Source organism: Thamnophis sirtalis, unplaced genomic scaffold (genome assembly GCF_051295495.1).
Source record: "Thamnophis sirtalis isolate CommonGarterSnake01/CBP01778 unplaced genomic scaffold, rThaSir2_p1.2 scaffold_7, whole genome shotgun sequence".
Taxonomy (NCBI): domain Eukaryota; kingdom Metazoa; phylum Chordata; class Lepidosauria; order Squamata; family Natricidae; genus Thamnophis; species Thamnophis sirtalis.
The window spans coordinates 25,687,282-25,809,177 of NW_028261387.1; the positions used below are offsets into that span (position 1 = coordinate 25,687,282).

The 121,896-nt window shown below is 39.5% G+C and overlaps 2 protein-coding genes across 7 annotated transcripts; one reads left to right on the plus strand and one right to left on the minus strand.

The window, feature by feature from the left end:
* Nucleotides 1-7,849: 7,849 nt before the first annotated feature.
* Nucleotides 7,850-49,357, minus strand: PGM1 (phosphoglucomutase 1). 2 transcript variants are annotated; one of them, XM_014063242.2, is made up of 11 exons: nucleotides 49,043-49,357; nucleotides 27,107-27,269; nucleotides 19,176-19,322; nucleotides 18,891-19,016; nucleotides 17,664-17,854; nucleotides 15,768-15,922; nucleotides 14,431-14,546; nucleotides 13,136-13,271; nucleotides 10,651-10,834; nucleotides 9,238-9,372; nucleotides 7,850-8,505 (listed from the first exon to the last, which is right to left on the minus strand). In XM_014063242.2, exons 1-11 carry the CDS (start codon nucleotides 49,286-49,288, stop codon nucleotides 8,416-8,418), a joined length of 1,689 nt encoding a protein of 562 aa, XP_013918717.2. In that variant the 5' UTR covers nucleotides 49,289-49,357; the 3' UTR covers nucleotides 7,850-8,415. The 2 variants fall into 2 exon arrangements, with proteins under 2 accessions (XP_013918717.2, XP_087575676.1); XM_087719550.1 differs by lacking the exons at nucleotides 27,107-27,269; nucleotides 49,043-49,357 and adding an exon at nucleotides 25,424-25,494.
* Nucleotides 49,358-76,361: 27,004 nt separating this feature from the next.
* ITGB3BP (integrin subunit beta 3 binding protein) lies at nucleotides 76,362-121,688 on the plus strand. Of its 5 annotated transcripts, none has more exons than XM_087719553.1 (10): nucleotides 76,362-76,570; nucleotides 87,950-87,992; nucleotides 92,927-93,032; nucleotides 98,131-98,206; nucleotides 100,009-100,087; nucleotides 101,278-101,371; nucleotides 102,514-102,573; nucleotides 116,207-116,260; nucleotides 120,396-120,429; nucleotides 120,946-121,688. In XM_087719553.1, the coding sequence occupies exons 1-8, from the start codon at nucleotides 76,563-76,565 to the stop codon at nucleotides 116,257-116,259; spliced, it is 519 nt and encodes a 172-aa protein (XP_087575679.1). In that variant the 5' UTR covers nucleotides 76,362-76,562; the 3' UTR covers nucleotide 116,260; nucleotides 120,396-120,429; nucleotides 120,946-121,688. The 5 variants fall into 5 exon arrangements, 4 of the variants coding, with proteins under 4 accessions (XP_087575679.1, XP_087575677.1, XP_087575678.1 ...); XM_087719551.1 differs by lacking the exon at nucleotides 76,362-76,570 and adding an exon at nucleotides 82,034-82,234; XR_015697260.1 differs by lacking the exons at nucleotides 76,362-76,570; nucleotides 101,278-101,371 and adding an exon at nucleotides 82,034-82,234.
* The last annotated feature ends 208 nt before the right edge of the window (nucleotides 121,689-121,896 follow it).

Sequence of the window (121,896 nt, forward strand, 5' to 3'; positions counted from 1 at the left end):
TATTTTTAAGAAAGTATCTACAGTTTAACCTAAACCTAATTTTTAAAGCTTTTAAACTAAAAAAATAAATAATTTCTTTCATGGAATGAATTGCAATTTTTTTAAAGGTTTGGAATTACTACAGAATAACAGAATTGAATCCATGTCAATATGAGCTGTTTTAGTCTAGAGATGAACTCTTAAAGCAAAGCAACAATTTTAAGGTGAGTAGAATTGCAGTAATCTTCTGGTCTTCATCTACTTGGACCAGGGATGTCAAACTATGACATGTGTGTCAAAGGTGACATGCCACACTTTGGATGCCATGCCAGCTTTCACCAACACCTGACAACTATTTGTGAAACCACTCCCCATTTTTGTGCCATTTTCAGAGAATAGAATGTGCTGTCACGCAACTTCCAAAAATTGTGCAAGAACGGTATATACTTTCATGTGGTTTTCTGAGACTGCAGAGGCCACAGAACATTCTCTGAAGTCCCTTCAAGAGCGAAGAGCCTTGCACAAACCTTGAGCTACACCTTGGCTAGGCCACAGGGAACCAGAAAGAGGACACTGTCCAAAGACAGTGCATAGCAGATCCGGGGGGGGGGGGGGGATACATGATTGGACTTTTAAAAAATGAAAGAATTAATTCATTTTTGTTGGAAGGGCAACATGCAGTAGAGTCAAGTTAGGCAGTTTATGAATTTTTGACAAGCTGAGTCCAAATGGTTTGCCATCAATGCCTTAGACCAGTGCTGGTGAACTTTTTGGTTTGGTTCTGCAACCCAGCAAGACACACACAGACTTCAGAGGATAATCAGAACTGCAGAAAAAACAATTACTGCCAACCTGCCTCCCATTGAGGAACTGTACACTGCACGAGTCAAAAAGAGGGCTGTGAAAATATTCACAGACCCCTCTCATACTGGACATAAATTGTTTCAATTCCTACCCTCAAAATGATGCTATAGAGCACTGCACACCAAGTCAACTAGACACAAGAACAGTTTTTTCCCAACGCCATCACTCTGCTAAACACTAATTCCCTCACCACTGTCAAACCATTCACTAAGGCTGCATTACTATTAGTCCTCTCATCGTTCCTATCACCCATCTCTTCCCACTTATGATTGCAGAACTGTAACTTTGTTGCTTGTATCCTTACGATTTATATTGACATTGTTTCCTGATTGTTTATTTGTACCCTATGACTATCATTAAATGTTGTACCTTATGATTCTTGACGAATGTATCTTTTCATGTCTTTTTATATACACTGAGAGCATAGGCACCAAAGACAAATTCCTTGTGTGCCCAATCACACTTGGCCAATAAAGAATTCTTTCTTTCTTTCTTTCTTTCTTTCTTTCTTTCTTTCTTTCTTTCTTTCTTTCTTTCTTTCTTTCTATCTATCTATCTATCTATCTATCTCTATCTATATATCTATCTCTATCTATCCATCCATCCATCCATCCATCCATCCATCCATCCATCCATCCATCCATCCATCCATCCATCCATCCGGTCTGCTTCTGCTCAGTCATTGCTCACCTAAAAATTCTCTACTTTTTGGAAGGAGCAACACAGAAACAAAGTGATTTAAGATTATTGCCCTGCTCATCACCAAAACTAAATGCAGGATACTAAACACAGAAGTTCTACAGGGATCACAGTGGCCTCTGCAGGCTACATATGAATATGCAGGTTTTTCCTGGAAAAGACAACATGGAGGAGTCTAAACTATTAATCTTTTCCTAAAGGAGGATAGCGGAAGGGAGTGGTTCTTAAGCTGGAATCATGATGCTATATATCTTCTGCTTCCAATTTATTTCACTCAGATTTTAAGTGAATGAGTTTAAGTAATTCAGGGTACAAAAAAATAAGGATGAATACATCAGTATTAAGTAATGTGCTGGCCATCATCCGATCAGGAAATTATTTATAAAAGTAAAGGTCATCCAAATGTGTGTGTGTGTGTGTGTGTGTGTATGTGTATGTATATATGTATGTATGTATGTATGTATGTATGTATGTATGTATATCATTTTTACTAAACAAACAACACACACACACAAAATCATCTTATATTACATCTTGTAGAAAGTGTGTCAATTGGTTACAATTAGCTTTCGTGCATCTCTTCCAGAGTCATTACTTACCTTCATATCGAATATCAAAGTTCTTGATGAGTCTTACTTTCAATATATCATAGTTCTCATTTAACTGAAATTATTTTAATGTCCTTTTGCCTAGAATAATCCATAGTTAAAAAACACAACCACCTAATGGCATTTCAATAATTATTAGTCATCCAATAGCCTTAAACCTTTATAACATATTCTAAACAAAAATTAGTTGACAAAATATCTAAGCCCTTTTCTCCCCTCAAATCACTGTTTACAATTTGTGTCCATGTTCCTTTTATTATGGTGGTACATGTATGTATCATTAACTGTATCCCTTATCCTTATCATTCCATTGCTGGTTGTTATAATTAATATTGGTTAACAAAAAATCCTTTACTGTTATATCTATTTTCTTCTCATCAAACCAACATATATGTATACCTTATTGCCCTTATCTATTATTTTTTAACATAACCATCTATAAATTACTAATTTACTACTTACTAATTATAAAACCTAGTTAATTTTTTTGTTATCTACTTTCATATATCCAATAACATTATACCTTTATAACATATTCAAAGTAAGAATTAATTATTTAAATTTCTAAACTTTTTTCCCCAAATCATAGTTTGCAATTTCTATCCAATTTCCTTATATTAAGCCAGTACATATATATGTCATTAACTATAAGTCTCAACATTTAATCATTATTATTATTATCATTAATGTTTGTAATGAAATCATTTATTACTTATATCCAGCTTCCTCGCCTCCAGCCAACATAGAAATATATCTTGTTACCATTATCAACTATTTATTTAAACAAGCAATCTAAAGAGTTACTAAATTCCTAAATTACTAATCATAAAACTTAGCTATTATTATTATTTTTTATTATCGATTTTCATATATCAATAATAGCTGAGGTGGCGCAGTGGTTAAATGCAGCACTGCAGGCTACTTCAGCTGACTGCAGTTCTGCAGTTTGGCTGTTCAAATCTCACTGGCTCAGGGTTGACTCAGCCTTCCATCCTTCTGAGGTGGGTAAAATGAGGACCCGTATTGTTGTTGGGGGCAATATGCTGACTCTGTAAACCGCTTAGAGGGGGCTGAAAGCCCTATGAAGCAGTATATAAGTCTAACTGCTATTACTATATATCAACCTGTGTCCTTTCAAAAGGCATGTTGTTTATTTCTTTTGCCATTTGTGGAGTTAATTTTCTATTTATTTCCTCGGTAAAGTTTTTATGGACATCTCTCCGCACCTTATTGTCTATTGGATCTCTCAGGTAATCTTGGCGCCCTTTTGTTACTTTAATTGATTTATCTTTGGATGCCAATCCTGTTTCTGATAAGATTTTTTTCCTTTAAAACCATCATTTTTTCTCTTTTTTCTTCTTTTGTGCCTTGAAATTTGGGGTAAAGCTCCAAGCCATCGAATTCCCCCTTCCAAACTCCCATTTTTTCGCTTTCAACCACTTTCAGTTCAGAAATCAAATCATTAGTTTTCTTATCTTTGTGTTCCTTTTTCTCTTCAGTTTTTGGAACTCCACCTCCCTCATTTTTTTCTGGTATAAACTCTATGTTCTTGTCAATTCTCCAAGTTACCAATAACTCTTGAATTGCATCCCCAATCTTTTGCAAAGTTAAAGCTTCCTCTTCTGTAAATTGTTCCATGTTCCAAATTGTAAATTACTGCCACTGTAGTTTTAATCTTCACAAGAGAGAGGTTCCGTTTTTTTCCCCTTCTCCCAATATCGATAAGGCTCTCTAGAGACAGCTGTGGTAAACAATTTTAGCCTTGACTCTTATCACTTTTAGTTACAGAGCTTTGAAGCATGAAGACATTAAGCTTCTGAACAGCAAAATTAGTATTTTTTTCACTTTCTTGTGTTGACTCAGATTTAGGAGGGACAAAGTTCTTAAATGGAGTTTAATAGCAAATAGTAGGCAATTTTTGTTAAAGTAGAGAGGGAGATTTTAGTCCTTGAGTTGAAAAATAAGGCAGGAAGACGCCGAAGGAGAAAAACTGGTCCGTTCACTTTAAGCAGGGGGGGGGAGGGAGAAAAAGTTGCGAGAAGCATTTCAATAGTTACAAGAAGAAAAACATACTGACCAAAACAAAAAAATGAAGATCAATTTCGCCGTTAACTTCTTCTGGTTAAGGGTTTAGTTTAGCATAAAAAGGAGATTATTTGGGGCAGTTTTTTTTCCAAAACAGAAAGAATTTCCCCAGATGATCACACTTGATCTTTATGTTCTCTTCCGTTCCATAGCCATCCGTCCTCACTTCATCAGTGTAAGATGTCTTTTGTCACTAGCTTGGAGACTTTTTCTTGCTTTTTTCAGGGATTTTGCGATATCCCCAAAATCAGCAAGATGTATTCTTCCTGTTCACCGTCTCTTTGGGACAGTTTAGGTCTGATTAAACCCCCCAGTGGCAAAAGTACAGGCTGCAGTCTCAGAGCATCGAGACTGCACGTCCATACCGTGGGGACATTGGCTCCTCCCCCGTCATCCAAATATATTTAAGGATAAGTGAGTGTTGCAAAATTATCCCTGTCAATACTTGGAACATTATGAGAATTCCTTTCAAACATACATATAATCCTAAATTAAATTAGAATGATGTCACAGCATTAAGATGTTTAGAATTGGTCAATAGGTGACACACACAAATTTAATATTTTGATCATGTTTGAAATATCTTTTAAAAGAATATTCCTCAATTGCATCATATGATGCAACTACCTTTGCAAATGCCAGTTTGTTAAGGAATTGTAACTTGCATTATTAGTAGTCAGAATGAAGTGAGATATATATTACCATTTATTATTAGGTTTGAACATATCAGCAAATAAAAATGAAAGAAATGATTCTGCTCCTTTGCAGGACTTAGAAAGCATGAATAATTATTTTAGATTGCCTCATTGTGTACTTCATCTGGTTTATGTACGTTATTTCAATGAGTCACCAGTGGCTACAAGAAAGACAATTGCTCCAGTAGACTTAATGAACAGAAATAACTGCCAAACCACAGGAATAGTTAATATTAATAATGCTAAGAATGGTAGAATAGTGTTTATTAGACTCCTATCAATATTATCAAATAAACCAAGCTTTTATTATGGCCCTACACACCAACATAACCTGTTAATATTAAAGCACCCAAGGGACTTGATTGTATATCAATTCAAAACATCAAAATAGATTTTAGTACTTGGTTTGTACTTTGAACAAAATGTTGAGGTAGGAAGGGATGTGTCAAATGCATTGTACTGCATGGTCTACTGGTCCATACTGGTCTACGGCCATAATCAAGATATGATATGATTTCTATGTAGCTTAGAAAGAAGATAAAATACCAGAGACTCTCTAAAATATTATAATGAAATAATATTATTGTATGGCATCTATATGGTAGCCATATATTTCCATAGTTATGAATATAAACATAAGAAAAATTAAGAAGAAAAATGAAAACTTATAGAATTAAGTTGTCTCTATTTTAATGTGGGGATGAGAGGTCCTATAAACAAACACACACATACTCATACATACGCACGCACAAACCTTGCATAAAATAAATTTACTTATTTACGTAATCCCTCATGGCTAGTAAATGTAACATCTTTTGTCCAAACACCAACCGATATGAAAAAGGTAATTCTTTGCACATAAAAAATGACAGGTTGCATTGTAAAAATAGAAAACCTCTTCAGTATGTATATATCTATAACAAATCCTTTATAAAACAATTCCATAGCTTAGACATTAGATTCCAAAAGGCATGCCTTCATTTCTCGTATCAGATTCAAGGAAGAGATTTAACAAACAGCCATGAGCCTGTTGTTATATAATGTTACTACTATCACTATTATGATTTTGCATTCAGTAGCAACTGCTGTTTAAGAACAAAACCAAGCATTTGAGCATTATGAGAGTAGTGATTTCTGTGCAAACCTGATAAGTGTTTTCTCTCACATCATTTATATTTTATTATTATAATTTTATATTTGTTACATTTATATCTCACGCTTTCTCTACAAACTGGCATCTACAGTTACCATATTTTTTCGGAGTATAAGACACACCTTTTTCTCTCAGAAAAGAGGGTGAAAATATGGGTGCATCTTATATACAGAATACAGCATTTTTGGCCTCCCACAACCTCGCACCCTTTGCAAAAATGGTTGTGCATAGCCTTTAGAAGGCTTCCAGAGTGCTCTTGGGGGTTGGGGAGGGCAAAGATGAGTGAAAAATGGGTCATTTTTTTCTCATTTTTGCCCCCCCCCCCAGTTCTCAGGAGCACTCTACAAGCCTTCTAAAGACTCTACATGCCTTTTTTTTTTTTTTGACAAAAACAGGCCCATTTTCGCAAAAAACAGGCCGTTTTGGGGAGGTATGCAGAGTGCAAAAACTTTGTTTTTTAATTTGCCTCTTCAAAATCTTGGTGCGTCTTATACTCCAAAAAATATGGTAATTCTCGCTTAATGATTGCCTCATTTAGTGACAGTTCAAAGTCATGACAGTGCTGAAAAAGTAACTTTTGGACCAATCCTCTCATTTACGATCGTCACAGTATCCCTGCAGTCACATGATGGAGATTCAAGTGCTTCATAGCAGAGTGGCATTTACAATTGTCACAACATCCTTCGGTCACACAATCACCATTTGAATGATTCACAGTTGGCTTCCGACAAGTCAATGGAGAAGCTGACAGTAAAATCTCAAGTCACAATCATGTGACATCTCATTTATTAACGGTGGATGATTTGCATAACAATCATAGTGGAAGTGAGTTTGTAAGTCGTTGTCATGTGATGTCTGGCTTAATGACTGGGTCATTTAACAACAGAGTTGCCAGTCACAATTGCGATCATTACATGACGATTCTCTGTATGAGGAGCTCCATATATTTATCCTAGCACAACTGAATAAGGAAAGTTGGGTTGAGAGACAGTGACCGGCTAAAAGTTACTTGTGACCTTCTGCGACTGAGTATAACTAGATCCTGGGTTTTCTTAGTCGTAGTCCAACATCTTCACTACTCACCACATAAGCTTTTACTTAATTGTCTCATTTGGATGCTGAACAAGGTTCATCTATGACTGTACTGAAAGTTGCCTTTTGGAAAGTTGCCTTTGGGACAACCATGACCTGGGTGACTGGGAATTTCCCTAGACACAAGAGTGCCAGGTATCCCATAAAGTAATACAGCTCCATGTTTACCGATGCTTTCATTCTCTGCCTACTAGAGACAATTTCACGAAGGTTTCTTCTCCTTTGGGTAATTTATCTGCAGTTACCCTGCAAAATTCCCTCCTGAAAAGAAAAAGGATGGGAGGAGGAGCCAAAGCTAAACATTTGTAAGTGTGGAGGAAATGAAAAATTGCATCACTATCTGATGGGAACTATCTGAACAGTAAAAGGATAGGAGAAAATATAAAATAATGGGAGTTGAAGAATAACTATATCTCTATGTATAATCCCATCCAGTAAAGCAAAGACCAAGATTATGAGATTGCAGGCTGGGACTTGCATGTGAAGATACATGTGTGTGAAAGCCAAGCCCATCTTAGGTATGTTATAAATAATAATGTGACAAGCAACGGCAATGCATGAGATGAATATGCTCATACTCTACTGGCAGCCGGGGGTGTCATTTTTCACAGAGATCCTGGTTGATGCATCGTATGCGCGCAATCCCTAATTCCATTTTTGAAAATTGAACTCACTCAAGTTACACTGCTTTATTTCATTTAATATGATTAATTTTGTATATATTGATGATTAATTTTGTCCAGAAGATGCAATTGAATATTTGTACAGGAAATCATAGGTATTCATTTCAGGGGGACCAATTCACAGTGATTGCAATTTTAGAGGGACAAAACTTAAAAAGTCTGCATGTTGCCCACAAATATATGGATACGTACCCACATACATATACACACCCAAATTGTGTGCTGAAGCAGTTTGGATCACACCTGATAAAGTTATATTGTTATTTAATCCTGCTGTTTTTACACAGTAATCTTTTCCATAATTACTTCAAACAAAAGGCAACATAGACCGGTAATAGATAACACTAAAAAGACAATGTATATTAGCATACACTTAGTGTAAACTTGTAATATCATGTCTACCTCTTTAGCAGATTGTAATGATTTTGGATACAGTATTAAGGTGGGGAGAAGGAGAGAATGGAGATAATTGATCATTGGGAGTAAGATTAGCAAATTCCGATGGGGAGCAGCCAGCTACCCAAACTGTTTCTATTCAGATGGCTTCAAGTGTTACATTATGTAATGACGGTAGGTCCTGTGCGGCCAGTTCTCTCATGAAGCTGGGAAAGGCTCAGTGCAATAGAGATGAGAGGAGCCAACATGACCTACCAAAAAGAAAGAGAAAAAAAGAAAAATTAAGAGGAACATTGGTGAAGATTTTGGAAACCAATGTCAGGTTCAAGGAGTCAGGAGCCAGGGTGGAGTTCAAAACTACTACGAGTATATTTCATGCTACCTATATATAAGACTCAAACTAGGATTCTAGAAACCTGCATGGACACTGTCACACTAGGAGGTCTGCTGGGTGTGGTCAAAGATGGTAGCCATGACTGTAATCAACGCTTCCTTTTTTTAAAATGAGCATCAGGCAACATCATGGCTGTTACCTTGACATTTCTGACCAGATCCTGCAGACACCCTGCCAACAGTCCTGCATAGTTTTAATTCGGTAAACAAATTCTCACACTATGAAACAGGAATTCTGGAAGCATTCAGCATACAGTAATTCTTGCAAACAGAGATAGAAAAGAAGCCTTTAATATTTCCTATAGCTCACAAAGCAAAATAAGTCCTAATTGCTTTATTTTTCTTCCTGCTTCCCCATAAGTGCAGGGTCTGCTTTCTTTGCAGTATTGATCCATTGGTTGCAACAGGAATGTTTACAAATTAGAATTACAGCATCAGCACAACCAATAAATCTATGACCCAATAACATAAGTAACATAGATTCCTGACTCTGATACTAATAACATTTTCAGTGATTTTACATGCATGAAAAAGATTATCTAGGGAAAAAAAAAACTGAAAAGATGACAGAGCTTGGCAATTCAACCTACCTGTGGATCCTCATATATTTTTGGTGCGTCTTTTTCATAGCTGTCAATATACAGTCGCACAGTTGCTCCAGCACTTCCTGTGCCACTAAGTCTGAAAATGATGCGAGAGCCATCAGCAAAGATGAGCCTCAAACCCTGAATAGAAAGAAGGAAAGAAAAAGAATTTCAGGGAAATCTATTCTATAAAAAAAATTTCATTGACTTCTAGCTATTATATGGCAATCTTAATAATATGCCTGAAAAGAAAAGTTCTTAATTGTTATTTTGCTATGCAGAGCTGCACGGGCTTCAAAACATGTAGCAATTAAACATTAATTTATGTATTTTATATACCAGTGATGGCAAACCTTTTTGGCACCGAGCTGAGGAGAGGCCCAGGGGGCATGCACGTGTGGGAAATGAACTTCTGGTTTCCGGCACATTCATGCACACTAGCCAACTGGTCTTCCAGTTTCTGGTGCATATGCACAAACGATGATCATCTGGCTGGTGCGCATGTGCACAGGTAAGTTGATTGTTGCACGCGCATGTGCACCAGAAACCCAGAAGAGGAATGGCCGCCGCCACGTGTACCAGGCAACATGGCTCTGCATGCCACTTCGGGCAAGCATGCCATAGGTTCGCCATCATGGTTATATATCATTCTTTCCCAAATAAGTTACATTTCTTAAGTATCTTTACATGTTTTGATCAAACTAGTTCAGCAAACATAGGATTCTGGCAATGGTAGATGTAATTTATCTGGGCCATATCCCTTCAGAATAAGCCACCAAGGCTAACCAAGCTTTAATTAAAATAAGCAATAGAATCACAGCAAAGAAAATGTTCCTGTTATTGCTAGGATTTTGGTAACATCTCCCTTACACTGAGTTCAGCTCCTGCTATCAATATTAATGTGTTGATAGCAACAATACGGATCTGTCAGCATTTATTTTTGGTTTAACCCCCAGTCTAGCCTATATACTGGAATCTCCAGGTGAATTTCTGTTCTCATATTGATGGTCCAACTTTGTTCATTTTTTTCAATATCAGCCAAGGCCAAAGATGGTATGTTATGATTTGTTTTGCTAAATTACTGCTATCAATAGTGACATATATAGAAAGCTATTTATTAGTAAACTTTTATTAATTTCTAAATACCAAAAGGTAATTATCGGTCTTCTACTATGCTGTAAATAATCATCACTATCATCATAATCACCATCCATCTGAATTCTTTAAACATGTAAGAAATCCAGGTAAAAGTTCTTTTCACTTTTACACAGCAACTGCGAATAAAAATAACTTAATTTGAATTTTGTTTAATTTTTACTAAAGTATGCATAGGGCTAAAAATAACATTGTTAAATATATTGGTAAAAGGAGAATATTTTCCCCAGATATTAAAGCTTCCAGTTTAAACATTTTGCCAACCTGATTCCTTGAAATACTTCCATCTACAGGATCGCTGTATTCAAAATTATCAGCTTTTTCCACGATGAATGATTTGTCACCAGCTGACAACTTCTTGCCCACAAAGGACCGGTCAAAGAACAGAGTCTCTAGATCTTTCATCATCCGGTTAGCACCATCAGCATCCACCTCTTCATAATCATATCTAGGAATAGTCAGGAAAGTTTGATCATAAAAGACAGCAACCGGCCGTCCAATCCCCTGTTTTGTTTTAGAACTTTGTATGCAATCATTTATTCCTCTTTTCGGGCAGAAAATGGAAGAGCTCGGATGCTGCAGACCAAATCAAGCATTAATTAGCATTATTTAAAATAAATGATAGAATTGTATTTCTCACCCACCCCCCTGCACCCTGGCCTTATTTCTCTCTCAGCAAACTAGTGTTTAGCTGTTGTTGTGTTCTAAGTTTGAGTAAGATCATTTCATAGATATTTATTTATTACATATAGAATTACATGTGACTATTTTATGAAAAAAGATAGATGAAAATGTTTAACGTATATGTGTATCTGTATGTACTATAAGTGCATACATTTTAATTAATTAATTAATTAACTAATTAGTATAGCTTCCCACTCAGTGTAGTCACTCTGGGCAGTGAACAATTCTAAAACAATTAAAACAGTTTAAAGCAGTACAAAAATGAATATAAACAGCACCTGTTTATGAGTACAATTATTAGTACAACTAAGAAACAGTGTTCTTGACACATTCGGGACTCCAGGCCTGGGGTCTAGCCAAGCTTTTAAGGCCTTGCAAAAGGGCAATTGGGTCGGGGCCATATAGTCTCTGAAGGAAGGATGTTCCAAAGGGCAGGGGCTACAGCAGCAAAAGCACGTCTCCTGGTGCCTGCCAGCCGACATTCCTATTGAACTAAATTCCCTGACCATTCCTATACGTTTTATTTATAACTCTTACTTTCTGACTCAAAAGACACTCAATTTCTTCAAGCATACATGATGTGCAACAATTTGACTGACATGCTTACTTAAATTAATTCATAAATATTAGTTTTATGTTTACTATATGTTTTACATCCTAGAATAAAGACTGTAATAAAGGATCTCTATATATAATGGCAGCTTTTGGCATGTAATTGTTGGTAAAACCTTTTCCAAACTGAACTTAACTCCAAGTGAAACATATGGGTAGTTCTATGTAATTTTCAGTAAGAAGGAACAATAAGACCCGCTTTGCTGTTGCCTTCATCCAGGAGATTTCAGCTTCTCATTCTGGCCTCTAGCCCTGGGATTCCTTAGTGGTCTCTGCTTCATACACCATGCAAGACTATCCCCGTTTAGTTCCCTAGGTAAGATGAGATCAGCAAGGCACTGTAACCTGCTGAGATATGCACTATATTCATAGTCACAAATATAGTCATGGTATGACCAACATTAAGAAGCTAGGGAACTTCAAGAAAGTGAATCCATGGAGAGAGATAAAATCCACACTTAGAGACCTCTTTCCTTCCATTACTTTGAAGTAGTAGGGGCCCCTTGGACTCTATGGAAGTATTAGATATACTGTGTTTTTTAAAATATCTCACTCTGCAGACATGTCCCTGAAGTAGCCCAGAAAGTACAGCAGCACAACAGCAAAGGTGATATTTATGTGAAGGGGAAGCTGAGCACATAGGCGAAAAAGACACATCATGCTTCCTAAACTAGCTACACTGAACGAGCAGACAACATGGTAAATTCTCCCTTCCACAAACCATGTATCTTCAGAGTTACCTAAGACTGCCACCTTCTACAAAGACAGTGCATTATTTTGTAACATCACCACAGGGATGTAGTAGATGGAAATTAATGTAAAGCAGGGGTGGGCAACTATGGCCCCATTATGACCTGTGGACTTCAACTCCAGAATTCCTGAGCTATCCCAATAACAGGACAATTAAGAAAATTGTGTTGATATTACAAAATTTTGCAATGTGAAATTTTTGCAGGGTTTTTTTTTATTAATCCTCCAACAGTTCTAGATATAAATTAGAAATCGACAGCAGATAGAAGAAAAGCAAGTCCGATATACTGTGGGAACCTGAAACATTCACAAAGCTTCTATATCTCTAATTTGGAATTTTAAAAACAATTCTTGATTCCCAAGAATGTGTGTCCTTTAATTAGATTAGATGAGCCGAGGTGGCGCAGTGGTTAAATGCAGCACTGCAGGCTACTTCAGCTGACTGCAATTCTGCAGTTCGGCTGTTCAAATCTTACCGGCTCAGGGTTGACTCAGCCTTCCATCCTTCCGAGGTGGGTAAAATGAGGACCCGGATTGTTGGGGGCAATATGCTGACTCTGTAAACCGCTTAGAGAGGGCTGAAAGCCCTATGAAGCGGTATATAAGTCTAACTGCTATTGCTATTGCTATAGATTACTCCATGGAAGTTGAAGAGATTTTAGCCATTCTAATTAAACACATCTCAAATCTATGAAATTACTACCTTGTAAAGAAATTCCGCCCATATTGTTGCCAGTGATCTTTCAGGATTGATTCCACACTCTGTTTTCGGGTAGCTATAATCGACAACCATGCCAACACTGCCCAGAGGCCATCTTTTTCACGAATATGATCTGATCCTGCAACACAGATAAACAACATATAAATGGAAGCAATCCTTCATCTATGTGAAGAATGATGGAACAAAGCAGGATTGGATAACCTGTGGCCCACCAGGTAGATGGCCCACTAGGTATGGACCACCTTTAAAGTACTGAATGACACAGGGCCATGTGGACTTTTATGTTTTTATAGTGGTTTAGGAGCCATCCACAGTTATGTTGCATAAGATGGGTGGTAATATCTTATAAATAAACATGTTAGGCCTGTCTCTCTCCACTTTTGAAACAGAATGACACCCCCCCCCTACCTACCACCCAACATCCAGGCACATAAATAGAAGTAGTAGATGTTACTACAGAAAAAAATCAGACAAATAGAAACTCTAGCTATGTAATGTTTCACTAACAAATATCAGATGTATGATTACAATGTGGGAACTAATATTTTGCAGATTTCATACCTCATTTGCTATTACAAAGAATTCAGATTTCACGGGACACATTAGTTCACTTATAATTATTACTCTATAGAAACATCTTCAATCTAAATTCTGTTGATCGGATAAAACAGATTTTAATCCATTATTCTCAGCCCACCACTTTGTCTTATTTCAGAGATAAATTCATCTGTCATGCTAAGCTAAGGCTGAATAATTTATGTTGGCTTGAGGGCCACACCAGGCTTTGAGTGGCATGTCAAGGGCTACTCTCTCTAAAGCAGTAAGAGTAAGGGCCCTATTGGGAAGAGATAGAGGGACATCAAGCGTAAAAGCAGTGCTTGGCAGTACTTAGCACATTTATAATGTATTTTAACAATTTGGAGTCCACCAATCTAGGGATCACAAAAGGGAGTTGCATTTTGCCTCCAAGCCACGCTTTTCAAACTTTACAATAAAATCTGGCTTGCAGTAATAATAGTTTGTTGCACAAGTCAAGTCTAGTTTCAGATAGATTGCAGAAGCACATAATAGGCTTCATAAAAAGCACTAACTGGATTTACCTGTCACCTGGTTGATAAGCCAAAGGAACTAAAGTTGAACTTCTTGCAATGTGAAAACCTAGCCACTATTACATGAATGAGCTCTCTGTTGGTCTTAAAAGTCTAGAGGTCTTGTTTGGGAAGAAATATGAGGTACTAATGTAACAAAAATAATTAATAGTAGGAATGTTTACGTACCAGTACCAAAACTCTCCTCTCCACACAGAGAGAGTTTGTTTGCATCCATCAGATTTCCAAAGAACTTCCAACCTGTTGGAGTTTCGTATAAAGCAATCTTTGTAGCATTGGCCACCCTTCAAAAGACAGGAATAATACCCCTGTTATTGATGAATGACTTACTGTAGAAACACAGGAACTTCTGTTGGGCATCTTATTTAATAAACAAGATCACAAATACCATTTTAGAAGTTATCCCTTTCATATTTATTGTACTCCAGCATTAAGATGAGTATAATCCACATTTCAACTTTTAAAGCACACTGCTGAGGGAAACCACATTTTAAAGAATGCTAACCATTTGTCTACATTTCAGGAATAGAAGCTACATATGAAATTGGAGAAGAGTTTCAAAAGTAGTTTATTTGTCCAGTTCTGTCATTAAAAAGAAAAGAAAAAGGTCATAACTTCACTGGCTGCCCATCCAGGTTCTTGAAGCCAAGATCCGTTCCAATATATTTAGCAATAATATTATTATTCATTTTCTTCCAAATGCACCTAATTTTATTTCTAACATCTTTCCTTATTGGTGGACTTCTCTGCATAAAAAACTTAAATTAATAAATTTTTAATGAATTCGGTTCAGGTATGTTAAACTACACAATGGTTTAGTTAGTGGCACTATAATATTAAAAAAAACCTAATAGTCACAGCTAAGGAACCTCATTCTTAAGCTACCTTAACGAGAAAATTTCACCATCTTAAATCTGAGCATGGAATAAGCTTGATTTCTTCTGAATAGGTTGTAGCTCCCATTGCCCCAAAGAAGGACAATGGTTGGCCATTATTTAGAAATGGAAATTGTAATCCAACACATCTGAAATGGCACTGAGCTGGGGAAAGCTAATCTTGATGGTCTAGCTCTTAAATGAAAATTGCATTTATCTTCTGGTCAGGCACAAGGAACCTTCTGCGCACATTTGTGATTCTGATTCATTGTGGGTGCTCCCCTGCCTCAATTTTAATTTTCAAAGAATGCCTTTTTTAAAAAAAGAAGTAATTTTATTAAAGATACCTAATACTACTTCCTTCTATTTCCCCCACAACAACTCTGTGAGGTGGGTTAGGCTGAGACAGAGTGACTGGCAAAAAGCCATCCAGCTGGCATTCATGTCTAAATTGGGACTAGAACCTCTAGTCTTCTTTTTAGCCTGGTGCCTTAGATGCAAAACTAAACTGGCTAAAAGATACATGGGAAATGATGGGACCATCAAAGATACTGTTGCTCAGTCCCAGCTTGTAATGAAGCTCAGTAAGAAAGGCTATTCTACTTGTTTTTTGTTTTTTTTTTAAATTACCTGTCAATTGCTCCACTTGTAGGCATACTTCGGGCAAATCCTCGAACCCCTGTTTGTTGAAAATAAGGAATACTAAAAATATTTGCAGCGATAACAGCAACCGAGTCTGAAGGATTCACGAAGAACCCATGTTTTCCAAGTATCATGTTGCGATCCTAATGAAGGCATTAAGAAAAAATGGTGGCAGAAATTACCTTGTTGAAAGGTTTCATATTCTAACTGGTCTCCTATGTCTGCAATTTGAAAAGCACCCAAATTAAGTAATCAGAGGCTACAAAACTGAGATCAATTCCTTTCTATAAAAAAACCTCCAATCTACAGAACTGTTCTTTAGGCATTTTAAATCAATTTTTTTATAGTAGTTCCAGAAAGTAAGTAATTTTGAGTCCTTGATTCTCTCTGAGCTTGGTTCTTTCCTTACAGATGTTTCATCAGTGCTAGCTCTATCTAATAACATTACCATTTGGTAATGAAACATCTGCAAAAAAACTACCAAGTTCAGAGAGCAACAAATTCCCTGAGGTTAGCCCTGAGCTATAAATATTCCCTTCTACTGGTAAATAATTCTTCTGTTATTTTATACCTTAGTTTGTAATGTATTTTCATACTCACTGAACAAAAAATGATAACTGCCTTAAGTAAATACCTAAACAAAAAAGTGGGACTCCTCTATCTTTAACAATCATCTGTAAAGGAAAAATTTAGCAGATTTTGTTTGCAGTCTTTTAACTGTTATCCAATTATTAGAGAACAGAAGCCCTATCTTTAAATTGAAATGCATATATTTCAATGATTTATGAGCACTAAAACCTATAATTAAGGCAATGTTATGTCATTATTAATTTTACATACTGTATATTGCTGGAAGACCAAAGGGAAATAATGAATAGCAATTTTCCTGCAATGCTGAGAAATTTGCACCGCAGATTTTGGGTTTGAGATCAATTTTGCCACTGGTAACATGAGTAAACAAAAAAGAAAAAAGAAGCAGGGATTCACTTAATAGCATGTGTAACTGGAATGGCACTTTCTTTACCAAATGAAAAACATGGAAAATGGCACAAACTATCAGGATTGATTAATGCAGTGTTTATTCCTTAAGGAGTTGTGACAGCTCAGCATCACTCTTTGAAAAATGTTCTATTTAGACTTGGTTTTTAATATAATAGGAATTGGAATATCCCGATTCCAAACTTTTTAACTCCATGACTTTAACTCAGTGTTGTAGATGCTCAGTGTTATTGCAGAAAGATGGTAAGCCTTATAATTTGTTTGAAATGAATAATTTGTTTAAATAAACAATTGTGACAATGTGGTCTTCTAGTATCCCAAGATACTGAAATTCAGTATCAACGTAGTTGAATTTTGGGAGCAAGTTTTGGTTCAAGCTTAAATGATTTTTAAGGATGTTAATGGGAATTGTTCACCTCTGAAAGGTTCTTATTCTCATCCTACCCTTAAAACTCTCCAAAGAAGAACCAAATAATTTAGCCATGCTCCTCTGGGAAATCCAAAGAGTCATCATCCTGCATTCTGATACTCTTCAGAAACTTTAATTGTGACCTCCACTCCTTCAAGCAACACCAAACCCTGCCTCTCATGAATGGCAGCCTTAACTAATGCAGACAAACATAATATAATTTATAACTTGCTGATAATTATGATTTCTCTCATAGTTTGTCACCTGTTAATTTGAATACTTTTCTAACATTCAACACCAAACATGTTTCCCCAAACAACACTATGGTGTAAAGCTATCAACTAGAATTCAATTTATTCCTATCAAGGCAGTCCCACTACTTAGGCATGCATGAACTATATATCCAATTCTGCTTCCTGGCATGTTCCATGTTTGCAAAAGAGAAGAAAAAACAAATCCAAAAAGCACATACGTACCCCATCTCCATCAAAGGCCGCACCAAAATCATAGTCTCCTGTCTTCATGGTCTGCACCAGATCGGCAGCATAAGTTAAATTTGGATCAGGATGGTGGCCACCAAAGTCTTCAAGAGGTATACAATTCACAGCAGAATTAGCAGCTGCTCCAAGCTCTTCACAGATAATCTTTTTTACATATGGGCCAACAACTGGTTCAGCAAAGAATAAAAACACACATGTGATTATCATTTTTAAAGAAGTGACAAATTTTGGGGAATATGAATGATAACTTCTTTTCCCCATCTCCCACTCACATCTGAAGGCCTATAAGCATAAATCTAGTAGGTTGTAATGTTTCTTTCTCTAGAGCAGAGGTGTCCAACCTCGGCAACTTTAAGATTTATGGTCTTCAACTACTGAAATTACCCAGCCAGACATGTTGAAGCCTACATGTCAAAGCTGCCAAGGTTGGACATCCCTGCTTTAAGGCTTCAAAAGTTAATATCCATTAAGATTTTATCTCCAAGCTATTCAAATAGATTTCCCATATCAATAAAAAATATGAAAAAGTGAATGTTTATAAATATTCAATGGGTTATTGTTTACAGTAAAGACATAGTATAGCTCTGCTATTAATATAGATTCTATACTATAATTAAGATTTACAAAAACAAAATGACATGATAATCCTTATACATTAAGAAGAGGATGTGTGCTGCCACCAAAGAAATAGCAATACTATTAGCACTTAAAATTAGATATATTGCTTCACAGTGCTTTACAGCCCTCTCTAAGCAATTTACAGAATCAACCTATTGTTACCAACAATCTGGGTACTCATTTTACCCACCTCAGAAGGACGGAAGGCTGAGTCAACCTTGAGCCTCATGAGATTCGAACTGCTAAATTGCTGGCAGTCGGCAGTCAGCAGAAGTAGCCTGCAGTACTGCACTCTAACCACTGCGCACTGTGGCTATGAATGAACTAACTTTTCCTTGTCCTCGCTCTACCAGAAATAAACTTCTTCCATAATGGGGAAGTGGTGTGTGTGTGGTGTGTGTGTGTGTGTGCGTGTGTGTGTGTGTGTGTTTGTGTGATGTCCTTATGTAAGGTTGATTCCAATCTACAGGAGAATGTAGATTATTTTTTCCCAGGCATATGAAAAGGGAAGGAATTGCAAAATCATCTATGGGTTAGACTGGCAGTCAGTGCTTACAGTTACTGCACTTACATTATCTTACATACCTCCATGCATAGCATCTAGCCGAATCTTTAGATGGTTTGGACCTGACAATAGTTCTTTCAGTGCGCTAAAATCAAAAATATTCCTCAACATATTTGCATAAGCTTCTACAGAGTCCACAATTTCAACTGAAAAACAAAAGCAAAAAATTAAATTGAAGAAACTAATCAGATCAAAGCATCCACTGCTGTTGAACAAGCTGTTGATAAATATTATAAATATTATAAGATAAGCTACTGATGCAAGTGGGAACCCTTTTAATGAAAGAAGAAGCAGATTTTACTTGCCTGTAAATGGTTTAAACTTGTTTTCCAAGTCAAACTGCTGCTTTCCAATTGTACTGAGGTCGACATTTAGATCTGGGCATATAGCATACTCTTCAATAGTCTTGCTAATTTGGAAAATTTTATCAGTAATTCCTTCAGGAGCAGGACCTAATAAGAAATAGATTTTAAGAGACAAATAGACTTCTAGAAAAGCTGTTAAGTGGAGGACATTTTATCAGAGTTGTATGTAAACTTAACAGAGATAATATATCACATTCTAAAAACAAGTATAATAAAAAGGTTTAATATCATGATTCAAAGTAATAGGAGCAGTGATGCACCCACTCTTTAATTAGTGAGTACATTGATTAGTAACCATTTGCAAATATGACCTTAATAAATGGTAATAAAATCATTTTACAATCAATGCAGGCATTTATGACTAAATTGGCGTGCCTGACAACGATGCATGATAGTGTCAGAATAATACCGGCATAGCAGTACAAGAGACATTTATCTGAATGACTTACAATACAATACAATACAATAGCAGAGTTGGAAGGGACCTTGGAGATCTTCTAGTCCAAACCCCTGCCTAGGCAGGAAGCCCTATACCGTTTCAGACAAATGGCTATCCAACATCTTCTTAAAGACTTCCAGTGTTGGGGCATTCACAACTTCTGGAGGCAACCTGTTCCACTGATTAATTGTTCTAACTGTCAGGAAATTTCTCCTCAGTTCTAAGTTGCGTCTCTCCTTGATTAGTTTCCACCCATTGCTTCTTGTTCTACCCTCAGGTGCCTTGGAGAATAGTTTGACTCCCTCTTCTTTGTGGCAACCCCTGAGATATTGGAACACTGCTATCATGTCTCCCCTAGTCCTTCTTTTCATTAAACTAGACATACCCAGTTCTTGCAACCATTCTTCATATGTTTTAGCCTCCAGTCCCCTAATCATCTTTGTTGCTCTTCTCTGCACTCTAGCTCTAATGAACAGTAGCTCTCAAGTCTCAACAGTAATTGGCTCTGAATTTTCTGTTAAAAAGGGATTGGTTGTAAAGTATGATGCAACTAGTTGGCAAACTCAGAAATCCTCATTAATATGGTCATTAAATGACCATAAATCTTTAAGCAAAGACCCTATATGACCATAATTTGTAACTCCCAGCCAGTTTCCAACAAGCAAAGTAAATGTGGAAAGTGGTCAGGAGCCACAAGTTGGGGTCGCTACAAGATTTTCCTTTTTAGGCAGTTTGCAAGCAGGTTGGTAGCTAAGAAGTACAGGCAGGTGGGTGAGTGCTATGGAGTGTAGGCAAGTGTGTGGGTTAATGCTATGGGCAGGTGCGAGTGCAGATGCTATCACCAGGCAGGAGAGTGTACAGGCAGGTGCACAAGCAGGTGAGTTGGTACTACAGTAAGTGCAAGTGCAGGTAGGCTAGCAGGCATCCTGGAGTATAAAATTTCCCTGCCACCTGAGGGCTTCTCAGGAGAAAAAGTGACTGGACTAAGAGCAATTTACAGGAGCGACTTGTAACTGCCTGAAGGTGTCCCCAATGATTTTGCTTGATTGGAAGCTGGCAGACAAGGTTGCAAATGGTAATTATATGACTGCAGGATGAAACTGCAATCATTGTAAATGTGAGCTGCGTTTATCAAGTGCCCAGACTACAATCATGGCAGGGAAGCCACAACAGTCACAACTTTGAGGACCTGTCATAGGTTCCCCCTTGTTCAGGGCAATTGTAGCTTTGAATGGTCACTGAATGAGTGGCTGTAGCCCAAGGACTATATGTACGTGGCCTAACAGTTGTAAAGGGTCAGAAAAACTGAGTAGATATAGAGAGGGACCAAAAGGACCATTGACTTACCTGAAGGGTCATTTTCAGGGCGCTGCGAAGGAGAGTCCAAGCAAGGGTTAAATACAGCCAAACTGCCCAGAACTGAATTGAAACTTTAAGCCATGCCTCTGGTGCTGATTATCTTCAGATTTTTTTCAATGAAGACGTAGAACTGTTGCGCGCTGAGACGTCCAACAATGGATCCAATATACTCTCAATAATAAACAAGTCCAACTGGAACAGTTGGAAGGAAACGAAGAGTGATTCAGAGCAACGAAAGCTAGCAGTATGCTTGATGTACCTGCGGAGCATCCTGCGGACATCCAGCTTGTGCCAGCGTTTCTTTCTGGGATGTCTGGGATGTGGGCAGAAATCTGGGAGGATTACCTCCTGAGCCCGGTGGAACCAGGAGTTAATCTTAGGGATGAACGAAGGGTCCAGTCTGAGGACTACCCTGTCCTGTTGAATCAGGCACAAGTCCTCACAGACAGACAGGGCAGCCAGCTCAGAAATACACCTTGCAGAAGTGATGGCAATTAGAAAGGCGGTCTTAAATGTCAAATGCTTCATGCTGGCTGCCCGGAGAGGTTCAAATGGGGGCTCGATGAGAGCACGTAAGACTACGGTAAGGTCCCAAGTCGGATATCTGTGAACCGCTGGAGGGCTCAGGTTAGCAGCCCCCCTGAGAAAACTGTGGATGGTGGGATGACAACCGAGTGAAGACTGTCCGTCAGGAGTCAGGATGGTAGAAAGTGCTGCCACCTGACGGCGAAGAGTGTTAGGCGCCAGGCTCTTGTCAAGGCCGTCTTGTAGGAAGTCCAGGATGACAGGAACCGAAGCTGAGGAAGCCGAAACGCCGCGGGCAGAACACCAGCCGACGAAGGCCCTCCTGGTAGTGTGGTAGATCCATAGATGGAGAGGCGTCGTGATGCCTGGATGGTACAGATCACCTTGGTTGAAAGGCTGCCCCTGCTCAGGAGATCCCTCTCAAGTGCCAGATGGCTAGCTGTAGCCACTAGGGCTCTGCCAAGGGGGTTCAACGGAGAGGCTCTCCAGGTCTGCAAACCAGGTTCTCCTGGGCCAGAACGGTGCCACCAGCAGTACCTCTGCCGCCTCCGACAGGATCTTCCAGATGACTCTGGGAAGGAGTGGTAACAGCAGGAATGCGTAGAGCAATCCCCTCAGCCAAGGGGAGTGCAATACATTGACTCCCTCTGCACGCGGGTTGTGAAACCTTGTGAAAAACCTGGAAAGGTGTGAGTTGGCTGCGGTGGCGAACAGGTCTACCTGCGGACAACCGAACTTCTGGGACATGCGCTGGAACAGATGCAGATGCAGTCGCCACTCCGAGTGGTTGACCGTGGCCATGCTTAACCAGTCTGCCTGGGTGTTGGTTGTGCCAGAAATGTGCTCCGCCTTTACGGACAGGAGGTGCTTCTCCGCCCACTGACCTAGGATGTCGGTCTCCGACATCAGGGATCTGGAGCATGTGCCCTCCTGGCGGTTGATGTGCGCCTTCATCGCGATGTTGTCCATCAAGACCCTCACATGGATGCCGGTCTGGAATTGAAGAAGAGCTAGTCGGACTGCTCTCAGCTCCAGCCAATTGATGCTGTGAGCAGCCTCGGTTGGGACACCATCTGCCCTGAGCAAGTTAATTGTGGAAATGGGCCCCCCAACCAAACAGGCTTGTGTCCGTTGTGATGGTGAGACGTGTCTCACCATCTCCCTGAACAGGGAGCCCTTCGCCAGAGGGAGCCCTTCGCCAGAGGGAGCCCTTCGCCAGAGCCGGGGACATCCACCACCTGAGCGACCGACGTACCTTCATGGAGATCGGAATGAGTCTCGTCGAGCTGCTTTCGTTGGCCCTTTGATAAGGGAGCAGGAGCCACTGGAGGGGATGAGAATGGAGTCTTGCCCACGGAACTATGGACAGGCATGAGATCATCTTGCCTAGGAGCTGTGAAAGTTGAACAATCTTGGTCTGGGGAGACCGTTGCACCTGTGCGACTCTTTCCCTGAGGCTCGCTACTCGCTCCGGCAATAGGAAGAACTGGCAGGAGACGGTGTCGATGATGGCTCCTAGATGTTGTAGCTGGTCGTTGGTTGAAGATGATTCTTCTCCAAGTTTATGGAAAAGCCATGAACTCGAAGCACCTGCATGGTGTATTCCAGATCCCGGATCGCCTGCTGGAGTGATGATGACTGGATGAGGACATCGTCCAGGTAACAGTGTAACCTTACTGGATGGGATCTGAGGAAAGCTGCTAGAGCCGCAAGGATCTTTGTAAATGTTCTGGGGGCCGAGGACAGGCCAAACGGCAGGGCCCAATACTGGTAATGGCAGCTGGCATAAGCAAACCTGAGGTAACGATGGTGGGCTTTGTGAATAGGTACGTGGAGGTAGGCCTCTTTGAGATCTCTGGATGTCAAGATGTCTCCCGGCCTGATGCAGCCCAGGATAGACTGTAGGGACTGCATTTTGAATCTCCGGTAGGTTATGTGATAGTTTAACCTTTTTAGATCTAAGATCCCCCTCCACCCTCTGGAATTTTGGGGAACCAGGAACAGGATTGAGTAAAATCCTGTCCCCTCCTGGCCTGACGGAACTGGCTCTATGGTCCTGATATCCCTGAGATGCCTGATCTCCTGTTCCATAAGGGCCTTTTGACCAGGCACAATGGGACGGGACATCTGATGAAGTGGCAGGGGGGAAGGGAGAGGAATTCCAGGCTGAGATCCAGTCGGATTGTTTGTAGGACCCACTGGTCCGACATGGTCTGCTCCCACTGGGCAGGGTATAACTGAAGACGCCCTCCTATGGGAGCTGAACTCTGATAGTCATTTGTATCTCCTGAAGGGATGGGAGCCAGACCCTTCCCCAAAAGGGACGTGTGGAGTAGTGCTGCTGGCGACCTCTGTCGTGAAATGACTGACTGTCCTGGGACCGGTCAGCCTGCTGGAGTACGGCCGATGGGACTGAGCGGAACTAGAGGATGACTCTGCGTCCTGAAAAGGCTGCCTCCTGTAGGAGTAGGGGCCCTTCCGGTCAGACTTCTTAGTGACCAATGGCATCACTTTCTTTTTGTCCTTGTTTTCCACTAGGACCGGGTCCAGGACCTCCCCGAAAAGCTTGTCCCCCTTAAAGGGGGCCGAGACTAGTTTCCACTTGGAACGCATGTCCATGTTCCAGTGTCTGAGCCACAAGAGATGCCTGGTAGTGACATTGGACGCCAGGGCCCGAGAGACGAATTTGGCCGGGCTCAGGGTAGCATCAGCAGTATACTCCGTGGCTGCCATGATCTTATTGATATCCTGCCTTAATTTGGTATCCCTGGCCAGAATCTTAGTCAATAACTGTCTCAACCAGCGAAGGGCGGCCCTGGAAAGGAAAGAGGCCGATGCTGATGTTTTAATTGCCCAAGCGGCCGCCTGGTGTGTCTTATGACAGGCGGTCTCAGATTTCTTATCCTCTGCCTTTAGACTCTCCAACAAATCAGGTGGAAGTACAGAGGTAGAGGTAAGGGCCGCCATAGGAGGATCGATGGGTGGTAGCTTAAACAAGTCTTCCAGGCTGGCATCTACCGTGTACAATTTCTTATCATTGCTACTGGGAGTAGCCATGGTGGCAGGCTGAGCCCACTGCTTTTGAACCATATTGAGATAGAGTTTGGGAATTGGCACTATCTCCTGGGCCGACACTGGTTCCTCAAAGAGGTCCCCGGAGAGATCATTTGGGTCATTAACTGACTGAACTGGGGCATGGACCCCATGCGGGTCGTTATCTTAGCCTTATCCAAAATGGTTTTGAAGTTTGCGACCTTAAATAGACACAAAAAGGTAGGTTTTTCAGAGGTGCCACCCTCGTCCCCAGAGAATTCAGCTTCCTGCCTGAGTAGGAAATCCTCCTCCTCCCATTCCGAATCCTCAGAGAAGAATGGGGAGACTGAAGAGCTTGGGTGAAAGAAGCAGTTTCTGGGAGCTTCTGGGGGCTGCAGATGCTCGGTTTTGCGAGTGCGCTTGCCCTTCGCTGCATGCCTGCCTCAATGCCCTGGGAGATAGCTCTGTTAATGACCTTCTGCATTTCCGCTGAGAGATTGGGCCCCTGATTCTCAACAGGGCGAACCCTGGGGTCTGGTCTGGGGGGGTGGATGCTGCGGGGCGAAGGGCCCTACGACTGGCCCTTCCTCCAGATCCAAAGGACAGGTAAAAAGGTCAGCCTGGTCCGCCATAGAAACGCCTGGGGAGACTGCCATGGCCAGAGAGGCCGTGGGGGAGAACTCCTGGCCTTCCTCTTCACTGTTAGAAATAGGATGCGTTCAACTTAAGAGTAGGAGAGAAGTTAACTTGGGAAGAAGGGCGGCCTGTAAATGTTTAATAAAACTAAAAACTAAAAAAAAAGAATGGAGATGAGATGATTAGAATTACTTACCTCCATTTGAAGTATTGAATTTAATGCCAAAAATCTCCATTCGGTCCACCAGGGTTATGACTCTGAGCAGGAAGAACCTCCAAGGAGGGCTCCTCAGGAGTCACCAGTTGGGAGGCTTGGGTCTGCTGCTGGGCCTTGGAGAATTGTTTTTCAAGGGCCTTCTGGCAGCGTAAGGCATCTTTATCAGGCCCTGATCCCTGCTTAGGCCCGGGCCTGGAATAGGGCTTGTTACCCCTAATGGCCTCCCTGACAGCCATGCCGGCCTGCCTAGAAAAGACCCGAGAGGAGACCCCCAACTGTCCAGGATCCTCAGGGATCTGATCTGCCATGGCACAAAACTGGGCCTAACTGAAATAGTAGGGACCATCTCCACTCACCACCTCACAGCAGCCCACCACAGACCAAAGCGCTCACAGAAGAGACTCAGAAGGTCGCAGGATCAAATTCAATCAAACCGGGCTTGGCGCGAGCAATCACAACTTCCAGCACCTGCAGGAGTATTAGTTTTGCAACCCAGGAGGCCTCAAACCTTTGCTGCTGCGATTGGGAGGCTTCGGAGTCAGATTGCCGGCCAGGCCGGTCAATAATGTCTCCTCGCGGCTCCTGCAATGAGTCAGGCTTCAGGTAGCTGCGGCATGTGCTTAGAATTGAAAACGAAACCGGCAAAGGTCCAAAAATGGCAGGCAGAGCTCTCTCCCGCCTCGCCTGTAATTTAAATTAGCCGGCAGAACCGAGGAGAGCCCAGAGAAGCCACGCCGAACGCCGGCTCTTAAAAGCACAGAGGACGGCCAAACGAGCTCTCCAAGGGGGTTCCCACCACAGTGGGGGTGCTGCGGCGGCGCTGGCGGCGGCACTCCAACCCACGTGCCTCCCCAACAGCTGCCTGTATCCCCCTACAGCGCCTGAGGGATCCAGGACACCGGGAAGACCAAGAGGGGCGAGAGAACGGCCGAATTGAACAAGGGAAATTTTTCTCACCAAGCTTGCTCCAATTTTCCAATGCTATTTTCACATTTTAGAACAAAGAGAGTCCAAGCAAATATATCTAGAATTGAAGAGAAACTCTAAGCGCGTCCACTGGGCTAACTGAATTGAAAAAAACTGAAGATAATCAGCACCAGAGGTGTGGCTTAAAGTTTCAATTCAGTTCTGGGCAGTTTGGCTGTATTTAACCCTTGCTTGGACTCTCCTGAGCAGCGCCTTGGAAAAAAGTGGTAACGTTCATAAAAATTTAGAAAAATGAGAAATGCAACATTTTTCTCCTACAATTTTCTATTTTCCCCCAAGGACTTCCTATTGCTATGCAGGCCTTGACATGAGATCACTGGTTGTGGAAGAAAGAGCATAATTGTACATGCAAACACTGCTTCTAACACTTTTTATTAATATATGATATATAGTAAGAGTGATTAAATATAAATTCTAGCAGAAAGTGATATAAAGTATACATTTCAGAAAGAGTAGCCTAGGCACTTGTATCTATAGGTCTTTCCTTCCTTGTCTTTCCTTCAGTTAAATATTTTTCCTCTAGAAACCCAATTGGATTCCTTCAACAGATCCAAATCATAAACATACCATAGTCAGCAGTGCAACAATAGATGGGCAATGTCTACACATTCAACTTAAGAGTAGGAGAGAAGTTAACTTGGGAAGAATGGAGATGAGATGATTAGAATTACTTACCTCCATTTGAAGTATTGAATTTAATGCCAAAATCTCCATTCGGTCCACCAGGGTTATGACTTGCTGTCAAAATTATACCACCAATGGCTTTTATTTTCCTAATAATACAGGACACTGCAGGGGTAGAAAGAATTCCATTCTGTCCAATTACTAACCGGCCAATCTAAAACAAGAACAGAAGAAAAGCAAAACTCACAAAAGGTGTTAGAAGACACAAAAAGTTGCTTTTTTTTAGATTGCAATATTTACCAATGTTTTCTTCAGCTTTTACAATAGCCAGAGTTTCTTTCACATTTGACACCCTATTAAAAAAATTGGGCAGACAAAGGCATTTACATGTTTCTTTATTTTAAGTATTTGTTCCATTTACCAAATTAGGCACAACAAATTTGCTTCATTTCAAACAACTCTATTGGTTACTATAAAGGTAGTTCCCAGTTTAAGAACAAATTCTGTTCCCAAAATCTGTCCTTAAGTGGAACAGTATTGTTGTATAATATTGTAAACTTGGTATTGTATAATGAACTTGAACCATTGTGTATTTAACTCAAATTTTGTTACAATAGGCTCCATTCTTAACTATGGGTTGTCCTTAAAAGAAGGGCTTCTTAACCCAGGGACTCACACTACCAGCATAATCTCTCGTCAGTTACTAAATTTGTATGGTATTATTGTTTAGCTTATTTTTAAACCAATTTCTAAAACTATATGCTCAAAAAATCTCTGGATATTTAACAGCACCTTCATGTTCTAGTAAACTAATCTAAACCAATAAAATGTTATTCAAGTAAATTTTGATGATTAAAATATCCTCATAAAGTCAAGGTTTTCAATAAATGTTTCATTTATAAGTGCTTTAAGAAACCATATTTCTTTTTGTCTTTGCTGTAACTTCACACCAAATATGCATACTTCTAAGCTATACTGCATCTGATAAACAAGCTTAAAATATAGAATAGTAAACTGACTGAAATTATTGTCCAACCTCTTCCCCAAAGCTAAACATGTTACCCTCTACTTCTGTTATATAATGATACGTGAAAATGACCTTGAGGCAGTGGTGAAGTTCATTTTTTTTACTACCTGTTCTGTGGGCATGGCTTGGTGGGCATGCCAAGGGAAGGATACTGCAAAATCTCCATTCCCACCCCAGTCCAGGGGAAGGATACTGCAAAATCTCCATTCCCACTACACTCTGGGGCCAGCCAGAGGTGGTATTTGCCGGTTCTTTGAACTACTCAAAATTTCCGCTACCAGTTCTCCAGAACCCGTCAGAACCCGATGAATTTCACCCCTACCTTGAAGGATTGATAAGGCAAATAGTTGCTGCCTAGGGAATGATTAGTCGAAAGAAGTGGAAAGCCCCCCTTGCTTAATAGTCAGAAAAAGAAATTTAGGGAAGACTTGTCATAATAGATCAGTCTATTAAAACAGTCACTGGGAGATTTGTACTTTCAGACTTATAAGATTCCATTATTGTAGCTTTACAATAAAATAGAATTAGCTTATCTGATCAGGTTTCCTGTCTGGTTTATCTTTGAGAGCCTACAGTAAGCAGCAACATCTCATTTATAAAATAAACTAAGATGCTAATTTACTTTCATGTGTCTGTAAATACATGAATGTGGGTATGGGACCTCAAAATTATGGAAGCTATGCTTCAAGCTCAACCAGTAGGAACAGGCACTTGGGATGGGTCCCAATTTGGAGCATGTATGCTGCTGCTTTTAACCCCATTCTCAAATTCTATTCACTTGCTAAAGATGGCACATGAGTCTGAGACTCAATCTGCAACATTCCAAGTGATCAGAGATTCCTCCCAAATGGAATAGATACATTCTAATCACTGCAATGAAATTAATTAAAAAAAATTAACTCTTTGAAGCATTTTTTAAAAATTTCCGGGGAGATTTAACATTTAGATGTTTTTATATTTGCAGGTTTCTTCTTCCACCCACCTATGCATGCATGCACACAGTTATTTTGGTGTTTCTGGTGCTTTCCTATTAGAGTAAAAAGACCATCATGACTCTCTCCTGGCCCTGTGGAGTGTGAGGTATGTAAACTTCGACTCAACTAGCTGTATTCAGGAGGCTTCTGTAAGAGATAGGGTATACTGATAGCCTGCCCTGACTCTATATAAGTTATGACTTTCTCATTTAGGATCAAGTTGGATGAGAAGGTGGAAATTGGTGTCACTTACAATTTGCACTTCAGACATGCACATTTCAACCTTCATTTTCTCCAGCTATCCATTGAAGACATGCGTACGATTGTAAATGTATATTTACAATGCTCTGTGATCCTCATGGATTTTTTTTACTTGAATTGCAAATTTAAAAAATCCATCTGCCCAGGTGAAAGCATTCTATGGTCATCTGAGAAATTTACTGTAGGATAAGAAATAATGTTCAGTCAAAGCTGAAATTTTTATTTGCTAATTGTTTATAAATTTATTATTTATTTGTTATTATATGTTTAGATCTTCTATAAAGGCAAAGATAATTTGAGATTCAGTTCAAAATAGATCTACTGATTAAATGGGATGGATTTTTTCCCTATCTAGAATTATGTAGTACTGTCTGAATTTTTGGCAAATTACTTATCATAGTACATATCTCATTTTCCCTTTCAGCAAAAACACTGTTTATTGGAACCCTAAACAGTAGAGATCAGATTCCCAATTGAGTTAACTGCCTTGAAAGCTTTCTTCTTCAGAAGAAGATCTATTAGACAGGAAGGAACCAGAACTGTAGATCAACATTCTAAATATGGCTTCAGCAGCCCTGGACCTCACTATAATTGTAACTCTAATTATAGATTCCCCTGTGTAGGCATGCAAACTAAGGGAATTCTGTTACATTAAGTTTTATTTTAATTAAGTCAGAAATTAATAAAGGCATATAATTACTTAACTGATTATTACTTCTGGCAATATAAATCTATATATTCTAAGAACAACAACAAAGTTCAATATATAAATTAATGAAATCAACAGGAAAAAAACTAATATAAAGATAATATTATCTTATTTGGATAATACGACTCATCCTTCTTAAAATTACATATTCCATTTGCTGTGTCTCCCATATATTGATAACGCAGAACTGATGTTCAGGTAATATGTTTACCCAATTTAACTTGAAGAGATTTCCAACAAAAGATACATTTGGATATCAACCATCTTCCAAGAAGGGCACAATGTCAATAGATTTTAATTAAATCTAACAATGGATGACTAGTCCAGGTGCCAGTTGGGTTAAAAAAAAGCTTTAAACAAAGCTAGCTCAATTTTTGTAAAGCAAAAACTAAAAAACAAACAGAAATCCTTTGTAATGTCTGTATCAAATAGATTAAAAACGTATAATGTCTTGTACATTTTCAAAGGCCAAGATCTACTTCATCAGATTGATCAATGTTATCAATGTATGAAATATCTAAAGGGAAATTGCAATTTATTGGGTATGCAATAAATTAAAGCTTACAAAATAACAGCAGTGGCAGAAGAGTGAGTCACAATATTATCCAGATCAAAAATGAATATGGAATCCATTGAAATGGAAATCAACTACAGGTAGTCCATGACTTACGACTGCAACTGAACCCAAAATTTCTATTGCTAAGCGAGACATCTGTTAAGTGAGTTTTGCTCCATTTTATGACTTTTCCTGCCACAGTTATTAAGTGAATCACTGCAAGTGTTAAGTTAGTAACCCGGTTGTTAAATGAATCTAGCTTCCCAGTGGAGTTTGCTTGTCAGAAGGTCGCAAAAAAGATTACATGACCCCAGGACACTGCAACCATCATAAGTGTGAGTCAGTTGCCAAGCCTCTGAATTTTGATCACGTGACCATGGGGATACTGAAATGGTTGTAAGTGTGAAAAATGATCAAAAGTCACATAACTTTGAATGCTCACCAAATGAACTGTTGTAAGTCAAGGACTACCTATATATATAGGATGATTATGACTGAGCCCATCCACCACTTTTCCCAAGCACGATATAGTAATGTAAATATTTGAAACAGTGGAAAGGTCCTATAGGGGAAAGGTCCTGTAGTAATCTCAGCATGATCAGGATTTGCTGACACAAACCTGGGAATTGGTTTTATTCAGCGACTTCAGAGGAGGAGCACTTTGAAGCTGACTGCTTCTTCAATAAGAACCTAACAAGCTGGAGGAGGAGCCAACATTGTGATGATACATCGTGCGGACTCGACAGTCCGAGACACTTTTGCCCCTGGACAGTCCAGTAGGACCTAAACCGTCCCGAAGAGACAGTGACTAGGAAGACAAAACCTTGCTGGTCGCAGGGACACCGCAAAGTCCCTGATTGACCCAAGGGAGGTGCTTTCAACCGGAGGCAAACAGGCAGCCCCCAGGCTGACAAAGTCAGAGACGGCTCCGGAAGGAAAAGAAGAGGTGAAAGTGTTCCATTTGGTGAGGGTTTTTTTTTTACTTTCAGAAGATTGCCTTAAGAAACCTTTTTTTAAAAAAAAGATATTAGTCCTCTAAGTAAGAATAAAGCGGCGGATTTAATCCTTATTGGACTGCCTTAGAAAGTTCTTTGCTCTTGCTTGTAATGATGTTTAATGGATTGAAGTGATTGCAACGTTTCCTGTTTCTCTGCTTGAAGTGAATGGACTGATTTCCCCCCCCCCACTTTTTACTACCTTAATTGTTTTGGCTTAAACTAAAACTTTTTTTATTTTAACAAATTCCTCTTTCTACTTGTTGTAAAATCATATTAAAGATACTTAAAGAAAAAGTATTAAAAAAAAGTTGAATCTGCCAGTCAGAAGTTTTTTTTCCCTTGAAACAATGTATTCTTTGTTCATTCCTATTTGACTTCACTGACTATGCAAAGGACGGGTTTGGAACTTGTTTATAAAACCTGATAAAGACTCAAGGAAACGAACAGTGTTTTGCAGGTGCTCTTGGAAATATTTTGGCAAGAGAAGGAAAAGGAAAGAAAAAGGCAAGAACCCTTCTACTTTGAAAACCACAAAAGAACTTGTGCTTAAGATTTAAAATAAATATAGATATATTCTTCAAGAAATTTTTTTGACAGGCTAGAGTGGCAGTGATGATCAGATTCCTCTTTTTCTTTACATCTCTTTTCTTTTTGAAAAATGGATCAATATTCAGATGAGGAAAACTTAAAACTTCAAAACATCCTGGCTGGACTTCAAAATATTTTAGAAGGATCTGAGAGATTTGACAAGAAATTGGATAGACTATTGGGTATCACATCAAAAGATGATGGAGTTGGAGCCCCAAAAATTAAAGAAGAGAATGAAAATACAGAAAACAAAGACAAGATAATAGATGAACTCATTAGTGGAGTAAATGGGAGTGAAAGTGGAAAGAAGGGAAGCTGGAAAAGTGACTTTGACAATTTGGAGCTTTATCCCAAATCCCAAGATGTAGGAGGAAAAAAAAGAGCGAAAAGGATGGAGTTAAGAAGACAAACCTATCCAGAAATAAGTTTAATAACCAAAGTTAAGCTTATGTTAATAACAATTCTAGGGCAACAAAACTACATGAGAGATCTTCTAAGCTACAAAGTGCAGAGAGAAGTTCAAAACTCTGGAAAGGAGCTGAAAAGAGAATTGACACAACAGCTGGCGAGAGAGATAAGACCATTTTGCTACTGGAAAGATACTGGTTGATAATGCTAGTTGATGATAAAAAATTAGCCAATTTTTGATGATTAATAAGTAGGGATTTTATTATTTTGTAGACTGTTTTAGATTATCATTGAATGTTTATTCGTTAACATATAATTTACTATGATATTAATAATGAATTGATAACCTTAATTAAGATAAATAATCGGGTCATAAATTCTAAACTAGGATCTGGCAAAAAGACTTATAAATCTTATTAACAAACTTTTGTTTAGATCTTGTTATGAAGGTATAATTAATCTGGGTCAGAAGAGAGGAGACATGATACAAATAGCAAACAATTCATTTTTTTCCAACTATAATAATAATAAGGAAATGTTAATGGATATTTTTGGTGGTTATTAAGTAGAAATGTCAACATCTCTTAGAGTGTCTTAAATTTTAAATGTTTATTTTGTTAACACGTAATTAATCACGATAATAACAATGAAATGATAAACTTAATTAGTAAAATAAACTGGATATAAATTGTAATCTGGGACTTAGGGAAAAGACCTATAAATTTTATTAATATATTTCTGTTGAGAGCTGGTTATAAAGGTATAATCTCTTTTGGGCCTGAGCAGAGGAGAGGTGAGATAAATAGTAAATAATTTTTAGTTAACTACAATAATAATAAGGAAATGTTGATGGATAATATTTAATGATATATATAGGTGTGTTGTACTAGTAAAAGTAAATTGGACAGAAGCGTTAATTTGTGAGTTGGGGGGGAAAAGGGGACAGAATGTTAGATATCCTACTAATTGACTCTCTTTTAGAATATGTTATAAAGATGTAAAGTTATGGTAGACTCATTGAGATTGTGAAAGTATGCCAGTAGGTGGTTGTGTCTTCAAATATAAATGATTTTAGATAAAAACAAGTTTAAGTAACTGTAATCAAATGAAAATTGTGGTACAGTGATAGCAAAATACATAAATTCTAAAATGTACAACTTAATTTGAATGAAGTATATGCAATGATTGTGGAAGAAATGCACAAAATGTATTTGTAACCAATGGACACGCTTCTACAAGATGTAATGAAAGATTATTCTTTGTGTGTGTGTGTGTTTTTGTTTAATAAAAACAATATTTTTTTTTAAAAAAAGAACCTAACAAGCTGGCATACATTTCCCAGGTTGACACTTTAAAGCCATAATGTGGACCTTCCCTTAAGGTTTAGGAAATATGTAATACAGCCATTCTAGTTTATTACCTCTGGGAGGGGCTGCTGCATCAAACCAACTCAATAAATGATTGAGGTCATTATATAATAGTACAATATATAAATCCAGCCAGTGAGTCAGTCTATTGGTCAGAAAAGATACAAATTAACAGCAGGACTGAACCAAGCAACATCTGTATAAAGAGCATAGTTATTTTCAAGAAAAAGAACAGGGGATAAAATACAACCCAATGTAGAATTTGTTCCTAAGGCATGCAGGGAGCAAATGCAAGAACAGGGAGACACAATTTCTAGCCCACCCTCAACCATAGACGATCACTGAATCCCTTTGAGCCAATCATTCTCTCTCAGCCCATTCTAGACAGTGTAGAGAGTGATGGGGCTCCAGATACTGTATAAATAAGACCTTGAAGCTTCAACTCTCCATCTTCAAATATCATGCTAAACCATTTTATATTTATTTACAGTATTCCTATATTGCCAACTCCACATGAGATTTATGTAGTAGGAAGAATGAAATGATGCAGAGCAATTGGATGTATGCGGATCCTCCTAAAGCAGAGCTTCCACACCCAACTGATCATTTACTGAATAAGATGCAAGACTAAAAGTCTTCCCTGTTGAGAGCAGCTTTAGGCCGTCATTTTAAAACACTGAAATATAGGTGTGTCCATTCATTATTTAGCCTCACTGTTATTCTTTCCATGATTTTTGCAATGATGGCCATAGAAAGTTATAGAAATCCATCTCTTCCTTTGAATTAGCAGCCTTGTGATCAGACGAACCAATTATACCACCATTAGAAATCTGCTTCATTACTATGACAGTCATGTCTAACAGGAAGGGGGACATTCACAATCTGGGTTTCCATATTGTAAGGAGGCAAACACTCACTTATAAAGCACTGTCCTCTGCCCAAACTCACTCCAGCTGTTAACAAACACTCCTCTATAATGCAGAAAACTCAGACATGAAATATATTTTTTCTGCTATTTAATTGTTTTTGAATTTTTTAAATATGCAAACGTTGACTTGGAGGGCCATAATACCAGAAACTAGTTGAAAAATATTTACTTTTATTAGATTTATAGACAATATGACTATTGATGAATAATCATAATAATGGCTAGATAATCACTTACTGCAGCATAACAATGAATATCTGCTATCAAGAGCATCACCCCAAAATGGCTATTGTTTTCATATCCTAAATACTTTATGTGCTTCCTATAATTTCAATAAGCTACTTTAAAAAATGGGATGCTGAATTAGATAGACAATTTGTCTAATGAGACAGAGCTCTAATATTACTAAACTAATAATATACTTGGGATCCACATGTTTAAACTGGCTTAAAAGCTATCCAGTGGTTGCTGCTTTAATGTCTTTCATTACCAAATCCTTTTTCTTCTCTTTTCTGTGTTTTGGCAGAAAAAAGGAGGGCTCTATACCTTATGCTGAGTTTTTGAGGCACTCTAATTTAAAGTATTATAAAATATGAGACCCTCTTTCTGATTCAGGAAGGTAAGAAATGAGTTGACACAAAGTAAAAACCTTTCTCTGGAGTGTAGGAAGACCTCTGTGGAAATCTGTGACTGATATGGATGGACTTTGTTTTTGTTATCTCAAGCGTCACTTCATGCTGAAGACAATCCTAAAATCTTACACTAATCATACTATAGAATAAAAAAGTATCTGTATTAAAAAAAATATTACATAGGAAAAGCCAAGATAAAAGGATGCATTTTTTAAAAAAATGTCCAAAATATATCAGAATTAAGCTTTGGTGAAGCACAAAGAGGACACTATTCCACCTGATAGAGAGTATGACAATCTATATAAAGGGCAACAGATTATGAAGGATGGTGCAACCTTTGGATTTTTAAATTTTCCCACTTGAAAAAAACTTTTTAGATATAACATTACAGTAGTTATGCATGTTGAAAATGAATCACAGAAAACTTCTGGTTCAACTTGATACTGTAAGAACTTTAAAGGCTTTCAATGACTTAATTACAGTTAAATTGTTTTATATGTTTGGACTTGGCCATTGTCTTCTATGAACCATTCAAATGGGTTCCACCCAAATTTGCTGTTGAACTAATTTAAGCAGGCAAACCTTCACATAAAATAATTTCATTTCCAAAGTATGACTGATTTTCCTTCCAAATTAATAATATTCACTTGGCAGAAAATTGACATTCACGAGGCTCAAGCGCAATTTCTAACATTATTTTTAAAAACTTCTCAGGGACAGTAAAGATAAAAGTTCTTACATTACATTTAGGCAGAACTCTAATGGAATTTTGTCACACCTGAAGCTTACGGGATAATGTACTCAATATTATGGTTTTCAAGCACACTAATATTTTTCTGACAAAAGTATTTATGTACATTGAGAAACTTAACACATGCTTTGTCATGTCATCTGTACAGCTCTAATCCACAGTGAGAATTTCAGCTATTTTAACTATAGCAGGGAAAAATACACAGTCATATACTTCCTAATTTAAGCAAAAACACTGAACCTATAATTAAGTGCACTTAGTAATCAGTCATTTGCAGTAGATAACAAAGAAACAAATAACCAAAATATTTTTTATCTGCAATAATTTCTATCTAATTTTCAAAGCAAACCATGAAATAAGGGTCACTGTTTTCAGTACTAACTTAGGCATTTCTGCCTTTCAGCTCCTCATAATCATCCTAATAAAAATATTATTGGCACATTTATAAAAAATAAGAGACATGCCCCTAAATGAGCCAATCCTATATTAAGCATTAGTTATATAATATTTATGATATACCAACCCCGTTAGCAGCAGCCATCTGAGCTATCAGTTTAATTGCAATCTTATTAAAATATCTCCCATCTCCTCCAACCACCACGGTAGATCCTTGTCGATCTCTTAGGTCTATGGAAAAGAATATACTCTGAATAAAATTGTGCAGGTAGTTTAGCTTGGTCTGAAAAATGAATGTCTTCTTCCGTAAGCCACTAGTTCCTGGTTTCTGATCATTATAAGGTGCTGTTGGCAAAGTCAATATTGGTAGTGGGTTGTCTTCCATGATCCTTTTTGATATAAATGCATTAAAAATAAGGAATTATATTAGCAACGAAGATTTAAGATCAGCTTGGATACCAATATGAAATAGAGGTTCAGTGAAGTAGTTCTATATCCTAAAATAGCTCCTTGAACCTTCAGCCAAATGTGGTTTCTGTAACTGAAGAGCTTTCTTGCACTTGCTCTGAAAGATCACTGTCAGAGAAAATACATACAATTTCACCCAGAGATCCCTCAGGAAAACAGATATCTTGGATAATGTTGAAAGCCTTTTTGTTTGCTGTGGTGTCACAATTTTGGGTCTCCTACAGCATCACAAGCAGGATTTGACAGCTGTAAATTCTGCCTGGTATTCTTCTTTTGATCAGAGAAGAGTTTGCAAGAATCTTAGTGTTGCTCTTCAGTCAGAAGTAGTCTGATGAATTTTCTCCAACTGTGAGTCCAACTAAAGTAAAGCTAAGGTTTATAAATGACAGCCTGGTTTCAGTTGTGGCTCCAATTTTCATATAGTCTTCATCCAGACATGAATATCATAAAGGTAGGTCTAGAGTGGAGAGTGCAAGTCAAGTGCTAAAGTTATTTTGTGGAGACTTTAAAGGTCACTCTTAAAATGGAAGTCAGGACTTCTCAGTTACTTATAGTTTCTTTATCCACCTGTTATTCTAATAACCAGAGGGTTCTATAGGGCCAAAAGGATACATAATATCACCCTCCCCTGTAATATTAATAAGGCAATCAAAATAATTATCTAGCAACATCAACATTTTTTCTTAATTTCTTCCTTCTCACACATAAAGCACAACTTGATATTTAGATTTCAACCAGTTGGTTTTAAGTTCATGTTAAGTAAAAACACTTTTTATAAAATTTCTTAACGAGTGCACACATTTCTTTTATTCTTTGGAAATACTTGAAAATTATGTAAGCATTTTTCATGAGGAATTAAGATAAATCTAAGTTCTTGGTATTTACTTTCCTAGACAGCTTGTATCTCTCCAGAGATTCAAATTTGGCTCCCAAATGTGCTTTAAATAATGATGCTGTATTAATTTTAAATTTTAATACATTAATTTTAATGTAACAGAAGGGACAAATTATTAAATACATAGATTGTCCTCATAATAAAAAATGACATTTATTTTTAAATGATCTAAAAATTAAATTACTACCTTCTAGTTAGTTTTGGGGGGCGTGTTTTTTACTCTGCCCCATGTCTACTAAATGTTGACTGCTCCCCTCAGTTTGACAAACATTGGACACCCTAGTCTGTTGCAAATGTGATCATTTGCAAAACCTTCCATGAAGTTATTTCCTGCCATCATGGCTGTCCAAGCATGCAACTAGCATGTAACAGAGTGGATTATTTGATCCTTTGAAGAGAAAGAGAAAAAACATGTAAAAACTCCTAACTCAATATACCTGATAAATAGCCTTTATGTTGCAAATAAATCCTTATGTTGCAAAATAAAACCTAGCTCCTTTTTTGGGGGGTGGGGGGGTACTGGTACAGGTTTATACTTTTTATATGTGGATTATATCATCTTTTCTCTTCTTGATACATTTAATCTGATTACTAAGAGTACATTATTGAATATTATCACTTGGTTAACCTTTCTCTCAAAGCTGGTTGGTGTATACAGTATATAGCACGGAAAATAAATAATTGAGCACGCAAAAGAGAAACAATATTCTTTTTTTTAAATGTTATTGAAAATTTGAGAATACATGTAGACTAAATTCACAGGTAGAAGCTGCCCTCTTGTGGTATACACTGCAATCACAAAATTCAGAGAGTTTTAATCAATAAGGACTGTAAATTGGTGAATAATTTACAGCAACTTAATTACTGAAAGTTAACTAATATCCTGTAGTTCCAATCTGTAGTAACTATTAATTTATGTTACATTAGCCAGACAGCAGACTGCACTGCAGACATTTATACATTTAAGATAATTGAATGGGATTTAAACTCTATTTTTTCACTAGAATGATGATTTTTTTCAGTAACAATTTGAAGGCAATATGGGTCATTGGAGAATTTGCATTAATATTCTGTCCTGTTATTCACTGCATGACCTTGGGAAAGCATCTTGTTGTCCAATTTCACCACATTCTTGTTGAAATGAAGTTGAAATGAAAGAAATGCTAATCTGAGTTCCTTATAAGAACAGTCAGAAAGAAACTTTTATCTTTTATCTTATCTGACCTGCAATATGTGAGGTTGAGCGAGATAATAGAGAACAATAAAAAGAGAGAAGGTAAATCCATTAGCAGCTTCATCTTAAAAGGCAATAGGAGGAGGATGAAGTATTAAGTATATTTGCTACCTTAAGTTATGTATAAAAATAACAAAGGCAGGGTAAATAAAATAAATAAAATAAAGAGTCCAGTAACAAACATTTTTCTTATTCAGTTCATTGAGCCATGACCTTAAATAATTCATTGTTAATGAGAATTGGAAATTCTTATTATGGATTCATATACGTACTTCATATTTACCTTCAGTAAGATATCTTATATAAATCTGTAATTGGTATACTTCCTTCATGTTGTTCAACTAAATAAAGCTTGGCAGCTAAAAAAATGGTTTCCAAGGAACTCTAATATGTTTAAAATTCAGTACGAAAAAAATATCTGGAGCAGAAACCTCAGTTGTATCCTTGTTTGTCTTTACTATCTCATGAACCAGATTACAGAAATGAATGATGGATTTACAGAGTTATATAATATTTTCTTCAAATACTTACGTACAAAGCATTTAGCCCTCTCTAATCTACTGATCTGAGATACTGCCATAAATAACAAAGTTGGCTTAGCAATATATATATATATAACTCTGATCCGTAATATACATTTGTACCAGTGGTGGGTTGCACCACTGGAAGCAGCAGCCACCGTACTGGAATGGTGCTTTGGAGGGCCCGCCCACCCACTCTCCTTCCTTACCTGTATTTGAAGGAAACGGGCCATCTGTGCAAGCGTGTGCAACATACGGTGCCTGCGCAATGCTCCATCGAGCAGCTGGAGCGTCGCTGGTGGTAAGTGCGCATGGGTGCACAGTGCTCCCGTTGCAGCATACCGGTTGCAATGGGAACTGAAACCCACTACTGATTTATACTAGTCCCACCCTAAATAAAGAATATTCAAACTTGCATATTAAATTGCATGTGTCTAACAAGAGTTCATAGTACCTCATATAATAACCATCTATCTCTGATGGTAAGCCATTAGCTAGGTTCTCTGATCATGGTAGGATTTGTACTAATTCAGTTTAGTAAGTTATCTAGACATTGCACCTTGAAAACCATGGTTTATGCCTTAATATAAAGGTGAGCAACAAAGGGGACTAACTCCATAAAGTATGACTAAATAAACAAGACTTAGCAAAATGTGTAAAGTAATATGTTATCAGAATGATCAAAATAGAAGTAATTGTTACCATATTTTTCAGAGTATAAGAAGCACCTTTTTTCCTCAAAAAAGAGGCTGAAAATCTGGGTGTGTCTTATACACCAAATACAGCATTTTTTGCCTCCCGAAACCTTACCCCTTCACCAAAATGGCTGTGCATACCCTTATGAAGGCTTTCAGAGAGCTCCTGAGGGCTGGGAGGGCAGAGAGCAAAAAATAGGTCGTCCCCCCCCCCACCCCCAGCAGCACTCTGTAAACCTCCATAAGGCTATGCATGCAAATTTTTTGACAAAAAACGGGCCCGTCTTTGCAAAAAAAAGGGCCATTTTTTGCTAGTTTTTGCCCCCCCACGGCCCCAGGAGAACTCTGCAAGTCCCTCCCCAAGGCTATTCATGCCTTTAAAAAAAAAACCAGGCCCATTTTCATGAAAAACGGCCCATTTTGGGGAGGTTTGCAAAGTGCAAAAACTTTTTTTTCCTTTTGGAAAGCTCTTTAATTGATTGATGAGAATTACATTGATCAAATGCTGAGCTAGCAGAAACACCTACCTATTTACTGTATTTCTCTCTCTCTCTCTCTCTCTCTCTCTCTCTCTCTCTCCCCCTCTACCTACACACACTCTCTCTCTCCCTACCTACCTACTGTATTTCTCTCTCTCTCTTTCTCTCTCTATCCTTTATCTACCTACCTACCTACCTACTCTTTCATTCCCTACCTATTTCTCTCTCTCTCTCTCTCTCCCTCTACCTGCCTATCTACCTACACACATACTCTCTCTCCCTACCTACCTACTGTATTTCTCTATCTCTCTCTATTTCTCTCTCTATCCCTTTATCTACTACCTACCTACCTACCTACTCTTTCACTCCCTACCTATCTACTTTATTTCTCTCTCTCTCTCTTCCTCTACCTGCCTACCTACCTACACACATACTCTCTCTCCCTACCTACCTACTGTATTTCTATATCTCTCTCTATTTCTCTCTCTATCCCTTTATCTACCTACCTACCTACCGACTGACTCTCTCTCTCTCTCTCTCTCTCTCTCCTCTACCTGCCTACCTACCTACACACCAGTGGTGGGTTTCAATTTTTTTTAGAATCTGTAGGTGTGGTCTGCTTTGTGGGAGTGGCTTGCCAGCCATGTGACCAGGTGGGAGTGGCTTGCCAGCCATGTGACCAGGTAGAGTGGCTTGCCAGCCATGTGACTGGGTGAGCATGGCCAACTTGTAAAATGTGGTGAAACTCACTTAACAACACTGTTGCTTAGCAACCAAAATGTTGGCTCAGAAACTCTGGCATTTGAAGCACGCAAGTCTTAAAGCTGTCAAGTTACAAGACCCCTGCACCTCTAACCCTTTAGAAAAGAAACCCAGGGGTGTTCAAACTTGATAGCTTTAAGACTTGTGGACTTCAACTCCCAGAATTCCTCCTCTAATCATGTTGGCTCAGGAACTCTGGCATTGAAGTGTGCAAGTCTTAAAACTGTCAAGTTACAAAACCCTTGCATCCCTAACCCTTTAGGAAAAAAAAACCTTAGGAGTGTTCAAACTTGACAGCTTTAAGACTTGTGGACTTCAACTCCCAGAATTCCTCCTCTCATTCTTCATCTTTATGATGTGTGGATGGCGGGGGGAGGGAGCTGGAACCGGTTCTAAATGGCACTGTAGATTTGTGGAACCTCTTCTATAGAAGAGGTCAGGACTGGCAGGAACCCACCCCTGCTACACACATAGTCTCTCTCCCTACCACCTACTGTATGTCAGCCCTCGGGCTGCCATTCGGGGGGAGCCAGTCCATCGCCACACCCTCTCAGCCATGCTTACATGCCACCAACGCTGCCACATTGATGTTGACTCTCTGATGTTGGCGGAGCCTGTAGCTGCATGTGGCTCTGCAAGGCTTCCCTCACTATTCTGTTGGGTGCAACTGCCTCCTCAGAAGTAACTCTTCTACTTCAATGCAACTGCCTACTCTGCCGTAACTCTTTTGCTTGGATGCAGCTAACCACGAACGCTATGATGACACTGAGTGGGTGTGTGGCTGAGGGTATGGGTTATGGTGATTGGTGATGGTGGTTGGGTATCATCTGGGTGGAGTTGTGGATGGAGCTGGGTGGGGTAATGGTATATATATGAATGATGGTGTTAACTTGGTTAGAACTGACTTGGATTTGCTTACCTTTGTATCGTTGTCATTTAGTGCTGATTATCATGTAATATTAGATAGAGATAAAGTTTTTCACCAAACAGACTCTGTTTGTATTCAACGTGAACGCCGGAACTTCACTCTGTCTGTCTGTCTGTCTCTCTCTCCCTCCCTTTATCTACCTACCTAACTACTCTCTCTCTCCCTATCTACTATATTTCTCTCTCTATTTCTCTCTCTATCCCTCTACCTACCAACCTACCTACACTCTCTCTCCCTCCTACCTATCTATTGCATTTCTCTCTCTCTCTCTTTCTATTTCTCTCCATCCCTCTACCTACCTACCTACATACCTACCTACCTACCTACTCTCTCTGTATCTGTCTCTATTTCTCTCTCTCTCTATCCCTTTATCTATCTATCTACTTACCTACCTAACTACTCTCTCTCTCCCTACATACCTACTGTATTTCTCTCTCTTTCTCTCCCTGTCTATCCCTCTATCTACCTACCTACTTTTTTTTAAAAAAATTGCCCCTTCAAAACCTTGGTGAGTCTTATACTGAAAAATATGGTAATTAGTAATTATTTTTCAATTAGCTTGTGTTGCAGACAATATACCATAATAGTTCCTCCTATCAAATTGCAGAGCAACTCAATTTACAGGTTAAAACTACTATCTCCTCACAAATTATATGTTGTCACTAGCTTTAAACAGGCTGTATGTTCTCCTGGAGGTTATGTAATGATCTCTCTTACTATAGCTGGTTTTAACCTTTGTACTCCAGCAATGATATTATCAGTATTTAGAACATGAATTACAAGAACATCTCAAAGAAAGATACTAAGAAAATGCAAATAACATTCTTGATAGATTGTAAAGATCAAAGCAACTAATGATAGAAGAAAATGTTTCAGATGGTAGCCTCAATAGGTTAAAATCTACCCTAAGAGGTAGAAAGCTCTGAAGTGCTTACAAAAGAATCAGGGCATGTTATCTCAAAAACCCAGTTCCATCCTAGTATGTTAGGAGGTAGTTGACTGGATTTTACAGATTCTCACAGTTTAGAAATCCTGCTGATCTAGTTATTTAGCCTGTAATCTTTCTATCCCATCCAGCATTCCTTATGAAAAATTAGCTGCCTACTAGGACAGTGAAAACCATTATAAAGGAACAATTTATATAATGCATGCTGTGAGAAGAGGGAATGGACTTGAGGGACAAGAACCAGAGCTACTACTAAGACAAATAATCTGATAAAAGAAACCCGAGTCTGGGCAGAACTATGCTTAAGAAAATATCTTAGAGAAAATTCCGTTACTGCATTTTTACAATAAAAGTAATTTCCCAGTCTGATCTTCCTTGAAGAATTGGCATGAATTTTGCAAGTCTGAATGTGCTTTCCTTTTCTCTCTCTTTATCTCTGAACAAACAAGGAAGAGTCTTCCCTGAGAAGTTTCCTCAGGTTACACTTCCATCCCAGACCCAGAGTTGTTTTACAAGACTATTGTCTTGGTAGTGCCTTTTCTTGCTGTTCCTCAAGGCATTCCTTTTCCCATTACAATGCATCAACATAATTGAAGTACGGTATCCATCTTTTAAAAGCACTCACATTATCTTCCTCTGTCTATTTAGCTTTGCTGGCACTTTCAACAAAAGTAATGTATGTACTAAACTTGCTTGTGGAGACAGAGAAAGAAGGCACTAACTGAGCCTATTGCATCTCAAATTTCCCACTGATTTCCATAGAGTTTATTCCCAGACAGGGATGTGCAAATCAGAGTAAATCCAACCTACTTTATTACCGTATTTTTCAGAGTATAAAACACACCATTCCCTTCCCCCCCCAAAAAAGAGGGTGAAAATCTGGGTGCGTCTTATACACTGAATACAGCATTTTGGCCTACTGAAACCCCTCCCCCTTTGTAAAAATGGCCATGAAGAGGGTTTGGGAGGCTTGCAAAGTGCTCCTGGGGACTGGGGAGGGCAAAATGAACAAAAAAACAGGACGTTATTGCTCATTTTTGCCCGCCCCCTCTACAACCCTCCCAAAGCTCTGCATGCCCTTTTTTGGTTGCAAAAAATGAGGCATGCAGAGGATTTGGGAAGCATGCAGAGTGCATAAACTTTTTTTTTAAAAAAAATACCTCTTCAAAATCATGGTGCGTCTTATAGTCCGAAAAATATGGTACTTAGTTTTTCAAGATGGATTTTTGTTCCAGAAAATTTCTCTGAATCTGTTGCTTGTCGATTTAGGGGCTATTTGATACTATTTCTTTATACGAAGACATGATTGCTAAGATTCTTGGCCTTTTCTCTTTTTTTCATACCAAAAATGCCAGGCAGCCAGCAGGCAGCAGAAGTAGCCTGCAGTACTGCATTCTAACCACTGCACCACCATGGCTCTTATGATAGTTACAGAATCCCTATGGTCATGTGATCAAAACTTGAGCAACCGATATGTATTTACAATGGTTGCAGTATCCTGGAGTCAAGTGATCACCATTTGTGACCTCAACAGTCAGCTTTCAACAGTCAAATCTGAGGGACGCCAGATGTGTGAACGACCACCCAATTCACTTAACCACAATGATTTGCTTAATGACCATTGTAAAAACATTGTAAATCAGGTGCAACTTACTTATCAACTTCTTTGCTTGTTGACAGATATTCTGCTCACAATTGTGGCTGTAAGTTGAGAACTACTTGTATCCAGACTTTTTCCTGCAGAAACATACTATGTGCATCCACTAGGGATAAAAAAACTCAAAAGTAGTCTTTACAGAATCAAGGCATGCTGTGCCTCAATTCACTATTTTCAAAACTTAAATTAACAGTCAGATATGTTGGCTTTATCTAGAGATAAAGACTGACCTCCGATAAGAATTTGGTGAACCAACCTCAGACGAAATCATGAGCAAATAAATTTGCTATTTTAAATGTGAGAGAGAAATCTGATCTTAGCTTTCAACCATCATGGTATGTGAAGCAGATCTCTCTATCCCATAAAAAAGAAATTTGGAATATAGGAAAGAGGAAACTTTTTTTTACCATGACATTTTCAAAAAGTACAGAAAAGCCTAGCTATAGATACTGAGGAGTCAGTCCTTCTAGGTTCCTAGCCAATCCCCCCTCCCCCCCCCAAAAAGCTATAACAAAAGAAGCAGCTGGGGACTTGAACATGACCTAGATTTACATTCAGTAATTCCTTCTTGGCATGCAGAGTGACTGCTACTCTTGGACTGCTACTCACTCTGCTGGAAATGTCCATCTTTTATTACGATCCTCTGAGTATGTTTCCAGACTCAGGACAAACCAGCCTTTCTATTTAAAATAATTGCAAGGATGGCCCATGTGTATGCTCTCTGCAGGCAAGAAGTGTCTGTACTCTTAACTATCTTCTGAAAACTAAGATAATATTGTACTATTCATCTCTTAAAAAGAATCTCTCTTAACTTTCAGTGAAATAGTCTTATACAACAGGTCTTATTCCATAAGGTCTCTTTTGTAGGGGAAAATGCTTAGTTTATCTTAAAAGAAAGGGAACATTTTCTTCTGTAACCTTGAAGAGATGAATTATAAAACAGTAGAGATGTATTTCATTTTTATACTAGGTAAATTGTATTAGTTTAAAATGAACTTTCACTAGGCACCATGGGGATCTGCAACATCTTCTGATGCTTGTCCATTAAAGCACCATCACACTGTGCACCAGCAATATATGAACAAAAGGGGTACAGCTCATGCTAAGATGGGATCTTGCTTTCAACAGACTGACCTGCTGACAGACAGGCATAATTGGGGATTGGAGGCACTATTCGGCAGTTGCTTCCCTCCTTGTTGAGAAGGTGGTTCTGTTCTTTATCAATGAAAAAGAGAAGCTGAGACTGAGTCCTTGGGTCACTTAATGTGGAATGCCCAGACTTGGCCCACTCCTTCATATATCTAGTATCAATGGAGGAGTCATCCATTAGATAGGGATTAGACATCTTCAATATGCTGATGATATTTTATGATTGTAAGCCACACAGAATTACCTTGATATATGATGGGCAGGCTATAACTTTTATAAATCTGTCAATCAATCCAACTCAAGCCAATCAAACTTATCTCAAGCCAAACAGGAAATGATAGGGCCAGGTTATTTGAGATATTATCTTTTCCCAATTACTTCAGGTCTACCAGAAGAAGCATACTCCAGGTCCCATCTACTAAGGATCTATGTTTGATGAAACCCAAGATATGGGCCTTTTCTGCCATGGAGCCCAACCTGAGGAACATTAACCCCCCTTCTCCTCAATAAGGCTAGTTCTCTCTTTGATGTCACTCTGTAAGTCTGATGAACATGAGGATTTAATGAAGTGGCTACATTGTATGCAACATCTATGCTCTGCCTAATCTTGATTGATTGACCTCACCCCATAAGAGGCTGGGCAATTGGAACACAGAGAATGACATCCTTGTGGGCAGCAATCTCACTTGGGAATAATATGCTCCTTGAGGCATTCTGGAAACTAGTAAAATCAATCCTCTTCTCTAAAATATTTCACAGGAACATTTTAGCTAGGAAAGCAACTGATTTTCTTTTGATGTTTGCATTGTTTTGTGGATCATTTTATTCTATGCATCATAAGCAAATTCTGCTAATGAATAACACAGAATTAACTACTGCTAATATCAGACTGCTCAATGCTTTTTCCCCACTAAGTATGTTTCCAATACTAAAAAAGCACCTGTAAGATTCCAGTCAGTCTATCCATGCCTAGCCAGAGATAGTGTCTACACATTGTAGTTAAGGTATGAGCTGATTCCAAGTCTTGAGTGTTTTAGATGAATCCACCCACAAGTGTTTTTTTCAGGGCCGTTGCTTGAGAAACATGCATATGCAAAGTAACTTTCTCTCAGTTCAACTTACTTCATAATGTGGCTGTTGTTTTCAAGCTGGTACCTTTCACACATGTTGTAATTCACTATAATAACCCCCCACCCACCCACCAAATGTGTATTTCTAAGTGAGACAGGATTTGAAAACAAAGAGATCTGGTAAGAGACCAGATTGAATTTTTAAACATGTATGCTACCCAACTCACCAAGAGAGAACTCTAGACAGCTTACAACGAAGTTAAAACATAAAAAATAAACATAATATAGAAGTTGGGAAGAAAAAGTCTGTTCCATTTAAGGGAGTAGCAATGTTTTTGAATAGCCCATGTTTAAAAAATAATACCAATAAGAATAAGTTTTTTTTATTAATGCAGTTCCTGATTGGAAATAATTATTTATACAAATAATAAAGGCAGGTTATAAATGGATAAAATATTTTAAACTATATAGGCCAACTTTTCACACAAATGTTTATTCAGAGGAATTTAATCCACACTTGTTTAAAACATCAGATTTTCTCTTTTAACCCCCATAGACCAATCTAAAGGACAGGCTTTTGAACCTTCCAGTGCTTGCAAAACTATTACAATGAATTTTGCACCTGCATGCAAAGATACGAAGACCAAGCCTGTCCCAAACCGTTCCTGCAATCGGTTGAAGCCTATTTCCCCATGTTAGGAAAACCCTATTTATTTTAAAATAAGGGTAACCTTTGGACAGACCCTGCTAAAAGAATTGCTGGTATCTCAGGGCCGAAACCGTATCTGCAATGTCTGAAAGGTTAACTTAAATGTCAAAGATTGAGGAGCCTTTTACAGCTTAGCCAGCCCTGAGTGCCATCACTGTGCCCCCACACCCACCCTCAAAACCGGCAAGGAACCCGTGTGTGTAAAAATAATCTCGCCAGTGCCACAATCCCAAATCGCCCTGACGTTTTAACCTTGCCCCCATTCTCTGCTGGAGGACATTTCCCCTCACGAAGGGTTATTTGCAGCTCCGAACACACATTTGAGGGGACGGGAAAAACCCAGCACCAACTAGGAAGGCCCATTGCAAACTAAGCGCACTTCCCTCAACGTAAATCTTTATTCGCTGACGAACAGATAACAAAAAAACGGGACCGAGCGTCAGTGCGTGGTTTAAGGAGGCCTGAGGGGAGGGACCGAAGCAGGTTCTCGGCTGTAAAATTTATCCCTAAACGGGCGCACTTCTGCACTGCCATCCACCCCCCGTCAGTCTCAAAGCTCGCACACGCCATTCAAAGGCATGAGGTGGACTCCAAGCGGCGAAGGCCGACAGGCGGCCGCCAAAAAACGGGGCCTCCTTTAAGATCGCCTCAGGCGCCGCCGGCTACTTCTCCGGAAGGCATTTCCCTCCCAGTCCCGTACCAAGCAAGCTCACCGGTACGGAATTGGGCGGAGGTGGGGGAGGCAACCGGAAAGAGTCACATTCCCGTCGCCTGTCCGAAGGGGTGCAGACACGCAACGTTCCCACAACCGGCGGGCAAACTCGCGGGCACCCCGGCGAGGGAAGGCGACAGACAGACCGAGGCGGCTGCCCGACTTACCCCGTTGGCGGCGGCGATGCGGAGGATCAGCTGGATGGCCTCCTTCATGTAAAACCGCCCGTCGCCCCCCACCACCAGCGTTGCCGCCTGCCTCTCTGCCGGCTCGATGGTGGAGATAATGCTCTGGATGAAGTTCTCGGCGTAGTGGGCATTGCCTTGGAAAACCTTGACCCGCTTGCGGAGACCGCTGGTGCCCGGCTTCTGGTCGGGGTAGGCGGTGGTTTTGACGGTCACGATCTTCACCATGGTGGCCGGGGGTTGGCGGACGGTTTGGAGAGGAGCTGGCTTGGCTGCAAGGCTGACTCTACCTTTCGTAGCAGCCGCTGGGCTGGCTTTACCCCAAGCAGCCACATCTCCTCCCACTTAAATTTAAAGTCGCAGAGGATCCTTTCCCCACGACTGGGTTAAAACGGTCATCAAGCCCCAGTCTGCATTTGCAGAAAAATATCCAGGTGTCAGCCTGTCCAGTGATTGCTTTCCTTTAGCCCAATGGGCTGCAAATTTCTACACACCTTAAAGACTGCTGGATGGTGTAGACATAAGAGGGACAACTAAAGGAGTTCAGCTAAGGACAATTTAAGACTGACTTTTTGGGTTTTCTCCACTTGTGTACAGATGTGCCCTGGAAATCTTATAGTGTGGTCTCAGGATATGCCTTGGTTTCATTCTCAGTCCATGACTGAGATATACTGCACAGGTTAGTCTTCAACTTAATGACCACAATTGAGCCCAAATTTTATTAAGTGAGAAATTTGTTAAGTGAGTTTTGCTCCATTTTAGGGCTTTTCTTCAGTTTTCAGTTGCATTTGTAACTGAATCACTATAGGTGTTAAATTAGTTACACGCTTGTTAAGTGAATCTGGTTTCCCCATTGACTTTACTTGTTAGAAGATCGCAAAAAGTAATCACATGATCGTGGGACACTGCAACTGTCATAAATGTGAGTCAGTTGCCAAGCATCCAAATGTAAATCACATGACCATGGGTATGCTGGTCAAAAGTGTGAAAAATGGTGATAACTAAGTCACTTTTTTCAGTGCTGTTGTAACTTCGAACAGCCACTAAATGAACCATTATTAAGTCAAGGACTACCTGTAATTAGATGGCCCTTATCTGCACGGCCATTGGATTAGAATTTCATGCCTTATTCTGACATTGTCCAAGGATGCCAAGATATCCAAAGATAGCTATATCCCTAACCAAACCGCCCACCATATCCACAGGGAAGACCTCAAACTTTTGCTGGAAATTCCCAGGATCTATCATGCACCTGGTGCAGGGCGATCAAACAGGCCATGTCTTACTGCAGGGAAAGTGACACCACTGAGCCAAAAGTTAAACAATATTGATTTTTCCGCAGCAATGGATCAATGTTAATATCTTCCAGGATCAGATCACATCTCAACCACCCTGAGACAAAACCCAGATCTAACTTACAGCCTCTGATATGCGTCAGGCTTTTGATGGCTTGGGACAAGTCATGGAAGCCACCAACTCCTGAGCTGTCCCAGAATTTTTCCAGAATTCCTTAAGTTAATTAACCCAACCTCACTTAGTTTATAGACCTTGGTATTTCTTAGATATTTATCAAGTGTTATGTAACTGTTTATTTTTCCAGGATAAATCAAAATTCACTAACTGCTGTAACCATTATTTTTAGTTTAGCCTTGTTACTTCAAATCCTTTCAAATTCATCACCAAACAAAGAAACTGAGCAAGCTGTGATGCAAAGAATGAATAATCAGACACATGACAAGATTATGTTCATATCATACACTAATTTATTTTTCATTTGACCCATGGCTTATGGGATTTACCCAATTGGGTAGACGTGCACAACAAATAAACTAATCATTGAGGCTGAGATTATTTTTATTTTATTTCTATCCCACCTTTTTCATTGTTACAAAAACTCAAGTGATGAACATATCCAACATACCTTCCTCCTCCTATTTTCCCCACAACAACAATCTTGGGCTGACAGACAATGATTGGGCTGACAGTCATTGATTGGCCTAGGGTTGCCCAGCTGGTTTCTTTGAACCATAAACTAGTTATGGTAACTACATCTTACCCAGGAATATTGTGCAAAAATAAAATTTGTTGGATTGACAGTTAATCAATTACTGCTTCTATTCCACTATTGATATTTAACAAAGATGATACTTAAAAGATTTGGAGAACATGCATGAATGGAAAATGGCTCGGTGTAAACATCACACAAACAAGGTACCATATAAGACGCACCATGATTTTGAAGAGGTACATTTTTAAAAAACGTTTTTGCACTCTGCAAGCCTCCTAAACCCTCTGCACGCCTTGTTTTTTGCAACAACCAAAAAGGATATGCAGAGCTTTGGGAGGCTGGTAGAGTGCTCCTGGGGGCTGGGGAAACCCAAAAATGAGCAAAAAATGGCCCTTTTTTTTGTGTGCAAAAGTTAGCCATTTTTAAAAGGGGGGGCATGTGGAGCTTTGGGAGGCTGGTAGAGTGCTCCTGAGGGCTGGGAAACTCAAAATGAGTAAAAAATGGCCCACTTTTTTTGCAAAAATGAGACGTTTTTTGCAAAAAAGGGGGGGCATGCAGAAGTTTGGGAGGCTAGTAGAGTGCTCCTGGGGGCTAGGGGAGTTAAAAATGAGTAAAAAAAATGGCCCTTTTTTGCAAAAAAAAAAGAGGGGGCGCAGAGGCTTCGGGAGGCTTGTAGAGTGCTTTTTTGCTCGTTTATGCCCTCCCTAGCCCCCAGGAGCACTTTGCAAGCGTCCCAAATCCTCTGCATGTCCATTTTTGTGAAGGGGGAGGGGTTTCGGAAGGCCAAAAATGCTGTACTCAGTGTATAAGACGCACCCAGATTTTCACCCTCTTTTGGGGGGAAAAGGTGAATCTTATACTCTGAAAAATACAGTAGTTACTATATGAGTAGTATGTTCTAAAAGTATAAAAGCCAAAATGATGTTGTTGAGCCAATGTAGGTTAGGGTTATCATAAGATTAGGAGTCAGGCTTCTATTGATGGATATTTTGTCATGTACATTTTTTCTTTTTTTCTTTTCTATCTGCATACTACACCAAGAGTTGGCAATGCAACACTAGCAATAAACATTTTGATGGTTTATATTTTTGAAAATCTCAATACATTATAAAGTCATGATACTACACTCCAATGCACACAAAGTCTTCCAGATTTTATAGATGTGGTTGATTGATTTTTGGTAAATAGGAAGGTGAATCTTTAACTCTTAAGAGCAGATTTTTTGTCCCTTGAGTATGGCTTTACATAGATGAAAACTGGAAATAAGTTTCTTTTTTTCTCTGTAAGTTTATAGCTTACACATTTGCTCTTTTTTCACTGTCAGTCACAATCCAACTATCACCTTTGGTGAGGTTGCAACAGGGAACTCGTAACCAAGCTTTTTATTCCTGACCATATTGCACCCTGGTTATGGGTTGTTTAATGTAATAAAATGCTCCATGGGTTTTTTTTCCCCAGTGGGACATACCATAATGGGTGTATTCCAACAGTGGCTTCAGTCTAAAGCAGGCTTAGTTTTGTGCTCAACAATTGTTTTTTAATTATTTCATTTCTTCTATAAATTAAAATACAGCTACACCAAACATCAGTATGAATGCCTTCAACTTGACTTGAAGGACAGATTCTGAAATTACTAGCATGGTTTTAATTTCAGAACTGACATTTACCGTACTTGTCTAGTGTTCTGTTACCTCTGAAGTTAGTCTATGAGATGGGCTCTGAGATAAATATAGCATTTCAATACTTCTTGCTCTTGAAGGTTATATAAATCTGATATCCTACTGAAATTTTAAGCTTGTTTGTTGAAGGAAGTCAATAGATAAAGTTATCATCCTTCAGACTGAATAAACATGATAAATAAATGAAATAGCAATATTAATGTTAACAAACGTTGATTTTTTAAAAGATCTCCATTCACTGGACAGAACCACTATTTTCCAGTCTTTTTAATCTGGAACTAACCAACATGCTGCATATAATTTATATAAGCACTCTTTCTCAACATTTTTTATGCTCAAATTTGAAAATGTAATCATGGAAGTTATAAAAAATATATATTCAATGGTGATGCCAGGATTCTGGAGATTATTTTACAACATATTCATTTCAAACAATTCAAGGTAATGTTCTTTTTTTTTTCATAAACCTTATTTCATCACAAATTTACTCAAAGATGCAATTTATTCTGTGAGATTCTATTGCATTCAACTGGGCCTTTTCAAGTAATCACAAACATGGATAGAAGCAGAACATTGCAATATATTGGGATCAGTTGCGATGGTGGGTTCTGGATTCTGTTCCAATCAGTATGGTTGGAACGGCCCTGGTGTCACCCTCATGCACGTGTGCAGCACGTGCGCACACATGCGCAGTGCGCACATGCATTGTAGCTGGAAACGACACTTCTGCAAGCCTCTGCGATGCTCCAGGTGCTCAGTGGAGCATCGCACAGGCTCTGTACGCGCCATGCACGTGCATGGAAGTGCTGACAGCTTTAAAACATGGTAAGGAGCGCGGGCGGCCAGGTGGGCCCTCCGGAGCACCATACTGGAATGGTATCCGGTGCTCCGGGCTGGCTCTGGAATGCCCGTACCGGGGCATACTGCCTACAACCCACCACTGGATCAGTGGAAAGTGAGTGAAGAAAAATGGGGGGAAATCCACTAAAACCATCATAGTCATTACTTAACTTAAAATATAAAGAAGATAGTTACGAATGATCAAATAATAGTATTTACTGTGCATAATCCCTTCATTTCAGAAGATTTCCATTAATCATTACCCTGTTATTTAGGATTCTATTATTTTCCAAGGGCTTCCAAAAACCACTTAAGGGAAACTACATATCTGGTCTCCAGTAACAATACCATAAATTAGGGGTGTCAAACTGGTGGCCTACAGGCCGGATGCATCACGTGCAGGCCATGCCCACCCCAGCTCCATGAAGGAAAAAACCATGAAATGTCACGTGATGGCAATGTGATGCAATGAGTTTGACACCCATCCTGTAAATCAACACTTCAAAACCAATATAGTCTGCTAATTCGTTAAGTGCAGGTTATCGTACATCTTCTGCATGATCATTTTTCCTTTTTTTTTTTTTTAAAAGCCGCCTTTAGATTTTTAGTCAATGGAAGCCAAGATATAGCTAAGTAAAAGAGTACAGAATAGGTTAGAATAGTGTAACTAGAGTCTTCAATAGGGTGCAATAAAGGATGGGTTTATGATGCTCATAATGAAAATAGGGCTGTTACAATTATGTCCCCAATATTATCTGTGACATTTTGGAGAATATAATAATTCATTCTCAATGCTGAGAAAAGAATAATACAATAGCAGAGTTGGAAGGGACTTTGGAGGTCTTCTAGTCAAACCTCCAGCTTAGGCAGGAAACCCTAGACAGTTTCTGACAAATGGCTATCCAACATTTTCTTAAAGACTTCCAGTGTTGGGGCATTCACAACTTCTGGAGGCAAGCTGTTCCACTGATTAATTGTTCTAACTGTCAGGAAATTTCTCCTCAGTTCTAAGTTGCTTCTCTCCTTGATTAGTTTCCACCCATTGCTTCTTGTTCTATCCTCAGGTGCCTTGGAGAATAGTTTGACTCCCTCTTCTTTGTGGCAACCCCTGAGATATTGGAACATTGCTATCATGTCTCCCCTAGTCCTTCTTTTCATTAAACTAGACATACTCACTTCCTGCAACCATTCTTCATATGTTTTAGTCTCCAGTCCCCTAACCATCTTTGTTTCTCTTCTCTGCACTCTTTCTAGAGTCTCCACATCTTTTTTACATCGTGGCGACCAAAACTGAGTGCAGTATTCCAAGTATGGAATTATAAAGTGGTATTACCAAGGCATTATAAAGTGGTATTAACACTTCACATGATCTTGATTCTATCTCTCTGTTTATGTAGCCTAGAACTGTGTTGGCTTTTTTGGCAACTGCTGCACACTGCTGGCTCATATTTAAATGGTTGTCCACTAGGACTTCAAGATCCCTCTCACAGTTACTACTATTGAGCAAGGTACCCTGGCTATTTCGGACTAATTTTGAGCAAACTTTGCTCCTTTGCGCAGTTTTTTATAATTTTTAAATTGTATGGAGAGTGCTTGGCATGATTGTGGTTGATTGAATGTACCCACTTTTATTATGATATTGTTGTTCCCTTGTTTTTAACTTGTTCGTGGGGATTGACTGATTGTATGTGTGTGTATGTGTGTGTGGGCCGGGAGCATAGTTGGGTACCTCCTGCACTGAGTGCTTTGCAGAAGTGTCAGGGGGGCCCAGGCTCAATCCCGTCCTCAGATGTTTGTGTCGAAGGGCCTGCCGGTGAATCCGGTGGCCAGGGGGGAGGGACCATAGATGCGGGAGTGTGCCAGAACATTAGGGTCATAACGGGGAGGGGCAGATATGGCGGGAACTTTAGGGCAAGCCATTACCGGGGAAGGAGGGTTCCCTACGTCATAGGGATCCCTCCTTCCGGCCCTTTTAGTTCCACTCCAAGGCCAGATGGCGTGAGTAGTCAGGACCCTGGTCTCAGGTTGTTGTTACTAAATGCCAGGTCTGTGGTTCACAAGGCTCCCCTCGTCCAGGACCTAATTTTAGACGAGGGGGCAGACCTGACATGTATTACTGAAACCTGGCTGGGTCCAGAGGGAGGAGTCCTGCTCACTGAAATGTGCCCAGAGGGTTTTCAGGTGCTTCATCAACCACGACCCCAGAGAAGGGGTGGGGGAGTGGCCATTGTTATCCGGAAGTCCTTAGCTCCTCGTAGGATCCCTGCTCCGGAGCTTGTCGGGTGTGAGTCCTTGCTGGTGAAGTTGGACATCGCAGGTCAAGTGGGCTTGTTGTTAACGTACCTGCCTCCCAACAGTGTGACAACAGCCCTCCCCTCGCTTCTCGAGTCAGTAGCCGAGCTGGCAGTTGAGTTCCCCAGGCTTATAGTCCTGGGGGACTTCAATCTGCCTTCGCTCGGCGAGCACTCTGATGGAGTGCAGAAGTTCATGGCTTCCATGACAGCCATGGGCTTGACTCAAGTAATTCGGGGCCCGACTCACTCAGCGGGTCACATGCTCGACCTCGTATTTCTCTAGCAGCAGTGGAGTTGTGATCTTGGTTTGAGGGGTAGTGAGATCTTGCCCCTGTCATGGTCGGACCACTTCCTACTGAGGCTCGACTTTCGGAGGCCAATCCCCCACTGTAGGGAGGAGGAACCGATTAGATGGTTCCACCCCAGGCGCCTTATGGATCCTCAGGGTTTTCAGACGGCGCTTGGTGTTGTGCCTGATACTCTCGCCCACAGTCCGGCGGAGACCTTAGTTGCTGCTTGGAACTCAGCAGCGTCCGAGGCTCTCCACCGGATTGCGCCTTTACGGCCGATCCGAGGCAGTGGATCCATGAGGGCTCCTTGGTTCACCGAGGACCTCCGGGAGATGAAGCGCCAAAAGAGACGCCTAGAGCGCCGCTGGAGGTCCAGTAAATCCGAGTCAGACCAAGCACTATTAAAAGCCTGCATCGGAGCTTACCTTCTGGCAATTCGGACAGCTTAGAACACCTATATTGCCGCTCTGATTGCGTGCGCTGAGTCGCGCCCAGCCGCCTTGTTCAAGGTAACCCACTCCCTCCTGAATGGGAGGGATGCGGGCAATCCTTTACGAGGTAGAGCTGAGGAGTTTGTCCAATTCCTTGTGGACAAAGTTGCTCGGCTTTGGACAGACCTGGACTCCAATTGCGCAGAGCCAGTCGAGGTACCGGGGGAGGGTCTTGAGTGACATCTTTGGATTGATTTTCAACTTGTTACTCCTGAGGAAGTGGACAAGGCCATGGGAGCGGTGAGCGCCTCCACGTGTGCACTGGACCCGTGCCCCTCCTGGCTGGTCGCGAACAGCAAGGAGGTGGCACAGGGCTGGATCCAGGCAATAGTGCACGCCTCCCTTCGGGAGGGCTTCTTTCCCCCTCTATTAAAGACAGTGGTGGTGAGACCCTTCCTGAAGAAGCCATCTCTAGATCCAGCCATTTTAAATAACTATCGTCCAGTCTCCAACCTTCCCTTTGTTGGGAAGGTTGTTGAGAAAGTGGTGGCCTTTCAGCTCCGACGGTCCTTGGATGAAACCGATTATCTGGATCCCTTTCAGTCTGGATTCAGGCCTGGCTACAGCATGGAAACTGCTTTGGTCGCACTGACCGATGATCTCTGGAGAGCCAGGGACGGAGGTCATGCCTCCGTCCTAGTACTTCTTGACCTCTCAGCGGCCTTCAATACCATCGACCATGGTATCCTTCTGCGGCGGTTACGGGAGGTGGGGGTGGGAGGCACCGTTCTTCGGTGGTTCTCCTCCTACCTCTCGGACAGGTCGCAGTCGGTGTTGGTTGGGGGGCAAAGGTCGACCCCTAGGGCCCTGAAATACGGGGTGCTGCAGGGTTCGGTCCTGTCCCCCCTCCTGTTTAACATCTACATGAAGCTGTTGGGCGAGATCATTCGGCGGCACGGGATAAAATATCACCAGTATGTGGACGATACCCAGTTGTATTTGTCCGCCCCGTGCCAACTCAGTGAAGCGGTTGACGTGATGTGTCAGTGCCTGGAGGCTGTTAGGGTCTGGATGGGGGTAAACAAGCTTGCACTCAATCCTGACAAGACCAAGTGGCTTGTGTGTTTCCCTCCCAAAAATTGGCTAAGTATTCCATCGCTCAGGCTGGGGGGTGAAATTGTACGCCCCTCAGACAGGGTTCGCAATTTGGGAGTCCTCCTGGATCCACAGCTGACCTTAGAACATCATTTGTTGGCTGTGACCAGGAGGGCATTTGCCCCGGTTCGCCTGGTGCACCAATTGCTTCCCTACCTGAACCGGAAGGCACTCGCAACAGTCACTTGCAACAGTCCCTTGTGACCTCAAGACTGGACTACTGCAATGCACTCTACATGGGGCAGCCCTTGAAGAGCATTCGGAGACTTCAGCTCGTCCAGAATGCAGCCGCGCGAGCGATTGTGGGTGCACCTCGGTACACCCACGTTACACCTATCCTCCGTGAGCTGCATTGGCTACCTATTGGTCTCCAGATATGCTTCAAGGTGCTAGTCGTCACTTATAAAGCCCTTCATGGTATTGGACCTGGGTACTTGAGAGACCGCCTGCTGCCAATTACCTCCCAAAGGCCCATTAGATCCCACAGATTAGGCCTCCTCCAGATTCCATCTACTGGCCAATGTCACCTGGCTACTACCCGGAGGAGGGCCTTCTCTGTGGCTGCTCTGGCCCTTTGGAACGAACTCCCCGTGGAGATTCGGACCCTCACCTCCCTCTAGGCTTTCCGTAAAGCCGTTAAAACCAGGCTGTGCCGGCAGGCCTGGGGTTGACGAGTTCCCTTCCCCCCTCAAATTGTGCGACTGTTGATTGTCTTTTTAAATTCTCTTTGTATTTCGTTTGTTTTATTACCTTCTTGTTTTACCCCCCCCCCCCCGGGTTTGTTAGCCGCCCTGAGTCCCTCAGGGAATAGGGCGGCATATAAATGCAATAAACCTTCAAACCTTCAAACCTATCACCTATACTGTACCTGTGCATTTCATTCAGCAGGGTAGGGCTGAGGACTATGCTCAATTCTTGGCGTTTCATTCAGCAGGGTAGGGCTGAGGACTATGCTCAATTCTTGGCGGACAAAATAGCTCGGTTTCGGTCGGACTTGGACTCCACCGCAGTAGATCCAGCCGAGACACAGGAGGACCGCTTGGCAAATCATCTCTGGGTTGAGTTCCAGGATGTTGCCTCTGGGGATGTGGACAAGGCCATTCGAGCTGTAAGTGCCTCCACCTGTATTCTGGACCCGTGTCCCTCCTGGCTGGTTGCCAACAGCAGGGAGGTGACACATGGCTGGATCCAGGCGGTCGTGACCGCCTCCCTTCGGGAGGGGCACTTCCCCGCCGTACTTAAAATGGCGGTGGTGAGACCCCTCCTGAAGAAACCATCCTTGGATCCAGCCATTTTAAACAACTTTCGTCCTGTCTCCAACCTCCCCTTTATCGGGAAGGTTGTTGAGAAGGTGGTGGCCTTCCAGCTTCAACGGGCCTTGGAGGAAGCTAGTTATCTTGACCCCTTCCAGTCCGGCTTCAGACCTGGTTACAGCACAGAAACCGCTTTGGTCGCATTGACCGATGATCTCTGGAGGGCCAGAGATGGAGGCTATGCATCCATCCTGGTTCTCCTTGACCTCTCAGCGGCTTTCGATACCATCGACCATGGTATCCTTCTGCGACGACTGCGGGAGGTGGGAGTGGGAGGCACTGTTTTACAGTGGTTCTCCTCCTACCTCTCGGACAGGTCGCAGTCGGTGTTGGTCGGGGGGCAGAGATCGTCCCTGAGGCCCCTAACGTGGGGTGCCACAGGGTTCGGTCTTATCCCCCCTACTATTTAACATTTACATGAAACCGCTGGGCGAGATCATTCGGAGGCACGGGATAAAATACCACCAATATGCGGACGATACGCAACTGTATCTGTCCGCCCCGTGCCAACTCAATGAAGCGGTGGACGTGATGAACCAGGGTCTAGAGGCCGTTAGGAACTGGATGAGCGCTAACAAACTGGTACTCAACCCGGACAAGACCGAGTGGCTGTTGTGCTTCCCTCCCAATAATTTGGCTAATGTACCAACACTTAGGCTGGGGGGTCAAATTTTACACCCCTCAGATAGGGTCCGCAACTTAGGAGTCCTCCTGGACCCACAGCTGACTTTTGACCACCAGCTGTCAGCTGTGACCAGGGGGGCATTTGCCCAGGTTCGCCTGGTCCGCCAGTTGCGGCCCTACCTAGACCGGGAGGCTCTCACAACAGTCACTCGAGCCCTTGTGATCTCTAGGCTGGAATACTGCAATGGGCTCTACATGGGGTTGCCCTTGAAGTGCATCCGGCGACTACAGTTAGTCCAGAATGCAGCCGCGCGAGTGATAGTGGGCGCACCGCGGTTCGCCCACGTTACACCTGTCCTCCGCGAGCTGCACTGGCTACCTGTTGGTCTCCGGGTGCGCTTCAGGGTACTGATGACCACCTTTAAAGCACTCCATGGTAGTGGATCTGGGTACTTGAGAGACCGCCTCCTGCCGATTACCTCCCTTCGACCAATTCGATCGCACAGACTGGGCCTCCTCCGAATCCCATCTGCCAGTCAATGCCGACTGGCGACCACACGGAGGAGAGCCTTTTCTGTTGCAGCTCCGACCCTGTGGAACGATCTCCCCGCTGAGATCCGTACCCTCACCACCGTCCAGACCTTCCGCGCAGCCCTCAAGATCTGGCTCTCCCAGCAGGCCTGGGGATAGGTTCCTAATTCACCCGCCCGAGTGTTTGATTGTTGAACGAAAGTTGTGTTTTACTATTTTTTTCTTTGTTCACATTTTGTTTTGTTTTTGATGTTGCACTTCCCTCCCTTGTGATTGTAAGCCGCCCTGAGTCCCCTCAGGGAAAAGGGCGGCCTATAAATTTTAATAAATTCAAATTCAAAATTCAAATTGTCTTTTTAAATTCTCTTTGTATTTCGTTTGTTTTATTACCTTCTTGTTTTACCCCCCCCCCCCGGGTTTGTTAGCCGCCCTGAGTCCCTCAGGGAATAGGGCGGCATATAAATGCAATAAACCTTCAAACCTTCAAACCTATCACCTATACTGTACCTGTGCATTTCATTTTTCTTGCCTAAATGTAGAGCCTTACTCTTTTCACCATTGCATTGCATTTTATTAGATAGTGCCCAATGTTCAAGTTTATCAAGATCCTTCTGTATCTTAAGCCTTACTTCTGGAGTGTTGACTATTCCTGCCAACTTGGTGTCATCTGCAAATTTGATGAGTTCCCCATTTATTCTCTCATCCAAATCATTGATGAAGATGTTGGAGAGTACTGGGCCTAAAACAGAGCCTTAGGGTACTCCACTGCATACTTCCCTCCATGTAGATGAAGTTCCATTGAGGATTACACGTTGAGTGCAGTTGGTCAGCCAATTACGAATCCATCTGGTGGTGATGCTGTCTAACCCACTACTACTTTATCTAGTAGTAGGTTATGGTCTACCTTATCAAATGCCTTACTGAAGCCCAAGTAAACTATATCAACGGCATTTCTCTGGTCCACTAATTTTGTCACTTTGTCAAAGAATGCAATAAGATTAGTCTGGCATGATTTGTTTTTGACAAACCCATGTTGGCTTTTGGCTATTATTTTGTTTACTTCTAGGTGTTTGCTAATTCATTGCTTGATTATCTTTTCCAGAATCTTTCCTGGTATTGAGGTCAGGCTAATGGGTCTATAGTTTCCTGGATCTATTTTTTTCCCCTTTTTTGAAGATGGGAACCACATCAGCTCTTTTCCAGTCCTCTGGCAGTTCCCCGGTACTCCAGGATCTCTGAAAGATATAGTTCAGTGGTTCTGATATCTCATCTGCCATTTCTTTCAGAACCCTGGGATGTAATCCGTCCAGTCCTAGTGATTTGAACTTGTGTAGGGTAGACAGGTGCTCGCTTATCATTTTCTTCCCTATTTCAATTTGTGTTCCTAATCTGATTTTTGTGGTGCTGTTTTTGATAGGTTGGACTGTTTTATCCCTTTGTGTAAAAGCAGATGCAAAAAATGAGTAAATAGTTCTGATTTCTCCCTGTTGCTTGTCACCTTCTTGCCACTTTCTCCCAGCAATGGACCAATTGTTTCCTTAACCTTTTTCTTGTTTTTAACATGTTGGAAGAACCTTTTTTTGTTATTTTTTACTTTTGTGGCAAGCTTTTCTTCATTGTGAGCTTTAGCTTTCCTTACTTCATCTTTACAGGCTCGGGCTCTAATAGCCTTTTATGATACACCTTATCTGCACTGTTCCCTCTAAGATGCGCGGCTGCGCGGCCGTGCATATGGCAAGAAAACACCGCGCAGCAGTTTCTAACTGCCGCGCAATGATTTCTGTCACAGGCTCTGGAAGCTGAGGGATGTCAGAAAATCTAGGGTTAGCACGGGCGCGGGGACGGCAGCAGGAGCTTACACAGCACAGCCAGTCTCCTAGGACCTCCTAGACGCTGGCTGCGCCGCTCATTACCATCAGTCGTCCCGTGTTCAGCAAACCAAATGCGGGGAAGTCCTTTGCAGGCGGCTAGAACTGGCCGCCCACAAAGGACCTCCCCAGACTTGTTTTGATGAGCACGGAGCGACTGACAGTAGTTTGTGCCAGCCACGGCCGCTCAAACTAGCATCAGTCGCCCCATGTTCAGCCAAGCAAGCCCGGGGAGGTCCCTTGTGGGCGGCCAATCCTAGCCGCTTGCACCCGGCTCTGCGGCTGAAGTGAACCCCCAAAGCGCCCGCCAGCACCAGAATATCTGCTGCCGCCTCCTCCTCCTCCAACAGCACTGCAGGATTTGCCGCCCGATGCTGCGGCTGAGGTGAAGCCGCCAAAGCTCACGTCAGCACCCCCGCCTGTGGCAGTGGTGCCTCCCCCTCCACGCGGAGCACCTGAGCTGGCCCCCATGTTATCCCTCCCCCTTCCTCCTCTGCCATGCTTTTGAGGAGCCATGAGGCCGCGGAAGCTAGTAGGAAGGCGGCGGAGGGAGCGGGAGCAGGAAAAAAAGGCCTCATGGCTTCTCAAAAGCACGGCGGAGGTGGAGGCAGCAGCAGGGGTAACGCAGTGCCCATCTGAGGTGTTCCGAGCAGAGGGGGAGGCACCGCCACCGCTGCCATGGGCGGGGGCACCAGCGGGAGCTTTGGTGGCTTCACCTCAGCTGCAGCACTGGGCAGCAAATGTGGTGGTGCTGTTGGAGGAGGAGGAGGCGGGGCAGCAGTTATTCTAGTGGCGGCGGGGGCTCGTTTGCATCTTCAATGGCAGCCCTGCCCCTGTGAAAAAAAAGATGGAGCAGATCCACGCAGATGACATCGCCGCAACATGACTGGAGGAGGAATTCTGGGAGTTGAAGTCCACAACTCTTAAAGCTATCAGGTTTGAAGACCCCTGGGTTTTTTTTCCTAAAAGGTTAGGGGTGCAAGGGTCTTGCAACTTGACAGCTTTAAGACTTGCATGCTTCAATGCCAGAGTTTCTGAGCCAACATGACTGGAGGAGGAATTCTGGGAGTTGAAGTCCACAAGTCTTAAAGCTGTCAGGTTTGAAGACCCCTGGGTTTTTTTTTCTAAAGGGTTAGGGGTGCAAGGATCTTGTAACAACAGCTTTAAGACTTGCGTGCTTCAAATGCCAGACTTGCTGAGCCAACATTTTGGTTGCTAAGCAGGAGCATTGTTAAGTGATACTGATATTATATATCACTTTTAATTAAGCGGGTACCTTGAATAAACATAACTTTGAGTTTCAAATAATACTGATTTCATTGTTGTCTTAGGTGACATCTGTGAAAAAAATTCAGGTGCTCAGGCATGAAAATGTGCCGCTCAAACACTATACTTTTCTGCTCACACTGAAAAAAAATTAGAGGGAACATTGCTTATCTGTAACAATAGTCAGAGAATTTGTAAAAAGTACCACACTTCCAATATTCACTTAAGGCTCTGGCTAGTAAATCAACTACTGAAATACTTTGAGATCAGTAGATAAACACAAAATGTAAATGTTCTCATGACATATTTTTAAAAATTGTTTCTGTATTTCAAGATAATGTTGAATATTTATATAGTGGTGGAAACAACCAACCAGGACATTATAAACAGTTTGAATTTCATTCTTTAGAATCTTGATGTAATGTTGCTCTTTTGTAGTCGGTTCCACCACAAAACCGCGGTCGACTAAAACGGGCTCGACAAAACCGCGTACCTGACGTCATCACAGCGTGACGAAAAAAGCACGCTGTGAGCGGTAAAGCTAAAATTAACGCGTAAACCTAAACCTAACCCCCCGAAACCTAATCCTAAACCTAACCCTAAACCTAACCCTTAACCTAACCCTAAACCTAACCCTTAACCTAACCCTTAACCTAACGCTAACCCTTAACCTAACCCTAACCCTAACCCTTAACCTAACCCTAAACCTAACCCTAACCCTTAACCTAACCCTAACCCTAATCCTAACCCTAACCCTTAACCTAACCCTAACCCTAACCCTTACCTTAACGTGAATCGGCTTGCTTTAAAAGTGCTTTTTAAAGCGCCCTTTTTTCTCTGCGGTCGTATTTGTCGCGCTGCTGATGACGTCAGGTACGGGCGCGCTTTAGTGGACCGCGGTTTTGTCGTGCCACGTTGTAGTCTATTTAATTTGTTATAATCCTTCTGAAATAGTTCATTAATTTCAGTTTCTTTTCTGCATTGTACAGTTTCTTATCAACATTAATGAATTCATCTATATGACATTCATGTGCCAGAGAATCTGTTCTCTGGATGCTTTTTCTAATTCCTTATCTTATATTAATGGTGAAATAAAAGTGTTAAAATTAATTATATCTGCAGATTACTTGTATATCGTTTCATTAAAGAATCAGAAGGCAAACATAATTTTACAGCTTTATAATTGAACTATAATAAAGTCATTTTGACAGCATATGGAGCTCTGTTAGCTTCCATTTAAGTGTATACTTTATTGTAGAAACTCTGGTAATTCCAAAACAAAATAGATTGACATGATTTGGGGGGGGGGGTTTGGACCAAGACCGTGACCCGTCAAAACCGTGGAGGACAAAATCGCGCTCGATGAAAGCGCGCATTTGACGTCATCACAGCGCGATGAAAAAAATTAAAAATTGAAATAAAATTAAAATTAAAGCAAGCCGATTCACATAAAGGTAAGGGTTAGGTTTAGGGTTAGGGTTAGGGTTAGGGTTAGGGTTAGGTTTGGGGGGGTTAAGGTAAGGTTTTCGCTCTATTTTTACATTTTTCAATCACAGCGCAATGTTTTCGTCGCGCTGTGATGACGTCAAATGCGTGCTTTCGTCGAGCGCGATTTTGTCCTCCGCGGTTTTGTGGTGGAACCGACCAAGACATTTACAGTTTTGCATGTGTGTCATTTGAATGTTTTAATGAAATATCTTACAATATATAAAAATGTATGCAGTCTTTTTTAACAAAGTTCCTACTTTTTCTAAAGACCTGACAAGGAATCTTTCCAGTCAAAAGAGTCCTCCCTAAAATTAATGATTTGGAACTATTTATTTAACAAAAATAACAAAAGATAAAGCTGCTTCCAAGTTGATTTAAACTGTTGGTGGCTACATCCATGCATTTTAGCAGCATAATAGTGGACACAAGCAACAAGAAATTGCAATGGAATAGATTTCCTGCTATTGGGCATACTTTTTTCCTTTACAGTTTGAAAGGATATGGTATGCCATTGAGACATTACTGTAGACATCACATGGGAAAAGCCTTTCAAAATGATGCTGAAAGAAGAATGGGAAATATATCAGTCATTGGTGATAATCTCAGGAGCCTAAGTCATCTAGTGCCTTCAACATAAACCCAGATTCCAAAAAATACTTCTTTGAAATGGGCAAGGTTTGCTAGTTGGAGAATAACATGTTTTTTCCATCAACAAAATTATACATCTGGAAATTGGAAAGGAAAGACTTTCTTAAAGAAAACAAATTTATATCTTCTGAAAAAGAGAGAGAGAATAACTACATATTTATTGTGCAATAAAATGACCACCTGGAATACCTCTCATTACTGATGTGAGATTTACTGAAGCTGCAATAGCAAAGGTGACTGAGGGGATAGAGCAATAGAAGGACAACTTTTATTTATTTTGTTATTCCCTAACATAAGCCTTTATTAAAAACATTTGACAGTAGGCACAAGCAAAATAAAACACAAATGTGGATGTTATTTATTTCCTAGGTATGAGGGTGTTTGTTGGGGCACTTTATAAGTATAAGCCCTCTTGTTTCTTGTGTGGTTAGACTCCAGAGTTAAGACAAAAATAAAAATAACATCCCAATTCAGTAGGTAAAGTCCTTTATTTGATTATTGATTTTGAATCCTTTACCCCACATAAATTCCTGTCTTGAAGTTTTCTCTAAATTGAGAAACCTATTGTACACATTCTTATGTAAAGGACAGTACATGTTTTTTTGGGTTGAGAATATACATAGGTGACATATGATTTTTTTAATCAAACTCCTAACTGTTCTGTCTTGTAGAAAAGTAAGATATTCTTAGACTGAGCGGTGATTTTGCTAGTATGGGGTATTTGTATTTGTTGGTGCTTGCTTTTTATTTTTTATGATCCAATATGTAAGGAGTTCCTTGGAGAACTTTGTATGTTTATACGGGTTGTCTAGCCTATAGAAATGGGCAGCATTCAAGCTATATAAATAAATGAATTCTATCTCCTTACATATCATCTGAGAGTCTACTGATTACATAGAAATACAGCCTAAGTTGAACAAACCAAACAAACAACCAAATTTGTTATAGATATCAGCCTGATAGTTTATCTGCAAGAGATTGGAAAGCTAGTTCTCATTATTTCTTTATTAGGCTGTTGAAATAGAACCTGTTATCAGTGGTTCAAAACTCTATATTTTCACACACACTATATCATCTTTGAACATACTGGAATTACAGGCTAAATTGTGTAGGGGTTCAAATACCTAAACACAAAGAAAAAATATCCTCAGAGAGGATGCTTTAAAATTTTAATATAGAACAAATGTCACTACCTAGCAATGTTCAAGATATAAAGGACTTCAGAGTTCAATAACAAATAGAGAGTTGTTATTTGAAACAAAAATGTAACTCCAGAGAACAATCAGTTCAGTCTTCTAGCAGCAGTTACATTACGTGGTCATAACCATTCTCTCTCCCTTACACAGTGGTCTCAAGGTGCACATTTTTAATGCATTTTAACAGTTTCCAACTAATGTTTTTTTATTTCTCTAGCTATTATTTTCTGTTGAAAGAAAACTAGTAAAGGTTGAATCAGGAAAGGGAAAACAAATGGGAAAAGATCAATATTAACACTCTACAAATATTGACTTAGCAAAGTGACTTGGTTGCTTTTCTCCCACCGGAATGGGTATTGAATGGATGACTTATTTAAAAGAAATTACCTGTAAAACTTATTAGCGTAGATAACACTCAATATTTTCAAGCAACAGTGTATATTTACCAATTAATGTCTTCTGATCTAAGCAGGTTTGAAGATATTTCTTTCCAATTACCTTTCCTATAGATGATTGTGATATATAATCTATATAATCAGGCTACTTAAGCATTTAAGACCCTAATAAGTTATTCAATTTTGAATTTCTCAATGCAATTTTATTCATGAATGCTTTGCTTTATGGAAAGGCTTAGGTTGTTTTACCAAACTTTCACACCCGCAGAGCCTGTATCTGGTGAGGAAAGCATGAAGAACAATAAAACACTTACCTCTATTCAGTAAGCTTCAGTAAGCTTTGAAGTTTTGTTGCTCGTGGTATCAATACTAACAGAGCAATTACATGTGATTTGCACTGACTTCACTGATAACTGGTAACAAATTTCTATATCTGCCAAGCAACATTGTACTCAAACATTACAGGATCCATGTGGTTTGAATGAATAAACATTAGAATCCATATTTTGAAATCAGCATCATTATGATACTAAGGAGAGATCTAGTTTAGTGACCATAATTGGGAGTGGCATTCTGGCTGCTAAGTGCTACAGTTACTAAATGGAAAATCACATGACTGATGGTCTTATGACCTTACTTCAGAGGTGGGTTCCTACCAGTTCGCACCTATTCGGTAGAACTGGTTCATCAAATCTACCAAACTGATTAGAAGAGGTTCCACAAGTGGACCCGGAAAGCAGGCCACACCTACAGAAGAGGTTCCAACTTTTTTGAAACCCACCACTGGTCCTTGGATAGGATTATTCTACACTATCATGCTCCTATTTATAAAACTCAGTGCCTCTGTGAAAGGTAAGGATGACTACTGCGTTTGTGGTGCAATCAGAACATTGCGTGTGTTGAAGTTGTTTTAACGCAAACCAAAGATGCCTTTTAAAAAACAAGTTTACATCCTATTCTTATGCATCCCAGTGCTGTGTGTGGGGTAATTTAAGGTGGTTCTGACAAGTGTCGTCGGCATCTTCATATCCGGTCACATGGGTGGCAAGCCACTCCCACAAAGGAGGCCATACCCACAGAGTAGGTTCGAACAATTTTTGAAACCCACCACTGCCTTACTTCCACTTCAGTTGTTAACTGAAGCAGCAAAGAATCACATGACTGCAAATTATTATTTTACTTCCTCCTTCTCTAATAACTGCTTGTCACAAAGCATGGGATGATGATCACTTAGGATGCTACAATGAAGAATGATTTTTTTTTCTTTCATGTTTCTAACTTTGAATGGTTGCTGCATGAGGTAGGTGTTAAGTGAAGACTATCTGTATGTCTTCTCATTATGAAGGAAAATTCACTAGGTTATGTTTTTCTCTCAATTATCAAACTAAAGTCTGAATAGAATATTCTCTGAAGTAAAAAAAGTGGTTATCAGTAAATGAATAAGATGAACTAACTTGTTAAATGACCGGGTATAATGAAATTTCCTAAGCTCATATCATTTATCCTATATTTATTGCTTGAATTTAGATATAAAAGCAAAGCACTGCTAGTATGTTTCCACAATCTTATTTGCTATTTTCTAAGCTGCAATTGTATTAAGTTATACTATTTAAGCAAAAAAGAAACACTTATTTATGGAACTTTTATACTATTTCTTTTGCAATTGAGGGAAGAACACAAATTAAAACACAAATCACAGCCATTGATGATACTTCAGTAGTTCTGAGTCCACCTAATTTCAGAGGGAAATCAAATATTTAATTAAGCTTATTGCACTACAGTCAATGGCACAGTTAAATATTTCCTGCTGGCTGCATCACAACCAATATTTGAAGTAAAATCTACTCATTCTCTCTGTTAAATCAATGGAATGATAAACAGATGGTTGATATACCATATTTTATGTTCAGTTGTTTCTTCAATTTTTGAAACAAAGTGATATATGAGTCAATGCATAATATACAAAGAAAAGAACTAGAATGACAGATTCTAGTCTCTAGCAATAATGACAAATTATAATTTCTGGTATTAATGAAGCTAAAGTTATGAATGGAATAATGGTGCCAAACTGACTCTGTCCACTGTAAAATATAGTGTAATAATATATAATATTTATTATTGTAACAGGCCTTTGAGATGGATTTTGCCTGGCTTGCTGAAGGACTGTACAATAGAGCAAAATATTCACATTTCTTGAAATGGATAGATTTGGTTTTTTTCAAAGCAATCCAAATGTGTAGTGATTCAAATTTCACTTTCTTGAATATAGTATTATTTAAATCTATTGTAAACTATTTAAAATTCATTAGCACAATAAAGTAAGGAGTCCAGTGGATTTAATTCTGCTAGTTGTTGGCAACTATAGTGGGTGGTGCGCACCTCCATTTCATTAGTGCAATACCAGAAACGAAATAAAAACTAGTACTAAGTGCTTGGCCTTATTTTCGGGGGGGTCTTATTATTTTTGAGGTGCAGGCGGCAGAGAATGTGGTCACCTCATGGCTGCTGCTGTGCTGCAATATTTTCAGGGAGGGCTTATTTTCAGGGGAAGGCTTATTTTAGCGCATGTGCTCAAAAGTCCAATTGGGCTTATTATCCGGAGAGGTCTTCTTTTCAGGGAAACAGGGTATTTTTGCAATCATTGTTGAATTAACAGGTTTTGGTGTAAAAATTATGTTGACTTTATTTTTCCAATTGCCACATTGCCTTGAGGGTCATACTTTGTTTTGTTTTTTTTAATTACAGCTATAGTTCTGCTTTATTGGCTTCAACTCACACCTTATATGCAGGTATAACATGTGACACACCTGTTCATTGCTGATGAAATCTATGATAAAATAGATTTGTATGGAGGCTTTAGATATCTGATTCCTAGCAGTTTTAGCAATACACAGCAACACAGTATATTTGGGGCATACAAAGAAAAATCTGCATCTGCAATAATTTACAGCACTTATTTACATTTTTAAATCATATTTAGAAATATTGATCACAATCCATATATTTCCTTTAGGCACTGTATTGCTTAATGGCACTTTTACCTCTTTCTTTTTTAACAGCAGCCTCCAATGCTAAATGATTAACTGCAATCTGAATTCTGCTAAGTTTCCAGTATAGTTTGTGAGAAGACTTCAGGTATGGGGGGGGGGGAATCCTCCAAAGGCCTGGCAGCATTTATATCTACTTTCCACTGTTCATATTTTGCGATTAACCATTACATGGTATTTTTTCTATATGGCTATTTTAGTTACCCGAAGAGGTTGCTTAGCCTCCTTCTTTGACACAATGTTCATTAAAAAAAAACCTGGGGAAATCCCAATTCTCTACAGAGATACTGTAAAATTCTGTTACCTGATATTATTTGTACTTCCTGGGAACTATACTTGCTATGAAATGCTAACTTGCCTCCAAAGACTTTTAAAACAAGGTCTTTTACATTACAAAATGTACTTGTAAAGAACAGTTGGATGCTGGTAAGTGCCTTGAGACATTTCCACCTAGTTCATAACCTTCTATTTCAGCAAGTAGTTACAATTCATTTATGTACCTCAATTTGAAGAATATTGAAAGTTTGGTGCAGTGGATAAGGCATCAGTCTAGAAATCAGGGCACTGAGTTAAAGTCCTGCCTTAGGCATCTAGACAGTTGAGTGACCTTGGGATAGTCAATCCTAGGAAGGAAATTATGGCAAACCACTTCTGAAAAACCTTGCCAAGAAAACTGCAGAGATTTGCCCAGGTAGTCTCAGAGAAATGGACATGATTGAAAAGGGGAAGATGAAACATACTAATTATATATGTTATAAATATTACAAATTATAAAGCAGAATTTATCTTATTTATCAATCATCATGCAGTCTGTCTTATTCTAACAATTTGACTTATCAGTAGTTTGATATAAACTAACAGATGTTCTTCAGACATCTCTAATTATATAAAAGGATTGAACTCAATACTGTCTGTACTGAATAGATCTTCAAATGGGCATTGGCAAATATTTGACATGTACTCAAGTGTCATGTGGACAAAGATGAAAGAAACATCAGGGAAAAGTTCACACATTCATCTTTAAAATGCAGATTACCAAAAGGTAATGCTGATATTTGACCACTACTAACTGTAAAAAGCCACAAATACCGACCAAATAAGAAGACTACAAAAGAATTTTTGACAAAACCATTTTTTTGTATATTGGATAAATATATAAAAAAAATTAAAAGCATGTATTTCTTGTTTGCTCTGTATCAATTTCTTGCAAACTCAACATGTTCTTGTAAATGAGGGGTAGACAACCCATGAAACGCATGACTCCAGAAAACTGTAGGAATACCATATGCCAATTTGATTAGTGATTTGCAATGATTTGAGATTGCACCAAATGACTAATTTGGGGTAATTATTTTCCCCCAGTTTTTAAATGAAATAATCTGGTATATTAATCGTATAGTGGTCTTAATGCATCTATTTTGAGCCAAATTCTATGGTCCCCTCCATGGGGCATATCTAGCACTTGGTTGGATGTGGAAGCAGAAAGTAAACATCATATGAAAAAGGGTTCTCTTCCTCCTTTGACCTCATTTGTTTATCATAATTAATCCTTCCAGATGTGCTCCTGATACCTCACCCTTAAGATCCAACAACAATGTATAATAACAATGGAGGGCAGATAAGACAGGCAGTCAGCAGGCTGATGATCCAAAATAATGCTAAAATGGTTTCAAAGTATGAATCTATGTTTCCCAGATATAAGATGAAATAGTGAATTAAACACTCACATTCTATACATCAATGATATTTTAACACACAGGCGTCAAACTTGCCTCATCACATTGCTGTCACATGACATTCCATGATGTTTTCTCCATTTGCGGAACTGGGGTAGGCATGGCCTGTGTGTGACACATCTGGCTGCCAGTTTGACACCCCTGTTAAACACTTCCTTAATATTTAAATTAAAAAACACCCAAATAAAGCTGTTGTTTTGATTCAGTTTTCCAAGTTACTTTTAGAGACAGCTAAATATGTTTCTCTGCAATCTTTATAAAACATTGTCTCTTCATAACGCTGATTTTTTTTTAACTTCAGAATTTTTAGAAAATGGCATTTGCTTACAGAATGGCAATGTAGTGCTCTTCTGACTAAGTCACCAGACATCCTGTGAATAATGCAAACATATTTAGAGCCTATTTTTTTTAATTTGGAAGCTTCACTACACATCACCATCTGTCCATCCCCTCTGGTTATGGAAAATACATTAAAAATAGCCATTGTACTTCCATTTCTGTAAAAAAGAAACCTTCACAAACTTCCACTTTTATTTATATTTCCATACAAAAGTGTAACATTAGTACACTGCTATTAAACCACAGTGGTTCTGGAACAGTTCACAATAATAATATCAAACTTGTAGGTCAATCATTCTGTCAAAACCCAGATTTTGGGTGCAATTCCAAAATGCATTTCATTAAAATCATAGCATCATGATAACATGCAAAAATGAAAATCCATGAAATTGGCACAAGATAATGTTCTACAGTGAATTGTTAGGTCTCCCAAGACAGAAACCTGAAGGTACCAAACTTCCTGTCTCTTGGGGACTGAACACACACACTTACTTTGGAGTAATACACAGATTATTCCTGCTGCAACCTGTTTTCCAGATATGCAGGTAGTCCTTGACTTTTGACCACAGTTGGCATCGGAACTTCCATCACTATACAAGGTGGCTGTTCATCACTAAACAAGGGTTTGGAACTTCCACTACTAAACATGTGAATTGTGCCTGATTATATGACTTTTTTGCCATGGTCATTAAGCAAATTGTTGCAATTGTTAAGTGAATCTTGCTTGCCCCAATGACTTTGCTTGTCAGAAGCCAGTTGGAAGATTGCAAATGGTGATCATGTGATCCTGGGATGCTGCAAATACATGCCAGTTGCCAAGCAACCAAAATTTTATTACATGATCACCAAGACACTGCAATGGTCGTAAATCTGAGGACCAGTCATGAGTCATGTTTTTCAGCACCATCATAATTTTGAATGGTTGCTAAATGAATGATCATATGTCAAGGACTATCTATACTTCGCTAATATGATTTTCCTAATCTGAATGTATGAAAGGTAGAGCTCACATATTGCACTGCCTTTCTGACGACTAAACAACCAGAAAGCAAAAAATAAATACATTTCAATTGTGCCAACTGCTGGCCATGTAGCACAGATTCCTGGAGATTAGAAGATTCAACCCTTCTTCTCTACTACAATGTTCCATCGGCAAAATAGAAACAGAATGCTGTCTAAAGTAAAGCTACTACTGACAACTGCTAGATTTTATTTTCCCACTGTCTAGATTTATACATTATGCTATGTCATGACTTCTTCTGACCATGGGTTGAATAAGTCTCAGTTTTTGGATCTGCATAATCTAAATTATAAACCATAACTAACAAGCTACCATGGTAAGCTTTACATGCTAAGACCAAAACAAATATTTTATAATTCTTTGCAATTTAATTTCACATATTTAATTAATAATACAAACTCCACTAAACAGGGGTTTGAGGACCCCTGATGTACTTTATTGAATTGCTAAGCATGCATCAATAAAAATATGTTTTGTTAAAATTATTGTAAAAGTTCAGCCAATTATTGCCAGAATTTGATTACCTTTGATGCAGTTAGTTGTGCTTTCTTTTTTCCAGAAAAGAGTCAAGTGAATGTAAATTCAGTAGGTCTATGGAAAACACACATCATCCACTACAAGTGACAACCCGTACAGCATTTCTTTTTAAACAATTATAATTAAGCAAGTCTTTTTCTCATGTATAACTAGTAAATGTCGGTTGTCATTTTCTTTTTTTACCAAAAGTGATTTAAGCTTTTAGAAGATCATCAGAAAGTGCATTCAACTGTAGCATACTATACTGTTGGTAGAACAGCCTGTAAAATCATTTTACCCAGGGCTGACTTCTGAAAAATATATTTTGGTATAATAAATTGAATACATCAAGTTCAGTAAGAACACAACAATAGGTTGGGACCCCTTCAGGACTCATTGGAGCCTTACTTGAGAGGCCTAAATCACTTGCAACTTTTTGAATTATCTATGCCTTTTACACTTGGGAAAGAAAGATAATAATCGCTTATCAGGATAAAGTGCCCTATTTATAACAACTATTCGCTTTACTTGACAGTTTCATACTGTAGTGGCACAAGGAGGACCCCAGGGACACAGTCCAGTTACTGCAAACATGTGCCACTATAATAATTAAGGACCAGTGTTAGCACACACAAAGGAGTTCTAGCCAATGAGTAAACAAAAGAATGTTAATTTTATAGTCATCCATTCCATTAAGTATGAACATGTGTCTCTGGTCATGAACTCTGACATTATTTAGCCATTTCTCATTTGGGCAGTTATGCACTATGCAGATTATTTAAGTGGAAGAAAGCTTTTTCACTATCTTTATTCAAATTAAAGCTGCATTGAAAGTTCAATAAAAAAATATTGCTAGAGATAATTTTGGCAAGGCTTATATGGTGTGAAGCCAGATGTGGAATTTTCAAAGTCTAATTCCTATTATTTATCCAGAACAATTATCTCATATTTACACTTAAAACTATTTTCCCTTCATAATGCTTTTCTGAGTCATTTATTTATCTATCAGCAAGACTAGAACACAACCATGCATATCTAATAATTCATATTGAATATTCTGCATGTAGTCCTCCCAATATGTTATTGATGTCAACTTGATGTCAGGTCTGCAATTATATTCCTTTTAGAATTTTGGCCTGCCACACTTTCTCTTATTTCATTATGCTGTTTCATTAGTATAGTCGATGGGAGGGGGGAATAGAAGGAGTAGGATTGTTGAATGTATTGTTTTTCATTCTTTACTAGAAGCCAAGGTCATCCTTTATCTCCGCACTTTCACACCTGACCGGAAGCAGCTGGGTGGAGACACCAGCGTGGAAGAAGAAGATTGGACCATGTGATGGATTGTGGGTGTGGGGACAAGATCATGAACTTTTAACTGGGTGGAATTCTGATGTCATTTCCAGTATTGGGATTCCATAACACAGATGTGCCTAAGATGTCTGTCTTATTAAATTGGAACAAAAAGTATAGTTTTGCCTTGGACTCTGATTTAATTCTGCATGATACTTGGAATGCTGACACTTGATATACTAGGGTAGTAAATCTGATTTGTACAAAAGGAAACTCTGTTAGTTCCTACACTTGTTCACTCTGCACAATTGAGGAGTTACTCAACTAATATGTCTTCTCTCAGATATTGCCCATAATATGGCCACAACTGAATGAAAATGGCAAACAATGTAATGAAGATCTGTGCTTATAAGTATATTGATTGGGAGCTGTCCAGAATTGGCAACAAGATGGGCAGCTATATAAATGTTTTAAATAAACCTCAATAAATAAATTGCACCTGACAAAATATTACTAAAAAGTGATGACAATTGGCCACAGTGACATTCTTCAAAACCTAAACCAGATCCCATTGGGGAAACAGCTAATTCCTAGGATATCATATAGATACTGACTCTCTATGCAATTAAAAAAAAACACCTTAATCTTTGTTAGAAAACAGTTCCAAACTCCCCCCCGCTTTTTTTTCCAAAATTAGTATTTACACTTGGAACTGGCAGAGTAAGTCAAAACGTTTCATGGCATGTACAGAGAGCTTCTTCTTTCCAGAATGCAAGCATGACTATCCTTAGGATGTCTGAGATAACATTCATTTATTTATTTACAGTGTTATTTACTTTACAGTATTTTCCCACACTTGGAAATAAATATAGATAATTTTCCTTTCAGTTATTCATGTTATTTAAACCTTTGTTGGTGCGCCCACATGTGTATAAGAAGAGTAATGCAATAAAGTGCTCAACTGAGAACTGAATAGTTGCAGAGTGCATTGGTTTTCTGGGAACTTTTTTTAAATAAAAAAATAGAGAATGAAAGAAGAAAGAGTATTAAAATAGCAGACAGCGGACTTAATTTCATCTGTGAAACACCAAACGTCCTAAGACACTGCAATTCTTTTTAGGAAAACTTGTAGCAGAATTCATCTTAACCACTGAAGGAAAAATATCAGCCCAACTCTGGTTATTTTCATTGTGACTTTGCTTGACCGTTCATAAAATAAAATCCAGAATTTTAAGGCTGCCTCTTTTCTGTTTCTTGCCACAGCTCGCCTGCAAATAACTACGGGAAATTTTCTATTGGTGAGAATCTGATGGTACTCGAAAAGAACAAGAGGAAAGGAAAAGGAAAAGACAACGATAACAGCGAGCGGAATAAAAAGCCTCGGCCGCTCATACTAAGCCAAGCAAAGAGGAACGGCGTTTTCAGACTGATGTTCCCGCCCGGCCGCTTTTGAGCGGTGCACCGTTTGGACTTGGGGCGGGAGTCTCAGTTTCGCTGCCGAGGAAAGGCTTGGAAGTGGTCCCGATGCCGCGGTAAGACGGAAATTGAAGCGAGGGGGCAGCGGAGGGACACCGTTGCACAGGCGCACTGGCTGGCAGCGCAGGGCCGAGGTTGGGTTTGCTGGTCGCATTTCAATTCAGCAAGTCTTGCGCAGTAGGAACGCAGCCGAAGACCAACGGGTTCTGATGGTGCCACGGAGTGCCCGTTAAGAATGTCTGTTAAGCCGGAGGACGGACAGAGACCTATTGCATTAATAACTGTCTTTCACTATACTGACAGGAGTGTATTTAGGTGCTGTTGTTTAGGTGTTGAGACTCGTCTAGAAAGAGTGCAGAGAAGAGCAACAAAGATGATTAGGGGACTGGAGGCTAAAACATATGAAGAACGGTTGCAGGAGCTGGGTAGGTCTAGTTTAATAGAAAGAAGGACTAGAGGAGACATGATAACAGTGTTCCAATGTTTGGTTGCCCCAAACTAGAGGGAGTCAACCTATTCTCCAGAGCACCCAAGGACTGGACTAGAAGCAATGGGTGGAAACTAATCAAGGAGAGAAGAAACTAAGAACTAAGGAGAGATTTGCCTGACAGAACAATCAGTGGAACAACTTGCCTCCAGAAGCTGCGAATGCTCCAACACTGGAAGTTTTTAAGAAGATATGTCTGAAATGGTATAGGGTTTCCTGCCTAAGCAGGGGGTTGAACTTGAAGACCCCCAAGGTCCCTTCCAACTCTGTTATTCTATTCTAGGCAAGGTACTAATTTTTGCATGTTTGCCAAGTTAGTTTTTCACTCTTGGCAGCGCCTGGCAGTGTCTGCAGTTTTCTTGACAAGGCTTTTCTGGAAGTGGTTTGCCATTGCCTGTTACTTAGGTCTAAAGAGTGACTGATCCAAGATCAGTTTATTGGCTCTGTGCCTAGAATTCATGGTCTTCTGGTTTATAGCCTGACACCTTAACATTTACACTAAACTGCCACTTAGAGTGTTATTAAAGCAGGAATATATAGAAATAACTATGGGAGTTGTGCTTTGGAGTGTGTACAGCCTATGAGTTTTCTCTGCCCCATGGTAATAAATATTTCTAACAGTGAACAGCCAGTCTGGTGTAGATTGTGAAAAACTTCCATGAACATATGGGGTAGAATATTCAGGTGAAAAGTTATTTCCACCTGTTTGTTAGACAGCCAAACATGCTTTAGCTTGATAAATTAGGAAAAAGTCCTGCTGAGTTTTATAATGTTTAGGTTGCGGATTTTTTTTTGTTTACTTGAAAAGGTAAAAAATTCAGCACATATATCTCATTTTGTTTCTTTTTCACCTCTATTCATTTGTTAGTACTTTAGCATTGATGAGAATTCCCATTTAAATGCTTGTCCTAAACATTTACTTTTGAGATTTTATATTGTTTCAGAAAAATTTATATATTTAGCATAATAAAAGGATAGAAGAGGTTACTACTGTTGTTTGGGTTCACACATCACATTAATGATGTGGCTTAGCACAATGTTATTAGGATCTCAGCAACCTATGATTAAATATATGACTCCAACTAATACGTAAAGTTTTTATTTTGAACCAAGCATTCCTCTTGATAGCTGCTGCTGCTGGGAACTATACAATAATGATAATCCACTGAATAAACATAACTTATTCATAATTTTCACTGACCACTATCTAACTATTGGGGTTTGATTCATACCACATGCTATGCTAAATTATGGTTTATGGTTTAGTTTGACAGGCAAACATAGATAGTGCTATCCTAGTAAGATATGAAATTAAAGTAAAAAGTGAGCAACATCAAACTTTCAGTTTATACAAAATGCTAGACTATAATCTTCTTGACAATTTGATTGATTTTGGCTTTAAACATTATGTGAACCCAGCCGTAATCAGCATAGATTAGCAAGAGCTTTAAAAATATTCAGGCACATGTACATATGTGAGCTGACATATATTTGACAGACTTCTGTTAATTCTCCAAGTCAATTTTTGGTGAGTGGAAGTTCTACTTAACGTGATGAAGGACAGCTGAGGACTAAATTCTGAAGTAATAAGGCAAATTGCTCCATTACGCAAGTAAATAAACAAGATTTTTTTTGTTTGTCTCTGATACTATGAGGAGTTTTTATCTTTAAACTATGCCAGGTCTATTTCAGGATTTGCTAAACATTTTTATAGTTCTTTAAAATCAGAGATGCAGAAAATGTGGCCCAAAATCTGCAAAATCGTGCACCAAAAGGCAAGACAAAAAACAATGGTTGGAAACTAACTAAGAAGAGAAGTAACTTAGAACTAAAAAGACTTTTTCTAACGTGAGAACAATCAACCAATGGAATGGCTTGCTTTCAGAAGTTTTGGATGCTCCACCACTGGAGGCTCAGAAAAGAGATTGTGCAGCCATTTATCTGAAATGGTATAAGGTTCCAACTCTATTATTCTACATTCTATGTTCTGTATGTGACTCATTAATATTTCAAATTTCCCCAGAATGACTTGGATCAAATTCTAGATCTTGTATTTCCATTGCTGAGGGATTATGAGGTGTACAGTATAATGGATGTCTGAAGTATTTCAGAAGCTTAATGTATCCATGGAAATGGTGATAGTAATAATTTATTATGGTTGATCAGAATTCCCAGTTATTCACATAATTACTTTCTATTTTGAATAAAACCAAGAACATAAAATTATAACTAAGTCACTGAGCAAATCAGGGTATACTTAATTTATAGACAGTGGAAAAAAACTAACTACATTCAAAGAAATAAAATTTACAGGAATGATAAAAGCAACTGTACGAAAAATAATTCAAAATTGTCTGGATACTTTGCCAACTAGGGAATTATGAAGCAAGCCATTATGTTCTTATAGAAGGAACTATTGGCCATAAGCTATGGCTTCAGTGTATCCTTTCTCACAAGGGCACAATCTCAATTTGTAAGAGGTTTTTTTTTGCAGAATATTTGCCTTGAGACCAGCTTTTGAAAGAGGATTGAAATATGTTAATGTTCTTTTGGATTTAGGGATCCTTACTTAGTTTAAGTATCTTGCTGGTTCAAAAAAAGGCAGTTGACTACTCAGAAACACTTTCTTGGGTAGAGCAGATTGATCTGATTAAGCTTCCAATTTTGTAGCACTTTAAAACTATATGATTGTCATAGAAATATGAATTCTAGCTGCTTTTCTTGTAATGCAGATTATACATGTTTTTTATCTAGACTAATTGATGTAACAATGGTAGATTCCTTGAGGTTAAATGAACAGGACAGCTATATGTTGCTGTTTTGGATTGCTGATTCTCAAGATGGCCAAAAAATGAATATAACCATGATTCATAACATAATATGTTTCAGACTGCTAAGAAGGTTATAGGATTTCCTTCAGAGCAAAAAACAAAATGAAACTATTGCTAGAATAGCTGACTTGTGCCTTAAGTTAGAAGTTACTATCTCCAGTCTTGTTGCTGAGAGATGATGGGAAGCTATTCAAAACATTCAAAATATGCCAAATTTCCAATATTATGTTGTCACACCAGCTTTAATGAATGGGTATATGTGCACCTTATCTCATAAGAACATAAGAATTCCATGTCACAACTGAGCCTATGCTCAAAAGACAGGAAGTGGTTCCAAGGCTTGTTAATCATTTATGATAGGTTTCTTTTGAAATCATCTGAGCAAGAATGTTATGACTTTTACATCACTGGATTTCTTGGGAAAATAGATTTAGTTTAAACAGGCTTATGCATTTTTAGAGGCTCTATATTTACAGAGCCCTGTATTTAAAAAGAGAACATGCTGCTAAGAATTTTGTGAAATCGTTTTAGTTTTTCGTGAGGAATTTTGCAGGATTAGCCAGGATTGGGTATTGTGATGTCCAATTGGCCTCGAGACAGAGTTAATTTGAAGCCACGTCTCTGTGCTCCTTGCTTCTGGTTCCCAGTTTCAACTCTGTCTGGCCGAAGAAAGACAGGTTGCTTTTGGTTCCTGATTCTTCCAAAAACAATCCAGTGCCATCCTGCAAATTTCTTCTCCCTGACTTCTTCCCCTTGCCTCCATTTGATACCTGGAAGCCTCCCCTTGGTGTGGCTCGTTCCCGGCCGGCGGTAAGGGATTTAAAAGTTGCTTCTTGGGGCTTTAGGTGCAGGACGCTATTATGGTGGCCATTTTGGGGCCTCAATTCCTGTAGGCTGCATGAGTTGGGACAGAGGCTACTATGAAGCCTCATTTTCATCCCTGCCTTCCTGGGTGGCAATCCTTTCTATAGCGGCAGCAGCAGCAAGGCCCTGCAGGCCCAGATCGACACAAGGAGGCCCAGAGCCGCGCAGCTTGCAAAAGGGGCAGGAAAGGTCTACCAGAGGCTGATTTCATCACGTGGAAGCCGTGAGTGATTGGGGGAAGCTGTTTTTGGTCACTGCTGTTTTTGGTGGGCTGAGCCTGGTGGGGCCCTGACCTGGTGCCATGGCTGAGGCAGAAGAGAGGCCGGATTCCCCCCCATTGTCTCCTGGGGAGGGGACATCCAGTGGGGCCCGAGTGAGGCCCACAGCCTCTGTGAGACTGCGAAAAACTGCAGCAGCTGGAAAATCCTCCAAGGCCTTGCAGAAGAATGAGGAAAGGAGGCACAGGGCTCTGGAAAAGCAGGTGTCCAGGGCTGAACAGAGGTGTAGGTCTAGTTCTCCCTTGAGGTCTAGATTGCCCATTAGATCCAGGTCAAGGTCTCCTCACGGGGGATTCCCCAGTATATCTCAGGGACATTTCACATCCCCCCTCACTCTCCATGTTAGAACAGAGCCCCTATCTAAGGAATCCTTTTCAGGGCAGGAGGGATAGTCCCATCAGGCCATCATTGGCTCCACAGTCTGAAGGCTGTGCACAAGAGGAGGAGGGGGATTCCTTCGTTAGAGACACGGAGCAGCTTCCAGCAAGCATTCAGAGGTTTATCTCCTCTTCAATTTCACATGGAATTTCTGCTGGGTTACAGAAAGGGTCTGTGCGGCCTGCAATGGTGGCAAAGGTCCCTGGGAGGGTGCCACTGCTCAGGCCAGGCCGAGGCCTTCCCCCTTGGAGGTGCGCCGGCCTGTTTCTCCTTCTCTGGCTAGCGAGGGTTCCATGGCGAGGGATAAGGTTCAGAGAGAGGTAGATATGTCTGATGATGAGGATCCCTCAAAACCTGAGGCACCGGCATTCTCTGGTCTGTTTCCTCTGGATTTATTCAAGTCACTGTTGCGCAAGGCCAGGGCCACAGCACAACTGGGTGAGATGGAGGGCGCCAAGTCAGGTGCGAAGGAGGGTGGTCCGAAGAAAAAGCCGGAGGATCGAGTTTACTCAGAGCCTCCTCCAGCGAAGGAAGACATCCCTGCCCCTAAGTTGTTCCTAGAGGTAGTTAAGAAGCAGTGGGAAAAGCCAGGAACATTTCTCAACCCCAGCAGCAGTGATAGGAGGTTCTTTAACATGGAATCTAGTTTCTCTGAGGCGTTGCATGTGCCCACAGTGGATCCTCCAGTGATGGCATTGGCGTCCACGTCAACGGTGGTGTCCAGTGATGTGGCTGATTACTTGAAGGCCGAGGACAAGAAGGCAGAGCTGACCCTTCGTAAAACATTCCAGTCTTCCGCATGGGCCATCAAGGCAGCTGCCTCTGCGTCATTCTTCAGCCACATGGCTATCATTTGGCTACAACAGGATTCCACCTGAGGAGGTACGTACTCATCAAGATCTCAACAAGCTGGTTGCTGTTGCTCAATTCTCTGCAGACGCCACTCTGCATGCCATGAAGCATGCCTCACAGGCAATGGCGGCCTCGGTGACCTCCTGACGTCTCCTGTGGCTGAGAGGGTGGCAAGCGGAGAACAAGACAAAGTGGCACCTGGCATCATTGCCTTATTCCGGAAGATCCCTTTTCGGTACCCCGTTGGACCCAATCCTCGTTGAGGACAAGAATAAAAAGTAGGTCATGCCTACACCCGCAAAGAAGTCAGAGCAAAAATCTGTGTCTTACTTTTGGAAGCAGTCCTATCGTCAGTCAGATCAGGAGGCGCAGCACAGCAGGTATTTTCCGAGCTCAGATAGGCAGTCGGATAGGTACTACACCAGGGATAGGCCTAGGTTCCAACCCCAGGGGAAGAGGCCCTTTAGGGGGGGGAGATGGCTGTCTCTACAGTCGGGGCAGATAGGTCAATAGCAACCCCACCCATAGGCGGCAGACTGCTTCTGTTTGCCGACGCCTGGGCTGAGATTATCACTGACGCCTGGGTTTTGAATACCATAAGATTTGGCCTGCGCCTAGAGTTTCTCTCCATTCCGCCGAACCACTTTTGGACGTTTTCGGTTGCCAAGAGTAAAGATAAATGCTCTTTCATGAGGCAGGCGATCAGACACCTCCTAGAGATTAGGGCGGTGGAACAGGTTCCACCGGACCAAATGGGGTCAGGTTTCTATTCCAACCACTTTGTCGTTCTGAAGAGTTCAGGGGGATGGAGGGCGATTCTGGATCTTAAACTGCTAAATTTTCACTTAGTCTATAGAAGATTCAAGATGGCATCGCTTAAATCCATCTTGGCGGGGGTCAGGCGCAATGACTTCATGGCCTCCATCGACCTGACAGAGGCTTATCTCCATATCCCCATCTTCCCTGGCCATTGTAAGTATCTCAAGTTCTCCTATTTAGGTAGCCACTACCAGTATAGGGCCCTACCGTTTGGCTTGGCGTCGGCGCCTCGGACCTTCACTAAGGTCCTAGCTGCAGTGGCGGCTTACCTCCGTGAGCACTCTGTCAGGGTCCAATGCTTTCTCGATGACATCTTAGTCCAAGCAGCATCGTTTGAGCGGGCGAGGGAGGATCTTTTGTTGGTAGTATCCACACTACAGCAGTTAGATTTTTCAGTTAACCTAGATAAGAGTTCCCTCGTTCCTGCCACCAGGATTCCTCACCTGGGGACCATCATAGATTCTAAGCTGGGGAAGGTGTTCCTGTCCCACGACCGTAAAGTTAGTTGGTTAGCCTTAGTTAGACAAGTTAGAAGTCAACGTTTTGTTCCTGTAGTAGTGATCTCCAGCTTGCTGGGGAAATTCATTTCTTGCATAGACGTGGTGCCTTGGGCTCGTCTACACGCGAGGCCGCTCCAGTGGCGTCTCCTGCAGCATCAGAGGTCAAACTCCAGCAATTCCAAGGAAAAGATTCCAGTGACACCACAGGTGCAGCTGTCATTGAGGTGGTGGCTCTCCCCAGCGCTACACGGGAGCTGCGAGTTCAGGGAGCCGGAGCACCTCATCCTGACAACGGACACCAGCTTGTACGGGTGGGGAGCTCTCTTGGAGTCCCGGATGGCACAGGGGCGTTGGACCTGGTTGGACCTCCAACACAACATAAATTGGCTGGTACTGTGAGCAATTCACTTCGCATTGCTGCACTTCAAGGACCATGTTTGGGATCAAGACGTCTTGGTGCTGACCGACAACATGGCGACGAAGGCCCATGTCAACCGACAGGGCAGCACACACTCCAGGGCTCTTCAAACCGAGGCGATGGCACTCGGCGCCTGGGTGGAGAGGCATCTTCGATCGCTCAGGGTGGAGCATATCACAGGAGTTAACAACCATCAAGCCGACTGGCTCAATCGGGCCACGGTCGACCACTGGGAGTGGAGCCTTTCTCCGAAACTGTTCCAGGATATCTGCTCCAGGTTCGGCCATCTGGAGGTGGACCTGTTTGCCACACTGCAGAACGCTCAAGTGGATTGGTTCTTCTCTCGGTTCCTGGCTCGGGGGACGGAGGCAGTCGACACGCTTTGGATTCCGTGGCCAGAGGGCCTGCTCTACGCCTTCCCTCCCCTTCCCCTTCTCCCTGGGGTAGTTCGGAAAGTGATATCAGAGAAGGCAGAGCTCATCTTAGTGGCGCCCTACTGGCCGCGCTAGGCGTGGTTTGCGCACCTAATGTGCCTATCAGTGTCACACCTGTGGAGGATCCCGGGGAGGGATGTGGACCTTAGATAGGGGAACCTGGTGCATCCCGAGCCACAGTGGCTGCAGCTAGCCATGTGGAGATTGAGCGGGAGCGCCTAAGGGCTGCCCAGCTTTCACAGAGGGTGATCTCCACAATTGAGGCTTCACGCAAGGGTTCCACCACTAGGATTTATGATTCCACTTGGCGGGTCCTTGCAGAGTGGCGCCGGGTCTTGGGAGCGAATCCTCGCGAGGCTTCGGTACCACACGTCTTGGAGTTCCTCCAAGATGGATTGGATAGGGGGCTTTCACAAAACCTCCTGCAAAACCTTCTAAAGCAACAGTTCAGGTAAGACCAACTATCACTTTACCAATAGAATAAAATATACGGCTGAATAGTTGAATAGTGGAGTCCTTGATGCTCTCTGAGCTTAGTTGTTTGATCATAGATGTTTCATTACCTGACTAGGTACTATCATTGATACTAGTGAGCATGGTGTTTGCTCTGGATTTGTCTCCTTAGTACCCTGATCCTGAAAGCCTATGAAGAATTAAGGAACCAATGAAAAATATGTACTCTAATCAAAGGAAGTATGAATGAGAAAGCCATTCCCCCTCCAACAATGGCAAGGCAAGTTGCTGTTTATAAATAGGGAGTAAACAACATACACAGTGCCATTAATGAGTGTGTACTCTGTACACTGTACCTAGTCAGGTTATTAAATATCTGCAAGCAAACAAGCTCAGAGAATACCAAAGACTCAACTGTTCAGCTTTGATTGTCTCTTGGAAAGAATACAAATGGCTCTTACCCAGTGGTGGGATTCAATTTTTTTTACTACCAGTTCTATGGGTGTGGCTTGATGGGCATGGCATGGCGTGGCTTGGTGGGTGTGGCTTGGTGGGCGTGGCAGGGGAAGGATACTGTAAAATCTCCATTCCCTCCCCACTCCAGGGGACGGTTACTGCAAAATCCCCATTTTCACCTGATTAGCTCGGACTCAGGAGGCAGAAATTAGTTGAAGGTGGGGCCAGTAAGAGGTGGTATTTACCGGTTCTCCGAACAACTCAAAATTTCCTACCATTTCTCCAGAACTGGTCATAACCTGCTGAATACCATCTCTGCTGCTTTCATGAAAACATAAATACCATATAATTTACGGTAGCTTATTCTTTTCATACACAAAAAATGTTTTTTTCAGTAATCCCTTTTCAAAATAATCCTAAAATCAAAACTAGCAATATCAAAGATGTCCTTAAACTTTTCTCATTATGTTTCATCTCAAGAGAATAAAGTAAAAATATTTTGGTGAAGATTGGCTTGAGTGTTGGCCTTGCTTATATGTTTTTACATGGAAGCATGTCTCATTGAATTCTTAAAACTTAACTTTTGAGAAGATGAGAACTAATAGGCAGCTTTAGCCAAAGCACATCATGTACACTGTTATACATTTCATTGATTCACAGTCCCATTTAGCTATTTGATCTAAATGATAAACCAGTCCTGCTTAAATAAAGTGTATTTTCTCCTCCTCTAACTGTATGATATAGAAGAGCAATACAAAAGAAACGTAATAAATGCTTCTCAGATTATGCTTTCTTTTTCACAATATAGCCTTGAATTGATGCCCCTTCACTTTCCCATTTAAGAAATGTCATTCCCTAAATCTGTAAAGGTCTTTGCAGCTGTTGAGTTTTACTACTATTGCATAGGGGAAATATGTACCTAAAATAATTGTGTAACAGAAATGTGGCAACACGATTTTTCTTCTCCTGGTAAAGTAGTAATTTCTTGGACTGCGAATGGCTAACGAGTTCAATTATTTCCAAGTTTTCAGCATCTCCACAGGCAGCGGAAAGAAAATTTGGGTATGCTGTAACTCTGCTGCCACCCAAAGTCTCTGACAGATTTTAAATAGCATACTGCTTGGCCAGTCTACCGTTTTTCCAAATCCCCCCCCCCCCTCAGTTTGCTATAGTTTAATGGGATTTTCATGTAGTTTGCCATTTATCCTAATCATAAAGCTATCTTGGGTGCAGATTCCACTGTACTTTTGCTTCCAGCTTTCTTTGAAGTCCACCATAAAAACTTCCATCATAACATGCCTTAGTGTCAAATGCAAATACATGTCCCCTACAGCATCTTTGCAGAGTGAATGTATTAATGTACACAGCGTTTCCTTGCTGCCACTGAGATACAGAAGATCTAATGGAGTCTGCATTATTTAAGCAATACAGGGCACTATGTTTTAAAAAGAACATTCTGTTAAGAATTTTGTCAAATTTTTTCAGCTTTGATTGTATCTTGGCAAGAATGCAAGTGGCTTTTAACATGAAAAATGTAAATACCATATAGCGTTGCTTGTTTGTTTTAAAGACAAAAATGTTTTTTTTATTTCCATTTCAAGCTAGCAGTTCTAAAGTCATACTTCAAAGATGTCCTTAAACTTTTCTCATATGTTTCATTTCAAAAAATAATTAAAGTAAAAATACTTTGTGGGAGATTGGCTTGGGGTTTGGCATTGCACACAAGCGCCATTTATGCAGGTAATCTTTTGTGAGGTTTGCTCAGTCTAGCACTATGGTTGTTTGGAAACGGGAAAATGGCCTGTTTCCAATGTGATACCTGTAATGTTCTTTTCTAAAATGAAAACCCTCTGCAGACATTGTTTAATGAAAAATTATCTTCTGATGCATTTATTAAATGATTTTAAAGGTTCTTAGTACCTCTACAGGGAAAAAAGGCCCTTTAAATATTGTTAAGATTTAAAAAGGTACATTGGAGTTTTCTCTGGGAACAATAGCCTTAATTTATGTTGACCTTTCTTTCTTTAAAGTATTTAGTCTGCATTCAATAAAATTCTAACGACTGCTCTTTAGAAGACAGCTGTACAATCTAAAATATTATAAATATTCAGCTTTCCATTTCTAGTATTGCCATTAACAGCTGAGCATCTAGTTCAGGAAAACAGATTTTACAGAGGAAGCTGGCATGTTCCTGAATCAGTACAGTGAAGAATGCGAGAAAATATTTTCTTATGGTTTAGGGACCTGTAAAGTCATAGAGCATCTGCTCCTTAATTCAGTCATAGTCTAGCAGCACTGAATCATGTTAAGAGCTGAAATATAAGAATTGCTTTTTTCACCTTGAAAAATAAGGAGTAAGTTACTATGCAATTTTGTATAACAATGTTCATTGTTAGTACTTTATAGTTAATAAATATTTTGGGTAATCTGATACTGGTATTCTAATCAAAGTGTTTATTCCAGTTGTATGCCACCTGTGAGAAAATGGCACGGTTTTCAAAGCAGTATTTACCAACTTGTACAATATATACCTGTATGAAATTAGCTCTTATTGTAAGAAAATGTTGTTTGCATGTGGTTAGGGTTAGTTAATGGGGATTATTGCTAGCTACCAGTAAAGGATTTTCTTAGATTAAAATTTCCCTTTGCTTTCCGTCTTTTGTAGTGCTAAAAGAGCTTTGAAGCTGGAAAATCTTATTCCAGAAAAAGTAAGTATTTAAATTATTTTGTAAATTATTTTGTAGAAAATGTGTGTTTGTAAATAAGCAACATTTCAGAAAAAATATATAAACAATTTAATAATAATACTGTGTAGAAGCTAGAGATCTTTGAAAAAATGCTATTTTATATAATAATCTAGCTTTGCATGAAACAATTGACTATAAACTAAGGAAATATAGTGCTGTTCTTTGTTTTGTTATATTCAAATCTCTTTGTTATATTCAAATCTCTCTCCAATACCAAATGTTTTTATGACATTGTTTATTAGAAATTTGTTTTATAATTAGTGAAGCAAATGCACTGCTATCTGAATCTACATATAACAATATGCAATTATGATAATAGTATAATCTGCATATTATAAACTGCAAAATTGAAAGCAAAACAAAGACATTTTTATGATGAGAATGTAATTAGCTGAGAGAAGTAATTTAACCTAAAATAATATATTGTAACATTATATTAAATTACCCATTCGGTTATCACAATAAAAATAAAATTATAATGTTTTTGTGTTTCTCTCGTTCTCCTTCTTTAGTAAATGTGACACTGTGTGTTTCTAAACCCATTGTGCCATGACATATGCCAGTTTATTTTCTTCCAATTAATGGGTGTTTCTGTGAAGCTAAACCAGGTAGCTTGTGGAAGAGAACAAATAATAGGAAAATATATCAAAATGTAAATAAAATAAATTTCCATTTTTGTTTGCATGTGCAATGTGTTTTTTTTAATTTTATAGAGATTTGCTACAGTTTAGCTAAACTGAAAATTTGACCTTGCTAAAATATGTATATTTTCTCTTTGTTTGGATTGAAACAAAATTCAAGCCAAACAAATAACAATCATTAGCAATGTAATTTGCAATTTCATTTTCTATTATTCATTATGTGCTGTAAATACAGCTGTGACTGTAATTTTGCATCTGTTTTCTAGGTCAGAAGGGTGTTTTTGGAAACAAGCGATCCAGCTTGAAATTATTTTATTCTACCCTAAAGCTGCTTTTTCTTCTGAAATGGAAATTTAAAAGGGGGAAAATGTTTATTTTAAGAATAATTATTTGGCATGTTTGCTTAGTCAGATCTCTTGCTGCAGGTTTATAATTTCATTACTTTTTCAAAAATCAGAGGTAAAATTAATCATGAAAATTGGGAGAACTACTTTTTTTGCTCAGAGTAAAAACTGTATTGCTAAATGTTGCAAGAAAGTGTTCAGATTACAAGACTACCATAATATATCTCATCCAGAGGTAGTTTCTATGGGCTGTTTTGAGAATATATGTAGGTGATAGAAACTTCAATTTGTAATCCTAAAAATTTAATCCTGAATGTTCTTAATTTCTTATTTCATTCTACCTTTCCTCCATTCCCTCCACTTTCCCCTAAATTTTGGGTAGTAAAACTAGAGTTAGAAATGTCTTGCTCTTTATATGGCATTTAATAAATATTAAGTTAATAATAATAAAAAACCTGCAGCTATCAGGCTCAAGTCGAAGATTAGACAGCAAAATCCAATTGATTCCAATCCTTTATTTGCTTACACCTAATAGAGAGAATCTTGCCAGATTAAAGCTATAACCTTCTAACCTAATAGAAGTACCCCTGAGAGATTATAGGATGTTGCTTCCTTGAATTTCTTCCTCCCTCTTCCATCCAGTTCAGGACTGTACAGTCTCTTATTTTGGGCTTTTCTCTGGAGTGTTCTGTCTCGTCCCTGGTAAATGGTGGTGCTTTTGCCAAAATCCCCCCACCCCGCCTCCTCCAGTTATACATTCTATTACAGCGGCAAAGATATTTCCAATTATGAATGAGCGATAAACATTATTAATGTTTATTTATACACAAACATTAATGTTTAGCAATATGGCAATGTGGAAAGGAATACAGAATTTTATATTAAATAGTAATTCTGTTATGTTTAGTTATAATGTGATGGTGAAGGAAACGGCAAAAGTTCATCATATTCAGATTCTGGCTTCCATCTTTACAATGCTTCTATTGAGGTAAAAGGTTCCCTTTCTCCTGAATCATCTATAAGCAGTGTCTGAGGAGGATTATCTAACAGATTAGTTTGTACAGCACAGTCTCAATCAGAGTCAATATCAGGCAAAAGAAAATCTTGCCTTTGAGGACTATGCTGCTTAATTCTTGGTCTTGCTGTAGGTTTAGGCATAAAGAAATAATTTCACCTTCTTGGAACTGGATTGAACAGGTAAATTGGGAAGTTACCCTGTCCTCTAAGTCAGTGATTCTCAACCTGTAGTCAGCAGATCTCTGGGGGCTCACAATGTCGTCACAGGGGGTCCACAAAGGCTTGAAGAAATGTTATTATTTAAGTCTTGGGGCCCCAGTGGTTAGAGCGCAACATTGTAGGCTACTTCTGCTGACTGCCGACTGCTTGCAGTTTGGCAGTTTGAATCTCACCAGGCTCAAGGTTGACTCAGCCTTCCATCCTTCTGAGGTCGATAAAATGAGGACCCAGATTGTTGGGGGAAATAAGCTGACACTGTAAATGGCTGTAGAGAGAGGGCTGTAAAGCACTATATAAAGCAGTATATAAGTCTAATTGCTATTGCTATCAGTTAGGTCCAGCTGAGGGATAAGCCATATCAATGAGGAATTGTTTTTGTGGTTCTTTAATCTGGAGTTTGTTCTAAAGATTTATTAACTGAGCATAAAATAGATCATTGGTGGGGAAATGGGAGAAAAGGATGATTGCATTCTCTCTGCATTGAAGCACTGGTTTTAGTAATGATTGTCCTCTGCTCTTGACAGAAGACTGTAGCTTTAAGCAGGTGAAAAAAGTGTAGGTGGATCAGGGGCTGGACTAGATTATTCCTAAAAATTCTAAAGGAGTATTTTTGTTGAAGAGTTTGTCCCATCCTAAAAAAAAGGTACATTAAATGGTTTATGAAAAAGATACTTTTGAACTTTAGTGATATGTATCCAACCTATAGGCTTGAAGTCACAGTTTTAGGAACTTGCTCAATAATTTATTACAGCTTTCCAAAGTGTAGATTCCTAGCAAAGATCGAGAGCAGAGCCTGGTTCTTTTGAAGCTATGACTTCAGATTGATTGATTTTTTAATAGAGCACCTGGCATCGTTAGATGTTGTAGCTTGGCAACCAGTTGTTAGAATTTGAATCAATTTATCAAGCTTATATTGAATGTCATTTGGGGAAATAAAGATGGCCACAACTGTGGAATCTGTAAATAAATAAAGGTCTCCTAGAATATTTGGGACGGTCTCTGAAGAGTGATTTTTGTGTAGCCTTTCTTTTCTATTTTCTTCAGTATTGTAACTGAGGGTTAGGGTTAGAACTAGACAACTATTGTGTTCCCTCAACCTCCTTCAGAGAGGTAGTTTCCTTTCTCATGGTAGCAAGCTTATTCTTAAGTAAAAGGGTACTTATAACTCTGTAAAGATCGTGGTGGGGTAGGAAACAATTTTTTGTTATTTCCCTACCTTGTTTTGTTGTTTCCCCATCTTTTCCCCCCACTTTTGAATACTATTTCTCAGTTGCTTCTTTCATTGCTGGTTATTTTCAAGGTAATCTATTTAATTCTTCCTTGCCTTGGCTTTTCCTTCCTTCCAGAGTCAGTGAATAATTGTGGATCTTCCTAATTTCTATAAGTGTTATCAATGGCTTTGTTTTGGGCTAGAATCATATTTGCTCTGTAGAGGACATTTAGGAACAGATTAATGCAAAACTACTATGCATATTTATTATGGTGCTAGATTATACCATAAATGTTCCTGTATAGATCCAACTTATTAATATTGTCTTCTGTAAATGCTACCTCTGCTTATGACTCTAGAAGCATTACTGATCTCTGAATGTATTAAATCAGTTCAGTGCTGGTTTACTAACAGTGATTTCAACTGAATGTTAGTTCTTATATTATCAAACCAATGCCACCAGCACAAGAAGAAAACAGTAATTTTGAAGAAATCTGATAGTTCACAGAAGTGCTAGAAGATAAGATAATCTTTAGAAGTAAAAGTCATTTAAATGGGGGCGGGGGTTGAAGTAAGAATACTGACTAAAACTGTAATATGGCACTTTATTACAGGAGTGTCAAACTCGCAGCCCGCAGCCTGGATGCATCACATGCTGACCATGCATGCCTGGTTTAATGAAGGGGGACAAAGTCATGATACATCACATGCCGACCCCATGACGATGCGAGTTTGACACACCTGCTCTATTAGGATAAAGCCAGAAATGGAAATGACAGAGTAGAATAGAGTATCACGATCAGCGTACCATCTTTCAGCATTTTGGTACAAATATCATTGTGTTAATATGTGGGCCTGCATTATCTTCTAGAAGGTTTTTGTGTGTAATTCAAAAATGCTGCTTTTAATATTTGGGATAGGTCTTTCTTGTGCAGTCTCTTCCCCCAGCTCCATCCTTTATCATGTGTATTCACTGAACAACTGATAAGGCTTAGGGAAGGCAACCATTATGCTGGAGAAAATGACATTCCGCCCTTGCTATAGGATAAGCTTTGGTACTTTTGGGAGTCATTCGGAAGGCACATGCTACTACAATAAGATCTAGATTTTGAGGGTTTTCAGATATTAATTCAGCATCTATAGGAATCTGAAAGGGCAGCCAGAGACATTTGTGCTGCTTCTTCTAGATATTCACTTAAGATCAGTTATTTTTCTGTTGTGACACTCGTAACTTAGATCACCCTCTTGCAAAATTACATGAGCTGACTTTGATGCAACACAGAATAATGCTGAAAATATTAAAACATATGTAACACTAGATCGCAAGGAGGTGTATTGCATGATAGGTAAATTATGACAATTTTAAACAGTAAATAAGTATATCGGCATTGAAAGGGAGAATGTGATGGTGCCTTTTTATTGCATTATCCACATTCAAAATGTTTTTGTTGTTTTTTGGTCTAGGTGCCAGCAATATCATCAGCAAAAAATGGCCTTCTTTTTTCACCAATAACAGGAACACGTCTAATGAATTCATTTTCAAGTCCCAGGAGAAATGACCTATCAAATGGTTAGTTGAACATTTTATTCTACTTACTATGGAATTTTTCTGGTTATTGATCAAGTCAGATTCTTGATTTAATAATTTATGTCAATAGTTACATAAATAGCTATAATTTCTTTTTTATATTCTCCCCCACCCCGCTCCCCGGTGAAGTGAGGACCAAGATTTTTACAACTTTTACAAGCATGCTAAAACCAGTGGTGGATTCCTACTGGTTTGGACTGGTTCAGCTGAACCTGTAGTGGTTTGGCGGCCTGGGTTACTGGAACTGGCAGCAACCCAGGCCTGCCATACCCCCGAACTGGTGGCACTACCATCTTGTTTTTTGTTTCTGCTCATGCGCAGAGCAACGTATCAATTGAGAACTCTTGATTAAACAGAAGTTGTGGGATTTCTAAAGATAGAAACAGACAGAGATAGAGACATTTCTGAAGCAGAATGTTCTCAAATGAACACAGAGATCTGTAAATACAGCCAGGGTGGGCTGCTGGGGGTTCGCAGAGGTTTGAGAGAACCTCTAGCTAAGATTCTGTGCAGTTCGGAGAACACTCAAATCCTACTCCTAGTTGGCTCCGCCCACCCACCCCGCCCCTCCCAGGAGTCCCCACACAGCCCGTTTTCGATGCAGGTAATTGCAGGGCGCTTGTGGAGGCTCGGGGAAGGTGAAAAACAGGCCTACCTCACATTTGGGGAGGCCAGAAACGAGCCTGTTTCTGGCCTCCAGAGGGCCTCTGGAGCCTGGGGAGGACATTTTTGCCCTCCCAGAGACTCAAGGAAAACCTCTGGAACCTGCAGGGAGCCAACTAGGCAACACCCACCATGGCCATGCCCACCCTGCAATGAAGCCTACCCTGCCATGAATAATTAGTTGCATTCTTTTACATTTAAAGCTCAGAGGGGAGAATTCAGATGAGAAACTCCTAAGAGGGAAATATAATTGATCAGCTAGATTTCCTTGGTAGTCTTAATTTAGAAAAAGCCTTATAATATCTATTCAGCTGTGGTACTGAAAATTTTATATCTTCTGCAATAGCTATTTTTGAAAGATCTTATGTACAGTAAAATGATGGTATCTCTCACAATGTTGAAATCTCATTATTTTACCCAAGTCAATTTGCAAATATTAGGTTGTTAAAAATAATAAAAATGGGCAAAAAGTTAGAAAGTTGAAAAAAGTCTGAGAAAAATGCAGTGGCAAAATTATATTCCCCCAAAAAATAATAATCCTAAATGGATCAGGAGTTAAGCTAACTTTGAAGAAGCCTTTGTTTTGTTGGTCAAGTAAAGAAAGAAAATATTGTTTGGAAATGTATGGCCTAAAATGGACCAATTAAAATAAGGAAAATCTTAGTACTCTTCGTACCTCATATTGCAAGTTAGAGCTACTTTGTAAAAAAAAAAAAAGCAATTATACAATTTGAAGAAATTATCATATTCACTCAGTAATTTCTATTCTTCTCAGTTGAATATTAATAAATAGATTTATCTATATTCATAATCTATGGAGTAATCCACAACTTCAAAACTCCAAACATTGGATTTCCTGAATGAATCTTTTATTGACAGTATACAAAGTGTTTGCTTTTTCCAACGCTATGATTTTTAGTTTGTGTAGCGCATATGTATATGGCTTAGAGATTGACTGAATTTTTCATATGCCTGTTCTCTGAGTGGGGAAAAAAGGAGAAATAAATGCCTGAAGTAAAATCCCTGAACATTAAGTGTCAAAGGTAAAGGTGAGTGTGTGCTATATTTCCATGCTATAATTAAGTGTGGGCATAAGGGAACAGTCCATTTGCACATAAAATAAGGAATCACATGTTCTCAGCTGACATTTAGATGGATAATTATACAGCAAAGCCTCAATAGCTTTCCCTATTTTAGTTCTATCAAGCTGCAGAAATAATGCCGAAGAATCAGATGGTAAGCTTTTTAAAAAAAAATTCTACTCTTAATTTCTAAATTTAATTTCTTACTAATAGTGTGAGCACAAGTAAGTTGTGTGTGTATTATGATAAACATGTCATAATGCATAGTTGGAAATTGAAACGGGTATTTTAAAAATCCTAAATGAAATTCTCTTCGGTGTCTCTGTATCATCTCTGTCTTGACATGTTACTTGGCCCTAAGCCTGGTTTAAGGCAAGATTTTAAATAAAAAGCCCTTATTGTTCCTCATGCCTTTATAATGCATGTTACACTACAAGCAGACCTCATGTAACAACTGCAGTTGGGACCAACGACCCCATTGTTAAATGACATGGCTCTTAAGTGAAACTTCGCATGACTGCACCAGACTTAGTATATCCGTTCTGCTGTGGTTGTTAAATGAATCAACTGCAGTTGTTAAGCACAATGTTGCATGACCACGATTTGCAACTTACTAACAGCTTCTCCCTTGACTGCTTCTTGGAAGCTGGCTGTGAAGATCACACATGGTGATTCGGTGATGCAGGATTGATACATAATAAATTTGAATGGTTGCTAAAAAAGAGTAGCCATTAACCAAGGACTACTGTATTTTCTGTATCTGATCTCACACAAACTCCAAAAGTCAGATTCCCCCTAATATCCCTGTAGCTCCCATCTTGTTGGCATTCCAGAAGGCCTTAAAAATAATCGCCTGTTGTCCCAGGCCTTGTGCTAGGGTGGTCAGGATTTGTTTGAGAGGACCAGTGGGTTAGTCATTAGTTCTTATTTTTTATAACTTTCTTACTTGTTTTTATAACTGTTATATTGTGTTTTCTATTCTATTTTGTTTTATTATGCATCTCTCAGTTTAGAGCTGAATGGTGCCTAAATTGAATAAATTAAAACAAAATAAATTAATATATGATCCCATAGCTAGTATTCTGTCTATATTAGCATGACATAATAAACAGGCTATTTTACTAATTTAATTAGATTTCTAAGCATTAATGTTTTTAAAAATTGATTTTAATCCTTACAAATCCCTTTAATGGCTATACATAAATGCAAAAATCCATGAGTGCCAGATTCAGTGACCAAACAGAAATGTAATTAATATACTTTAATGAAAGAATGCTTCGTTTCTGTATCAAATATGGGAAAGGACCAGGTTTCTCAGGCTATTAATAGTTATTCAGGAACCATTTTGCAAATGTTCAAGAGCATTTTTCAAGGATGTTCAGAGCATTCAGATTAGGTCCAGTATAAAAGCCACTGTTATTCATGAATCAAACATAAGGTTCTTCTGTATTTAGAACACAATTTAAATTTGGTAATGGGACATCATTTGTTGTAATCTGCAGAGAGGCTGCATGAAGAGATCCTGCAGCCTTTCTCTCCTTCGGTTCTGCCCTTAAGATATATTCCTGAAGGACTAAAATAACAGAATGTTATACATTGTAAATTTTAAGTCATGACTTTTGACATTGCATACAATCAGTAGATCCAGTGCAGTGCAGTAAAACACTAGTGATATTCACTTGGTACTTTAATCATCATTGACTTCTTTTGCTTTCAGATAGCCTTTAACTCTCCCTTAGCTGGAATCATTTGGTGTCACAAGACCTGAGAGCAAACTGTGCTCAGTGGGTTGCTATCTCCTACTACTTGTGCCCTATGCTCAGCACTAATTCTGTTGCCTTTTCTTTTAAGTCCACTCCATCCTGTCTCCCAGAGGGAGGCGACATAGACCACACAGTGATTATCTCTTTGCCTTATTCCTTAATGTGCTTGGTTAGAGAGGGCAGGAGAGGAAAAATAATTGCGCCAAGCAGGCTCCACGATGGAGAGATCACATGAGCCCAGTCATGTTGTCTGTATTGTCCCTTCCTGTTAATTTGAACACAATGCAGATTATGACCTTTTAGTTTTCCGAACATAACTGTGTTGTGATTCTTTTGAATGAACGTTCATTAAGCTTCATTCATGTGTGAGTGAATGTTTGTTGCTTACTCTTGGCTTGATCTGCGCCTCCTGTGTTAGGATAGGGGCATATACTTCATGTTCAATTTGTCATCGAGACAGATTGTAAAGATAATCTTTGGCCAGAAGATCAACAGCAGCTATTTAGTTACTTGGATTTTTATGCCAATCCTCTCATGACATTCTCTCTGGGCAGCTTCTGTAAATAAAAAGTTAATGTTGTAATCCTAAAAAACAACCACGTGCAGAGTGCATTACAATAACCTAATAATGAGGTCATGAATGACTATTGCCAGACAATCAGCTCAAAGAACAGACTAGTGCTCTAGTCAAAACTGAACATGAGCACACTTAACCCTTTCATGTGTTTGTTTCCAAATCCCCTTAAGAAAAGGACTGGTTTTAAAGAATTTAGCCAGAGAATAAGGCAGTAAAGAGGGGAGTATCTATGGCCTGGAACCTATACATGCTCTGTGATGCTTTCTTGGTTAAAGGATGGGTTTAGGGTTTTGAGGAAAGAAAATTTCTCCCCATCTCCCTGATGCAAAATGTTCTGTTTCTCTAGAATTGAATTCCCTTTTCAGATCCTTTGAACTTTCTCTGGATAGAGAGGGAAAATACATCCCTAACTTAAAGCCACTATTTGGGGATTTAAACCTCTGTCCTGTAGAAAAATGTTTGCCTATCTTACCCAGCTATTGCAGTGAGAGCAACTGGTAAAAAGTGTTATGGTTGCTAAACATTGACCTTCATAGGGTTTCCCCCACTTTGGGCGTGATATTGCACATATTATATGGTGTGGTGACATTGAATTAAAATCAAAGTCTGTGTACGGTTTCCTTTCAGTGATTTGAAAAGTATGAGATAACCCTTATTCTTTTTATATTCTCTGTTGAAAACTTTTTCAAACCATTTCAAATGGAATGTCTTGTTTTTTTCCTTGCTCATTCCAGTTCTTCTATCTGGGACAATGATGGAGTCTTTGTAAGTGAAATCAGGGGCTGGCTGATGTACACACACACACACACACACACACACACACACACAAAAATTGATAGATAGATAGATGGATGGATGGACACATACAGATACATGCATAAATACATACATATTACTTTAATAGTGAGAGGAGTTTCTGTTCATCAGCAAAATGGGAAATATTCTTTATTGAGAAGATAAATAATTTGTTCCTACTTCTTTAATTATCTTTCTAGAAATCAGAGTGTCTTCCAAAGTCTTGCCAATCCAATCCAATATAAAAGAGCAACATCAAATGAAAAATAATGACAAGTAAGTTTTTCTATTGGGGTAATTGAAGTTCCAACTGCAGGTGATTTGGGAGTGTTCAAAGCATTAGCACTTTTAGATGCCATATATACAATTACTTTTTTGCACTAGTGTTTCCTATGCATTTCCATGTTTTAATGGTTTGAATGACACATTCATCCAAGGGATTGGAAAGGAGGATTAAAACCCTCAGTTTATCCTGCTTGCCATACTTTTTCTTTGTATTTTAAGTTTTATTGGCTTTATTTATTTATTTTAAAGCACAATGTACCTCACGTTACTTAGTGACAGAAATCTCAGCAATTCCCATTGGTATTGTTAATTGAATTCCCCTGGTGGGGACCTACTCCAATCCAAGCCATTACTGACAGTGCCTCCCAGGCCTGAGTTTCAATAAGATAATGGACTTTCTCCTCTTGAAGTCGTCCCCCCCCCATCTGCCTAGCTCCCCCCCCCCTGTTCTTTTGGCTGCCCTGCATTGTGACATCCTTCAGCAGCAGTGGCAGATCTGGGACTGAAGTAAAAGTCCAATACCTTCAGTATATTCTGCTGGCTGTGACTGCTTTGGGCCTCTACTTTAGCCCCAGCACTGCCAGCCCCATTGTAGAGTGCTGCCTCAAACCAACATGCTGCATCCAGCAACCTAGCACCACAGCACAAAGCCACAGCTGCCCCCACCACCTAGCATCAAGTGTAGCTTGTGCTCTTTCATCAGCTCTACTGCACCTAGGTGACATTTGCTGTCTTCTCCCTCCCGCTGCTGCTGAGGCATCTTTGGCCTGGCCCTATGCAAGGCGGCCACTGGTCACCCCAGCCTTCTTCCTTTTTTACAAATTGCATGCACTGTTCTCCAAATTGCATATGTCCTTCTCACAATTCTTTGGAAGGCTTCTACTTCAGCCCCAGTGCAGCTGTCACTACGACCACTGCTGAAGCAGCACTCAGGCAGAGCTGGGGGCCCTGGAAGCGCCCCTGAGGCCATTAGTCTTGTTAGAGTGAATGACCATGCCTCAATTTTGATCATATGACCACAACAGTGCTGCAACAGCCATAACTTTGGGACCAGGCATAAATGCTACTCAAATGATTTTTGAATAATTTCAACAATTATACAGGATTGCCTGTATAATAGGTTGTCTAATCCTGCAAGAAACTGTTATTCCTTCCAATGTTGTTGAACTGGATTTGGCAGCAATGCCATCCAATATGGTTGATGATGAGAGAGGTTAAGAGTTGTAGTTTAGCAACATCTGTGGAATCCTCATCTTTATCCTATAATATCAGTTTGGTTGTTTCAGCTGTTCGGAGCAAAGCAATTGCTACTTGAGCTTTTATTTAATATATTTGTACAGTGTAGTCCTTCTGTCAAATATCGACCTTCTAACGGCCTTCAGAATAGTGCTGAGGTTTCCATTCTTTTTTCTCTGTTATATCCACTGTTTACTTTCTCCTTGATCTTGAACAACCATGAATTTGGAATGTGGCTTGGTTGGAATTCTTATGTACAGTACTAACACTGGGATATCTGGGTAAGTAGATACTAAATTAGTACACTGAAGCATGTTTGCAATCTTAATGCAACTAGGAAGAAACATGATGAACTAGAAATATTTTTCAGATGCATGCCATAATGTAAGTAGTTGTAACTTTATATGGCTGTTATTTTAACCTTAATTGGGGTAGGGAGAGATTGTTTGCTAAAAACACAACCTTACATGGAAGATCTAGTTTTGTCCTTATTGCTATTTTGCTTATTCATGTTTCAAGTATTGTGCCATTGATGTTGTATTTGTCTTTTTACATAGACTCTCGGCATTGCAGTCTGAAGTTGAACATTCTCTGGAAAGATTCCTGCAAATCCGAAAAAAACTAACCAATCTGAAGGTCCATCGTTATGCTTTTCTGCTTTATCAAACTAGTTCAATTATCTTGATTTTTTAAAAATTCATTACAACTTAGTCTTATATTGTTCCTTTTCTCATTGTGAGTTGAGTTCAATAGAAATACTAAATATGTGTGCTTGTGCCATACCTTCAAGGTAGACATGACTAGGGAACCAAAATAATGCACGCTAAGGCTACATTTGTTATATGTTTATATTAACAGAATTTTACAAGTCTGAGTGTGTTTCCCTGCTCTCTTCCTTTGTCTTTGTGAAGGCTTTGTCTGAGGTGCTTGCTCAGGCTACAGTTTTGCTCTGGATTTAGATTTCTTTTCTGACTATAGTTTTGGTTATGGATCCTCCCCCCTGTTCCTCAAGGAGACTCTTTCTTCCCATTACATCTTTCTAGGGGGTCTGAATCAGCTCTCTATGTTCTCACAAATTCTTTGCTAACAAGTTGCCCCTTTCTGCATTTACCTACTACTTTCACTGTCTGAGAGGTGCAGGTGTGTAAGAGGATTTGGGGGTGGCTTTGCTCCTACTTTTAATTTTGTTCAAAGTTAGTAATAATTGAAAAATATGGGGATCACTGCCAGTGAATTTTTAAAATGTAACAGTGGAATAATTGAATTAATTATAAGTAATAATAGTACAACTTCTTTAAAATATGTAAGTAATCCTACTTTTTTGCAGTGCAACTTCTGATATGCTTTTTAAAAGTCTGATGTTTCCCTTAGCCTTAAAAATGTTTGAATCTTTATATAGTGGCTGAATATCAATTTGGATTGGGGGACATCTGAATTAAAATCACTGTTCAACCATCCCTGCATTTTTATTGGGCTATGTTAGTGCATGATATGTCAGAGTTATGGTAAACAATACATTTTATCTAATTTGTGCTAAGAGACACAGTAAAATAATCCAAAGGTTACCTCCAACAGGCAAAAACTTCAAATCATATCCAAAATGAAAATCCTGGTTTCTCAGTTCCCTAACCTACCAAATGTAGCCAGGAAATTAACTTTCCACCTCATTGGGCTGATTCTATTGAGCATATTTCTAATATCACATGCTAGTAACATGATATGTTCTATGAATTGAAAAGAGAGGAAGATGTAAGGAATGTTGTTTTTAAGGTTAAAACCCTTAGCACTGATATTAACTTTTTCAAAAAACAAAATCTGTTTTTCAGGCTTTAGAGGGCACCAGAGAGCTGGAAAATATTCTGGGCACTTCAAACAAGTCTGGTAATTTAAAAATTGAACTGAGAAAATCCAGGAAACTGAGTAAGAAGGATTTTATCTCATTTCAGGTTTTTTTGACAGAATTTAAAGTTTACATTTTGTAGGAGGGCTTGGAGCTATAATTTTATTATCTACTACTTTCCCTTCATTGATTTATTTTTTATAATTTTTGGAAGGCTCTAAAGATACTTTACATGGAACAAAACAATTACAAAGATAAGTGGAGATATATATAAGTTATTTAAAGCAACACACTCAATCCTGTGTTTATCTAGTTAAATACAGTATTAAATTTAGTGAGACTCACTCTCATGCAAATAGGACTATACCCTTAAATTAAAGTGTTCTGTTGAGGAAGTTAAAAAGTAACCTAATGTTTAATTCTTCACAGATGAAACAACCAAGTCTGGCATTTCCTATCTGCATTTCCCAATTTACTAATTTATTCACATATAAGACTTTCTGGGTTTTGATTTAGACAATATCAATATTATGGCTATTAGCTGCATATTTTCTTCTAATACTTATCCTTTATCGGTTCTTGTAATATTATAATTTTGTTTATAAACTCTTTAGTGTATCCTAATATCCTTACCAATGGGTGTAGTAATATATACTATTTATAAGATAAATTGTATGTGGGGGTATTTTCATATATTAAGATACTGTATATTATTGCCATTTATGTGAAGATTTACTAAGATTCTATTTGCTGCTTTTCTTTTTTTGGGTGATATAGAAGTGTTATAAGGTCTAAGGGTGATTTCCCTTCTCGTTTCCTTAAGTAATATGAGAAAACTGAAAAAAGCCTACAAACCTATAATTTGAATAAAAGTTGCAATAATGAAAATAACTTTTCAAAACATACAGACTGGATTATTAAATGCCTATTAAACATAACATCTCTGAGACCTTGATTAGTGTTTAAAATTTTATTTTTATGCCTACAGCTGGTCATGTAAATAAAATGGCTTCATTTCCTGTCTACCTGGAACCTTCTGTTTTCATTCTTGATGCTTTTTTAGGAAACACTCATTCTATTAGTATAACGGATGTAGCAATCTGCATTCAATTCCACATTTTTTAATGTAATGATATCATTGGTTGTTACTTAACCACCATTTTAAACATTTGAATCACACAAATAAAGTTCTCATGATATCTAAATATTGTTTCTTCTTCAGTTGAGCAAGTCAGAAAGAGAAACCTGGAAAAACCGGGTGCTGCTAGACTTTCTACTCAAGGTGAGGTTTTTATTCCTTAATATTTTATAACATTTGATGGCTAAGTTATTAGGGGATTCCATTTCTTGACACGCTGTTTCGCAAGGCACCATCCCACCCACCCCACCCCTTACAGTATAATGTAACTTTCTTCTCTTCCCCAAGCATTTAAGCAGGTATATAAAGACACATTGTCACATTTAAGGGTCTAACTCGAAGTGTCCAACCTTGGCAACTTTAAGAACTGTGAATTCCCCAGCCAGCCATGTTTACTGGTCTTATTGTTGCCAAGATTGGACACTCTTGGTCTCACCAAAGTGATATGGTTTAAGAAGCTGTGTTTGGTATTAGTTATTTTGCAGTTTATCAAATGCCAAGTGGCTACATATTTTGAACAGATGTTTCATTTTTTTTAAATTCCAAATGAGATGTTGAATATGTTTATTTACATATCTTTCCCCTCTGGCTAGCAAGGTGAAGGAAAATCTGTAGTGCCTTGTGATGTTGATGTCCTTTTTTAAGGATTGAGAATCACAAAAGTAGAAGTAGCAAACCCGTTTTTCTCCAAGCAGGTGCCTAGGCACCCCAAGGGAAAGAAACATTCTACTGATGAACTTCAAAACCTCATTCCTATTTTTTCCACTTTATTAACAATCTTCTCCAATTGGCACTCACTCCATCCATGTCCACTAATAAGTGGCATGGAATGATGGAGTTGAAGTCCAACATGGTTGAAGAGGTCACATGAAGGAAGTTGGATTTATCTTTGTAACAGGGATGATTGGTTAGTGGGGAAGCAACTACTGCAGGGTATCATAGACTGAACCAATTTGTGGAATGTTTATTCATTCATATATCATATAACTGCAAATTCATTGGAAGCCTTGAGTGGGAACAATTTACAACATGGTTGTCCAATCTTTTGGCTGGCCTGTACCACATAGAGTGAAGAGGAATGATCTTGGGCTGCAAGTAAAATATGGTTAATATATATAAATAACAAACTTCCTTTATTTTTCAATTTAAAAAAATTAAATGGGCCCAACAAAAATGATTTTGTTGGGCCCATTACAGTCTCATGGGCCATGGATTGGACACAACTGCTTTAGAGGATCAAGAAATCAAGGACAATTTTGATTTGTATTCTGGCTTTGCCTTCACGTAATAAAATAATAGAATTTATTGTCTGACATTGGTTTTTGCAGCCTGTTATCATGGTCTTTGAATAAGCTGTATGAAATCCAGTTTCCATGAAATCCAATAATTCTCTTATATCATTGGAAAATCTAGTCCTACAGGATCAGCATTGATAGAATTGATATTTATTATTTACTGAGTCTGCATTAGATCTGCAATAATTTGACAGTTTCAGTGGCTCTTGACTATTTATTTCTTTGATTGCCAAATGCCATTATTTTCTTAAATGAGTTTTGCAGCAAGTTTTTTAAAAAGGATAGTAAGGCAGTTCAGAGATCCTAAATAATATCCAGTGAAATACATTTGTATTCTTCCCCATGTAGCCCTTGCATTGTCCAACATATTTTTATAGAAGACTGGGCCCTTATAAAACAATGGAAGTGTGGGAGAGAGGTTTGGAGAAGGAGGAGAAAGTTGGGAACATTTTGCATGGATGCTCATAGGCCCCACTATTTTGAAATCATTTTGGGCTTTCCAGAGGTCCTTACGCAAACGTGCAGAAATGTTTGTTATGAAATTATTTTCCTACTAAAATATTTTTGTTTGCAATGTTGAATCCACGGAAAAGAACCAAATGCACACATTTGGGGAGTGGCTTGTTTTTTTTTAAAAAAAAACTGCAATCTTTGTTTTGAGACACACAAACATATTCATGTTTTGCATTTTGAAAGAGTATGACAAAACACAAGGAAATTTGATTCATTGATCATGGTCATGAAGTATTGAGAACAGTGGTGCCCAGCCTTACCAACTTTAAGACCTGTAAATTTCAACTATCAGAATTGCTGGTAGTTGTATGCTGGCTGGGGAATTCTGGGAGTTGAAATCCACAAGTCTTAAAATTGTCAAGATTGGACACCGTTGCTCTAGAGGCTGCATGTGATCCTAGAGTTGTGATGGCGAACCTATGGCATGGGTGCTGAAAGTGGCACACAGAGCCATCTCTCCGGGCATGCCAGCCATCGTCCGTTGCTCTTCCAAGTTCTGGCATGCACATGCGCGCTGGCCAGTGGGTCTTTGTGTGCGCGAGAGCACCGAAAACTGGAAGAGCAGCTCCCTGGCGCACATGCACGCGCCAAGAAGCTGAGCACGTGCATGCACGCTGGCCAGCTGGTCTGCGCCAGAAACAGGAAGACCAAATGACTGGCGCGCATGCACATGCCAGAAACCGGAAGCTCAGCTTCCCAGTGCTTGCATGCACGCCGGGGAACTGCTCTTCCGATTTCTGGCGCTCCTGTGCACATGCACGCTCCCATTTTGGCACTGTCCTAGAGCACCTTCAGTTGCTATCCTTTATGCTAAGGCAGTGATTCAGGTTTCCCGCAGAAGCAGTGGTACGGTCATTTATGGTAAGGAGCACTTTGCATCTCTATTTTGCTGGAATCCTTGGCCTTTAATATAGATTAAGCCTCACTTAGTACTTGGCTCCCTTTAAGAAAACACATGCTGCCATTTTCTCCCTCGGGCATCTTTAATTCACTGATCTTAATAAAAGCTACCTTTTTTTGCAGTGTTCTTTGGGAAGCTTACAACAAATTGGAGCCAAAACATACAATGCTTTTAGTGTTCTTGACACCATGAAAGCAGCATATTTAAGGGGAATACAGTCTGTTAATGCCTGAATCTACACACACACACACACACACACACACACACTTCTGTATCTGTGTTACCCATATCCCCATTTCTTAACTTCAAATCTCCGTGTACAGTGTAGCCTTGGTGCCACCCAAGGCTTTAATAATGATAATATTTCTCTAAAGTCTATTACTGGGGGACTTGAGAGAGCACTGAACATTTATAAATACAGCCTTGCCATGTTGCAGAGACAAATGAACTCTATTTTACAAAGTCCAATCTCACCAAGGCACTTAAAAAGATGAGATGCTTAACTGACATCACTGCTTAGCTGACCCACCAGAAGGTTTAAGCATATCTTATTTAAAAACAAGCATCTTATAGTTCTGTTTCATATTATGCATTTCAGTGGCTTAAAGTCAGATGGTTATGAGCTACTGAGATAAATGATCTTTTTCCATGGTCTTGAGTATTTTTGATCACCAGTTTTTCATAGAGATTCTTCTTAAAGTTGTCTAAGTTTGACAGATGAAGGAAAAATCTACCTTGAAAACATAACTATATCATGTGTTACACAGATTCATAGAATTTGAAAGACTGTTTAGACCAAATCCAATTCCTTGTTAGTGCAGGAATCAAAATTAAAGCACCCTGTCAGATGACTATACATTGAGCATAGCCAGCACCAGACAGCCTTCCACTTCTTAATGTTATTTGTTCCATTATAATGGTCTGCGACTAAAAAGCTGTTTGATTATTTTCATTTAATTTCCATGTATTTTGGTGTGCTGAAAACAAATAAAATATTGAAAAAAGGCCTAGACGTCATGATTTGCCACAACATGCAAAATTGTCTTCAAATTTATCAATTTTTTTTAATTTCTGGGTTTTTTTTATATTATGGGTTTTTAACCGAATTTAAAGTCCAAATTACTATTAATTATTTCAGATAAGTGCATTTAAGATATAAAATGCCAAAAAAACCTTAAAGGGTTTGTCCGAGTTATGTAAAAAAAATATAGCACTGTATATCTGATGGTCAGCAATATATACATAAGCTAAGCAAGTTTTAAGTCTGTGCTTCTAATGGTAGAAGGGGTTAATCTTTCCTGAAGAATACAGTGGGAGGGAGACACAGGGCAGAGAGCAGCATCTCCGGTCAGTGCAGGGGGTGTGGCCAGCACTGTGACGTCTCGTGTACAGACACAGAGCTGCTCTCTCCTGCATGCCACACTTGTGCATGAATCATCATCAGGTTCTTGGTTCTAGGCTGTTCACACTTTTTCATCGCAATTCATGTTAGTTCGTCATTCTTCAATCGTTAGGTTATGCCTCCACGAAAGTGTATTAATTCGCCAGACAGTTTCTGTTTCATCTGTGGTGAATATACAGTGTTGAAGCAACAGCAGAATATTATAGACTTTGTGAAAAAGGTATACTTTGCATACTTTGGACTAAAAATTAGAGATCAAGATAAAGTTTGGGCGCCTCATAAAGTGTGCAAATGGTATGTTGATGACCTCCGAAACTGGTTCAAGGGTAAGAAAAAATCTTTCCGTTATGGGATTCCTATGGTATGGCGAGAGCAAAAGCACCATAGTGATGACTGTTACTTTTGTTCATGCGATGTGAAAGGGTTTAATTCCAAATGGAAGCATTCCATTTCATATCCCAATCTTCGCTCAGCAATTCGTCCCATCCCCCATGGCACAGATATACCAATACCCAATCCCCCTACTACCTTGGAAGAGAAACCTAGCTGCAATGAAGGTGAAGTCATACCTGAACCAGATGACGAATCAAGTTCTGACTTTGAAGATGATACAGACCAAAATTGTTTTTTCAGGAGGAGATGAATGATTTGGTAAGAGACTTGAATCTTCCCAAAGATGCCGCTGAATTACTCTGATCAAGGCTGAAAAGCAGGAATTTATTGTTGCCAGGAATGTCATCTTCATGGTTCAGACATGTGAAAAGGAGTTCGTTCCTTACTTCGCCCAGGAAGACAAGTTGGTTTATTGCATCGATGTCGAAGGTCTGATGGGTCAATTTAAAATCCAATATGATTCAGAGCAATGGCGTCTTTTTATAGATTCTTCAAAAAGAAGTCTCAAAGCAGTTTTACTCCACAATGGTTTTTACACTTCCATACCTGTAGGTCATTCCGTACACTTGAAGGAAACCTACGAGAACTTGGAATTGGTTCTTCGTAAACTTAAATATGAAGACCATGGTTGGCAAGTGTGTGGGGACTTGAAGGTCTTGTGCATGCTGCTTGGGCAACAAGCTGGGTATACCAAATACCCTTGTTTTCTGTGTCTATGGGACAGTCGAGACCGACAAAATCACTGGACCAAGAAGAGTTGGCAGCCAAGGATGGTAACAGTCGGTGAAAAAAATGTCCTCTGAGAAACTTTGGTACCTTCCCATAAAGTTCTTCTATCACCTCTCCACATAAAATTGGGATTGATGAAGCAATTCGTAAAATCACTTCCAAGAGATGGAGAATGCTTCAAATACTTGGTCACCAAGTTTCCATGCCTGTCAGAGGCAAAATTGAAGGAAGGTGTGTTCGTCGGACCAGACATTAGAAGGCTTATAGTTGATCAAGAGTTTGTCAATACCATGACGGATCCTCAAAAAGAAGGGTGGATTGCATTTAAAGAAGTCGTACAGAAACTTTTAGGCAATAACAAAGATCCTCACTACAAAAAGATCGTTGGAAGAATGCTAAAAGCATTTCAAGCTTTAGGTTGCCTGATGAGTTTGAAAGTGCATTTCCTCCAGTCCTACCATGACTACTTTCCTGAAAATGTGGGAGCTGTGAGTAAGGAACAAGGTAAATGATTCCACCAAGACATTAAAGAGATGGAAAGGAGATACCAGGGAAAATGGAGCATTACAATGATGGCAGACTACTGTTGGATGCTTCAGAGAGACATTCCAGATGCTACTCAGAAGCGTAAATGCACCAAGAGGAGCCTCACAAGGAAGAAGAATCGAATTTGGTGTGTGTAGGTGAGCTCATTTCAGTTCAAAAAAGGATTTTCATGAAAATATTGTAATAAAGCTTTAATTTTATGTCTATTTCCATTTATTTTTAGGTATTGCCTTATTTAACATAGTTACCCAAATTGTCAGGAAACGTGATGTCCTATGACAAAATGGAGGTCATTTTCGGATTCAGTGCACCAAAAAACATAAAGATCACGTGGAATAACCAAAACAGCTCTTGAAAAGAATTTTTTTGCAGACCTGTGATCTAACAAGCTGCTTTTGTTATTAAGATTTTCCAAACATTCAATCTCTCTCCCTCCCCCCACTCTCTCACTCTCCTTCCCTCCCTCTCTTTCTGCTCCCTCTCTCCTCCACATAAGAGAAGCTGTAAGAACGACCTCTTCTCCCCTATCAACACTGATTGATCCTTAAATGTGGAGGAGATTGACAATATATTGTGCTCGTCACTCTTAACCTCTGGAGCTGGTCCAAAAAGATTTCATGGAAGATAGTATTGAAGGCTGATGGGAGATCAAGAGAAGCAAGGAGAAATACTGCCACCCTGATTCTTCTAGTGGTCATCCAGGAATGTGACCAATTCCTTCTCAGTTCCATACTGAATCTCAACTGCGAGGGGACTGCATGATCCACTTCTTACAGGGCCCTCTGAAGCTTGCCTTAAAAAGACAGGGCAAAGGTCACTTTCCACTTCCTAATGGGATCATGTTTGCAATGGCATATGTCCGTGTCTGCTTTTTTTGCTGCACTGATCGTGTTTACAAGAAGACTTGATCCCAATCAGTAGTTAGTTAATCATTTAGAAAGAAGTTTTTCATCACACCCAGTATAGCTGTTCATATAACATTGTTTCCAAAATATTTGGAAATGCACTTATATAAGCTATGAGTCTAATTTTATTCTTGGCCCTATATTCATTACTTAAATACACGTGATTTAATGTAATGGATACAAATTAGGAGCAAAACCTTTGATTGATATAAGGATAGGAAAAACAGCATGTTTTTTTCTTTCACAAAGTTTGGTTAGAGGCTAGGAAGATAAGTAGCTTGTCTGTCTTCACAGGCGAAGAGTCAACCGAGGAAGACAGCTAGTTCCCAATCTTGTGTCTTAAAACTCAAGGCAATACTTCCTTTTTCCTGAGCTTGAAGTCATTTCGCATTTCTATTGATATCTGAAATCTCTGTAGCTCAGCAATGTGTTCTTGGTGCCAGACAGGCAGCCACACATCTTGATCAAATAGATTAGTTTTCCCTTGTGGTTATGATTTAGTTTTTAAAAGAAACCGAATAAAGGACATTTCAGCAATGAAGACTTAGCTGGGTGTCAGATGTGTTGAGTAGGGTTTTCTCATTCTTTATTGTTAACATGAACTGAACGGATAACATTCTTGCCTCGTTTTTTTCCCTTTCTTACTACATTTTTTTATACATGCTTTGTGTCTGTATATAGAAAATTTTAGCATAGATTTTTCAATTTTAAATCAAAACACTATATTTAGTAAATGGTGTTGCTGTTTAAAAATTACTTTAAAGATAAGTCCGCCACAGTAGCAGTTTGTGCCTTAGCTTAGAATGGAGTTTGGTTTATTAGTCCAGCTACATAAAGCAGGAATGAGTATGGCCCAAAGATTAAACACAACCTCTGGTTGATATGTGTTGCCTGCTGAAGATCTCATAACTCTTTGTGATATAGGAAACCACTAATCCATGGCTGGCTGGGGAATTCTGGGATCTCTTCTTCATGCTGTAGAGGGTGAGAAAAACTGCACTAATTAGTTAGTTGCATAAACCTGTAAGCCTATTTGTGGAAGCGAACAGTGGATTGGCTTGGATTCTCTTTCCCTACTTTTGCTACTTCTCTTTTTTTGTCGCCCCCACCCCTGCCAGCTTTTTGCTTCCTCTCTGTCACTAGTTGTTTTGCTGGGAGCAATGGGAAACCACAAGAGCTCCAATGTATTCATAGCAGACAAGACTAAAAATTATTTCTCATTGCTGGCTTTTGTGTAAGAGTGCTTATTTTCTGTGATGTGCAAAGGCAGTTTCTAAGGTATCACCTGGAAGCTGGTGGAGCCTTCAGGGACCCAAAGGTTGCTCATCTGTAGAAGATGATCAGGCTGAGCCTCAAATATATTACGAGTTTGAGTTTCACTATTCTCTCACAAGAGAGCTAAATTCAGCTCCCCATGAATTCCGTTGACTCTTAACTACCACCAATTTGTCTTGACCATTAGATTCTTGTGTATAGGTAGCATGAAATAAACTCAAGAATGATGGAAAGAGAATCCATACAAGATTCGAGGATAGTGCTAGGTCTACTTGTCCCTCTCTCTTGTTCACTGGGGGGGGGGGAATCAAGCAAACATTTATTAATATATAGCATAGCAATGAGGAATGTAAATCCATTATATCATTTATGGCAAACTGAACCTTTTTAGGTTTTTAAAAAAAATCTGTTGAACTGGATAGAGTCCCCAATTCCAGTGAAGATAAATGCATATCAAAGTTGCTAGTTGAGGTCAAGAATGTTAACATGAGGGAAGTCTTTGGATCTTGATTATTGTGATTACAGTGATTATTTTAAAAACTGGCCATTAGCTAATGAAAAGAACTAAAAATGTAAAACAAGTCCCTACTGGATTGGACTCCTGGCCCATCTAGCCCAGATCTTACAGTGGCCAACCAACTGTACAAATAAATCATCTGCTAATCTTCTATGGTCTTCATGACACACTTCATGTTGTGGCCTGCCAGACTCAGATGAGGAGGAGGTTGGGGAGGAACTTGGGCCAGTTCTGTAGTCTGGGGAAAGCTCTGATGGATGCTCTGCATTGGATGCAGATAGAGCCAGGGCTATCCGACATTTCCCAGCCACTGGAGAGGCAGCTGCCTTTGGAGGCTGATATGAGTGAGGAGGAAGAACACCTGGGGCCTGTTCCAGATGCTCGTATGGGCAGAGCAGTTAGGGGAGGTGAGCAACAGAGGACAAGGAGTCAACTTGGGAATCAAAGAACATATGGATGCTTTGATAGAAGGGGATGGTTGTCGTAGGAGACAACAGTTCATATTTCTGAAGATTTTGTTCATTGTGTTTTGTGCCACAAAGACTGCTTGCCAGAATTTAATTTGCAGCCTTTCGGCTGGGAGCTCACAGCATTGCAATTATCGCAAAGAACTGATAAAGTCTGTTACTGCAGTTAACTGCTAGAAGGACTATTTCCTGGACTTTTCAGTGAGTGAATGCAATTAATTGACAAGAGGTAAATAAAGAGGGGTTTTTCGTGGCCAGGAGTCTGTTTCTTGCTTCTGCTAAGGCTGGATCAGAACACTTCATCTAGGCCCATAGCCATTGATCTGCTTGACTTCCATGAATTGGTCCAAACCTTTTGTGAAGCCAGCTAGGCTGATATCCTGCACAACATCTTGTGATAGAAAATTCCAGAGTATTTATCAATACCATAGTTTCCTCAGAATCTCCTTTCAATTAACACAAAAACAGAACAAAGCATTGGGTGTTTTGTGTTCAAGAACAGCTATTAATGAGATGTTGAATTGAGATGATTTCTTCCATTTTGAAAACTAGATGCATATTTGACAATCCAACTTCCCTTTCCCGTCCCTCCCCAAAGCACATAAAATTTAGCATGGTGTATGAAATTGGTTATTAAACACAAAACATCTTTTTAGATTTTACAGCATTGATGTTAACTTCTGCAATGGTATCTGTTTTGCTGTCCTGATAAGAATCGGTGTGTCAAAATAACTGCAAGGAGGGAAGGGCAACTGAAGAAGGAACATAGTGTTTTATTTTGCTTTTTACTTTTGGATGTGGTTTTCTATAATTATTTTTAATTAGTTACGCTCAGGACATAAAACTTATGACTGTTCCTTGGTTTGGTACTGATGGAATGTCACATTATCATCACATGGTGAGGCATGAAATTTATTTACTTTACATAAACAGCCTCTACTTAAAACAACTTAATTCAGAGCATTCCTTCATCAATGGACGGCATTATATAGATCTTACTATATCATTTTATGTTAGCAGCAGAAAAAATAGCACCATTGTTTGCCCATGACTAGCATTTACAGTAAACAAAATGTTTTTTGAAGACAATGTAAGCAAACTTGAAAACAGCTGTCAGGAGATGAAATCGAGTTGTGTTGCTGCTGTCTAAAGCATGCAGTGTCTGTGTGTAGGATGGGTGCCGCATATTTCCAAAGGGAATTTTTGTTTCAGCATATGGAGGAGAAAATCCAAACACAATTAACCTTTATCTTGCTGAGTCCCGGACAGTACTTGATCACTTGGGGAGAGGCTTGTGTCTTGTGCCAGATAGAAAAAACTGTGCTTATCCACTGGGCACTTTCCTATTGATTATAAAACAAAAGGATCTGTTACAAATGAGTTTGCCATGTCCAAGACAAAGCAGTGGAGTTTTGCAGTCTTTTTATTACTTTTTTCTAAAGCTGCCTTCTGAGTTTTGCAATATTATTATATTGTATTCAGCCTGATTTTGGATAATCCTTCTAATGTAGCTTTCTGCCGTGAAGAGATCAAACAATGTGAAGCTAGCAGACTTTGTTTGCCTCCTCAGTCAGTTTGTTATTTGCCACAATTGTATAGTGCCACTGGCTGATCCCAAAAAGATACAATGGATCCCCAAAAGTAGAATGGAAATCCTTGGACAGGTAGAAGGCAAATGGTGTCTAGGCCTGATATTTAGAGCAAGATAAATTACAAAGTACTGTATACCGAGTGGTCTGGATTGTTATTTCTCAACCTTGTCAACTTTAAAGTAGGGGGGACTTCAACTCCCAGAATATCCCAGCCAGTGTTGAAGTTGCTAATAGTGAAAAGCATTGCTCTAGACATTATGACATTTTCATGTGAGAAGATAAAAAATGTCATATACCAAGACAGACCCATTAGTCCAGCTTGTTCAGAGCTACCTACATTGATTGGTACCCCATCAAAATACTCATCTGCCCTAACTGGGCTTGTCTTCCCAATCTAACCAAGGTTGGCCAAGTCTTACATCATCTGAAAAGTGTAGACCGCAGACCTGCTGGTGATAGGAGTTGCCTTATATGCTATTAGATTCTCCATAAAAAAGGTATCTTCTGAAATTGCTCTGAGGGGGATTCAAAGTACCATTGGCTGGAGATAATGGGCATTGTAGTACCACACATCTGGATCATGGTAACTTTGTAACAATGCATTTTATAAATTTAGTCTAAGAGAGTTTTAAAAATGTTATTATTTAATGACCTTTCTTCATTTCTTTCTATCAAAGTCTTTTTTACAAACCGAACCTGGTTATCTATAAGATAGAATTTATTATCTTTGTTATAATATTTTTCTTAAAAATGTTTTACAATTATAATATATTCCTAGAGTCAGTCCTATACATGTATATTCAAAAGTAATCTCCAGTACAGTAGGACTTCTGGTCACCAACACTTCTGACCACGACCAAATAGGGTTCCGACCTAAAAATTCACAATTCCCTCCCCCCTTCTAAAATTAGGTTTTGGTCACAACCAAATTGGTTTGTGACCAAAGTTATGGGGCAAATTATGGTTGTGACCAGTGGTTCTACTGTATGTTCAATATGGCAGATGTTGTGATTTATTTCTCAGAAATAAATTCCAAAAGCATGATGTAAAATTGAAACTTTGCATTGCAACCCCATGAATGCCTACTCAGAGGTAAACTCCTAAGAGTACAATAGGATTTAGCCTCAGAAAACTGAGAACAACATTGTGGTCTCACTTCACTTTGAAGTCTGAACCGCTCTTGAAATTATTTTGTAAGAAACTAAGTTTGGGCTGTATCGATTTTGTGTGGCATTTGTTGCTTTAGGTGAGATTTTAATCTGTCTAGGAGAGAAATGCTACTTAGTGGGAAGAAAAATGGTTAGTCCTCTATTATTCTTTTGGCCTCTGATTATTGCAGGATCTAATGTTTTTTTCACTGTATAAAATTTGGTTGTCTTAATCTTTGGCCTAGCAGTAGTTAAGATGTCAATTTTAAAATACAACATTAGAGGTATGTAGTGTCATAGTTTACAGTAATGTTAGATATTTTGAAAGCAAACTGAATGTTTCAAGTGTAGTTTAATGTTGTATACTTTCTAGATTAAATGTTACTTATCAGGTTGGCGGTGATACTCAGTTACAGAAAATATATACCTGAATATCTTCAGTTATATTCCAAATCAACTATACAAATATATCTAAACATAGACAAGCTTACCAAATTGCATTCCTTATAGGCAAACCTTTCAGAATTGGCTCGTGAACTTGGATCCAATTGTTGTATGCTCTTATTTCTTATAGTTTCTTTTTTAGCGAGCCTTACAGTAATATACGAATATGAATATCAAGTGAAATGAAATCTTAAATTATAAAATGTTATCAGTACTGTGTTCCTACATGACTACAAATGCTCAAAAAGAATACCTGTTTCTTTTCTTTCAGACATGTAATGGTTATTTAAAATAAAACAGGGTGTGGGAAGGCACAACTGAGGCGATTAATAGCAATTACTTTTAAAGAGGTGTAAATAACTTGCTATCCAGACATTACAAATATCCAGGTGCTCTTTATGTGCTGATGACAACAAAATTGAAAAGAAAGACGGTAATAATTCTGACTGGTTTTCTCTGCAGAAGATATTGATTATTTGTGTGTGGTGAGAGATTTGGAAAATTCAATTAAAGGAGTTGTGCAAAGGTTTCATAAATTTTCCTTGTACAGCGTGTACACAGACAATGTTGCGTATTAAATCAATGCAGCACTTCACAATATATTTTCTTTGAAACATAAAAATAAATAACATTTAAACAGTTCTGCTTACTACAGAAACAAGTTTTATTTTCTGCGAAGCATTTAGTCATGTGCTATCACTGACTCATACACATTTGCCAGCTATAACAAATTTTATAGACATTTTCTCCAGAGACATAGTTCATGTACTATGAATTTTTAAATGAGCAAATGGTGAAGAGGAGATGTCAGCAATATAAAAATTGATCAGTTAAAAGATAAAAGCATAAGTAAAGAGATTTGTATGGTAGTCTTAATAGGTTTTATTAAATAAAAATACTATAAAAAGAACCATAATGAATAGTCTAAAGATTTTAACTGTGCTTGAGGGTTATGGAGAAAAATTATTCTGGCACATTTAAGAAAAGAGAGGTTTTATATCAGCAGTCAAGTGATCATTTTTTTCTCTGTTTCTGCTTTCCCTATCCACTTTGGAGTTGCACGTGGCTTAAAATGTGTTAACTTTGCATGCACTTGCAAAAATCAAAGCAAAAATCCAGAATAAACTTTTAGAGAACTCGTGGTCTCTTGTGATTTTGATTGAGATTCTTATAGACTTCACCCAATAGTTACAAATGCCACTTGAGGTTGAATGCCCCATGTTACCTCTGGAAAATTATCTTCCTACTCTTTCTTGTGAGAGACAAAAGGGGGGAGGGAAAGTAAAAAAAAAAAAGTTTTCACAAAAGAGGTCCCTTTCTCTGTAATTGTGACTATAATAAAAGCAGGATAAAATGACTAATGCAATGGAAATGGAATGGGAATTACTTGGGGTGGGTATTGGATTTGGAGGGTTTTTTTTGTTTTTTTTAGTTTATCCAGCTTTATAGCTGTAAGACACCAGTAACTCTTAAAAAGTAAATAAATATCCATTTATGGCCACTACTGCTCAGCTGAAAAATCCTCAGCCTTCACATTTATTTGAATTTAATAGTAGATTGTACTCTATAATGGGCCGTAATAAGTGGGAAGAACTGCAACTTGAGTGTGTTAAAACATCATGTTAAGTATAAGTCGTGCTTGTTTTGCAGAAAATCTCCAGCCTACCAATAGCTTTGCATTCCTGAAATCTCTCATTGGCTAAGGTGAGGAGACATTAATGCTTTAAATGTGCAATATAGAAAATCATGTAATGGGAACTTTCATGGGAATTATAGACCTCTGATAGCATTAAATTTTTAATGTAATATAACTGATTAAAAACTGTTTCAAAAGTGTTCATCTGATTGAATTAATCAATGGAAAAACAATGCATGTGATCACAATTTTTTTCTCTGCAAATTGGTGATTCTCAAATGGCAAAATATTTTGCAAAAGAGATATTGTGCTGTTTCAGATACAATGTAATCAAAAGCATTCTTTAATCCAAGTGTATATTTATAGGTTCTAATTCCATCCTTGTATTATTCAAAGTAAATCCCATTTTGTCTGTATTTTAATGTGTATATATAAATATTTGTTAGGATATTAGTTTTAATTTTTTTAAAAATTGGATGATCATTAAAATGAAGTTGATAAGGATTTCAATCATTTTTGTGCCATATTCAAGAGTTTTATGTTTACATGGGTACTCAAGATGTACAGTTTGATACTTGTTTTTAGAAATGCATTTCATTCAGCCTAGATCAGATGGTCATACTTCAGAACATATTTCAGTTTGCTTTTATAATTTTGTAAAATCATATTGTGCTAACCAGTGCTAGTTAGAACAACTTTTCATGAAGTAATCTTCATCAAGTTGAATGTTATTTATTCCCTACTAAATCAGGATAAGGTTGTACTCATTTAAGTATATAATATTTTGAAGACAATGGTTTTCTTATCAAACAAAATTTACATATAATACAGAATCGGCATTGTATCAACCCAGGCTGATTTATATTGGAATTTAAGATGGCAGCCCTGTATTTCAGAATCACTGAAAAGTGGGTGATTCTGAGTTGCATAGCGGCCTGCTCACTCTCGCATTCTATGAAATATATATTTTCCCTTGTTTGTTCCTGTTATAGCACAAGAGCAAGTGGACTGCAGTTTGCACTACAGCTCTGATGCTTATAACTCTTATATTAATAAATATAACATTATTGAAGAGTACAGCAGTAAGAAAAACAACAAATAGCACTGTCTTAGGTTGTTCAACTAGAAAGAAAAATGCACTCTGAACTGCTCAAGGGATGAAAGAAGCATATATACTTGGAGCTGAATCAGCAGAAGTTCAGCAACAAAACTTAGTGCAGCACAAAAGAAAAGCAGGGTGGTTTTTTTGTTTTTTTGTTTGCTGCCAGTGAGAAAGCAATAGAGTTTCTTCATCCTTGGCATTTTGAAACACAGTCCAAAAGCTCAGCGGGACAGCACAAGACCATGCACAAAGGGCATCCTAAACACTCAATAAGCCAAGAGATGTTTGACCATCTTAAAAATACCCTGAAGGCCAGCTTTAGTAGGATGCCAGATGCGACACAGAACGAGGATGTACACCAAAGCTCAACAAACAAACCAAGACAGCATTAGTAACTGTGCAAAGCAAAGTAATGCATGTATGAACCAGTGACATGCAGTCAGGGGAGGCAGGGGAGGCAGAGCCTCACCACAGTTGTCATGAAAAGAAAAAAAAATTAAAAGGAAAAAGGCTGAGGTAGTTGCTGCCAGAGTCACAATGGATGACTCTGCTTAGTGCTTAACTGTTTAAAAAAGCCTCTAAAAAAGTGCCCTCTACAGGAGGAGGCGGGAGAACCACGTGCCTCATTTAGTCTAACTTTATGATCACTCGAGCAGAGTTAAGCAAGAGTTAAAAGCCGAAAAATTCCTTATGTAGATGAGGCACGTGGTTCTCTTGCCGCCTCCTATAGAGGGCATTTTTAGAGGCTTTTTTAAACAGTTAAGCAGAGTCATCCATTGGGGACTCTGGCAGCAGCTAACCCAGCCTGACCTCAGCAGCTCTTGCCTTTTTCCTTTTATATTTTTACATTTTCATCATGGCAGACAAGAGCAGAGTTGAAATCCTCTGTGAAACAGCTGGAAAAGGTATGTGGGTCGTAGGGAGGGGGAGGAATTCAAAATTAATGTAATTTGTAAGTAATTGTAATTTGTAAGTAATTTGTGTGTGTTTGTGTGTGTGCTTTTCTTCACTCAGAGGGAAGGGGGTAGGAGAGACAGGGAGGGCAGCCTGCCAGCTTTCTTTCTCTGTGTTGGGGAAGCCTGCCAGCAAAGGCGGGTCTTTTACCCGTCTCTGCTGGTGGGCTGGCACCTTCTTTTTTTCTTGAAAGCGGCTTTTGGCCGCTCCGGCACTTTTGCCCATTGTCAAGAAAGAAGCGGCTTTTGCCCGCTTTCAAGAAAGCGGCTTTTGCCCGCTCCGGCGCTATGTCAGGTCAGAAACCAGGTCAATGATCGGAAGGCGACCGAGCAGGAAGCGTTGGCAGCCTGTAAAAAGCTAGCCACGGTCGCCTTCCAATCACTGACCTGGTTTCCCCCCCCCCAAGTCCCACCGGGCAAGAAGGTTACACAGTATACATCTAGGACAGGAGTAGGAGGCGGTCTGGGTTTGGGGCTGCAAAATGGGGTCCGGCTCCTCTCGCATCCTGCCCCCATTGAACACGGTACCTTCCAGTCATCCCCAGGACTGCCCTTGCAGGTGGCACAGTCGGCCGGCAGACCGAAGCCCGGGTGCTGCCCGTTGTGGACGTCCCGCGGAGTTGGGGGCTGGCTGCCGTTCCCCACTGCCTGAACTTGGTGGTCATTCTCGCCTCACGGGAAGAGTCTGCAGCGGCGCTGGAACCGAGCCATGAGTTGAGAGCCCAAGAGGTTGCCTATCAGGCCGGCCATCCTCCCTCCAGGTGGGAAGCCAGGTGCGGCGGGACGCTCCGCCAACAGAGCCGCCAACCGGCCACCGCTCTGCAGAGGAGCCGGAGAGAAGTTTAGTTTAGTTTAGTTTAATGAAATTTGTATGCCGCCCACTCCCATTGGGACTCTGGGCAGCTCACAGGCAAGATAAAAGCATTTTTAAAAATTTTAAAATAAGAAATACAATATTAAAATTAACACAACATCCATTCTGTCCAAGAGGGGCTGGATATTAATTAACAGCTCCAGGCCTGCCGGAACAGCTAGGTCTTGGTGGCTTTACGGAAGGCCGGGAGAGTGGTGAGGGTCCGGATCTCTATGGGTAGTTCGTTCCACAGGGCCGGCGCAGCTACAGAGAAGGCCCTCCCCCGAGGGGCCGCCAGCCGGCATTGTCCGGTCGACGGTACCCGAAGGAGGCCCAACCTGTGCGATCTTATTGGTCATTGGGAGGTAAATGGCAGGAGGCGGTCTCTCAGGTAGCCAGGTCCTAAACGGCCGGGCTTGGGACAGGTGCAGCCGTGGGACGCCTCTATGTCAGACATAGCAGGGGGGCAGCCAAAAGCTGCTTTCTTTCTTTTTGCCTCACGAGCCGTAAACCTCACCGCACGTCACTGGTATGAACATACACACTTTTTGCAATACTTGTCTGCAAAAGCAGGAATGTATGCTTATGAACAATGTAACTTGTCCATCCATATGTATTTTTTTTAAAAAAGACAGAAGTGATTTCACAGCATCCCTACAGCAGTCTTATTCATGCGGTGATGTACTTTCCTTTCAACACTCCCCTCCTCTTATTCTGTTCAGTGTAAACTAGTAGTAGCAGGTGCAATACTAGCTATATGGGGAAAAGTTTGGAAAAAGAAACTTGCACATGAATGATAGAATAAAAACACAGAATACAGCACTTAAAATGGTCAGGACATTGGAAACAATTAAAAAGCCAAGGTACTTTTCTTTAATTTCACATACCACAAATGTATTGTATTGAAACTACTATTTGATATCAGAGCATTTCCCCATATTCCTAACATGAATTGGAGGTATGACTTTCTCAGGTGAGTTGATGACCTGCTATGAGGGCAACCCAGATAAATTAATGTCTAGGAGGCAGCATTCTCATTGGCTTTGAGAGGCAGGCAGAAGAAAAGAGGCTGCCAGGGTTTTCCTATTGATCTACCAATCTATCAACAGTTTCAGAGAATAGTCTTGCTCAGGATGCTGGTACATAGACACAACAGTTTGTGGGATCTAGTTAGATATGAGCACTGGTTGCCAACAAGTTGTATCTTCTCATCCTGCTCAGGTAGTGCAAAATAAGAATGTTCAATGTTATTATTTAAGCCAACAGATGAACTCTCTCTTCTTATTAATTTTCAGCTTTCCTCGTACACTGAGCATGAGGATACTACATGTGAGTTCACCAATAATTAGAAAATAGTAAAATAACCTCCATTTATTGTAAAAGGGGGAATTTGCTGAAGAGACATAAACTCATTTGTATTATTATAGTAATCCACAATACATGTTTCAGAATCTAAACTTTCCAACACTTAAGTGTCATTATTGGTTCTTGGTAGCTATCAGTTGCCTATTATCAAAGCAATTAAGAGCATTTATTTATTTGTGCCACATAGACCAAATAATCAGCATGAAATAGTGTTGTGTTAAACCACCTCCTTTTTATTTTCTTGAAATATTAAGACATTTGGCTCTGCTCCCATTTTAAATGATAAACTAAAATAGTAGTGAGCATTTGTATGGTAACAAATGTTTCCTTGCACATCACCAGGATATTTTATTTCCCAATGGTTTGTGTGTGCTAGTATGTTTCATCTTTTAATTGTAATTAGCAATGGTAAACAGTGTAACATTGGTGCTATATCCTGTTATTTTAATCGTTTGTGTGTGTGTTTTAAAAAACCCACAGGTCTTAAGAATATACCAAGCAAGGCTGCAAGATTCTCCAACTGCATGATCCTACTTAAAAGGTTAAAAAAAACCTCCTGTAAATCTATCTCTCCAGCAAATACCAGCTAAGAATTGCTCAGTGTACCAGGCAGGTGCACATCTAGATACAGTTTCTTGCATCTAATTTAAACTTTACAATCTGTACAACCAGTTAATCTCAATGTAAATAATACACTTGCCATAGCTTTTTATGCAAATATGTAATGGCATAAATTGTATTCCTTCTATATAGTTAAAAAAAAGCCTAAGAAAACTTGCCTGATGTTGGAAAAATTCTTTAATGAGCTTTTCATTACATTTTGAAAGAACGACTACTTTTAGAGATGGATGCTATTTCCCAGGCCTTCAAACAAACTGCAAATTTCACAGTAATTATATGCTCCACGCTGCCTCTGATGGCCTGCCAATTCTACCACAAACAATGAAGATGCCTTGCCAATTTACAGCACATTGTTTATCTTATCAGCACACACAAAATCAAGCAAATATGCCATTTATCTTTGTATATAACCCTTCATTTGTTAATAAAGACTTATGAGGTCCAAGCATTGTAGATGCAATTACTGTTTTAGCAACGTTGGTTTCCCAGTGAAGTTCAGGTTTTTTTATTGTTAGTGGAAACCATCCAACACCGGTGTATGTTTTATGTTATTGGAACTTAAATGACTAAATGCATTAAAGTTCAATCCTTAAAAGGTGAAATATTTTTGTGAAATAGCATTTGCAAGCATAAAAATTAAGCTAGTTCTAATATAAGGTAATCCTTGCTTAATGTCACTTGTTCAGTGACCATTTGAAATTATGGCACAGAACAAGGGGTATGTACTTACCCTTGGATCCTTGTAATTGTGACCATTGCAGTATCCTCACGATAGCCTTATGGCCAGTCCTCAAATTTACAACCATCCTA

What these genes read in the sequence shown, in the direction of transcription:
- PGM1 (XM_014063242.2), bottom strand. Translation starts at nt 49,288, where the DNA reads ATGGTGAAGATCGTGACCGTCAAAACCACCGCCTACCCCGACCAGAAG. An exon ending in ATTCAATACTTCAAATGGAG is followed by an intron (nt 19,323 to 27,106) that starts GTAAGTAATTCT and finishes ATTTCTTATTAG; the next exon opens with GTCCTGCTCCTGAAGGAATT. An exon ending in GAAGTATTTCAAGGAATCAG is followed by an intron (nt 9,373 to 10,650) that starts GTTGGCAAAATG and finishes CTTTCTATTCAG; the next exon opens with GGTTTGAGGCTCATCTTTGC.
- ITGB3BP (XM_087719551.1), top strand. Translation starts at nt 82,152, where the DNA reads ATGGGCCATCAAGGCAGCTGCCTCTGCGTCATTCTTCAGCCACATGGC. An exon ending in CAAATGAAAAATAATGACAA is followed by an intron (nt 98,207 to 100,008) that starts GTAAGTTTTTCT and finishes CTTTTTACATAG; the next exon opens with ACTCTCGGCATTGCAGTCTG. An exon ending in AAAAACTAACCAATCTGAAG is followed by an intron (nt 100,088 to 101,277) that starts GTCCATCGTTAT and finishes TCTGTTTTTCAG; the next exon opens with GCTTTAGAGGGCACCAGAGA.